Genomic DNA, 141028 nt, shown 5'->3' on the forward strand with positions numbered 1-141028 from the left:
TACTGTAGTCAAAAAGAGTTACATCATTCTCTATAATTCTTAATGAAAAATTTTGGTTTAATTCTTCTTTGCAGGTTCCTTTATTTTTTTAAATAAAGTTAAGACAATCAATGTTAAACAATGTGGAGGCTGACACGCAATAAATTAATGAGTGCACAACAGCACCACAATGAAGAGAAATTGTCTCTTAGACACAAAAAGCAACATAAAAGATAAAGGTTAGAAATATAGTCTAAAATGACTAGAAATCATTTGTGCTTTTTTATTCTCTGTAGAAAATGTATTTTATTTAATTTTAAACACCTTATTAAAGTCCACTGCTTTATATTCTGTGTATTACAGGTATTGCAGTTTCTAACTTAGCAAAAAGAAATGAAGTTTCTCCTGTAGGTAATAGCTAAAAATCCTTTATAAAACTACTATCATATTTTTTTACTGACAATGTCCATACAAATAAGAACAATGAAAACACATTGCATTATTGATGTTTAAATTCTGGTAATGAAATTCCTCAGAGCTTTTGGAAAGTAAAGTAAGCAATGTCTTTTCCCTGTGTCACCAATTAGCTACCCAAAGCATTACAATGCACGCCTTCCTCTGAGAACCACAAAGTGCAAAACACTAATTACCAAAATACTGTACATACACTAGATCCTTAATAGTATTATTTAAAATTAATGAGAATTTTAACAAACAGCAAGAGAATAAATGATACTGAACTCCTAATTATACATCTGGGAAGGTATTTTTTTAATGGAATTTTTAATGAACTTGTGAAACTTTCAGGTTTAACTTAAAGTTGTATTCTGTAGTCCAACAGTGGTTAATTTCCCTATTCAACCTACATTTTCAGATCATTTTATGTTTTCCTCTTACATGATATCCAAATGCTACTCAATAGAGTCTAGTGATTCTAACTCCAGCCAGCAGTGTAACAAAACTGTCTGCTCTTTCCCTCATGTCCTCTTTGCACACTCCTTACAACAGTCTGAGGACCAGATGACTACACACAATCTACACCAAAGAGAGAGAACAGAAATAAGCATTTCTTTAAATGAAAGATAACAGGGAAGACTGTGCCTTACAGTTTTTCTCTTACATTTCTACCAAACCGTATTTGAATTTTGGTACAGAAAACTGTGCAGAGTTTGTTCTCTCTTTGTTTTTCTCAAGTACTTCAGTTTTCCCTCTCACGTCCCAAGGAGATTGTGTTGGTTAATAACTCTAAACTCAGTGTTTATGCATGTAAATGTGCCTTGTGATGGACTAGGCCATTCTCCAAGACTGATTCTGGAATAAGCTCTGGATCCCTAAATCCCCCAAATGGACTAAGACGGTTCAGGAATTTGATGGATGGACATAAAATAAATTTAGTGTGGAATCATATTTCTTTGTAATGAGTTTACATTTATCATATGCTACTTTTTGTTTTGACAAAGTTTGAGGGCCTGGTTGAAGCTATTTCCAAATACAAGCAACAGCTCTCAAAACTTGTAAACTGATTACATCAAACAGATATCTCACACCACAATGGAAATACAGAGTAAGCTTCTCTGGTGCCAATTGTTCTTTTTATTGCATTTTTATATACTTTTGTAGTTTTCATTGCTTTCTCAGTGGTCTTTTACACAGTAAATGATACTTGTTTCTTTGGTACTTGTCTGCATATTTTCCCTTTACATACTAATCTTTCCAAGTCTCATTGAACACTGTCAACAGTCAAAACTGCAATAAACACAAATATCTGGAGTCCTGTGCACTTGTGACTATATTTTACACAAAAGAAAATCAAGCATGAGTGTGTCTGGTTTGATTTGTCCATAGCACATAGTTGGAGACTGATCAGTGACTACAACATTACCACAGCCTCAAAGCAACATGGGAGCCACAAACCATAAAAAGTCTCATGCAAGTTTCATTTCACTAGATTTTGTAAAGACTTTTGTGGTCACTATATAATTTGCTATCATATGTTACTAAAAAGATGCAAAACTCAACACATGTATCTGGACCTTCTCACTTGCCAAAACAGACATCCCTACACATTTGTTCCTGTGATGTGGTTAATTTTGACAGGCATCGGTTTAATTCTTTTCTGATCTGCAAAAATATGCATTTATATTTTCTGAGAATAAAATGACAAGAACAATTTCTGAATTCTTTTACAGGTTTGTTTATGAAAATGCTGTAACCAGTTCAGTACTGGTCGTAAACTGGTTGAAGTAGAAAATTAGAAGTAAAGACAGTTTTAATAAGTGAGGCAGTCTGTCATTAGAGGTCCCTGGGGTTGAAAATGTGGGGTACAATATGGATAATTAGACAGGTAAGAGGTTATAAGTACCAGTTGTATAGTGTGCTTTGACTTTTATTCATATCCCCTACTAAGAAAAGAATGTAAGCATTTAGTTGGTATCTTTCTTGTTAGGTGATGTCACAGATGACCTGATAACACAATGAAACAGGCAGAGGAGAGATAGTGCCTTTTGTGTGAAGTATCCCAGCGTTTGCCTTTTTTCAGAAAAGTTTGGAGTAGATCTCCATAATTGATGTCAAGTCCAATTATATGACTTTTAATATAGTTGTTACAATCCTCTGAATAGAAATCTGTCCTGTGCAATTGTATCACCATACACCTGATACCACCATGAAAATATCAAACAAAAAAATCAGTAATATTTTCCCCCTAATCCTATATTTTGTCCACTATCATACAAAATAAATACACTCTAATGTTTTCTTCTGTGCAATCAGCTCAATTAATGTTGTGATACTAGCAAATCTGATACCCCAAATATTTGGAATATAAGATTGTACAGTAATGCAAAAAGTGAACTGTCTGCAGCCAACATAGCACATCTGAGGGACTCTTTCACTTAATTTTTCAAAGGTAATATTTTGTTACTCACCTTTACCAACTGTGCTCACAAAAAGTAACCTCACACTGGTGAATTATTGGTTCAAGCATTGTACAAAGCCAGAGAAACTACATGAACCACTGATTTTGCTAATTTAATGTGCAAACTGGGGTGAGCCTCAGATATTTCCCCATAGGGACTATCTATCTATCTATCTATCTATCTATCTATCTATCTATCTATCTATCTATCTATCTATCTATCTATCTATCTATCTATCTATCTATCTATCTATCTATCTATCTATCTATCTATCTATCTGTTTTGAACACTTCTAACCTTTCTAGACTGTTATTGACTGCAAAGTTAAGAACGTCTAAACTATGGTTCTTCAGGAATGTTATTTAAGTTTATTTGGTCAAGATTACCATGCCATTTTTTCTTATGACTCAAAGAGCTCAAAGACGAGTACACGTATATCCAAAACATTGGTTGGTTGATATGTGAAGGTTTTAAGGCTGCTGGTGTTACATGATCAAGGCTAGCTACTAAATTGTATCTTTTCTTCAAGATCTTGCACACGTGATGTTCATTAAACTATACCATAACATACTGTTATCTCCACTGTTATGAGCATCAAACTTGGTTGTAATTTATTCAGCTCATCTAGTAAGAGGCATTTTTAGTAACATGATTTATTCCTGGAGATGGCTTATAGGCCTAGTTACTTACAGTGTGTAATGACTCAACAAACCTAAGTTTTCACATTGTCATTGAATTGCCTCTTTGGGCTCCTCAAGATTATAGCTTCAATAATATTTTTTTTCAGAAATCAGTTCTTCATTTGCTCCTTTATGTGCAGTTTGGGATGAGAATCATCAGCAATAAAAGTGTATAGAAGTTGCATTCTGGTAGGCATTCAAACTCTTTAACAATATCCTTCATTATTTTCAACGGTATGTTTATTACAGAGTTCAAAAACATCATTAAATGAAACCATGAAACCATGAAAAAGAAAATCACTTTAAGGCCTTGTACAGAAATGTATAAATAGGATTTTTGAAGTAATTTTGTTAATGGTCAGAAAAATTGCAGCTTTAGAAAAGGACTTGAATTCCAATAAATTAGGCTGCAAATAGTTTTGTGACAGTTTATATTCATCTTCCTAATATTAGAATAACTTGTGAGCAGTAAAGGGCAATGATCAGAAAAGAATAGTAAGCTATTAATAAGAGAGAACATTCGTATGACAGCTTTTAAGACTTTCCAATCTTCAGAAAATTGAACCCTGGATACAAATGTTCTGACAAATTTCTCAGGCTTTACAAAGAAATGTTGATATTGATAATTCACTAACAATACATCAAAGGTTTTTATTAATGCTCTTTATTTATAAATGCACTCTGTGATAATTTTTCCAAACACAACAAAAACATTCAGTTGCAAATCTAGATGTGCAAGCTTGTTTATAACTGGATCCTTCTCTGTTACAGAGCCAGGCAGCAAAGGACAGTAGGGGGTGGGACCTGAAAATTAAACATTAATTTTTAAGTAAGGCAGTATAAAAGTTTTTGCTTTCCCTAATTTATAAACAATATAACAACAGTGTACAGCATAAAATAGCTCTACATATATTAAAGCAAAAAAAACATTTTGCAGACGTTTTTATTACTAGGAATATTAATGATTTTTACAGAAGGTCAAATACATTTAGGATAACCATTGCATGAGTGAAGAAATAGCAAGATCCTAATCTTCATTTTATGAAAACAGTTTTTATTGGTGATTCTGAATGCAATTTGCATATTTTGGTGATAGTGGTTTATGTTTTGAAAGATGTGGAATGATAAGAATAAAGCACACAGCTCTGAATATAAGAAGGTGTTTTAATTTTTCATTATGCAGTTTCATTATGTATTTCCATACAGGATGATTGAAGGGTGACCACCATACACATGCACACAATGTACAACCCTAAACTCAGAGTGAATATATTTCTTTTCACTGTCAGGAATCTTTTTTGTAAATTTATACCTACCACTATGTTCTCTATAGGCACAGTTGATTAATAGAGAAGACAGCAAAAGAAGAATAAATAAATAAATAAATAAATAAATAGAATGCCAATAGCGTGAACATGCACAATGTTGTTCGCTAATAACTTTCAGATCCTGGCATTAGCAATATTTTTATTAATGCCAGAAAGATGCTATACAGTATATTAACTGAAGCTAAAGCTTTCCAGTGTAATATGTTGCAAACAGAATCTAGCTTGTGGTGGATGATTTTTTTAGTACCTCTTCTGAAATTATGGCAATTAAATCAAATTAATTTAAATGAATATGTGTAACTGAAATTACAGTGCTCTGTAGGTAAGACCTCTTTTTCTGGGAACCAGTAACTGTATGTTCACACTAACAAAAATTGATAATACAATTGAATACAGACTTTTTAGGTTTTAAAAGTTGTTTCAAGGGTAGCATGGTGGCTCAGCAGATAGTACTGCTACTTCACATATGCAATGGCCTTGTTTTGGAATCCCACATGCAGGCATTGTGTGTATGGATTCTGCATGCTCTCGCTGTGTGCGTTATTCTCCAAGTACACAGGTTGTACTCATACATTCTCAAAGATGTGCTAGTTAGGTTAAGTGCAAACATTAAACTGATATATTGTGAAGTTTGGCATGAGTAGAACCTGCAGTCATCTTGAGCTGATTCCTGTCTTGAGGTAAGTGCAGTGGGAATGGGCCTCTGCACACCTCCCCCCCAAAAAAAGACCCTGAACTGAGAATGCTATGTTGAGTTATATTGCTTGTTTCAAATTATAACAAGTTCCTTATAAATAAAAGATTTGTAATTCTGTTTTGTAATATACATTGTCACACATGTGCGCATGGGAGCCAGCTAAAGGGCTTGAGTAAGAAGAATTCCGAATCAGACCAGGATGCGACAGAGTGCACTGACTCTTTTTCTCCCTTTCCTGCAGACCATTCATGGGAGATTCCACCTGGTCCTCTTGACATCATTTCCGGGTCCGAGCCTATAGAAGAAGACTTTTCCAGCTCCGGCCCCTGTGATGTGACGTCCGGGCTCGAGCCTATGGTTGAAGACCCTTATTAGCTCGACCCCTTTGACCTCCCTTCCTGTCTTCCCCTTTAAAAGCCTCCACCTTTTCCCTATTTCCCACAGTTGTTTTTTGGACTCGATTTTGTGCACATCAGTGCTGTTATACATTTTGCAACTTTGCAGCCAGAATACCAATATACGGGTGGCTGCCCCAAACCTTTTTATGACTCTTATGTGTGGTTTTTGCGACAACATATTGTACTGCCCAACAGAAAGACAGCTAATGTTTTTGTGGAAGGACTCCAAGAATGTCAAACAGCAAGCCAAAGTCAGAAACAAAAGTCTACCGTATCTTTCAGACAAACTGGGAACCTATTAAAAAATCAGAAGTTAAAACCAAGACCAAGTGATTAGAAAACAGGAAGGCAAAAAAAAAGTTTCTTTCATCAAAACCAAAACACAATAAAAAAAATTTTGAAGTCAAAAAAGACAATCATAAGGATGTAATAACTAGGAACAGTCATAAGGAACAGTCTTTCACACAGTAATTCAAGGATTATTGGTTACACTCAGAGAAAACATGGCCATCTGAACCAACCTTTACACCTGTGACTTAATGAGGTCAGGGTCACAAACTCTGTGAACACACCACCAGCAACTGCTAGTCACAACACAGCAACGGAATCCACAAAATGGCAGCACCCGAGATAATAGACAAAATAATGTTGTAAACTTTAAATAAATTTTAAACTTAGTTTTTGTATTTATTGCACCTTAACAAATTTTAGATTTAGCCTAAAATTAACAGACTACAATCAATTTATATTTAGCCAGAATATCTGCTAGCATTTAATACATTTGGAAATCAGCATTAGAACAAGTTGGAATACTTATCCTGCCTGAGCTTTACAGCCACTAATATAGACATACATTTTTTTCAGCAATGGTTGATTGCACCTTTGTATACAAGAATGTAAATGTATTTTATTGCCTTTCAGAAACACTGAATTTTCACATGAGATCAACATTTGTTAAATAACTTCACTAAATCAGCTTTGTTGGGTGAGCTTTAGCAATCAAATATCCTGGTGTCTGGGCATTGATCTGACATGGACTTGGTCCCATGTGACATGTCCAAAAGCAAATGTTAAAGGATGGAGGACCAAGAGTAAAGATGCAATTGAAAGAAAAAGGACATATTTTCCTCAGCATGAAAAATAAAATATGCAAAAATATAAATCATATTAATAAACGTTCAAATTGTTTTGTTAAACCAAATCACAAAGGTTTTATGAGTCCTGTTTAAAAAAATAAGGTATATAAATAAAAGTAATATGAGTAATGTAAATCATTTGCAATAAAGAATACTGTAGAATAATAATATTGTTTTTAAAAAAAACCCTCTTTTTTTTCCTGTCGTAGCTCTGTATTTTTGTACATTTCTGAACATTGCACCAATGTTTTTCTTGAAGCTAAAATTCCCTTTAGTGGCAGCTGGTGTCCCTGCAACCCTGAGCATAATGCATAACATAGAGAAGTTAGTCTCCATGATGGTACCTACACTTTCTACTGGTTAGATTAGATTAGAGATTTTTATTATCACATACACTGCAAGAGTATTGTGAAATTCTTGTGTCACTGTTCTGGTGATATATAAATACATACAATAAATACATAAGAGTAGCATAAAATAAATAAATGAATTAATACAGTAACAACGACAACAGTTTAAAAAAAAAGCAACATAGAGTACAGTTACAGATAAGCCAGCAGGCAGATATGGTACATAGTGCACGGAAGGTAGCATCAGGTTACTGGGAGTTCAGTGAACTTATAGTCTGGAGAAAGAAGTCATTCCTAAAGAAGATGGAGCAAGTGGTGAGGTTTCGGTAGTGGTTCTCAGAAGGCAAAAGTGAAAACTAGACATGAGCTGAATGGCTGTCATCAGAGATAATGGATTCAGTTCTTTTCAGACGGTTGAGCAGATGGTATAAAGCTGTGGAAGGTCTGCCCCAATTATTTTAGAACCTATGCAGACAATCTTTTGGAGGAGCTTGATGGCAAGTCAAGTTACCAAACCACACCATGATGTATCATGTCAGGATACTTTCAATACTGCAGCGGTAAAAGTTCATTAGTTTTTTGGTTCCCACACCAAAGCTCTTTAGCCTCCTCAGAAAAAGGGCTTTTGCTGAGCCTCTTTTAGTATCCTACAGCTGGTATTTACTGACCACAAAGAGCAGTCAAAGAACTGGGTACTCAGGAACCTGAAGCTGTTAACTGCTGAACAGAGGGCTGTTGATGTGAAGTGGAGCATAACTGCTTTTGTTCTTTCAGTTTGTTTTTTGTGGACATTTAGGGAGAGGTTGTTGTTATTGCACTATACACTTCTGTAAGCAGCCTCCTTGTTGTCACTGACAAGGCCAATCACAATGTTGTCATCCGTGAATTTAATGATGCAGTTGCACTCATGCTCTGCTACACAGTCATAGCTGAATAGATTGTATAGGAATGAGCTGAGGCAGCAGCCTTGCGGAACGCTGATGTTGGTGAGCAGCATGGAGCAATTATTTTTGCCAATCCTCACTGACTGTGGACTGTTTGTCATCTACTTAGCAGATACTTTTATTCAAAGCAACATAATCAAGTAAACATCAGTCTGGTAGGGGACTGTTTGGGAACAAGTGTTACAGGACAAGGGTACAAAGTTGATCACTACAAGTGAACAGCTCAGAATAAAATATAAGCAAGATGCAATTCAATTCCTAGATTACAGAAACCTAACATCAGTTAGACAGAAATCCTACAAACAAGAGCTTCCTTATATGCTTTTTAAACAAATTGAGGGAGTCAAACTTTCAAATGATGGTGGGCAGCTTGTTCTACCAGCTGGGAGCTACACATGAAAAAATTCTGGACAGAGATTTGATACCATGTAGAGGTAGCATCAACAGACACTGCTGGCTCTTTTTTGAGTGGAGGCAGCACTATGGTGCATTGGTAGTGCTGCTGCCTTGTAGTAAGGAGACAAGGATCCACATGCCAGGTCCTAACTGCAGACTGTTCTCCCAGTGTCTGTCTAGGTTTCCTCCAGGTGTTCTGGTTTCTTGTCACAGTCCAAAGACATGCAGGTTAGGTGAAATTAACCTGTGTGTGTGTTCACAGATATTTGTGGTCAAGAAGGAGCACATGACCTCAGACTTATTGGTGCTGCCTCTCCCAGAATCTCACCTTGCCTGTAGCCTTTTCCAAGGCACTCCATATATATACAGTATAAGACATAATGCTCCCATGCACATGTGGTTGCACCAGTGTGGTAAGTCAAATTGCAGTAGCCTTTGCTTCTTTTCCAGGTTGGTAGGATGTTGTATAGTTTCATACAACTCAAAACATTTATAATCCACTCAGAAGAAATAATGCAATTCTTAATATTTACTGGGTTTTTTTATCATATTATTCTGTTGTATAAATTAATTGTGTTAGCTATACTGATCAGAAGTGGGAGAAAAACATTACAGAGAAATGTGCCCATATAACAGCTTATTACATGTGCTTTCTTTGATAAACATACAGTTTGCATAATAGCACAAAAAATATTTTTATCTAAATCAATGAGGACAATGTCAAATTACAAAACAAGGCTAATCTAAATATTTTTTCAAATTAGGCAGTCATGTTCTAGCATCACTCAGTTATTTTGTTTACTGAACAAAGTTTGCTTACAGCTCAGTTACTTTATTCTAATATCCTTGTAGTGCCACTTAATAAAATGTAAAGTTGTTCTTGAGGGTATTAGAAAGATAATCAATCTTAATTAAGTAAACATAAGTTTCATATGAAGAAAGCAAACAGCAATGAAATAGAATCAAAGTCTTAATTGTCTCCTCGGGTCACCAAGTAAACATATGACCTTTTGAAGATGTTTTGCCATTAACAGATGAGGCTCTTGTGATGAAGCAGATAGGTAATATGAATTCTCTTTTATTTTAGGCAAATTGTGTTGTAAACATTATAGACAAAGGGAGAAATGTCAGGTTAATGTGGAAACACCACAATGATATTGCTTTGTATGTGAAGCTGGTCACATTACTATTTTATTCTATATTTTTCAAAATGTCATAGCATCAGATACTGTATCCTAAAACAATCTTCCCCTTTTCATGAGCATAATACTTTCCTGAAAAACCCTGGTGAACTCTAAATCGAAAACATAATCACTGTTATTTTCAAAGATAAAAAACTTTACATTACTGAGTCTCAAAATAGTCATCTTTTTCTGTAAAATCACACTATATTACATTAAAATGAACACACTCACTTCAATAATTAATAGTACTCATCAAAACACACTCTATAGAAGCATTTTCCCTTCATTAATGACTCAATAATATGGTAGTTTACCTGATACCATTAAGGTCTACTGCTACTGTTTACACTAACATTTGCTAACAAAGCAAACTGATGATATTTATTGTTTACGTGCACTATAGTTGCCATTTATTATAAACAAATTACAGTAAAGAAAAGACAAAATGCTATCGGTGTTGAATTTGCCAAGCAATTTGAGCAGAAAAGATGAAGCAGGAGATGGTGTTATAATTGCTGTCTTCTAGTTGGTAATTATGGCAGTAAGTGAAATGGAGATGGAGAAGGAAATGATGGCTAAAAGGAGGCACCAAGTTCTTCAAAGTGCATTGCTTAATCATCCAAAACTTCTGCAATGGGAGGATAATAGAGGCAAGAAGTAAGATTTAAAGAGATGCTGATCTGCTTGACTCTTACTTTCCTTTCATACAACTGTATATTACAAAACATCAGTTCTAACCACAAATAAAATGTCTCATAGGTTGAAATAGGGTATTAAAGGAAATCCCTTATAAATTCAAAAACTCAAAGCCCTGTGTCTTGGCAGATAACTCTAATACACAACTTTAATATTTGTATTGATAAAAAAATGCATAACCTACAATTCTAATAATTAAAATCCAGCACCTTGATTTAGTTGGCACAATTCAGGGGATAATTTGTATCTTTTTCTTTGGGTAACAGCCAGGCCTGATTTAGGCCATGCTTGCACAATATAAATTAACACACATTTATTTTTATCAACAGAATAATATTACCCGAACACAGCTAATAGAAGAATATATTGCCACGATTAAAAGAAATAAAGTAACAGAAAAATCACCAGAAAAAAGAAAAGTTGTTGTCTATCACTCTGGAAAAGACCAGCCATTTCTAAGGCTTTTAGACTCCACTGGTCCACATTCATTTCTCAGTTTCCTAAGGAAAAGTTATCTTGTCAAAATGATTCCAAGAAAACTATATAAACATTTCTATGAATGAAGTCACAAAGACATATGGAGTAAAAATGTAGTGACCCGAATGCCTCTTACACCTTGGCTATTGTATATTTGAATGACTCAAGCGTTTGTTGGTAATAGGCTGTGATTCAGCTGCTATGTACATCCAAACTCCTACTTGTGTTGGTTGTTTTTTCAAGACTAATTGGACATTAGTCACATAATTGGGGGTACAGTGAAAATACTAAAGGGAGCATCCAATGGTAGTGTTGCTCAACTATTGGCTTACATAGCCTTTGCAGTCACCATTCAAGCTCGCCTTGAAGTCTTTTTTCTAGTATTCCTGTGCTTTTTTAATTTACCTCTTTTTGGATTTTACACTTAGGCAAGTAAATTGTTCTCATTTAGATTTTCAGTATTTACCCATTTGCATGTCCTTTTTTCCAATTTAGTTTTTTTTTTTTTTGGCCTCTACTGGTTTTTGCTATTCTGCATATGCCCGTTTTTAAATATGTCTTTTCAAATTAGAACTTGTTTAACCTCTTTAAAGATATGCTTACCCCTGGAAAAATGACTCTTTTCAGCAAGAAGAAAATGTAACAGAAGCATGTACTGTAAATAAAAAAAGGCACCCTAAATACAGTAAGAAAGGTTATGTCTAGAGTCCACTATTGAATTGATACAGATTTAGTACACATCTTTGTGTGACAAGCTTTGAAAAAGTATCAGCACACAGTGTTGCAATAGGATAGCGTTTCTATTTGACAGTTTTCGTATAATTTTTATGTTGATTGTAAATGAGAGGGTACTGTCAGTGCCTGACCCACAGGAATGCCTCTCCCTATTGTGTTATTGTAGGCAAAAATAATGTAAGGCATAGTGAATTCCACATTTCCTTACATGAGCATTGACAGTTGCTGCATTGTGAATAGGGTTAGTAATTATGCTAACATATTTCTTGACTGCAGTTACTTTGCTTTTTAGCCATGCAGCTACTTGCACTATTATGAAGGTTCATTTGACCAGATTCACCAGGCATATCATGACAATTTGGTGGTACATCAGTTTCACTATTCTTGTCTATGTTTGATCACCAAATCACATTCTCATCACTATCCCTTGATTCAACTAGTGGTTTGATTTCAATGTGTTCTAAAACTGATTTTACTGCTTTCATTTATATGCCTTTGTATTTTTAAGTTGAAGGTTCTGCTCCACTCATCAATACTGATAAGTTACTGCAGAGTGGTAATATACATGAAAATGCAATGATTTGTTTGCAGTATGATGCTACTTCATCAACAAGATGGCAGAAGAGTACTGTCCCACGCATTATTCATGGTTAATGATGTATCTCTCATTAAAAACAGGTAACTCCAAATACTACTCAGGGTTGACCATGTTTACATAGAATTCCAAGCCAATGACGTTAAATAAATATACATTTACCCAATATCATGTATAGTAAGTCATTGACTTACCCACATCTGCATAATAAACCTTGGTATGTTCAGAGAGCAGTGCTTCACAAGGTCACAGTCTATGTTTTCATGTTTCAGCTCAGTTTTACATGCAGGATGGATGAAACTAGATGTGGTCTTCATTGTGTATGCTTCCACCTCTGTGTGTTCACCTGGGGCCTCATGTATAAACGGTGCGTACGCACAGAAATGTTGCGTACGAACGTTTCCATGCTCAAATCGCGATGTATAAAACCTAAACTTGGCGTAAAGCCACGCACATTTCCATGGTACCTCATACCTTGGCATACGCAATTTCTCTGCTCGGTTTTGCAGACTGGCGGCACCCAGCGTCAAAGCAGTGCTACTGTTCCTGTGTGGTCACCCTTTCTTTCTTAGCTCCACATTCATGACACCGCTTTATAAATACACTGAAACTAACTGCATATTGTTTATTAGTGTAATGCATCTGATTGTAATTAACCTGTAGCAATATAATGGTCCAGGGAATAGCCATAGTATTCCAAATACCATAACTGCTTTAGCATTGTTACTCTCACTGCATCTTCTTCTTGTTTCAGCTGCTCCCGTTAAGGGTTGCCACAGCAGATCATCTTTTTCCATATTACTCTCATAGCACCACTCAGAGTATTTATATCACTGTATCTGAGTGGGGAATCACAGCAGCAGCTGATCGGAAAGAGAATTATCGGTATACAGCATGAAGCAGACGCTGACTCAGCCATGGCAAAACGCTTTAGAGACTTCCCAGTACGGACTTCGCGGTTTAGAAAAAGTTTCATCCCAAGAACTCTAAACGCACTCAATCAGTCCATCAAGTGCTCCTTGTAGAACTGTTTACTAATAAGTACAATTACTTCACTGTAAACTTGCACTACAGTTATAATATTGCACAACCTGCGCCACTTTATAAAGCGCGTATTTACATATGATGATGGTATTCATTTTTAAGATGAAATGCAGCAAAATATGTTGATTATATTATACAGATAAAACTTTAACTTCATTTAAACAATCTGTATTGTTAATAATTAAACATGTGAGGACACGGTGCCGCAGCGCTAGCTAGTTCAGGGATTGTTCCTGCATTGCATTGTATTCTTGCTCGTATTGACGCGACACTGCAAAGATAGACAGATAGAATAATTAAACATGTACTATGAAGATATTTCAATGTTCCTTAAAAGTTTTGAAGAATCGGCGTTCTAAGCTTACAAATGGCTTCACGTCTATTACATAGCTGATTGTGTGGCGATTGGTATTTGGAGAAAGAAAAGTAAGTATTTTCCCCCATGCTTTTCCCATTGTCTTTTCTCAGAAGGCTATTTATATTGATTTGCATATTCAAAGAGGCGTAATTCTGGGAGGAGTTGGGGTGGGACAGAAGGCGCGTGCACGTGCGTTACTTTTCACGCTGATCGGGATTTATGTAGTGGAAGAACGTGAAGATGCAGATTCCTGCATCTGGATTTTTCTGTGCGTACGCACATTCCCTCTTTTGTGCTTACGCCATGTTATAGTGTGAGTTCTATGCACGGCGTTATACATGAGGCCCCTGGTCAGGGTGTGCCTGAAAAGAAGTGTGTGAAGAAATGCTACTGGGGTTTATACCAAAGGCAATATGACCGCATAATGCTTTACTATGACTGTGAGAAGTTTCTCTTTCTTTTTCATTTTCAGCAATTCTCATGTGTGTTCAGACTATATTGTGTGTATGTACATACATTTACATACAATATCTATTTATTTAAAGAGCTTCTGTAAAGCTTCTTGTATAGCTTCTTGCCTTGTTTGAAATCCAGTAAGTGATTAATATTGACATCTTTTCGCTCTGTCTCTTCAAATACAGCTGCTCAAAGTAGCCAACCCCAGTGGGTCAAAACCGTATCCGTATGCACCGTTCCATCGCCCGTCCTGACTGCTACTTTCCAAGGAACAGATTTGGATGTGGGTAATGCTTCAGTTCTTCAGTAAGCAGGACATGGGTCTCTAGACCATAGATGGCGTGTTACTTGCTGACAGATTCCTTTAACAAATACCTCCTTATCTGCCCTCACAGCCGTCCTTCTCAGTACAGACCAGAGTTGCCATCAAGCCGCACACTGCGATTCCACTCGATAATATTCAGGGTACCTTGAGAAATGAAACACCTCCTTCTGGGCACACTAGCAACACGAACATAACCCTCAGCAACCTTCTGGGTCTTGTCACGGAAAGTCTCCCTCATCACATTAGGATCAGCAGTTGCATCCAAGTCCTCAAGTCTCTGTGTCTTGAGCCTGATTGAGAACCAACCATTCTCACTGAGATTGCACAGGTGGTGAACCACCTGAGGGTAGGGAAGGCTGCAGGGATCTGTGTTATCCAGGGTGAACTTCTCCAGGCTGGTGGTAAGGCTGTACACCTGGCATTGCAAGCAATCTTTGCTTCTGTTTGGGAGACTGGAAAACTGGACTTGTCATCCCTATCTGGAAAGGGAAGTGTGACCTGGATTGTTGCAACTACAGGGGGATAACACTGATCTCAGTGCCGGGTAAGGTCCTTACTGGGGTCATCCACAATAGGATCCGTGATGTCTTGCGCACCTAAAAGTGACTGGAGCAGTCTAGTTTTATGCCTAAGAAGTCTACCATCGACCGCATGGAACTCAGGCTTCTCACTTAGTGTAAATGTGAATATCAGCAAAGTTTCTTTGCAGCCTTTGGAGATTTTCATAAAGTGTTTGCTTCAGTTAATCTAGCTACCTGGTGGGATGTCCAGAGACTTTGCGAGATCCCTCCGAACTTGCTGGATGTCGTTGCCAGCCTTTACACTGGTGTTGTAAGTTCTGTGCAGTAAAGGCAGAACATTTGCATTTTCCCAGGTGATTGTGGGGTTTATCAGGGGTGTGTTCTTGCTTCTACACTATTCAATGCTTGCATGGACTGGGTGTTAGGCAGGATTGTGGGACCAGCGGCTGTGGGGCACCTGTTGGTGAAGAGAGGTTCACTGCTCTTGACTTTGCAGATGATGCTGTGATCTTCGTGGAGCCAATGAAGGCTCTGACTGGGGCTCTCGAGAGACTGAATTTGGAGTCTGAGTGTCTGGGCTTGTGAGTGTCCTGGATAAAAAACAAGATCCAGTCCTTAAATGACCTGTTGGGCACAGTCATCATCAATGTGTCTGTTTGTGGAGAGGTTTACTTACCTCGGCAGTGACATTCATGTCTCTGGTGACTGTTCCTATGAAATCAGTAGACGGATTAGGAGAGCATGGAGGGTTATGAGGTCACTGGAAAGGGGTGTGTGGCACTCCTGATATCATTGAAAAAGACGAAGGTCCAAGTCTTCAGAGTCCTGGTGCTTCCTGTTTTGCTATATGGTTGCAAGACATGGACGCTATCCAGTTACCTGAGGCAAAAACTGGACTCCTTCAGTACTGTGTTTCTTCGGAGAATCCTTGGGTACCACTGGTTTGACTTTGTGTCAAATGAGTGGTTGCACAAAGAGTCCCTAATGAAGCACATTACAAACATAGTGAGGGAGCGTCAGCTACAGCACTATGGCCACGTGGTGCGATTCCCTGAGGGTGATCTAGCTCACAGGATTCTCATTGTTGAGGACCTGAGTGGCTGTACCAGGCCAAGGGGATACCTATGTAACACCTGTATGCGGCAGATAGATGGTCATTTCCGGAGGGTGGGACTTGACCATGTGTCTGCCAGGGGGGTTGCCAACCGGGTTTCATTGTGTGGTGGGTGTGGCAACTTGCTGTGCCAATGCATGCTCCCCAACCTGACCTGACCTGTTCAAATGATTTTTTCTAAACACAAGTAGAAAAACCTCAAGTGAAAAATGGCAAATAGTTAATGTCCTGACTTCTATAAACCCGAGACCCATTCTAACAGCTTTTCATCAAAGAGAGAAATAATAAATGCAATTTGTGACCTATACTGAGATGTGGCTCAGGCTTACTGCTGCTAAACACTAGCTGGAGGAGAAGGGGTTGGTTAAAAAACCCAGCCTTTGCTACATGTGACAGAATTCTGTTACTATCTGCTGGAACACATAATCACATCATTGACTTATTTCTGAAGTGTTTTTACATTTTTGTTAACCTGCTTTATCCCACTTAAAGACTTGTTCCATCTTGGGGCCACTCATAGTTCATGTTTCAAGTGTTTGATCTGCAGTCCAAAAGAGCAGGCAACTATAGTCAGAATATTAAAACTGATTGCCGAATCAAAAACCTTAGCTTAAAGTACACCTAGAAGTCATATTATCCTAAATCTTCAAAGAGCTTATTATACACATTTCTTTGTAATTTACTACATTGTAGTCAATGTACTGACATCATCCAATGTGACTTCTGGCTTTCACAAGTAGGTAGTTAAGATTTTTCCTTTGTTTTTTCGACATTTGACTCTTAAACACCAAGTATTTTGTCTTTGTTGTTTTGATCTTCACCCATTCTCTGACTAGCCTTTTGGTTTGCTCTTTGAATGCTTGATTTCCTGGTCCTTTGCTTTCATTTTGTTTTTTGGGTTTTGAACCATTCCAATGCAAAATACTTTATTTGTGAACAGTTTGTGTTGTATCTTGACTATTTTAATTCACTTTTTGTGTATTGTATTGCTGCATAAATTTTTATAACCCTTTAGAACAGATGCCACAAACAATCTTATGATATGGTAAGAGCAGTTTATTGTTATTGCATTATATTTTAGATTGTTCCCAGTTGCACTCAGTAATAAGCAAACCTATAACGCTCATCTGAAGACTCAGAAGATGCACCTGGATGATATTCAATGGTCCTGGTGAAATGAGTCATATGACAAATGATTCAAAAGTGGAATTGTTTGAATGACATTTGCCATATTATGTCTAGAGAAAAGATAACACTGCATTCCACATTCAGAATCTTACACAGCAGTCAAAAATAGCAGTGGTAGGGTTACGGTCAGACGATGCATTTCTTCACCCAAACCAGGATGATTTACTATCATGAAAAGAACAATGCACAAAGCTCTGTATTAAGAAATTCTTCAGGAGAATGTCATGCCACATGCCTCTGAGCCAATGATGAAGTGCAGCTGAATCATTCCAAAAGACAGCTGTCCAAGGCACACAAGCAACTCTACATCTGACTCACTAGAGGAAAAAGAAGTTTTAAAATGGATTATTCAAAATCCATACATAAATTCCACTAACTTTTGTGTCCAGACTCAAAGTTAACTGTATAATATTAAAACTCTCAATATCAGAGAGTTAAAGGACACCTACACAGAGCAGAGAACTGGAATTCCTCCACTGTGGTTCAAAATATTGACTGATAACTAATAGAAACATCTTGTTGCAGTTAATGATGTTTAAATTTAATAAAAAAAAGTTATTTTCTACATTGGACAATTATGTTTTTACATGAAACATTGACTGTTATATTCAGTATCTTTAAATTAATAAAATCAGTATCTCAGTTTTTATTTTTGTTCTGATAAAAATAAAATTATCTGAACTTCATGGTATACTGCAGGGATCGCGATTGCTTGGTTATGCAGTGGGGTACTGCAGAAAGTCCTTAGTTATGCTGAGTAGTCTAGGGACAGTCTAGCCTTAGACATGACCAGGAAGGTAAGAAGGTGATCTGAAAAACGTTTACTGACATTAATAGATGGATTGTTGCCCTGGCACTACTATATTAGACTGCCAATCTCTTCTATGAAAGCCAGCCCAAGGTTGAATCACTGTCAACTAATTCTTAAAAGGAATTGAAGATGTGTTTGGCATCAAAGACATACACTACAAAAAAAAGTGCATAGCAGGGGTACTCAGCACACTACACTGTGTGGTGCCAGTGATGCTACTAATATGCATATACTAGCACTTGCTAGTTAGGAAATCCCAAATCTAGTTGCATAATTAGGATGTAATTGGACTGGTGACTCCAAATTGGGCCTATGAATATGTTATTTTAGTGGTAGGATTCAGTGTTACTGTCGGAAAAATTCTACAATAAACATTTTAAATATAAAAAGCAATTTAAATTCCAAAAAGATTACCACATCTCCAATTTTTTACTCAGCTTTAAAGCACTCTTTATCTAATTGAGCTCAGCTATCCAATACTAGAAAGGAATGAAAAGTAAATGTTAATTGCTGTTGTAATAGATGGCACACGTGGACTGGCACCAAAACCGGGATTCAACAAGTATCCTTACCCAGTTGGGTGGCCAGTGCAACATAAGGACTGGGAGAGATGAGTACGGCTGAACGTTTTTTCCCCCAAATACACCAGATAGTAGTATCCCTGGGTTGGGAATCCCAAACAGAAACCTGCAGGGCATGCTGGAATCTGTAGTCCCATGGGGCAGCCCAGTTGGGTTCCATGGGGGCTTCAAGGGGCAGCTGCTGGGATTCATAGACCCAGCAACCTGGAAGGGCTTTCACTGAAAATACTCCATGATCTTAGATAAAAGAAGTCACCCAATCTCAGCCAGGCAAGTCAGAGTCAGGGGGAAGAGGGCAAAGATTGCCTAGAGGAGTGGAAGGTGAAGGAAACAATCACTGTGAGAAGTGAGAAACCCATTGTGAGTTATTTAGAGGCCAATAACCCCTTTTATTATATTACTAGTCATTTAGCCCGTTACAATAACGGGCGCTAGAACAGTAGTGCATAAACATTAGTAGGAACAATCTGTATTAAATGGCAAGGGACTTTGACCTCATTCTTTTTGTTGGACGTGTTTTTCTTTCTTTCAGCCTTTTTTTGTTGATGTTTACATGCTGAGCTGACCGTTCTTCGTGGGCTGCCGCCATGTATTGTGTGTCTTTAATTTTCTGTGACAGTAATACTGTCTTGTACGGATCTATTCAAAAAGGGCGCACACAAAAAGGCGAGCTTCAAAAGGGCGACCTCAATTGAGCGCTGCAAATAAAGGTGTTTGTAGATAATTTAGTTCAAATGGCTCTGGAATATTTGAAGAGCAACAAAGGTGTAGATCTTTATTTACGTGCGCCTTTATTCGCTGCGCCCAATTGAGGTCGCCCTTTTGAGGCTCGCCTTTTTGTGCGCGCCCTTATTGAAGGATGCCTGTGCGCACCCTTATTGAAGGATACCGTCTTGTACGTCCGCTGGCCTGTACGTCTGTAATATACCTTTAATTTTCTCTGGTGGTAATATAGGCGTGCGCGTCGGTAATATGCCTTTAATCTCCTCTGACAGTAATACTGGCTTGTATGTGGCTGTAATATGCGTCACTGTATTGTGTACCTTTAATTTCCTCTCGCAGTAATACTGGCTTGTATTTCCGTAAAACGCCTCTAACTTTCTCTGACTGTAATATCGCGCATCGCACCATGCCCCGTGCATGCGCACTTCATCAGAAGACACCCACACACGGACACCTGGATGCACATAGGGATTTTATATAGATAGATAGATAGATAGATAGATAGATAGATAGATAGATAGATAGATAGATAGATAGATAGATAGATAGATAGATAGATAGATAGATAGATAGATAGATAGATAGATAGATAGATAGATAGATAGATAGATGACTTGTGTCTGTGCAATTGTGTTGGGGGTTTGAGGTGCTGTAACACCAAATAGTGGTCACACTGTCTATAAGTTGACACTTAAGACCAAATTGTCAAAAGGAAATGTGTAGAAAGGTTTGGCAAAAGACACATTTTTAAACCTAAAATGAGAAAATTTCTGTTGTCGTGTCTGACTTTCAATTTCTTTTGTATAACATTCTTTGTTGAGTTCATGTTCAGAGCTATTATATGTATTGACAGATATAACATATTAACATTAAAGTATAAATCCTTACAACATTTACACAGAAAACAACAGAAATAAACACACTTTTCATCTAGATCAATCAAAGACAGCATACGTATTGTGGCCAATGAGATTATGTCTGACAATACAATATCCTCTAGCTCCCTAACCAGTTAAGTACTCTATAGTGCCATGATTTCATCTTTAATTCTTGCTTCAATAATCAACAGTTCCATCTGCAGCCTAACTCACAAAGTCAAATAAATACACAATATTTTGCAGAAAAGCAGAAGAGAACTGTAATTTGCATAATAAACACTTTTCTGCTCAAGCAAAACATGAAAACAATTAACCTGCTGATTCCTCCCGGAATCATACTCTTCCATTTGGAAATATGATGTATTGTTTGGGATTTCTTTCATGAATTATTTTTTCATTAAGCCTTCAAAGACATGCAAACTTGTTGATTTTTTTTTATCCATTTAGGATTTTTGCAGAGTGCACTGATGATTCAGCTGGGTGTGGACCTGAATATGAGTAGTATTTGGCAAAATGTACATTTAGAAGATAAAAAACAAATTTTGGACAAATTATGTATTCTTTGGATTAAAAGCACTTTGCAAATTATTGACTATGATAATGCATTATAACAAGGTCACTTTCTCAGCCAATATCTGCCTATTACTGGCGTTGCCTTTGTTATGCTCTGAATGAATGTTTTATGAGTTTTATGTCTGTTGGAGCTGTAGCACACATGTATACTCTTTAATAGAGTATGTCAGTGTTTGTAAGCATTGCGGCAGTTTCCTTAATGAAATATAACTGAGAAACACACATGAGGCAAGTTCACACATTAAAATCAATCTAATCTTTTCCTGCCACTTCACATACAGTATCTGTTTCCTGTAATTCATTTATTTTCAGAATCTACTTTTAACAGTAACTAGTTGAAGAAAACCAACATATCAAGACAGCATGGGATCAAAGCAGAAACAAACTGTGCAAAAGGTAATTACATTACATAATATACATAAATTAATCAAATCACATAAAATACAGTTTAGTTTATACTTTGGTTATTTAGACATTTTTACAACCGTCTATGCCTTAACAGTAAATTATCACACAGTGGAGAGGATGTACTGAATAGCATTGTCATTCATGTGGACTTCTCTTCAGTTCTCTGTTAGAGTGTCGTCTGTATGGAGTTAATACTATAAATTGTTTCCCATGTCCACATGGAATTCTTTGTAATGCAAATTCCAATCACCGAGGTGACCACAAAGAGGTGGGTGTTCAGGGCAATAACCCATCAGACAGGAAATAATGACAGCCAATATAATCACTAAGAAAACTTACAGCAGGTTTTTGGATTGTGCGTGAAAGCAGTTTGACCAAACCACAAATAACTTAGACAAACTACACACAAAAATATACCAAGATCTGGGTATGTTCTGTCCATACATTAATTATTATAAATAGATGTTCCTCACTGTTGTTAATATGTATTTATATATTTATTACGATCTATTTCAAATTAATATTACCTATTCACTTTCCTAATATTTATTTTTTATTTATTTTTTATAGTATAGTATAGTCCTTTACCTGTCTTCCTCTGGTTTTGTATATGTTGCACCATGGTCCTGGGGAATGTTATTTCATGCCACTGTATGAGACACACTCTATTGTTGTTCTTTCAAGTTTGAGGGTTCACAAACTTCAACAGTTTCTAAGACTTGAAACCTTGTGTGTATAGAGAAATCAGAAATTCATCTATTTATATTCGAGCACTGACAGTTTCTACTAAAATGTTTGCAGATGTTTTTCTAGCAGATGTTTTCCTTATCAAAAACGTTAATGCATAAAAAAGTGTTTCCAATGAAGGATCTGGTCCAGATGGATGAACATTTAGCCTAAGATGAGAAAATTGTTTATGGGCTAATGAAAATATCTAGTTTGTTTCTTATTGAATACTCTGAATGGGATGCATTCTTAAACGGGTTTTGCATGTCTTACCTATGTTCATATGAAAAACATCCCCAAAGCTATTAGATGGATTACAGACTCTAAATTTTATCAGGGGGTGCATATTTGTTTTTCTTTATGATGTATGTACACCATCCAGCTCTGATCCCTTGCGTCTACTGCTGCCACCACTGACTCTTATGACTGTGTAATGGAAGTGACACACCTTGTCTTTAGTTTTATAATCCATTTCTTGTCAACATCAGAAACTGAAATCTTAAATTGTGCTGGATGGCCATTTTTTGTCAAAATTGTTCTTATACTCTCTTATCCTGAACAGTATCAACACAGTTTTGGAGGTCTTACAGAAAACTATATTTCCCATTACCTTTATTCCTCTGTGACCCAATGGGGTTGTGTTGCAGTAATCAAACATTTTTCAGGCATTATGCTGTAGATTCACTTTCTAAATACTGTATAAATGTACTTTTAAAGGGCCTGAGGCCATAATATTCATGCAATAATTTACACTGTAGAATTTTAATCTGTTTTGATTGTACTGCAATACATTGTTGATTTATTTTAATGACACCGATACATTACAAACAGCACAGAACGGCCTAATTCACAGCTGGGTAATAATAAAATCTGAATATACATTCACTTGGATTTAACTAAAATATTTTTTTATTTCACAAGGGGAATCATGTTGTAGCTAATTCAGAATTACTTTTAATTCATTAATCTTGTATGTAACATTGTGCAGTAATTAGGTCAAAGTGTTTTTTTCATGAAAGCAAAACATTTAAAGAATGTGCAATGCAACCTTCGCATATTAGCTCTATGCCAGCAATTACCTTAGGTTTGATCTCAGTTTAATTCTAAGACTGTAATAGTAATTGGAAGAAGAAGAAGAAGAGCACAATTTACTTCTATATTACTTTTGCCATGTTCAAAGTCCTAAACTTGGTAGAGTTAGGATGTTCTTTCTGTGTGCTTTTATGGCTCTCCTGTTCTCTACTACATCCAATATATATGCATCTTTGATTACCTAACCAACTCAAAATTAGTTTCGCAAGCAGAGCGTAAATGCTTGAGTGTGTCCTGTGACGGATCGGCATCTTTGCTAGGATCCTGTAAAGGTAGGTTTCAGTTCACTGCAATTCTCTGAATCTGCAAGAGAAAAATGTTTATAAAGCGGATGACTGCATTGATTGCACTTAACATATATAGATGTACATACCTTTATTACGTTGTAGTGCTAACTCCACATATGCATGGTGTTTCTGTATTTATTACTTATTTTTCTAAATTTTGCATGTTATAGATTTGTAGGTATTGTAAATTTATATAAACCATTTAATGAGTACAGTATAACGCTGAATGTGCTGTCCATTGTTCGATTGGTAAAGTTTTTAAATAATAAAGAGATAGCATAGTCAGAAATCCCTTTCATCCCCTCATCTCAACGAAACCGTGGTACTTTAAAAAGCAACGTTCAAATTTAGGAATAGACCCATCACGGCACAGCGCCGTCAGTTTGCGGTGTCTGCACAGACCCCTCGTTCTCTCCTCCCACTAAACCTCGCTGTGCCTCACCCGCTGTTCACACTGCATGAGCGCGTTTGTTCTGCGCGCAGCTCTTCGTCCAAATGGAAATAACGTCAGGATGCAGACCTTACCCCGGATTACTAGTAATTGAACTATTACCACGAATGCTCAGATCTATGTACTGACGGGATATTCACGAAAGTGTGTTAAAAATGCACGTCTTCCCATTGTTCACTGTAATGCTTATCGCGGCGCAGGGGACGCTTGGCGAAATATTCACGTCCGTGGCGGACGCGCAGAGATCTGTGGCGGTGGAGAGGGAGCTGCTTGCGTACTTGGAGGAGTACCTTGAGCGCGAGACCCTTCGGCTCAACGACCTCAGAAGGTGAGTGAGTGAGTGAGTGAGCGAGCGTGCAGAACTAGCTCATATAAAACTTCTCATTATTGAGTCTTCCTTTACTTTTCTTTTTAATGTTTAACGAATCACTGATTTTCGCAGACGTAATTTTAGCCCACAGATTCCCACGCATATTTGTAAAGCAACACTGTTTATAGCTGCTTTAGAAGCAAGCTAGTGCGGTTTAATAAGAGTTGAAAATCATGTGTGGAAATGGTTTTGTGTGAAGCGTATACTTAGGTCTTAAGAATGGGTGGTCAGTGGAACTGGATATAACTACAGCAGAAAATGAATAGAGAGAGAAAATCCTTTTGGTAACATTTTGAGAGGGTAGTACAAACTGGAAGTACAGAGGAGGTTCACCATTTAATTTTATTGTTGTTATTAGTACAATTAATATGCACGAACTATTGCTTTTTAATAAAAAATGTAAATATCCACCAATTTATTATTTAGTACCACAGTAAGTTTAGTTTTGCTGTTCATTATAAATGAATATTCTTGGATTGGGAAAGGAAGTGCAGTCCCCAGTGAAAACCTACGTAAGCATTCCAAGAACAAACTCCACACTACTATATACATTACTATATGTGTATTTACTTAAAGCAATAGGAAACCACAACTGGAATATTCTGCATGAATTATATACATCCTTTCATTTTCCATATTCTAAAACCAATAAGAGTGGCACAGTGGTAACACTGCTTCCTCACAGTAGGGAGAGCAGGGTTCACATCACAGGTCCTCCCTGTGCAGAGTTTGCATGTTTTCCTGTGTCCATGTGGGTTTCCTCCAGGTGTTCTGGTTTTCTTCCAGTCCAAAGACATGCAGGTTGGATGGATTGGTAATACTGAATTGGCCCTGCTGTGTGTATGGGTGTGTGTTTGTGTATTTTCACAATCTGATGGTCTGTTGCCCTGTCCAGGGTTGGGTTCTGCCTTGTGCCCTGTACTGGCTTGGATAGGCTCCAGCACCCCCAGCGACCCTGTTCAGAACAAAGTGGGTTAGAACATGATGAAGTTAAAACCATTCACCAAATACAATAATCCTGTGACTTTTCCTTACATTATTTTACTTCACAAAGTAAAATGTCTTATTTTCATCCATTAATACTGGATGGCTTGATGGAAGAACATAGTATTGGTGCCTTACAGTGCTTGGACCCTAGCTCATCGCCCAACTGGAGTTCAGTCTACATGAAGTTTCCGTGTGATTCCCATCTTCATGTTGTATTGGGCATGGCGGTACAGATAAAGAAGGAAAAAGAGTAAAAACAGGATTAGGAAACTCATGGTCAAAGACTAAGCATGGTCAAAGACAAAGACAAAAGGAACAAATGAATGTGAATGTCAAAACCTAATATGAAAACTAAAACTTGAAGTCAAAAGCCACATGAAGACTTAATCTCCTAAAAAGATTTTATCAATATCCGTAACTTTAAAAATTGTTTGTTGTAATATATAAAATCTTATTAGAGTCCCTACCTTTCAAAGACCCAAGAGGACATTGGGAAGAAGATCTCTTAATCAATATATCAGAAAAGGAGTGGAAGGTAGCAAAGCAGAGAATTCACTCGAGTTCTATATGCGCAAAGCATAGAATTATTGAACTAAAAATTATATATCGAGCTCATCTGTCTCGCTTAAAACTGTCCAAAATGTTTCCAGGCCAGGATCCAACCTGCGAGCGCTGCAACCAAGCTCCTGCCTCACTGGGTCACATGTTCTGGGCCTGCACCAAACTAACATCATTTTGGACAAAAATTTTTAAGTGCCTCTCAGACAACCTTAGTATCACAATCCCTTCTAACCCACTAACAGCTGTGTTTGGTGTCCTTCCAGATGGACTGGAATTGGAGAAGGACAAGCAAACGGTGATTGCATTCACTACACTTTTGGCACGCAGACTTATTTTGTTAAATTGGAAGAATCCTAATTCTCCTCTTATAAGTCAGTGGGAAACCGATGTTTTATATTATTTGAAATTGGAAAAAATCTAATTTTCAGTTAGAGGATCTGTACAAAATTTTTTCAAAACATGGCAGGATTTAATCAATATTATTTTAGAATAAGAGAAATAACTATTATTGCATTTAACTCCCTTCTCCATCTCTTATTTATATAGATATTTACTTCTCCCCTTCTTTTGTCTAATGTTGCCTTATTAAAAAGCTTAAAGAAATTTTCCTTTAGCTAAGCTCTCCTTCTCAGGGGTGGGGTTTGATTTGTTTTCAAATTTGTTGGGTTATAAATTGATCTGTTTGTATGGAATGATTACAATGAAAATTAATAAAATAAATATTTAAAAAAAAAAAAAAAAATAGTTTGTTAATTGAACCCAAAATCTTAGACATTAGGAATAGTTTGTCCCTATCTTGTATACTAGCTAGTTGATGACATATTATGGTACAACTCCCTGTTGTCACATGATGGCAATGGAACAATAACAATGTGGCTGCCATCATGAAAATGACTTAAAATGATGGTATTCACAGTGACAAAATAAAAAAGCGGAAATAAAAATGATAATAAAAATTCATAACGCAAGAGTAATCTAAAAATAAATGCCACAGAAGTACAATAAAGACATCTGTAATGTTTTAAACTCCAAAACCATGACACATGTAGGTTTCCTCTTGGAATCCCAGTTTTATCCCACAACCTAATAGCATACAACCGACTTCCTTAGCAACTTTAAGCTGGCATGATTTGAGTGCTAGTGAATGTGCTTAAGGGCAGTGGACTGGCATCCTGTTAAAAGCTGGTTGCTCGCGATACACACAGTACATTGCTGTCATCATTACTGGCTCCCTGTGATCCTGATTTGGAAAAAGAGTTTATAGGAAACAAATTCAAGAATATTTAAACTATTGTTTGAAACAAATACCCTAAAAAGTTATGATGTAAATGTGTAAACATTTTGGACTCTGAAACGGTTACAAGCGTAGATAGATAGATAGAGAGATAGATAGATAGATACTTTATTAATCCCCAAGGGAAATGTCAAGCAAAGTGACACCTTTTATTGGCTAACTAAAAAGATTACAATATGCAAGCTTTCGAGGCAACTCAGGCCCCTTCTTCAGGCAAGATGTAAATAATTTCCCAAGGGGAAAATCACGAAAAAAGTGTGCAGCCTTTGAAGGAAACACAAAAGATTTATTAAATAAAGTCAATTCAACAGAGCACCTAGTATTATACCCCGTTTCCTTTCAGTCATTTTTACATATTCTAGATTTTTGAGCTACTGTATGTGTTTTACCCCAAGCTAATGAGTTAAGTTTCACTTTGCCTCTGTCAACATTTATGTCTGTTTTCCTTTCACTTTCTTTCTTTAACAATTTCTTCTTGATATCCATATGCTACTGTTTGTTTCCAAGTTGTACTGCATGCCTTTTGCCATCTGTTTCTGTCAGTCTCAATAAATAAAGTAATGTCAACTGCTTTCTGTCTTTTCTGTGTATCCTTCTGTCTCACAGAGTGTGTCATTATTAATTTAGAACTTACCCTTTCATTTTCATGTTTGTTATTTCTAAGACTTCTGGTTTCATTTAATCTGTCTCTGGCTCTCTTTCTGAATACAGTACAAGATGTGTAATGTTTATTTATAATACAGTGTCTCTAACTATCTTTTTTTGTGTCTTTGCCTCTATGTACATCCCCTGTTCCTGACTTACTCCTTCTCTCACACTTTCATTCCCATAAATACTATTAAGAATGTTGTAAATGCCACCACCTCATATACTTCAGGGCTTGGATATTGTGCCAAAAGTTATTGTATCACCCGCTGCATTGGGGCTTGACCTGCAGCTCTTTCAGACTTAATGAGGACAAAATAAAGCTTAAAGTTAGTCAGACCCAAAACAAACCTCCAAGTCACCTGTCACTCCAACAGATTAATTGCACTTTTTATTTTTATCTAACAAGGTTTCTGCACAATGCACAGCTTACTAAATCTTAACTGCAATCTTTAACTAACAGAAAATTAGTAAACTTGTTGATACAGAAAATGAATCATTAGTCACCAAATGAATGAGCATTACTTAGGCATTCCACTTTGTGAAACTGAATAACGTGGCCATAGGCAATGCACTACCCCCCAGCACTGAGTGGAAAGTTCAGCTGAAATGGAGACTTTCTCAGGACAAGGTTTCAGGCAACATAAATATACAAGCAGATGTTTAAATAGTAGAAGCTAAGATGATTGAAGGGATTGATATCCCTCTTCAAACACCTATTCTTTCAAATGGCAACAGTAAAAAAACACTGAAAGTAGAAAAGGCATAGTTCATTCTGCTCAGAATTCCTCATTTTACTATCATTTCCTGCCCTGTTTTGTAGTTTTACTCTGTAAATGTACTTGGTCTTTATTACCACCCCATACCCATTCCTTTTGTCTATCACTTTGTAAAACTATACCTTATCTGTCCTGAATTTGTTAAGCTTCTTTCAATACATGCTACTGGATTAAATCTGTTAGGTACAGTATACTTCCAGGAACTTGTTCTTGTCAGTCAGTGGTGTGTTTATTTTATCAGATAGGTTCTGAGTCTTCAAATATTCCACTGTTTAATTTCTAAATTTGATACTGTACTTTGATCTTGTTAGCTCAACCATCTACTTTTTGATGTTCCATACAGTTAATTGTGCAATATAAAATCAAGTGTGTTTGAATGATTAATTGATCAGCTTGCTTTATGGCTATAGCGAACCTTTTTACCTCATTAATGAAATCTACAAACTGTTAACCAAAAAATCGTTTAAAATAGAGGCACACATAGTAAAATAAATAAGTTAACAGTCTCAAACTTATTTTATTACAATTGAAGGTAGCACAATTGACAGAAACTATCCTAGCAGCAACAATCACATGGCAGGAATCCACCATGGGACCACCCACTCACTCACTTACATAGCCTCTACTTAAAAAATAACAATTAACATAGCACACGTCATTGGGATGTAGGCACCAGAATGACACCAGAATGCCTGAAGGAAAATCAGCATACACCTGGGAAGAATGTGAAAACTTGCTACAAACAGCAAAAAGGCTTATGATTCCAACCCAGGAAGCTAAATCAGCAGTGCAGAAGTTTTAACCACTGTGCAACCATGCATCGCTAAAATCACAATTTTAGTAAAAGATTTAACATTAGGGGCGGCATGGTGGCGCAGTGGGTAGCGCTGCTGCCTCGCAGTTGGGAGACCTGGGGACCTGGGTTCGCTTCCCAGGTCCTCCCGGTGTGGAGTTTGCATGTTCTCCCCGTGTCTGCGTGGGTTTCCTCCAGGCGCTCTGGTTTCCTCCCACAGTCCAAAGACATGCAGGTTAGGTTGATTGGCGATTCTAAATTGGCCCTAGTGTGTGTTTGGTGTGTTTGTGTGTGTCCTGCGGTGGGTTGGCACCCTGCCCAGGATTGGTTCCTGCCCTGTGTTGGCTGGGATTGGCTCCAGCAGACCCCTGTGTTCGGATTCAGTGGGTTGGAAAATGGATGGATGGATTTAACATTAATAGCAATAATTTGGTATATTTATTTGGAATCCATTATGTTTTGATATTTTTTAATTATTGAATCTTAGACAATTAAAAAAGTTTCTGACTAACATAACCCTCAAGAAATAAACAAGTATATTTTTATAGTTAATGCATTACTGTTCTGGAAAGATTCAGTATTCACATTTCATTTAACATCAAAGTTAAGATTTAGTGTACACTCATTATTTTATTGCATTCCTGTTACAGTAAACCTTTGAATCAAATAATTATTCCACGAGTTACAGAAAATCTGTTACAGTAAATACTGGACCATAAGAAGGTAGATTTTGTTAACCTTACAGTGCTGTCAGCTGTAGTTTAGATTCTTCTCAGTTTCCACTGTAAATATTTAGCTATATGTTCAGTATCTTTCACAGAGTCAATCTGATCTTGTGAAAGTGAATTTTTCTCAAGAGAGGTTTGAAATTATGATTATTTTCTTTGCATTGCATTTTACATGACAAAAATGTTAATGTAAGTGCCAAGATTTAATTCAGAGAGAGAGGTTAAGAGCAGGCACTGATACAGCGCATTACCGCACCCACCATATGACAAACCAACTCAGGATCCCAGATTAGGACATGAGTGCAGCCATGCAGCAGGTGACACATCAGCACCACACTGGTTCAGATGGAATGAAACCAGTGTGAGGTTTTTTTATGGTGGCTGGAGTGCCAGTTCTGCCACCAACCCCCAGGTTTTTCCCTACAGGTTGGAGGGCCTACTTGCAGGGCTGGATGCAGAGTCATAAGATAAAACCAAATGTTTGTTTCAGAGTGTCATTGCATATTTATTAATTATTAATACTTGCACAGTACCTTAAGTAACATTATTGTATTTAATTTTAAAAATTAATGAAAATAAAGTTCATCAAACTTTACGTTACTTAACATACTCTGTGACAATTTCATATTTTCTGATTTTAGAAAGAAAAGGTAAGAACTACTTCCATCCATTTTCCAACCCGCTGAATCCAAACACAGGGGTCTGCTGGAGCCAACACAGGGCAGGAACCAATCCTGGGCGGGGTGCCAACCCACCGCAGGACACACACAAACACACGCACACACCCACACACCAAGCACATACTAGGGCCAATTTAGAATCACCAATCCACCTAATCTACATGTCTTTGGACTGTGGGAGGAAACTGGAGCACCCAGAGGAAACCCACGCAGACATGGGGAGAACATGCAGACTCCACACAGGGAGGACCCAGGAAGCGAACCCAGGTCCCCAGGTCTCCCAACTGCGAGGCAGCAGCGCTACCCACTGCGCCACCGTGCCGCCGTAAGAACTACTTAATCTTTTTAACCCCTTGCTTAAGAAAGTTGAATGTTTTTCCCATTTAATTCTTTAAAACATTGATTGACCACCATATTGCATACACCTGCCAATAGAAAATTGGTACCCCATTTTCCTTTAGAATAGCCCAAAACAACTAGATCATTGATTTAGTACTTAAAGTGCAGCATAGGAATGTTAGGTAATTATGAATTTAGGTTTCAAAAAACTTGCTCCACCTCATCTTACAGATGCTCTGGAGGGCTGAGGTCTGGTAAGTGGAAATGCATTGTTTTCATTTTCATCAGCAACATGGAGTGTCCCTGGGAATGAGCACAGGTTCCTGTTCATAAAAAGCAGCGAATAAGGTGTGAACACATTATTAAGTCTAACCATAACATCCCTAGATTTAAATTAATCCACAGGATTATTTAGTTTTTTTAAATTGTTTTGACTGACTCCTTTGTGTTTGGTTATAACACATTTGGTGTCATCCTTGAATTTCAACAGTTTTACTAACTGTCACTAGTAACAGTCTAAGCACAGATTCCCTGGGAACTCCACTGATGACCTCACCTCATAGGGATGTGTGGAATAGAAGAATGGGTAAGTGCCACATGAGGATCATTTGAAAAAAATGCTACAATTGTTAGTACAGCCTTGCTCCATAAGTATGTGTGAACAATTTGAAACTGATTGAACAGTCCTCTATCAGGATTTAACAGGTGGCTGTCCTAACGAGATTTCATATGAAAGCATGACATAGAAATGACAGAGTCTATCTTAGATTTTTTTTTCTTTTGTTAGCATTGTGTTTATTCAGACAACCCTTTTTTTCCTTGAGCTTTTGCAATATGTTTAGAGGGTGAGAGGCTACAGTGTAATAAGTTGTTGATATTAGGATGAAATATGTCTTTCAAAGTGGCCCCTAGCCTTGTTTCCTAAAGGATGATAGATAAGAGAAAAAGAAGGCAAAACCCCACATATCTTGAGAACAGATTGCAGGTGAAGATTGAAAAAGAAGGAGTAAGAGAGAATATGAAAAGTAAATCTTATATGCTAGAATGTTCCAAACCCTGTTCTGCTGACAGTAACTTCAAGTGTTGCATTTCAGAAATGAGGTATATGAGTAGGGAGATATACTGTACATTAGAGTTTTTGGCCACCCCACATACAGGAAAGATCAGTGAAACACATGATAAGATTGTGAAAAGGCATGTGATTATGTCTGGGATGGATGAAATAGAGACCATGAAAGTTTGACTCCTACCAAAAAAACTAATTATTTCATCTTTTACAATAGACTATTTCAATACTCCCTCAATATGAACCTGCTAACGAAGTTTAAAATATTGTAAATTATTGGGATTTTTTTTTACCATGCTTTAATCTGAGTAATTTGTGTGAAGTAACTTTTTTCTTTCTAGAGCACTAAGCACAATTTTCAATTCCCCTAAGAAAGAAGAAAGTTGTTTACAATACAGTCATGGCCAAAATTATTGGCACTCCTGGAATTTTCCCAGAAAATGCAACATTTCTCCCAGAAAATTATTGCAATTACAAATGTTTTTGTATATACATGTTTATTTCCTTTATGTGCATTGGAACAACATAAAAAAACAGAGAAAAAAAGCCAAATCTGACATCATGTCACACAGAACTCCAAAAATGGTCCAGACAAAATTATTGGCACCCTTTCAAAATTATGAGTAAATCGTTTTATTTCAAGCATATGCTGCTCGTTTGAACTCACCTGTGGCAAGAAACAGGTGCTGGCAATATAGCAATCACACCTGAAGCCAGTTAAAATGGAGAAAAGTTGACTCAACCTTTCTGTTGTGTGTCTGAGTGTGCCACACTAAGCATGGAGAACAGAAAGAAGAGCAGAGAATTGTCTGAGGACTTGAGAACAAAAATTGTGGAAAAATATCAACAATCTCAAGGCTACAAGTCCATCTCCAGAGATCTTCATGTTCCTTTGTCCACTGTGCGCAACATAATCAAGAAGTTCACAACACATGGCACTGTAGCTAATCTCCCTGGACGTGGATGGAAGAGAAAAATTGATAAAAGACTGCAACGAAGGATAGTCTGAATGGTGGATAAACAACCCCAATCAACTTCAGAACTTATTCAAGCTGTTCTGCAGACTCAGGGTGCAACAGTGTCAGCTTGAACTATCTGTCGACATCTGAACGAAATGAAACGCTATGGCAGGAGAGCCAAGAGGACCCCACTGCTGACACAGAAACATAAAAAAGCCAGACTGGAGTTTGCCAAAATGTACTTGAGGAAGCCAAAATCCTTCTGGGCGAATGTCTTGTGGACAGAAGAGACCAAAGTAGAGCTTTTTGGTAAAGCTCATCATTCTACTGTTTACAAAAAAAGGAATGAGGCCTACGAAGAAAAGAACACAGTACCTACAGTCAAACATGGTGGCGGTTCTAAGATGTTTTGGGGATATTTTGCTGCCTCTGGCACTGGATGCCTTGACTGTGTGCAAGGCATCATGAAATCTGAAGACTACCAAAAGATATTGGGACACAATGTAGGGCCCGGTGTCAGAAAGCTGGGTCTGTGTCAGAGGTCATGGGTGTCCCAGCAGGACAATGACCCCAAACATACCTATAAAAGCACTCAGAAATGATTGAAGACAAAGCACTGGAGAGTTCTGAAGTGGCCAGCAATGAGTCCGAATCTAAATCCGATTGAACACTTATGGAGAGATCTCAAAACTGCTGTTGGGAGAAGGCACCCTTCAAATCTGAGAAAGCTTGAGCAGTTTGCAAAGAAGAGTGGTCGGAAATTCCAGTTGAGAGGTGTAACAAGCTTGTTGATGGTTATAGGAAGCACTTGATTTCAGTTATTTTTTCCAAAGGGCGTGCAACCAAATATTAAGTAGAGGGTGCCAATAATTTTGACCAGCTCGATTTTTGAGTTTTGTGTGAAATGATGTCAGATTTGTCTTTTTTCTCTGTTTTTTGTGTTGTTCCAATGTACATAAAGGAAATAAACATGTGTATACCAGAACATTTGTAATTGCAACAATTTTCTGGGAGAAATGGTGCATTTTCAAGGAAAATTCCAGGGGTGCCGATAATTTCGGCCATGACTGTATATATTGCGATTAAGACACTGACATTTTCAACTAGGTTATTACCTTGTACTTACTGTGTAATACAGTGTAATGCTATTATCAGGTACAATTAGGTAATTGTTGTTCCATAGTGTTTTTAATAATAATAATTCTTTGCATTTATATAGCGCTTTTCTCACTACTCAAAGTGCTCAGCAACAGCAGGTTAAGGGCCTTGCTCAAGGGCCCAACAGAGCAGAGTCCCTATTGGCATTTACGGGATGTGAAAGGCGCTATATAGCGCCCGACCCAGCACAGACTCAGGCAGACGTACGTACTTAATTAAAACAGCTTTTATTCTTCTTCAGCTGTGGGGCACACCTTCCCCGTGTCCCACAGGCCCAACACAGTCCCAAAAGCACTTAAATATAGCACAACAAACACTCTCTCTCTCTCTCTCTCTCTCTCTCTCTCTTCTCCCTTTACCACCACTCCTCCTCAGGCTTAGTCCTCCTCCTCCCGACTCTGGCTCTCTCGAGTGATGGTGGCTGGCCTTTTTTATACCCCACCCAGAAGTATTCCAGGTGCTTGATCACCTGGGTCTAATTGCATTTCCGGGTGGGGCTGAGGAATTGACCAGCCAGGCTGCCAAGACCATGCAGCTCCCCCTGGCGGCCATCCAAGCCCCCAACCAGGCTGTGGAGGACTCCATGTCCCATGGAGCCATGCGCCAGGCTGGGGAATCATCATCCGCCAGGGAGGCTGCCACCAAGCGTCCCGGGGGAGGTATTGAGCTGCCCGTGGTGGCTCCCCCGGAACAGATGCAGCAGAGGCGTCCCTGCCGGGCATGGAACCTGGCTGTCCTTTACAGTGCCCCTCTCTCAGATGAGGCTTCTGGGGCTCATCGGCCTGCCCCGTGAGGGCTGGTCCTCTCCAGGACAGGGAGTCGGCTTCCTTGGCTCCACGGCTGTACCCTGTGGAAACATAACAAACAGGTCTGGGGGTGTTGCCCCGACGTCCCTGCCACTCGGACGTCCTCTCTGGACAACACCTCCAGAAGTGGCCACCGCGGCCGCAATTAAAGCACAACCGACCCCCTCCAGTCCAACCCCTGCGGGAGCGGAAGCAGGCAGGAAACCCTTGCCCCTTCGCCCGCTCTGAGGAGGGCACGTGTCGTCTCTGCCCCTCTACAGCGTAGCCCTCCTGCGAGCCAACGGGCTTACCCTGTGCTCTGTTAGAAGTTCCCGTTTTCTTCTTCCGGGTCCTCCTTTTCCTCTGGGGTGTATTGACAGTCTGGACCCCCGTATGGGAAGAAGGGAGCCCTTGTACCGTATGCACCCCTTTAGACGGTCTTAAGACAGGGGCAGGCAGTCGGGCGGAGTCGTTTGGCAGCTGATATTCACCAGCTGCCTCCCCGTGCACTCTTCTGCCACGCCGTCTGTCATTACAACCACGTCTTGTGTAGTGGGCGGAGCAGCCTGGCAAGCAGTACTAATCGTCACTGCCGCCGCTGCGCACTGCCCTCTTTCCTCTCCGGTCCAGGCTTTACCTACCTGCACCGCTGCGTCCTGCAGGCTGGAGGGTGACGCCCCACGTGTCCGAAGCCATTCGCACAGGGCTCTGCACGGGCCGCCGAGCTTCTTTTCAAGCCCCTCCTTCGACTCCTGCAGGACCTGAAAGACTTTAAACAAAGACTGCAGGGCGAGGACAACGGATTGTACCTCCCCTGTAGCCCAGAAAAAGTTAATAGTTTCGGTCGGCGGTGGACTCGGGTTCCCCTTGTCCCCTTCCGCCGACCACGAGCCATCAAGGCCCTGCGGAATCTCCGCAGGCCCGTTCGGGCATTCCGGAGGCTCGGGGAGAAGGTCTGTCAGCCCCGCCTGCGACTTTTCCTCGGTGGCCAACTGACACATGCCCTCCCCCCCTTTACCTGTGTCAGGGAGCTGCTCCCGCTCCTCTTGTGGGAACACCATGCTGGGGAGCTCGTCCGGGCTCTCCTCCCCCAGCCAGTCAATCAGGGCAAAGGAAATACACAGCTCTGCCTCAGTCTCTCCTGAGCCAACTCCACCATCCCTCCATGGACAGATATCGTCCGGCCAGCACCGGGCGCTTTGCGGCTCGTCATCTAGGAGGTAGGCTGACGCGAATGCGGAAAACCCTTCCCGCAGCCCTTCCCCTTTGGGCCCGTCACCTACCTCTGGCTGCAACCCGTGGTGCTGGAGGGCATGACCGTGTCTGGCGGCTGGCTTCTGTGTCCTCCCGGCTTTCTTCTTCCCCATTGTGAGCGGTGCCTGCAGCAACTCCTTGGCGGCCTCAGTTGCACTCTCTCGCTATGCTACGTGTGCCGGCTTGCCGCTCCCGGCTCTCGCCACGTGTGCGCGCTTCGTTGCGCTGTGCTCTCTCCTCTGGTCACTGCGTGCTTGCCTGTGGCTGCACTAGGAGCGCGCTCTCCGCTCCTCTGAGTCGAGCACATGCCTCGCGCTGTTGTAGTTGGCTATGCCGGGTCTTTACTTGAATGTTACTGCAGGTTCCGGTCCAAGTGGACGGACCGGGATCCTGCCGACTACGCCAGTTGTGAAAGGCGCTATATAGCGCCCGACCCGGCACAGGCTCAGGCACAGGCACGTACTTAATTAAAACAGCTTTTATTCTTCTTCAGCCGTGGGGCACACCTTCCCCGTGTCCCACAGGCCCAACACAGTCCCAAAAGCACTTAAATATAGCACAACAAACACTCTCTCTCTCTCTCTCTCTCTTCTCCCTTTACCACCACTCCTCCTCAGGCTTAGTCCTCCTCCTCCTGGCTCTGGCTCTCTCGAGTGATGGTGGCTGGCCTTTTTTATACCCCACCCGGAAGTATTCCAGGTGCTTGATCACCTGGGTCTAATTGCATTTCCGGGTGGGGCTGAGGAATTGACCAGCCGGGCTGCCAAGACCATGCAGCTCCCCCTGGCGGCCATCCAAGCCCCCAACCAGGCTGTGGAGGACTCCATGTCCCATGGAGCCATGCGCCAGGCTGGGGAATCATCATCCGCCAGGGAGGCTGCCACCAAGCGTCCCGGGGGAGGTATTGAGCTGCCCGTGGTGGCTCCCCCGGAACAGATACAGCAGAGGCGTCCCTGCCGGGCGTGGAACCCGGCTGTCCTTTACAGGGATTTGAACTGGCAACCTTCCGATTGCCAGTGCAAATCCCTAGCCTCAGAGCCACCACTCCGCCTTATAAGTACGTACGTATATCTATTGTGGAATAACAATTACAATTGAGTGCTTAATCACAGCATTATATTGTGTTACACTGTAAATAAAATGTAATAACACCTAGTTACTCTGTAATTCTATAGGTAATTACATAGTAAGTAGAGTGTAATTTGGGACACCTAATCTAAAGTGATACCAAAAACTCTGTGTCCACATTTAAGTGAAGTATTTGGGAAATTTTGTTTTTCACAATGTTAAAATGAAGGAAGAGGTTTATAAGAAACATGCAATCTTTAAGCATTGTCATATGAAAATCTATTAATCTTTCAACATTACAAACTTTGATTTTTTTCTCCACTTCACCTGAGAAGAGCTCTTGAAGACTGATTTTTACAGAACTGTGAATTCTCCACATGTGTGAATAGAACTAGTCAAAATGAAAAGGGGGCATTTTGTGCTCTGGATGCCTTCCTGACACACATTTCTAAGAAGAATGCTCAGGTGGTTGTAACCTTCAGCTGCAGCTTTCATGCAGCGGGTGCTTTGTTTGATTCCATCCTAAATTTGTCTAAGGCATGAAGTAAAAATCTAGTCTAAGTTGTAGTGAAGCATCTCACAGACATACATTTTGAAGGGCTATAAAGCCTAAAAAATAATTTTAGGACATTGAGCATCCTGTGGTTTGTCCCCATTGTATATACACTACGTGAAGCTGTTATATTTTAGTGTTTAAGAACCAAACAGTGTTAAACACATTTTGCTTATGAATGAAATATATGATTAATGAAAAGAAAGAGACCCTCTCCCACTCCAACCCTGTGAAAAGAGATTCAGCTGAAAATATAAGATAATAGAATAGCTACAAAAGAGGGAGCAACACAGTCACTAAGCCATAATCAATGAAGGGAAATAAAAGGCATCAATGAATAGACTGCCAGCTGCCCAGTCGTTAGGTGGTTGTACATTAGAGCACAGATTTCTGAGGGTGGAACTGGATAACCAGTTAAGAGTTTGTGAAGGACCAGGTTATAGAATAAAGTCCTCCAAAAATCAGTAGTACAGGATTCTGAGAATTTTGAGTGGGCCACCAGATGCACACAGACAGCAATTGCACATAAAGAGAAAGGTACTTATTGGGTAGAATTGGAAGGGAAACATTAATGGTCTAGGAGGAAGAAAATGTGGGAAGAAAAATATATGTTAATAGAAAGCATGTAGATATATTTGAGGGGGAATGTTTCAAAATATATAGAGAAAAGTACATAATTACAGTTGTCAGTCTGCTCAGATTGTTATTGTTTCAAAGTTGTGTAGAAATGTTAGGCAGTGTTCTATTGAACACGCTTTCAGCTTTTATAAATTTTTTTCAGGTTCTTTTTTTCTTAGAATTGTTTGTAATGTGGCATAACCACAAATATGTATTAAACAGTTTTCCCCTCAGTTGTGTATTGGTGTCTTGCTGGTGTAAAACCACTGAAGTTTTCATGCTTTGTGATAGAACCAATCACTGATGTGAAAGGGTCAAATGGCATGATGAATCATCTGTCAAAAAAATCCTTCATGCTGAATTTGGCTGCACCTTTGATGTTCATTTCTCTTAAATGTGTACAACAAACATCATGTAATATGCTCTGTTTTTTATTTCAGGTTCTTCAAAAAGGTGAAAGATCAGCATAGTGAAATTTATCAAGGTCAAATGAGTGCAATGGCAAATCCTCTGGTTGCATACTCACTGATTAAAAGACTGCAGTCAGAGTGGCTAAATGTGGTTTACAGCACAGAAGCCAATGAGAACATTCAAGGTAATCCTTTCTGTTGCTTGTACCTCAAATACTCGTTTAATTCTTTCTGTTGCTTGTACCTAAAATTCTCTTTAAATTCCTGCTGGTTGTTCAAAATATTGCACCCTATATAGAAAAAAGACCTGATATAATGATCAAATATAAAATACATGTCTTAACACTAGAATCCCTGAAGCCTACGAAAAAACTCATAATCCCGGGCCACCTTAAATTCCTTCGCACCTCTCCGTCAGCATTTTTTTGTTTTGCATATGTGTCAAGCAACAGGCAGCCTGCTATCCCATCCCCCACCAACATAGCTTTAATCGTACACCAAGTTCTCTCAGTTCAAGTCTGTTTATCTGGGTGTGAGGTGCCTTGAATTGTATAGGGTAAATAATAATATGTCATATCCTATCCCAATTTCTTTTACTTTGGTTAAATTCTTGAAAAAAGTGCACTTGTTTTGTTATATCTGTGTCTTTTGTGAAAGTGTTTATTTGAAATTTGGACTTCAGTCTTCACACATTATACACTTCATGTCAGCATTTAGCCAATTATTAGTAGAACATCAAAAAAGTTTCTGTTCTAGTTATGTGTTCAACATTTCTTGCCTCACATTTCCTATCAATGAAATAATGGGAAGGAGTTTGGGGAGGCCATGGAGAACGACTTTCGGACGGCTTCGAGGAGATTCTGGTCCACCATCCGGCGTCTCAGGAAAGGGAAGCAGTGCAGTGTCAACACTGTATATGGTGGGGATGGTGCGCTGCTGACCTCGACTCGGGACGTCGTTGGTCGGTGGGGGGAGTACTTCGAAGACCTCCTCAATCCCATTAACATGCCTTCCAATGAGGAAGCAGAGCCTGGGGACTCAGAGGTGGGCTCCCCCATCTCTGGGACTGAGGTCACCGAGGTGGTCAAAAAACTCCTTGGTGGCAGGGCCCCGGGGGTGGATGAGATACGCCCGGAGTTCCTCAAGGCTCTGGATGTTGTAGGACTGTCTTGGTTGACACGCCTCTGCAACATCGCATGGACATCAGGGACAGTGCCTCTGGATTGGCAGACTGGGGTGGTGGTCCCCCTCTTTAAGAAGGGGGACCGGAGGGTGTGTTCCAACTACAGAGGGATCACACTCCTCAGCCTCCCTGGAAAAGTTTATGCAGGGGTCCTGGAGAGGAGGGTCCGTCGGATAGTCGAGCCTCGGATTCAGGAGGAACAGTGTGGTTTTCGTCCTGGTCGCGGAACAGTGGACCAGCTCTATACCCTTAGCAGGGTCCTGGAGGGTGCATGGGAGTTTGCCCAACCAGTCTACATGTGTTTTGTGGACTTGGAAAAGGCATTCGACCGTGTCCCTCGGGGAATCCAGTGGGGGGTACTCCGAGAGTATGGGGTACCGGCTCCCCTGATAAGGGCTGTTCGGTCCCTGTACGATCGGTGCCAGAGCTTGGTCCGCATTGCCGGCAGTAAGTCGAACCCGTTTCCAGTGAGAGTTGGACTCCGCCAGGGCTGCCCTTTGTCACCGATTCTGTTCATAACTTTTATGGACAGAATTTCTAGGCGCAGCCAGGGCGTTGAGGGGGTCCGGTTTAGTGGGCTCAGGATTGGGTCACTGCTTTTTGCAGATAATGTTGTCCTGTTTGCTTCATCAGGCCGTGATCTTCAGCTCTCTCTGGATCGGTTCGCAGCCGAGTGTGAAGCGGCTGGAATGAGAATCAGCACCTCCAAATCCGAGACCATGGTCCTCAGCCGGAAAAGGGTGGAGTGCCCTCTCAGGGTTGGTAGCGCGATCCTGCTTCAAGTGGAGGAGTTCAAGTATCTCGGGATCTTGTTCACGAGTGAGGGAAGAATGGAGCGTGAGATCGACAGGCGGATCGGTGCGGCATCCGCAGTAATGCGGGCGCTGCATTGGTCTGTCGTGGTGAAAAAGGAGCTGAGCCGCAAGGCGAAGCTCTCATTTACCAGTCGATCTATGTTCCTACCCTCACCTATGGTCATGAACTATGGGTAGTGACCGAAAGAACGAGATCGCGAATACAAGCGGCTGAAATGAGTTTCCTCCGCGGGGTGTCTGTGCTTTCCCTTAAAGATAGGGTGAGAAGCTCAGTCATCCGGGAGGGGCTCAGAGTAGAGCCACTGCTCCTCCGCATCGAGAGGAGTCAGATGAGGTGGCTCGGGCATCTGATCAGGATGCCTCCTGGATGCCTCCCTGGTGAGGTGTTCCGGGCACGTCCAACCGGGAGGAGGCCCCGGGGAAGACCCAGGACACGCTGGAGGGACTATGTCTCTCGACTGGCCTGGGAACGCCTTGGGATTCTCCCGGAAGAGCTAGAAGAAGTGGCCGGGGAGAGGGAAGTCTGGGCATCTCTGCTCAAGCTGCTGCCCCCGCGACCCGACCTCGGATAAGCGGGAGACAATGGATGGATGGATGGATGGACATTTCCTATCATCTTACATCTACAGAGATCATTGTTGACACGGAATACACATGAAATGTAAGTGTTCCAAATAACGATATATTATTTACCCTATACAGTTCAAGGCACCTCACACCCAGATAAAGAGACATGAGCTGGGAGAACTTTGTGTACAACAAGCTGCGTCAGTTGGGGGATGGGATAGCAGGCTGCTGGTGCTAATTGACACATTTGCAAAACAAAAGACGCTGAGGAGGACGTGCAAGGGAATTTAAGGTGGCCCAGGATTACAAATTTTTTCTTAGGTTTCAGGGATTCTAGTGTTAAGGAAGGTTAATATTCTCCTAGGGTCAGCTTGAGATATTCTGGTTTGCATGTCCCATAGGAAAAGACAGAAATGTTAAATTAGATTAATGACTCTTAACTGGTCCAATATGAGAAAGTTTATGTCTGTGAGTGAGTGTGCCCAGTGATGTATTGATACCTGTCAAGGGTTGGTTCCTGGTTTGCTGAAAGGGTAGGTTTCAGTCCTTGTGATCCTGAATTTGGTTTAAGCAAATTCAGAACTGGATGGATGGATGGAAGGAATTTATTTTTCTTCGGAATGTGAGCAAACGTTTTTGCTTTTTTCAGTTGGTGTTCTGAAATTAACTAACAGTTTTCTTTTTCCAAGAAATCTGGTAAAATCAGCATTATCCTTTTTTGCATTACTTTTTTCTTTATTCTATTCTTTATGCATCTCTTTATTGATCTGTCAATAATGGGGGCTAGTTAACTTTCTACAGTTAGGTATTCTTCTTAATCAATTCTACCAGAACTCTCCAAACATTAACTCACTGACAATGTTTCTCCTAATTTACACCTAACCTTTTATGTTTGAGTATAGGATGCTCTGGACTAACACATGCATTTTATATGGAGTGTTACTCTTCTCCACACTGGGTTGGATCTGCAGTATACTGGTAGGTGGGTTACACTTGAACTGAAATGGCAGTTGTCCCCACCTGCTTTAAGTCTACCCTTGTGCCAGTGCCAAACCATGATTTTTCTAAGGACCTTAATGACCGTCGCACTGTTGCTCTTACCCCCATTATTGCAAAGTGTTGTGAGAAGTTAATCTTTTTTTATTTGGAATTCTGTCTGCCCTCAGCACTGGATCCTTACTAGTTTTCCTATCTCACCAACACGGGATGATGGATAATAGTAATTCCTATGTTAGAATGCTGTTTATCTGTTTTATGTTGGCCTTTAATACTGTTATTCATCTAAGCTGATCTCAAGGCTTACTGATCTGTTTATCTGCATCTCCCCCCTGAAAATGGATTCTGGACTTCCTTAGTAATAGACCACAGTCTGTTAGGCTTTGTAATCACATCTGTTCTAACTTTAAAGTGAATACTAGAGTTCTACAGTGCTGAGTGCTTAGATCTCATTAAAAATTAAAAGTCACACCTTGAAATTGATGCACTACAGCAGGAGGAAACTACTCCTAACAGCTAAAAAATTCCAAATTACTTTAAGCTAGCAAACATTGCCTTATTTCATTAAAAATGCTAATGCCTCTGGTTCTAGTAACCATAGACTGTTTAATTTAATACATAAGAAACAAGAAACTTAATAGAAGCAATTTTTGAGCACAAAAAATGACAATACATATCAGGTACTGTGTAGTTTATTAGTGGACAGTCAACATGGGTATTAAAAAGAAACATATTAGTTTGCCAATATGTTACAATTATATGAGGAGGCAACAAAAGCATTTAACCATAGTGTCATATATGATATGATTTCAAACAGCTTTTAAAATATCTCATAAAACAAGAGAGCTCAGACTTCAAGAAGTCAAAGTGGAGCACACCAATGGCTTCAAAATTAGCTTAAACATATTAACCAAGTTTTAGGAATAGGAAGTTAAAAATAGTACATGTAATTCTACAGTGGAGAATCTGAAAGTTGAAATTACACTTTAAGAGAAAATCTCACTAAGAGAATATGCAAATTCAACAAAGATAGTTATTGGGCTGGAATTCCAAACAAAAAAGAGCCTTAACTTACTGTGCTGCCTCCAGTTTTCATACTTAAAAATACATTTTAAACTGTTACCTGTCAACTTTTTCTTATGGTAGATTTTAAGGCAAGTTATGAAAAAGAAGACCACAATCTTCCCAAATTTGAAGATCTACAAGGAGCTGCCCAGGCACTAATGAGGCTGCAAGATGTGTATGCACTCAGTGTGAATGGTTTGGCCAATGGACGTTTCCAAAGGTTTTCCTTTAGTGAAGCAGTAGACATCATTAAACTAAATGTCTCCACTGATCTTTCAGCAGATGACTGCTACCATGTTGGTAAGGTGGGTATTTAATTAGAAACACTGATCAGATTAAAATGCTATAGTTTTGTCTGGTTATTAGTAGAATCTCAAATAGACAAATTAGACAATAAACTGATGTGTAGGGATGTGATTTAAATGTAAGCAAAACAACAGGAATATACAGTACCAGTCTGCAGAAAAGTGTCAGGAAATTACTTTATCATTAAAGTTTATCAGTTTTAAGAGTGAATATGGTTTTTTGTTGTTAAATCATTTCAGAGGCAATTCCTTGGTTCATTCCAAAGTGAACAAGAGAACAAATATAAATAAATCATAAGCAAAGCCTCTCTGTGCCAATACCTAATTCAGTAATCTCATCTGACTGTCATATTGGACTCTGTGGTAATCAGCCTGGACACAGACAGACACCAAGGCACACAAGTCCCAAAAGCACACACTTTTGATTTCTTTTCTTTCTTTTACAGCACAACACAATGCACAAATCAGCAACAATAAGCTTAGTCCCATCTTTCTTTTTCTGTCTTCTCTGCTGCCTTCACTGCTCCACTCACAAACTGTCCTCCACCTCCCGACTCCGGCTTTCCGAATGGAGTGAAAAGGCCCCTTTTATGTTGCACCCGGATATGCTGCAGGTGCTCCCTGATGATCTTCCTGCAGCACTCCCTGGTGTGGTGGAAGTGCTGCATGGGCACCCGGAAGCACTCCAGGTGTGCCTGGATTCTCTTCCAGCAGCACTTCCTGGTGTGGCAGAAGTACTGCAGTCCAGGGCTCTGGAATCTTCCAGGTGCCCCCTGGTGGCGGCCACAGGCCCCAACCAGGTTGAGCTTCCCAGCTCCAATCCCGCAGCCCCAGTGCAAACCAGAGGGGATGCCCTCTCGTGTCCCGGGGGAGGTATTGTCTCTCTCCCGGACCTTCCATACTCCAAGCGTCCTAGCTAGGCAAGAGCCCCAGCCGTCCACCACAACACATTGGACTTCTGGTCTTCCTGTATCCACCCAGAGCCAGTGATGTCCTATGTGGACTTCCTCCCGATATTTTACATGTTCTGGATCCTTCTGTTTCCCCCAGAGTAGCATAAAATTTTAAATTTGTTATCGATATTAGCTTTCTGCATTTTACTAAAACACTTCCGAAGCAAACTTGAAAACTCCAGTTGTCTTACACCAGACTCCTTGGTGCACCACAAAATTTTGCCCCTCTCTGGTGTACTATGCTGCACTACACACCGCTTACCTGTTCATGGCATGAAGGCATGAAGTGGGCAGTCATGAAAGCAATAAACAGATAAGGGATGTGGGTGGTCCCCCATGATGTTTTGATTGTATCAAATCAATAAATTCCCCTATTAATTCCCAATCACATTTAAGCAATACCGGGGGGGGGGGGGGGGGGGGGGGGGGTCTGTTCTTCATGAAGTCTTCGAAAATTCATCTTTCCACACGAACTTTGAGGGAATGGGGGACTGGGAAAGGTTGAGGTATTGAGAGGAAGTAAATTTACTTCCAGTACTGAAAATTCTGAAATCATGGTACTAAAATTTGGGTCTTTCAGTTCATTTCCAATACTGGTATACCACACAACCCTACCCCGGAGTAACTACCTTTGCAAACCTTGTGGAACTACAGGGCTGGCAGACATTTGGCAAGTTTTATTTAGCAGCAGCGCCTTGTAGAAACGATATCCAACTGCCAGTATTTTCCCCACTGTATTCAACCCTTTTTGGACATTTCCTTTGTTTTGTGCCATTACCCTGCCATTCCTGTATTTGGAATTAATTAAAGAATTTAAAAATGATCTTATATTTCATGTTACCAACACCAGCAGTAGTTATTGATTTAATAATTCAGCAAAACTAGGTATTTTCTGAGTAATCATAATTGTGATCCATTATTATAAATTCCTAAAATGGTAGAAACTGTAAATCACAAAAAAAGAACAGAATATTAATTTCTCTTGCCTCAAAGGCTAGAAATATTAGTTGTTTATATAATCATATTGCTTAGGAATTTATTTTTATTTCATAGTAATTTAAAATAAACCGTGAGATTTACATTAATGCAGAGTTTAATAAAGATCCCAATCCAACTTTATTTATATACAAGTTATTTTTATGTGCAGGTTGCTTATGAAATGGAGGACTATTACCATGCCATCCTGTGGCTAGAGGAAGCTGCTCAACTTTTTCGTGAGGCACCTGGTACATGGAACACGGAAGATGAGGGTAGTCTGGAATCTGTTCTGGACTACTTAGCTTTTTCATATTTTAAGGTCTTAAAAGAATTTACTCTATATATAAGACACTATTCACTCTTTCAAAGTACCTGCTTTCTAAGGCAAAATTACAGAAAGCATAGGCATCATCTATAGCTAATGGAAATAAAAAGATCATTAACAATGAAATAGATTGGCAATTACAGACAAAAAAATCAGTGAGATTGACTCCAATTCCATAATATATAAAGGCCTAAGGGAAAATGTTTTCATGTATAAGCGTCTTATGTTATGGTGATCCAGATGACCAAAACACAAACAAACAATTAAAATGCAAAAAAACCTAAATATACGCACAAAAATTAAAATGTAAACAAAAAAAAAAAATAAGACATCCAAAAATCAAAACCAAACAAATTAAAAGGAGCAGTTGGCTTCCTGTGATTTTGGACTGGGTAAGAATACTGTATTTGAATATAGACAGATGGGTCTAGAAATTTTAATAAAGAACTTTTTTATTAATTACTGATTTCATCATCGTATTATAATTTTAAAGCATCAATATTATTAAATTATACCAAAAGTAAAATCATGTAAAGCTTTAAATTATATTTGGTCTTAGATGGTTTCTTTACAAAGAACAATTTAGTCATATTATTTAGCTTTTGACATAAGGATTACTGTATTTTGTTAAATAATATTGCATTTGTGAGCATCGGTTTACATGTACTCATTTTGTTTAAGTTTTAATGAATGAAATGAATTAGAGATGACAGTACAATGTTCACTGATGTCTACACCTGCATCACTGGCAGGTCAAACTATTTGCCCCAGGTTGACACTGAGCAAGTGGTTGGGAGTGAACTACCAGTCTTCTATATTTTACATGCCAGAGACATAGCCATATTATTTAAACTACTGTTTTTATTTTCATGTACAAAAAAGAGTGAATTAGCGTAAGCCACCATTATTTAGGGTGTTCATAAGAAATGTAATGATTTACTTCACGAGGTACAAATACTACTTTAAAATAGTTTAAAAAAATACTCCACATGCTTATGTTTGGAATTTGTCATTTGTAACCTTCTTGGAGTGGAACGGGTTGGGATCTCTGGTAAAAAAAGCAAATATCAAAAATATCATATTCATGATCAGCAACCTTCAAATAGCACATGACACTCCACATGTCTAAATTACTGATCCCTGTTTTTTAAAGTTTTGTGAAAAAGAGTAATTTTGACGCTTTTAGGGGGTGAACCCCAGGGGTCAGTTGATGAGACTTGCACAACATCTCTCCTTCTGATCATTTTTGCTGAAGACACCTGTTGGTTTATTTTTTATCATAATGGTGTAATTTTCTGCACAATGTATGGTCAATAAATAACCTAAAAAAGGCATTTTAGCATTTAGAAGGACAAGTAGAGAGGGGAGCCACAAAAGGCTGTACGTCTTGCATAATGAGACATCAAGATCGATGAGAGGAAATGCTAGATAAAAAAAAACACTAATGGTTTCAAAGCATTCATAAGTAATTCTTATGAACACAATAAGAAGGTAATCTTGTTCTTTCTATTGTGCAGCCACACACAACGTCACATCAAATACACCATAAAAGCAGTAAATGACCACTCATATGCATCATAACAGCAGTGAATGGCAACACTAAAAGCAAATAAATATACTTGCTAATAAACTGAACCAAAAACTAAGGTGATAAAGCAAAGTTCCAGAAAACCTTATTTTTGAGGAATACATCTGGAAATTGTCAGAATAGCATCTAACTATAGCTGAATCTGAGAGGTGCTTAAATTATAATTGAACATAATCAGGCCTTAATTGCAAACATGGTCATAAGTCCATGCTTCTATGTAGTGTAAAATGCCTAGTACATTTGTCTTAACAAACATACAAATAAAATGCATAAAATACAACCAGATTATTTCTCTCAGCTTCTGAACTATAATACCTAGTTTGTAGGTTATGTGCAACAGTGTTAAAGTAAAAAAAACATGAAATTTCTAACCTCATTATTTTTTAGGATTTACTGTTGTTTATAATTTATTACCTAAACTTAATTATTTATATATTCAGCAACATTAATGTGTGAAATATTTACATTCCCACTGTACATTCCTTTTTAAGTTACCTGTTTAAGATGAATATATAAAAATGTAATCTCATACATGTTGATGGAACAGTCAAAAAAGCCCAAATCTGAGAACTGACCTAAGAAGTGTAAAATAGATTATTCATGCATTCAGTGAATCAAAATCTGTTTTCATTTTTCAGATGGGAAATATTTCAAAAGCTATGAATCTGTCTCAGGAGCTTCTAGCCCATGGTAAGTTTTTGTATGTGGTTCTTTGCTTTCTGAAGGAAAGAAAATTTTACATTTTAATTTGTCACTTCTTCATGCTGCATAACAGAATAGCCATGATCAAAAACACAAATTGCTTCTTTAAAGGAATGATATTCATATTTGAGTGATAAACTACTTTTTTAGATGTGTTTACATATAATGCATAGAGCACTAAGTGTGACAGCCATGACTGTCTGTCTGTCTGTCCCAGACCCAGACGCAGGCCGATTTTGTTGAAATGTGGTACACTTATTCTTTAAAGGAATTCGTTAAGACAATTACATTTTCTTTGAGATATCTTGAACAGATTTACACAGATGTACACATTTTTAAAATTTGAGAATCTTCAATTCTTCCATTGAAAAGTACAGTGATCCCTCGCTATATCGCGCTTCGCCTTTCGCAGCTTCACTCTATCGCGGATTTTATATGTAAGCATATTTAAATATATATCGCGGATTTTTTGCTGGTTCGCGGATTTCTGAGGACAATGGGTCTTTTAATTTCTGGTACATGCTTCCTCAGTTGGTTTGCCCAGTTGATTTCATACAAGGGACGCTATTGGCAGATGGCTGAGAAGCTACCCAACTTACTTTTCTCTCTCTCTCTCTTGCGCTGACTTTCTCTGATCCTGACGTAGGGTGTGTGAGCAGGGGGGCTGTTCGCACACCTAGACGATACGGACGCTCGTCTAAAAATGCTGAAAGATTATCTTCACGTTGCTATCTTCTGTGCAGCTGCTTCCTGAAGCGACATGCTGCACGGTGCTTCGCATACTTAAAAGCTCGAAGGACACGTATTGATTTTTGACTGTTTGTTTTTCTCTGTCTCTCTCTCTCTCTCTCCCTGCTCCTGACAGAAGGGGTGTGAGCTGCCGCCTTCAACAGCTTTGTACCGGCGGTGCTTCGCATACTTAAAAGCCAAACAGCCCTATTGATTTGTTTGCTTTCCTCTGTCTTTCTGACGGTCTCTGCTCCTGACGCGCACTCCTTTGAAGAGGAAGATATGTTTGCATTCTTGTAATTGTGAGACAGAACTGTCATCTCTGTCTTGTCATGGAGCACAGTTTAAACTTTTGAAAAAGAGACAAATGTTTGTTTGCAGTGTTTGAATAACGTTCCTGTCTCTCTACAACCTCCTGTGTTTCTGCGCAAATCTGTGACCCAAGCATGACAATATAAAAATAACCATATAAACATATGGTTTCTACTTCGCGGATTTTCTTATTTCGCGGGTGGCTCTGGAACGCAACCCCCGCGATGGAGGAGGGATTACTGTAGTGGGCAAATTTACAAACTCACCTATCTTACAACAGACAAACATTCTATGCAACTTCAGCTACAAATAACTGTTTCAATTTTACCTTGACAGCGGTATCACCAACTTGTATATTTTGAATTTTGAATTTGATCCTCTTTTGCACCACTATTGATGGCAAACAGATCTTCAGTATAATTTAATGGAACACCAGGAGACTGCATGGACGAGCAGGAAGTTGCCGACACCAGCTGCTGTTGCCTGCATGGAATAGCAATTCTTTGTTGACAAGCCCTATCTGGGCACATGCGGAAACCACTGCATCACCAAGTTGTTTTTTCTTTATGAAGAGTTTGCAACAGCATGGCCAGGGGTAGTGCTAGTTTTAGTTGAAGCGTGGGGGCTGGGAGGGCCACCCCCTGCGGAATTCTGCGCATATAAAGAGCGGGCACGGTGGAGGTTTGTGCTTGGTTTCCCATGTTTAGTTTTGTGCATATTGAAGAACTAGAAGGGGGGGGGGGGTTACTATGTGAACTATCATGCAAGTTGTCCACACACATAACAGGAGTAAGGAGGGGACTGGGCTCTCGAAGATTACTTGCTGGATTCTTGAGATCAGGAGCTAAAGCCATGGAAGGCCACCACCATTGATGTCACTGTGCTTGACCACATGCAGAAGAGAACCAGTGCATCAGCATTTCATAAATCCTAATGGTTTAAGTTGTAAAAATAAGTTAAGAGACCTACTTAACCTTAAAATTATAAAATGTAAGCATTGAAAACAAAAGGTTATCTAGGTATGAATGACGTATCCTGTTTAAGCTGCTGTGCATGCTGTACACAGAGCAGATAAACATTTAGTTAGTATTTACCCTACACTTAATTACCCTCATAGCTCCATTAACTGCAGATTATAATGATTCACTATTTCACAATCAGTGTAGTTTACTGCAGTAACCAAATATGCGGTGACAGGAACAGTCCCGATTTCAGACTATGCATAACAATAAATATCAAAAGAATGTCAAAATGCCCTATATTGCCAATGCAATAAAACATTGCCTCACCGAAACAAACATCCACACAATATATTTAGATCTACACATATGAAAACTCCCATAAACCCCCCTTACAGTATAATATATGCATAATAGCACAGTCAAAACTCTGACTGGAAAAGCTTAATTATGAATTTGTGTTAAATTTGAATAGTATCGCAAGGACGATCAAGAAGCAGACAAAAACAGAGTATTGCCATTTATTTGTTTCCACATCACACTACAAAGAATCCTACAGTATGTATTTGTTTCTGACAGGTTTTTTTTCCTGTGACATGATCTGATGATGATGAGTTAAAGCAGGCATTAAACAAATTAGAATCACATTTATGTGTGAGCATACATGCTATACAAGTGTTCCAGTTTGGTGCTATGAAAATCTGATCACCCTGTAATTTACCATAAGAGTACAACATTCACCCAGTTTCCATAATAGTCAGTCCTAATAATTAATTTACAACAGTTTGTTTGTTGTTGTTTTTTTTAATTCCCAACTGCAAATTGCCCATCTGTGGGAATATGGTGTGTGTGTGAGCGGGTGTGTGTGTATGTATGCAAGTGAAAGTGGTCCCAGTGATGGACTAGAGTCCTGTCCAGACCTGTTTTCAGCTTTTTTCCCAATTCTGTTGAGATAGTCTTGAGCCCCACCACCCTGAAACTAATTGAGAAGGTTCTAGAACCGACCTACTGAACTCAGTCCATTGAGGTCTGCAGTGTCTGCACAGTCCTCAAACTCATCTGAATGTTATACCATTTTCTGACTTGTTATTTATGGAAACTATTGTATAAGCCCAAGTTGTCTTTACCCAGCTAACCCTGATCTATTAAGGAAAGGAAATTGAAACTAAAGAAATTGTAGTAAACCAATCATATTATCATCAGTGTCAAACTGTGAAAAATGTAAACCATTTTTTGTCACCTGTAATGAATCAAATGTGTAAATTAGACATACCAATAGGTAGTGTTTTACATACTGTATCTCTCAGTTTAATGCTTACTAGCTGACGCCCGCCGTAGCATACGGCGGTGTAAAAATAGGAACGGAAAATGGTGAGAAAGGAATTCAGAAATCAAGAAGAAATAAATACTTCTTGAAAGACGCAATGTGCATGTAGAATTTCTGGCCAAGCAGAATTACATGTGAAAGTGATAAATAAATCGGGCTTTCCAAATTTATGTACTATGGCCATGGCATCCTGATAGTTTTGTTGCATGTATCTTGGACTTCCTGGAAATGTGGACGGTAATATGATCATTTTGTCTACACGTACGTTGTTATTTTCAGCGTTTGCTTGCAGTGCGTCTGATAGTTCCACACGCAGATCTTGCTGATGTAATCTGAGATAGTTGAGACGCGCGCCCTCTGTTTTAACACATCTATGACGTACTGTTGGAATAGTTTGCCGCAGGAGTGCAAAATACTAAATGTATTCCTCATTGCTAATCTGTACACGTAAAATTGGCTTTGTGTAAGCCTTATTCGCTTGGCACTTCTTTTATCGGCAACATGTTGTAAATTTTTGTGCCAGCCAATGTCTCCGTAAGGGAATAAAAGTGGGTAAACCATAGGATCGCAATTCATATTGAGCGTGGAAATCTGTTTACAGGAATTGCCTATGGGATAGATGCAAATGTCCCTTTCGGCAGGCGTTTCGCCATCTTCTCTGATGAAAATCGCTGCAATGTCGGGGCATTGTATCGTCGTAAATCCTGCCCAAGGTTTTCCTTGAAAACCATTCGTACAGATGCTGTTGGATTGGACTGAGCGATTTCATGCATGTGTTTGTATGATTTAGCGAAGGTATTGATGGTTCTGAGCATGGAATCTAGCTGGAGAAGTAAATTATCGCTGCATGCAGAGTTTGCTTTATTTTGTAAGCATACTTCAGTAGTTTGCGCTGTGTCAAAAACATACAACTGTCCATATCCTGGAGAGGTAGAAGTGTTAGCGTATAGTGGAGAGATTTGGTGATAAATTTGCTCGTGTATTTTAAAACAGTATGATCCGTGGCCAGGAGGTTGAGTTACGTATGCACCCATGGAAGCAAACGCTAGAAAAGTTGTATTCTCAAATGTGTTCACGATAATTTTTAGCTTCTGATGTTTGCTGTGTAAGAAGCTGTTGTAAAGACACAGGTGGCTCCCGCAATGGTGGTAAATCTACTTTACCGTTGTGGCAGCACCTCGAGTACTTGTTGGATGTATTACACGCAGCAGGCCAGTATAGTGCATGACATGGAAGAGGACGAATGGGAATCGAGAAATGCTATTTCGGCTGCGTGTGGGCGGGACCGGTTTTGAAGTGGAAGCAGGACGAACCAGAAAATAAATATATGTAAGAGATAATCACAAATAGTTATACAATTTAAATTATTTAAAATTGTAATATTCTTTTGTGAATTTTAGAGTTTTATTTACTTTATGTTTACTTTAAAATAAGGCTGCTGCTACCTCTGTTGTTTTCACATTCCAAGGGAAAGTCATGTCATCACACACAAGTGGATTCATCTACTAGTTGAGAGGTGTTATGTGTTTCCTGCATGAACACCCATAAATGAGCAGTCATTAGTCTTATGTTTTCTGAACCTAAAATTTAATTGGAGTAATTGTTGCCTTGTCAAGAAACCTGAGCGATAATTTAAAGTCAAACATATTGTGAAAAATATTTTAATATTATCTTTTTAGATCCTTCCAATAAAAGAGTATCCAGAAACATAAAGAAGTATCAGAGGCTTCTAGCATCTTCAGCAGCAACAAGCCCAAATGTTATTTTACAAAGACCAAACTCAACATACCTCCAAACTAGAACAAAATATGAATGGTTGTGCCAAACACTGGGATCCCAGGTAATAAGCTAAATTAAGAAATAAAGTGAACTTTTAATGTAAAACAAAATGCACACATATATATATAAACTGTTAGTATTACAATTTTGAATTTTAGTTACTTTTAGTTTACCATCACAAACAGGATAGTGATATTCATTGTGAGGAAACAGAGGAACCAAGCTGAAAATTTTTGAACGAGGATGATGTAAAACACTGATGGGTATAGTACTAGGCGTAATGGGAACAACAGGTATGTTGTTCTTGCAAATGCAGGAAAAACATCATGCAGAAGGAAAGAGACTATCATGCTTTTGTAGATCTGAAGAAAGTGTTTGATAATGTCCAATGAGAGGTAGTAAGGTGGGCATTGAAAAAGGTTCAGGTAGTTAATGCCTGTGGTGTTGTTAATGTATGACAAAGCGTGAATGGTGGCCTACTGTAAGCAGCAGATGGTAATATCCAAAATTTTGTGTTGGGGTAGCTCCAGGGGACCATTGGGATCCCTCTTGGGAGACTTGTACACTGATGCTCTTGTATTGATTGCAAAAAGTAAAACAGAACTAAAGGAGTATATACTAAAATGGAAAGCTAGTTTGAAGGCAGAAAAGTAAACAGAGGGAAGGCCAGGGTGTTGGATGGAAGTGAAGAGGCAGGAGATGTAGAGGAAGTGGGTGAATACCAGTCCAGTATATGCAGTAGAGGTATTTGGAGAAACTCGCTCAAATTCACAGGTTCTTAGAGGTGGGTACATAGAAGATGAAGTGGAGTGAAGGGTAGTTTGGAGGCATTAAGTGCAATATTTGTTTGTGGAAATTGTACAAGGAGATGTAGAATTCTGATAATATAAGTATAAATTTAGAGATAAGCAATAGAGTTTCTTTGGAGAAAATAGTGAAGTTCTGCTGCTTAGGTGACATGTTGAGTGTAGCTGAAGGACCTGGTACAACAGTGATACTTAGGGTGAGAGGTGCATGGAAGAATTTCCAGGATCCCCATTCTGAAATCAAAACATGCCTCACTGGTATTGAAAGGAAATACTTATGAAAGCTGTGTGAGGCATAGTATGAGGGTAAGATAAATGCTGAGTTAAGAGACTTGGTGTGGAGGTGACATACTTATTCTGAGAAAAAATACACTTAGGTACTTTGTGCTTGTTGAATGATTGGCAGAAGATGACTGGGTGAGGATGTGCATCTCTATATAGGTGGATGCTTTAAGGCACAGAAGGAGGTTGAACAGGATTTAGTAGGAGGTGCTGTTGGATAACATAAAAAGTATGGGTTTCACCCCAAAAAGTGACCAGGATTGTGGACAGTAGGAGAAACAGATATGAGGGCAACTCGATAACCATGGTAAACCTGGAAAATGGTTGTTGAATCAGTGAAGATAAAGGCAGTGAGTTTACTGCCATAATTATTTAGACTTGTTCCTTGTGTTTTGTGTGTGAGGAAGTTTTTATTGTTCACTATTGAAGTAATTTGTAAGACAAAACATAACACACCCAGGGATGTGTTAGGATTTTCAATACTTTACACTAAAAAATACATACTGTAATTTCTGTGATTTTTCTATCCCCTTTTTTCTTTATCTCATCTATGCCATTCACAAACTGCAGCTTATGATTGTGCTACATTACACTGAATCTCCCTTCACACTTATTTCTTAAAATAAATTATTAATCCGTGTGTCTATATACATCAGTTAAAAACACATTGCTGTGGATTATTTCAAAAAATGAATTCTGTTGGATACATTTTCCAATAAATCATTGGCGTCATTCTGGTCCTGAAAAATGATGGAATTTTTATAAACTAATATTTTAATATTCATAGGATATTTCTTTTTATTTCAGCCCACACACTACAAGGATCCTAGACTGTATTGTGATTTTTACACAGGTAAAAATCAAATGCTCTTATTTAAACCCATGAAGAGAGAGATCTTCAGTTTGGAGCCTTATGTCGTACTGTATCACAGTTTCATCAGTGATTCTGAGGCTGACAAAATAAAGGAGTTGGCAGTGCCAGGAGTAAGTATTTAATGCTGACATTTTTAACTATTAGAATAAATTATGTTTTTTTTCTCATTCAAAGTAATTAGGCCGTTTCTCCAATGCTGAGAAAATCTTTCAAATATCATAATGTATATTTTAAGGGTCACAACACATTCCTGTAGCTGTACCTCTTGTCTTAAGCTTCCCAAATAAAAAATTAAGGACGGCTATGGCCCATCAGTTTGGTGGGCACCATGTGCCATTTATAGAATGCAGATGGGAATGAGTTCATTGGAACAAAGGAATAACAAAAAATGGAAGGGAAATTTATTTAAATTCTAAATCTCCTTTAATTTAAAAGTCGACAAAAACAGGCAGATGATCATGCCTAGAAAACCCAAAACAACAAAAAATAGAAAAAAGGGTTAAAGGCACATTTCCAGCCTATTCCATAAAGCAAAAAAAGTGGTAATAGCTGAACCCCTGACTACTCTAGACATACTGTAAGTTAAATGCTAGCAGCAGAGCCCAAGCCATTCCTGACACTAACTCATTCTTTATAAAAATGTAGGTTAACATCTGCAGTATGTTTCTGGTGGAACATGTTGAGTGGCTGATAATAATTGTGTCCTACAAATGTCAGAAGGATAACATTCCTACAAGTGTCTGCACCCTAAATACTAGGCACCTAGAGCAGGTATCAATAATAAATAACACAGTATTCTGTCTATCACTACTTTTGTAGAGTTTTCTAGTTATGAAGGGTTCTACTTAATTTCATGATAATAAAGTATGTTAGATTTAAGTATGTTGTGATATTAGCATTTAAAATGAAATTATTGCTACTTTTAAAGAATAAATTATATGCTTTTTCAAATCAGTGTTCCTTGGTTAAATTTCCCCAGTTTAAGACCAAGAACACATCATTTTTTAAATTATAAAAAATTCTTCACCTAATGTATGCCATAACTGTGAAAAAAACTGAACCTTTTTGGACCATTGTTAATTACTTTCATTGTGCTGATGCTTTGGCAATTTCATAGTCTGTTAAGAACTACAACTAGGATAGGAAAGTATGGATTTTAGTCCCAAATATTCTTGAAAGTTATAAACTGACGACAGATTGGTAGTTTATTTTGACATTAAAGTAGAACGTTGTAAACTTCATCTTAAAATCTAAGTTAAATTTACTGGAGTTTCTCAGATCCCATCGTAACTAAAGTAGCACATTAAATGCTTCGTATTCTATGTGTTCTATGTGTGCGAATCACTACGTACTTCTTAAACAAGCTTTCTCTTATGGTACTGATCTTCACTTATACATTATATTCATGATATTACAGCTCTCAGAACATTTTAGAATACTAAGATGTATACTTGATATCATTTTCATGATGAAATACATTAAAGCATGTATTAAACATGGGGGGCACGGCGGCACAGTGGTAGCAATGAGCTGGTGCCCTGTCCAGGAATTGTTCCTGCCTCCCACAAGATGCTTGCTGAGATGCATGTGACCCTCGATGAAATAATTTATTGCAGCAGTACTGTGTCTGTCAAATGTACCAATCCCTAATTTCTGTCCTTCCTTTTCTTTCTCCACGTAACCAATCGCCATAATAAGCTCAGGAATGTCAAACCAGCAGTAAGCTTAGAACACCAATTATTCAAAACTTTTAAGGAACATTAAAAAATCTTTATAATACATGTTTAATTATTACATCCATCTGTCCATCCAGGGTTGCACCAGTCTCGGCAAGCATACAGCGCGAGGCAGGACCAATCCCTGAACGGAGCATCAGATCACTGCTGCCTCCGAGCCACCGTACCCACACGTTTAATTATTAACAGTATAAATTATTTAAATGAAGTTAAAAATGTATCTGTATAATGTAATATACATACTTTAAGGCATTTCATCATAAAAATGATATTAAGAGCTCCAAGAAGATAGCTAAAGTCTAAATCGACTTAGAAGCCAGATGTCATCATCTGCAAATATTCGCTCTCTTCTATTGAATTCAGTTGAATTCCTTTATTATTATTGTTTGATACAGTGAGATTCAATATGCAAATCTCCATAAACTTAAAATAACAACAATAATGCTAATAATAACAATAATATGATAAAAAAAATCAATGAACAGAATGCAATATGCAAGCATAAGTACAATATACATGTACACTACGTATAGTGCAGATAGTGGTACTGGTTCATAAAGTGGCTCAGGTTGTGCAATATTACAACTGTAGTTCAAGTTTACAATGAGGTAATTGTAATTCTAAGTACAAACAGTTCTACCAGGAACACTTGATGGACTGATTGAGTGCGTTTATAGCTCTTGGGTTGAAACAGTTTCTGAAACTCGAGGTTTGTGCAATAAAGGCTCTGAAGCGTTTGCCGAATGGGAGAAGTTCGAATAGACTGTGCACATGGCAGAGGCAGTGTGTTCTAGATGCTATATCTCGATAATCCTCTGCGCTGTCAACACAGCCTGCTGCAGAGCTTACAGATCAGTTGCTGTACAGCTGTGATTCGAGACTCAGATACAGTGGGTTAAAATACTCTGAGTGGTGCACTGAGAGTAACAATGCTAAAGCAGCAATGGTATTTGGAATAGTTTGGCCATTCTGTGGACCATTATATTATTACAGGTTGATTACAATCAGATGCTTTAAATTTATAAACAATAAGCAGTTAATTTCAGTGTGTTTGATAAAGGGATGTGAATCTAAAAAAGAATGAGAAACCACACAGGAACAGTAGCACTGCTTTGACACTGGGTGCCGTCAGATAGCAAAACCGAGCGGAAACTTGCATATGCACAGGGTAAGGCTGGCGTGAGATTGTGTGTGGTTTTACTGCAAGTTTAGTTTTTATACATCTCAAAGTCAGTGTGGAAACGGGTGCAATTTTTGTGCGTACGCACCATTTATACATGAGGCCCCAGGATAATAGACAAGGTCAGAAAACAAAACAAATGGTCAAAACCAGAGACCAAAAAGAGGAACAACAAATTTAGAAATGTCAACCCAGAAATCAAGTCTAAGTTCGGAGCCAAAGTAAATCCCAAAAATTCTCACAGTTAAAGCACATAGTTTGCAAAGAATGAATCTAATTTGACATTAAGAGGTCACACAGATTACATCACTGTTGCATTAACCCAGTGTATTGTGGGGAGGATTTCCATGACACAGGCAACACGGTAAACTCAACTCAGCAGTGCCCTTTTCCTTTTCAGTATTCATAAAATTACAGAAGTTTCTCAATCTCAATTTTCAATGACAAAAGTGGATGACTGAAAATGTTTTATCCTTAAATTGGGAAAGTATGAAAGTTCTTTTAGTGGGTATTTAATTCTTCATATATCAAGGCAATAATGACAATATTAAATTCAAAGTACTAAAACTTTTATTAACTTAAATTCACATACAATTTAAACTATATCTCGTGTAATGGCCAATACCTGCTAACCTTTAGCTTCATAATATGATGAAATGCAGCAAATTGAAAAAATACCTCATTTATTTATTTGATGAATATTAGACATGGTTGACTATTGTAGTGTTTTTTTTCTAGATTGTACAATTTTTTAATTTACTACTTTATATTTACTTCAAAGCATTGGAAGAATCATAATAACTATAAGAAGAAAGTTTTGCCTTTTTAATACTTGTGGCATTGTAAAAAAAAAATCCCATTCCCTTTCTCTCTTCTGTATCCATTTGTGTCACTACCTTTTCAAGCAGGTTATCATTCCTGGTACTGCAACACTGTTTAGAGTGGATATGTCATGACAAGGGATGAACCCGATGCTTTTTGCCTGTGTCACCAACATTTGCCTGTGCTGTCTTGCTGTCTGTGCTAGTGCACCCAGATGTCTGGCTCAGAAATCATTTGAATTTAGTTTTTTCGTCTCACTGTTTGTACCCCTTTTTTATCATTCATATTAGTCTGATAATTATGTCAGTCATACAGCTATCCTGCAGTCTCTGGGGTAACAGCTGTTAATCATTTCCTCTGTGCCCATTGCTATGCACTCCTCTACACGTTTCATGATTTTGCTGATGTCAATGTGTGTGGTTCCTGGCAGCATTTCAATATTGAGGGTAACTAATCATTAGGTAAGCTGTCAAGACTTGGGCAGTTGTGGAACTAAAGATTTATTCTGCTCATTTATGTCTAGTGTTCCATTGTGGCTTTAGGCCACTGCTTGTGCTTAAATTCTAGTGTAAAAAGTGAGCAATGTTAACATACAGTCAAGTCAAACTTAACAAATCTGAATTCAGTCTCCACCCAAGAGAAAGTGAGAGGAGCCAACAACAAGAGCAAATCTTTAAAAATAACAAAAAAGGGAGAATATCATTTTCCTAAATATAAATGGTTATTCTTCAACTTTATTAATTAGATCTTGCCATATTTTAAAACATTTTTGAACAGATTCTGTAAGTGAGAATTAATTTTTTTCCAGTTTCAAGTAATATAGAACATCATTTACCCGCTGACTTATAGCAGGTGGGCTGGGATTCTTCCAGTTGAGTAAGATAAGTTTCCAAGCTAATACAGTAGTGTGATATAAGCAATTACAACCAGTGTGTCCTTCTCCACTTTAAGCCCACCTGGGAGTGCACCAATCAAAGCTGTTAACGGGTTAGGAGTGATTGTGACATGAAGGCGGTCTTAGGCATTCAAAACGTTTTGTCCAGAATGATGTTCATTTGGTGTACACCCAAAACATATGGCTCCATGAGGCTGGAGCCAGATTGCAATGCTTGCAGTTTGAATCTTGGCCTGGATACATTTTGGATAGTTTTAAAGAAGATAAATGTGCTCAAAAAAGATTTTAAGTTGAATAATTGAATGCTTTGTGCATATGGAGATAGAATGTATTCAATATATGGCTGCCTTCCACTCCTTTTCAGAGATATTAAGTGAAAGATCAATTTCCCCCTTTTAAAGGAAGGAACTGTTTTATATGTTGTTGAGATGCTCTGTGAGTCTTCAAGACTGATCGATATTTCTTAAGGAATAGAAACAGGTGGGAGGTGAGGAAAATTGGGCAGGTTCCTTTTAGCAAAATTTCTGATTTGCAAGTAGTAGAAAAATTGTGTTGATGGAAAGTTAAATTTAAAACATTATTGTTCATATGATGCAAATACATTATCTACATACAGTTCTCTAAGGGTTTTAATCCAAGACATTGTCCATACATTAAATACTTTGTAGGGTTGAGAAAAAGGTGATTATCATAAAGAGATGCAACAGATAAAAGCTTCTCTGTCTTCAAATGCTTCCTGCATTGGTTTCCATATTCTGAGTGATTGATGTACAATTGAATTAATAGTATATTGATGATAATTTACATTTACTGGGGCACAAAGCAGGGCATATAAAGAAGAACAGCAAGATTTCACTTCTATTGCAGAGCAGGCTTGTGTATATTCATCAATTTGTGTCAATTTCCAGATCTTTACAGCAGTACAGTACAGTAATAAAATTAAAATTAGCGCCATGCCCCCTTCTGCTCTGTAGAGTCACCCTTTGGATACGTGCATATTTCAAATAAATAAGGTAATAATTGAGTCAAATTTCTTAAATAACAATTTGTTAATGAATATGGGGATGCTCTTGAGAGTACTGATTCTCCCTGCTAAAATAAGATGGAGGGTAGACTATGCAGATAGCAAAATGTTGTTGAAAAATATCTTTATATTTGCTTGTGATGTTTACCCTGCGGTATTTAAACTGATCTGCTAAAATAAATGGGATGGTGTCCAGTCTAATCTTGAGTACCAGAGAGTTCACTGGAAAAAGCATACTTATTCAAATTCATTTTGAGTCCAGATATCTTTTGAAATTTTGCTAGTGCATTAAGGACTACTGGTATAGAGGTTTGTGAGTCTGATATATACAGTACCATATCATCTGCATATAGTGATATTTTCTGTTCAATTCCTTCTATGGTAATCCCCTTTATTTCTGATGCATTTCAATACTGAATTTCAATACTGCACAATGGCAGTTGTAAAGAGGAATGATAATGGGGGAATGCCTATCGGGTACCACATTCTAGTTTGAAGTAATTTGAAATAATCTTGTTAATACAAACAGAGGCTTCTGGACTGTTATAAAGTAATTTGATCCATCCACGTATGTTTAGGCTAAACCCATATTTGTGCAATGTGGTGAATAGGTAATGCCATTCAACAATATCAAATGTTTTTTCTGCATCCAAAGATAGTAAGATCTTTGGTGTGTTATGTTTTATGGGTGTGTACATTACATTAAACAAGCATCAAAGATTAGAAGTTAAGTGTCTGCCTTTAGTAAATTTGGTTTGGTCATGTGATATTACAGAATGAAGCACTTTCTCAGTCCTTCTAGCTAGAACTTTGGAGAGTATCTTAACATTATTCAGAAGTGAAACTGGTGTGTATGATGCACATTGTAATAAGTTCTTATTTTTCTTTGCAAAGATGGTAATTAATGCTTGGCGAAAAGTTTGAGGTAGCATTTTGTTGTCTCTATCTTCTATAAATGTTTCTAACAATAGTTGAGCTAATTTATTTGAGTTTTGTTATACAATTCCACTGGGTAGCAATCAGGACCTGCTGCTTTCCCAATTTGGAGTGAGTTTATAGCATCCATTAATTCTAGGAGTGTCCAGTTCCTCTATACTAAGATTATCTAGCAGTGGTAATGCATCAAGAAACTCCTTAGATTGCATCTCATCTTCTTTATAATGAGTAGAATATAAGGAATTATAATACTCTCTAAACATGTGGGTTATATTTTTATGGTCTATGATTTCACCTCGGTGGCACGGTGGCTCAGTGGGTAGCGCTGCTGCCTTACAGTAAGGAGACCTGGGTTTGCTTCCCGGGTCCTCCCTGTGTGGAGTTTGCATGTTCTCCCCGTGTCTCCATGGGTTTCATCCGGGTACTCCGGTTTCCTCCCACAGTTCAAAGACATGCAGGTTAGGTGGATTGGTGATTCTGAATTGTCCCTAGTGTGTGCTTGGTGTGTGAATGGGTTTGTGTGTGTGTCCTGTGGTGGGTTGGTGCCCTGACCGGGATTGGTTCCTGCCTTGCGCCCTGTGTTGGCTGGGATTGGCTCCAGCAGACCTCCGTAGCCCTGTGTTCGGATTCAGCAGGATGGATGGATGGATGGATGGATGGATGGATGGATGGATGGATGATTTAATCTCCATCTGTGTTGGAAATTTCTGTTATTGCATTGTGAACTTCTTGGTTCACAGAACCAGAAAAGAGGCAGTACAGTTCTAGAAGTTTTTTGTAAATTAATGAGAGATAGGTAAAGATAACAATATAGCAAAATGTTCAGGAGGTGAAAGTTTAGAGAAATAAACTAAATGCAAATGATCCAATGCCTAATAATGCATCTGTGAAACATGACATTGTCCTGCATTAGGTATTCCTGTCTGTGTGTCTGGCTGACTCACATTAATTTCTAGTGTAAGGATTGGCATGGACAGAAACATCTTGAATACCCATGTGTAAGAAAATACCTGCATAGGTTCATAGAGTCAATATTATCACTTGTAGTACAGTGAAGTTCAGTATGCAATATTACTTTGAGTTAGTAAAACTACTTACCCTGTTACATTTTTCCATATTTTATGGTTACAGCATGGAAGCATATCACATTTAAAAGTCCTTTTTGGGTTTGTTTTGAGTAGAAATTGGTCATTTTTGGGGCTAGGGAACATATTTGAGTGTTTGTATTATCTGTTAGCAGCCTCAAGTTTGGAGGTACAAACCTTGTGCTAACAAGTGGATGATTTGATAGAACCAGGATATAACACAACCAGTATCAGTACAAGAGAAATTAATTTTATTTCCTTTCAAAAATATTGACATGATAAACTTCGGTATTTTCACTTACAACTGTTCAGTGAAATGTCTACAGGAAAAAATTAAAAAAAGAAAGAAGAAACATCTTTAACATATTATTATTTTATATGGAAACTGTATGTTTGCAATATATAAAGTACAGTGGAACCTCGGGTCATGACCGTAAGTCATTCCAAGACTCTGGTCGTAACCCGATTTGGTCGTGACCCGAAGTAATTTCCCCCAAAGGATTGTATGTAAATACAATTAATTTATTCCAGACCGTACAAACTGTATGTAAATATATATTTTTTAAAAAATTTTAAGCACAAATATAGTTAATTACACCACAGAATGCACAGTGTAATGGTAAACTAAATGTAAAAACATTGAATAACACTGAGAAAACCTTGAACAACATAGAAAACTAATATTGCAAGAGTTTGCGCTATAGCGCTACGAACCGCTCGCTAAAAACACTTTTTTTTAATGAGTTTTAAGCACAGGAAAAAAAATGAACATTTGAAAAATCCGTATGTAATAAACAACCAAGAAAAGTAACTTTGCAACAATGCATGCTACGAACCAATCGCTGTAAACAGAAGTGAAGTGGAGGTTGTGAAGGATTGCCGGCTTTCTACTCCGGCCCTCACCCCCAGGCCGCCAGGAGGAGCTCTCCCAGCAGCGTGGACGTGCCCCGAATTCCAGCAGGGCATCATGGACTCTGTAGTTTATATGCACAGCCCTGCTGGATACCATGGGGGCCACCAGGAGTCGCTGTAGGGAGGCTGTCGGACTCTTACGTGCCCTATAACCCGGAGGTGCGTCATGATCACATGACAGGAAACGACGTGCCTCCGGGGTGAAGAGGAGTTTTTATATGACCCGGAAGTGTTCCTAGTCACGTGGACAGAGAGGGCGAAACACTTCCGGATCAAGGACTATAAAAGGACTATGGGAAATCCCAGACGTCGAGCTGAGCTGGGTGGAGGGGTGGCAACGCGTCTGGGAGTGGAGGATTGAGTTTATTATTATTGATTATTGATTTATTATTGAGTATTGTGGAGAGGAGGGTGCTTTGTGCACTTTATTATTATAATAAATATTTATATTTGGACTTTTATCTGGTGTCTGACATCTAGTCTGAGGGTTCAAGGGGTCACGGAGCCCTCAATCTGTCACAAGGTTAAAATCCAATAGAAAAAAGTCTTCATTTAATACAATGGGGTTAAAACAATGCTCAAATCAGTCTCTTTAAAAACAAGCCCGGTGCATTCTTTAACTGCCTTCTCGGCCTTATGCGGCCAGCCCGTGTGTGTGTGTCTCTCTCTCGCGTGTGTGTGTGTCTCTCTCTGTCTCTCTCGCGTGTTGTGTCTGTCTCTCTTTCTCTCGCTCGCTCTTGCGCGTTGTTCTCGAACGCTCTCTCTCTTGCTCGCTGCACAGGGAATGCACAGGGAGAGACTGAACACATGCTGAAAACATCGGTGCGCACATACCGAAAAGGAAACTGGCTTGTTCGTATACTGAGTGTGTGGTTGTGAACAGATGCAAAAGTTTGGCAAACTTTTTGGTCGTAACCCAATTTGTATGTGTTTAGAGACGTTCGTGAACCGAGGTTCCACTGTACTAAGTTTGTGTCGTTGACTCAGATTCATTTAATTAGATTTTTTGCTGGCAGTGATGTTTTTCCTATTGTAACAACTTATAAAAATATATAATTAAATATTATCTAACAATAATGTCCTTTTATAGCATCAGCTGAAGATATTTGAAAATAATATTTTCTAAAAGCATGTGCTATTGATGTCAGAAAAGGGCCTTTCAGATATTTTTATGGGATAAACAATAATTCATATTTATTGAAGTAAACAAGAGTGTATTTATCCAGTTTGAATGTTTTGTGTTTTTACTTTTTGCTTTCCTTTGATTCATGTTATATGTTTTTTACTTTTTGCTTTCTTTGGATTTATATAATATTTTATTTTAAAATAAAATAAAAAGTCTGAAAATGAATATACCTACAATTAGATTACGTGGGTTACTGAAATGCATGCATGGATGGATGCTTTCCTTTGATTTTTTAATTCTTATAATGTATTATTTTAAAATAAAATAATACAGTCTAAATATGAATGGTCAAAATTAGATTAAATGGGTTACGGAAATGGAAGCACATATGGATGGATGCATGCATAATTATGTTTCTCATTCTCAAATCTGCTTAATCCAGATCAGAGTGGTTGAAGGCTGGAAGGGCACCAGCATATAACAAGGCAGACACTTACACACACTAACGTATACTGTACATCATTGTAATGCAAGAGAAAAATCCATGCAGAGACACGGTAACCTACAAATCCCATATAGTTAACAATTGGGCACAGGATTCAAACCTTTTATGCTTGTTCTATAAGAAATCAACACTAACAAATATGCTGCCATTGATAAATCTGAATTTTAAAAACTTTACATTTGTATGACTACTCAGCTTGAATCTTATCTTTTTGAATGGAGAAGGAAGAACTAACTAATTTCTTTTCATTTTTTTTAAGTAACTTTTTTTTTTTACAATAAAATCGATTTTAATCTGGAGCTGGAAGTGTTAACATAATTTTTCCAGGGACCAGAAAACCTAGGACTTTTAATAAGCTGTTTATATTAAATTGTACTTTTTTGATCATATTTTTCTGCTTAGGTTTAGTACTCAACTTTCCTGCAGCATGTACTTATTTGGTACTGGAGATTACAAATGGAAAATTGTACATTGCCATGTGATTCATCAACCTCTGCTTATAAAAATATGAAGCTGAAATTAAAACCAGAACAGGAGAACATAGCAGTGCAGTGCATTTAATATGTCCAAGTATAACTGCTGCCTCAGCTACAGTACATAAAGAGAAAATCATGAGAAATCACAACAGTCTTCAGAATTTAATTGTGTTTTAATATATTTTACTATTATTCCCAGCATCATGTTTAGTGCATTTTGATCACTGATGCAAAAATAACTGCTTCTCTAGGAGTTACTCTGTGGTATCTGATTTTATGAAAAGATATGTATAGACTTAGCTACTGTGAGCAGTAGAGGGTGCTGTAGCACCCTAAACCTCAGATACCACCACACAAACACAAGTCCTAGGGTTAAATAAGGGAGTTATTTAATACAATTATCTTCACAAAAGATCCCCAGTGCACACAGTACCTTTTTAACTCTTCTTTTCCTTTCCTCCCCACCTCCAGGTGATCATTGTCCTACTTCTTCCGACTCCGACTTGCCTGGATGTGGCAGGGCGGTTGCTTTTATCTTGGATGCAGGGGTACTTACGGTGCCAGGGCATAGCTCGATGGAAGCAGTTCCAGGTCGGTCGGAAGTCCCAAAGACCATGGAGGATAGTCCAAGTTAGCACCCTCTGGTTTCACCAAGGGACCCCCAAAGGGCTCACTGAAGCACTTCAGTGACCCCCAGCATGCCCTGCAGTTATCCATGGGTGTACCTGTCCCCGGGGATGCTGCCATCTAGCCATTCGGGAGACTAAGACACAGTTCCACTCTTATTGTGATTCCTTTAAGCTTTCCCCCCGGCCAGGTAATGCATATGCCCCAATCTCTGTGTAGGCATTGAACCTCCAGCATCTTTTCATGTCCTTTTTCTTCCTGCACCACCTGGCCAGGCTCAGGAAAGAGAGTGCAATCCTGCTACACTTTACACTACCCTACAAGCTGAACAGTCAAAGAGACACTGATTTTTTTCATATTGTGTTCAGTTATGTGCAACTTGAGAAAATAATATGTAGAAGTTGATGTACATGTGTGCTTCTCTCAGAATAAGATGATGAATTGGTTTCCTGCCCTTTGTAATGAGGCCATAGACATCATGAAGGCCCATCTCATTCATTGAGCAAACACAGCAACAATGGTTAATTTCATTTGAGCACAGTTAACATGTTGTGTAGATTCCTAACTTTGGTTTGAAAACAACAAGAAAAATATTCAACCTTACAAGGTTCAGCATCTTCTCTTGACTTCAGCTACTCATATAAATATTTTCTTTGGTAATAGATTTTTGTATCCCTCTCATTCCTTGCAGAGAGCCAAAGACTAACATGCATAACATTAGCATGATGTATATTGTTGATAGCTATTCAAAACTGTTAACAGAAGAGTTGACAGGTTCACAGTTGTTCTGAGCATTATGCTTTACACACATTTTGTTGTTCTGCAGTGTGTAATTGTCTATACAGCATGTTCTTGATTTTTAAAATGATGTTGTTTCTTATGAATCTATCAAATTGATTTCTATGAACTGCTGGAGTAAACTTTGGGGGTTGTTGTGCTTCCTTAGTACATCTTAGGGACATTCATGTTTGGAGGACAGTTTATAAAATGGTGAAGTAGGTTTTTCTGGTAGCCTTTGACGTTTATGAAAACACAGCATATTTTAGTTTTTCAATGATGATGAAATTCTATACAGGAGTCACATCTTAATAAGTAATGTGTAGTGAGCTGTTAAGCATTTCAGGATTCCAATGTGTTTTTCTGATCTCACTAACACATGGAGCAGCATATTAATTATTCTATAAATGTGATCAATGCTGGGAAAAATACGTTTAGCTGCTGCATTTGGTCTGAAGTGAACTGTGTAGGATTAAAATGGTTTTTATGCCACCACATCTAATAAGCCTTTAAAATACCTGAAATCTCCAGAATTCTTCTCAGTTTTTGTGATCAGCAGAGCTACCAGTGTGGATGATAGCACATATATAAATCTGGCGATGGACTAAGCTTCATCTAAACTCTAAAATCACAACACCATGCTGACTGAAGGCTTTCAGAATTAATATTACTATTTTAACTTGAAAGTCTGCCAAGAAAAATTAAAATCATGCCCAGAAATTCTTAAAAGGCCCTAATGGATAGGATAAATAATTTTTCCCAGTTTCTTTGGTGATTTCTTTTAGAATTACACATCTTTCTAAGGTAGGAACTGATATTTAAAATAAACTCATCATACTTACTTTTTCCTTTACTCATTTCCCAAAATAAAAAATGACAATTCAATACTGAATTTCTTTCATCTTTGTGACTAGTCTATGTCTAATTTGAGCAAAAGCATATCTCTTAGTATTTGTTTGTAGACAAAACTCTTAACACTGTGGAAAGCAATCAAGAAATTAATAAACAACAGCACTCAATTTTTCCTCCCATTGTGCCCATGTGCAATATCACATCAATATAATTAATTCTCAGCTTGTTCAAATAGATTAAGCTGAACATGCATTATACAAAGGCCAAAGTAAAATGTATTATATGTGTTAGGTCACCTGTGGCTAGATTGTTCTGACTTTAGTATCTGGTGAGGACTAGATGATTGTTTGTCAGTACACTGATGTATAAAATGATAGAACTGAAAGTGTATAACTACCTTTTAACATGAATTTAGTTATGTTAGGTTACACCATAATGTATTTATACAGTTTATTTGGCATCTAGGCACCAGGTAAGTAAAGTGTGTACAGACAGACCTGAGCCAATGTGTATAGTGCCATAGTCATGGAGATGGTTTTATAGGTTCAAACCTCCACAGTTCCCTGAAGCATTTTCTTTTAAATGTTCATGATATAGAAATGCATTGCATATAATACACTCACCCAAATTTTATCCTAAAGACACACCCACCTCAGTCCTTCAAACATGATTTTCTTAGCAATCTGAAAGCATGCAGGTGGGACATTGTACATTATAAATGAGCCGTTCCTGAAATGTTGATTGAGTGTCAGATATTCTCTGGGGTTATAAGCTATGGGTTACTTTAAATTGATTTTTCTACTTACTGTATGTGATCAGGTATTACATTAACATCAGACCAAAATTTAGTAAGTCTAAGTAGAAGAAATAGAAACATTTGCTTGGAAAGCACTTCTTGATTACACTGTAAACTTTGCAATAAGGCAAAAAAACACACTTGTCTCATTTATTTTTGATTGATCTGTATTGTTTGAAAGTTGTTTTGTTACTTTATGTCTTTACTACTGCGGTGGGTTGGCACCCTGCCCGGGATTGGTTCCTGCCTTGTGCCCTGTGTTGGCTGGGATTGGCTCCAGCAGACCCCCGTGACCCTGTGTTCGGATTCAGCGGGTTGGAAAATGGATGGATGAATGGATGGATGTCTTTACTAAGTTTTAAAGAGTATATATGAATATAAAAAATAAAAAAACTGAAAATTGCTAACTCATTATGAAAAGGTTAATCTGAAATAAGTCATACGATATAACATATATTTGTAATAATATGCAAATATTATATGTTGGGAAAAAATCTTTTGCACATGATAAGGATTTTTGACAGATATCAGAAAAGAAACATGAGGGCATGGTTGTCTGGAAAGTTTAAAGGTAGGTATAATGAAAATTTCATTTAGTATTTTATAAAAAGGTTACTAAACTATGATATTTATGCTGAAACCTGCTATAGATCCATTAAATTAAGAGAGAGTGTTTTAGTATGGCTATTTGCTAGAGCAAAACTTAATCATATACTTTAAATGACAAGCAAAGGTCATTTATGTTATTTGCAGTTCCTGTTCACATCAGAGTTCAGAATCTTTATCCCCTTGAATATGAAAGTATTTTTTAATAAAAACTGCATTTTAGACACTTTAATTAAATGAATATACATTATACTTGATAAACAACTTTTCCACATTATTAGCTGTTGGAAATGTTAAGTGTACAGCAGTCAATAATTTGGTGTCACAGTGCACAGTGGAGACATTTTTAAAAAAACATCATGCTGTTATGCTTTTACTTCTTAGCTGCACCGATCAATAGTTGCCTCTGGAGAGAAGCAGTCCCCTGCACACTACAGGATTAGTAAGAGGTGAGGAACCTAACCATTCATTCACAAAATTTGTTTGAAGTGAAAGCTAATGTGTTCAGAATTTTTGGGGAGTTTGTTGTATAGACTGTTTTTTCTTTACTATTAACATTATATTTTCTTTTCTTTTGTGTAACCTTCCACCATAATCTATAAAACCTTATTTACAAATTAATCCTTTTTCTTTCTCTGTAATAATTATATTATTTCTTTTATATCATGAAGGTTACAAAACCAATAGGTTATATATTGTGTGTCTATTTTGTAGCTGACGCTTTTTTGCAGCGCATGTGATTTTTCAGTTAATAATTTCACCAAAGTATCCTTACGCAGTTTACTTTAACCAACATAGATTATCAAATCATTTACTTTTCCCAGTAGCTACTTTTGCCTACATGGCATCACATAATATGTTTCTGAAATAATGCCAAATGTACAATAGGCTTTTCTACTGGAGAATAGAGTGAAGGGTGTTTCTTTCCTTCTTCTCTTTAAGTGCTGTTAGAAGCTGCATATTGCATCTATCAATGACTATAAGTTGGTTGTAGCTGTATCCGAGATAAGACAGAAAAACAACATTTTAGAAAACAATACATTGTATTATTATATTGGTTTGCCCCAAACAAACTCACATTTTAAAATTTTGGACTACGACCAAACATGGAAAATATATCTGACCCAATGCAGGAGTCCACTCCGGAATTTTTCATGGCCCTTTCAAGGGCAGGTCATTTTGGACGTTTTTGTGTTATCTGAAGTAAAAATAGTGGCATGTCGTTCCTTCATTCTGGCACTGTGTTCTTGTTGCTACCTAATTGGCTAGGATGTAATGACCTGCCTCCCCTCATTTTAAAAGGTAACATGTTTTCTTCTCCAATTTGGGATCATGCGCTCCACTGTATAGTGGGAGGCATTTTGACTTCTGGCATACACAGAGATTACTAACTTCTTGTAGTGGCTTTTCTTCAGTATGACAAATAGTACTACCCCATCAGTGTGTTTTGTTTAATCTGTTATGGTTCTGATAAACATTGGTCAATGCTGCCCTTTTCTGCCTAGCAATCCTTTGTATCTTATCAAGACTGGCAGCACTAAGGCAGGAAGAAACTATGTATTGTGCACCAGTCCACAGAAGGACATGCTTATCCATCATGGGATAAAGTTATGCATACATTAACTCATACTCAAGGTGACACTTTAAGTATTGTACCTGACATTATTTACCATATATCAGATCCTAATTAGGTGTCCAGACATATTCTTCAAAAATCTTTATTTGTCCAGTATTGGATACTGCTTCTTTCCCAGTGTGGTAGATTATCAGTCTGTCATTGTCTAACCCACTTAGTCCTGAACTGGGTCACGGGAGGTGCTGGACCCTATCCCAACCAGCATAGGGCACAAGGCAGAAACAAACACTGGATAGGATGCTATTCCATCGCAGGACAAACACACATACATACGCCCAACCATACACTAGGGCCAGTTTAGTATTGCCAGTCCACCTATCCTGCATGTCTTTCGATTGTGGCAGGAAACCAGAGTAACTGGAGGGAAGCAATGCAGACACGGGGAGAACATGCAAACTCCACACAAGGAGGACCAGAGACACAAACCCAAGTCTCCATACTGTGAAGCAGCAATGCTACCACTACACCACTGTGGTGCAATAGCTTATGTTGACATAAATTATGTTGTTAATATTTCTGTAGACAATGACTTGCTAGCTGTACCTTGGTGCATCACATATTCCATAAGTTCTGTTCAAAACAGATATGGTTTGACCAAACACGTTCCTTGTGATTGCAAAGCATATGACATTTTCTAAGCATGCTCTAGCAAGCTCACACGATAAGTGGAGATCACTTCAAGTTGTCAGTGGCACTTTGCGATTGATTTTGCTATAAACTTTTAGATTTTTTGGTTAGCATTTTGTGTCCTTTTATTTTTTTGTCATATTGATTTGATGTGCATCATTCATTGTTTACAGTGCACTTAAGTATATTGTAGCCTGCATTATATACAGTAATATGTATAGGCAGTGTTGTTATCCATGAAAGATATAGGCATGCCCTCTAATACCTGCATTACAGTAAAGAATTTGCAAATATATTAACATAACATAATTATGCATATGACAAACTATAAGCCACATAGTTGAACATTAAAAATTCCCTGTGTGTTGATTAAATTATTAACAAAATTATTAATATTATTAGTACGTAAAGTTATCTAACTCTTCAAAATAGTTACTAATAGAGACTTGTTAAACATAATTATAATATATATAGCTTCTCCATGTTTCATAAAGTTTACAACAAAGTGCTTTTACCAGTCACACTAATTTTTCTACAAAGATATACTTACTGTGGGTTTTTTCCTGTAGTTTACTTTAGGTGTAAATTTATGTAGGACTTTAACATAAGAGACTTTCAGCACAGAGAAACATATCTGACCAGTGCAAGGTTATCCAGCTTATTATATTATTTACATATGACCTGCAAATTGATATGGCATGGATTAATAATGATTCATGTACAAAGTTTAAAAGAAGAAAAAAAACTTTTGCTGCTTAGAAACTCAAGAATGATGGATTACCGTTGCACCAGGCTGAAACCAATGTTGAACCTGAGCAATTTTCCTGTAAAGATTCCTTGTATCAAATTTCACTTCTTGTCTGGGAACTGCATACTATATTTAATGAATGTCTGTATGAGAAAATGCTTGAAAGTCAATTTTGCATTCCTCTGTGGTAGTGGTTAAAAAGTACAAATTGTAGTTGAGCAGAAAATCATTAGCACTAAGGCATACTATATATGTGTTTTATTTCTGCTAGATAAAAATGTCATATTGTGCAAGTTAAATTTTAGATCTGATTTTGTGAAATTATGTTAAAAGAGTAGTGCCATAATGGAAAGGACATTGTATGTGTATTAAACAGATAGCTCCCTTTAATTTCATCTGGTTTTACAGTATACAATATATTAAAAAGTAATTCAATATACTGCAGACTTTATTTATTGGAAGTTCAACATTATGCTGTTTATCTCCATAACACTAGTTAATATTTGCATACAAATATCCATCCATCCATCCATTTTCCAACCCGCTGAATCCAAACACAGGGTCATGGGGGTCTGCTGGAGCCAATCCCAGCCAACACAGGGCACGAACCAATCCCAGGCAGGGTGCCAACCCACCACAGGACACACACAAACACACACTAGGGCCAATTTAAAATCGCCAATCCACCTAACCTGCATGTCTTTGGACTGTGGGAGGAAACTGGAGCACCCGGAGGAAACCCACGCAGACACGGGGAGAACATGCAAACTCCACGCAGGGAGGACCGGGAAGCAAACCCAGGTCCCCAGGTCTCCCAACTGCGAGGCAGCAACGCTACCCATTGCGCCACCGTGCCACCCTTGCATACAAATATTCACATTACAATTAAGAAAAGCCCAATTTATTAGCAGATTTGGCAGTTGCAAGTCAGTGCTCCCAGCTTCTGCTCTTAACACACCATTTGAAAATTTACAGTTATTGAGGTGTCATAACATTTGCCTTACTACATCCATCCATCCATCCATTTTCCAACCCGCTGAATCCGAACACAGGGTCACGGGGGTCTGCTGGAGCCAATCCCAGCCAACACAGGGCACAAGGCAGGAACCAATCCTGGGCAGGGTGCCAACCCACCGCAGGACCCTTACTACATTATGTTCTTAAATGTGTACAAATGAGCATACTGTTTGTTTACACTTAAATTTGGTTATACTGTTTTTTGTAATGAGTTTTTTTGTTGATGATCAAGCGGGTTGGAAAATGGATGGATTATAATTGATTATCATCATACACAGGAATAGTTTCTACCTTTGTTTCAGATGCTGCAATAGTAGGTCCTAGCTCCAAGTTACACTGATGAAAAATGTAGCTGTAATAAGTAGGGGCTTGGATATATTCCCCACTAGCTATTGTTTAAAATGGCTAAATCATGGAGGTTTAGTTTTTTTGAAGTTTAGAGTATGAGTCAGATCTTCCCACAATTACAGAAAGAAATAATTCTGTACTTGCTCTTTTTATTGCATGTTGTAGTTCATTGGTGTTGTATGATTTTATTTCTGTACTGATGTTCTTATAACTTTTCTATCCCCTACCCCTTATTTATTAAACATAATAATATAAAAACTAATTGTATATCCCTTTCTATGCCTAGTGCATGGCTAAAAGATACTTCCCACACCGTGATAAGTAATGTGGACAAACGCATTGCAGCTTTATCAAGTTTAAATGTGCAACCTCCATATGCAGAGTATCTACAAGTTGTGAACTATGGAATAGGAGGCCACTATGAACCTCATTTTGATCATGCCACTGTGAGTATTCCTGCCACATACAATGCCTGCTTCTCACCCTTGTTCTTAAGTCATTTTAGTACATAAATATTTTTAAATGAATTAGGAAATATTTTTAATATTTTTAATTTTTCTTAATTTCTTTCCTCATTCTTAAAATTGATAGTGTTTTTTCATACATAGTATTCTTTAATCTTTTTCTTTTTCCAAGCTATTACGGCACACTTTTGTGTTTTTCATATACTGTAAGTTTGTAATTCTTCCTGTTTGTGCATTAACTGGATATGCCTAGTTTGTTTTTTACTGTATACAATTGTTATAAAAATATTCACTAAGTGTAAACATTATGGAATCATAATGTATTATTTGATTGCATTTCTGCCATTGATCTAAACCACTTAATATTACTCAGGCTCCCAGAAAATGAATGTGGGTAGTTGATTAACAAAGGTTTTCTTATGTGCATATTCTGGCTTAGACAGGTGTACATTCTTTGACAGAGCCACTTAAAAACTGCAACTTTTGATTTTAAAGGACTCCAGTGTGACTTTAGTTTTGGTTTTGGATCATTACCACAGGTCAAACACAGACTAAATTAAATTTGTCTTCAGTATTTTTCTTTATTTATGTCTCTTTTACCTTCTATTTTTTACACATCTTCTAAACCATGATGTAGTATAACGATACAATAATATGATGATATTGCTGAGCTGTTTTATGATAGCCACAATGTTATAAAGTTAATATTGGGTATATTGCTTGCACCAGACATACTACATAGAATTGAGGCCTAACATTTCAGGAATGCGGATTTGTGTCTAGCAATGGGCTGGATTTCTTCCTCGAGCTTGTTCTGTTGTTCATCATCTCAAGTTCATTTTAATGAAAAAATGTATTTTATATATTTGGTAAATAAGCCATTTGATTAGAAAATGTAATGGTACTAATAGACTGTGAGTAGCAGTATTGGTTTCATTATATTTTTATTCTAAGTTATTGTGCTTCCTCATAGAAGTATTACATTTCTTAAAATCTGTTATTGCCAATGCTCTTTTTAAAATAACAAAATTAGCAAATACGTAAACAATTAGGCCCATGTAGAGAAAATAACGATGAGTGTGACAAATATGAAAAAGCACTTCACCTGAGGTTTATTTGACTTTTGTTGCTCCAGATATTAAGTAGGGTACATCGTCAGTAGTTCTCTGAAACAGAGATCTCATTGTGCAGGAGTCATTCACATTTATATTCTCACACAGATGTTCTAGTATTGTTCTAATGTTGTAATACATCTAAAACGTTCCTATTATATTTATAATACCACAAAAATACCTTGCTTTACAGCCTGAACATTTAACACAGAGGAACATGCAACAACCACAATAAACTCAATAATCAAAAATTGTGCCTTTATGATTATATTACTGGTGTGACAACCAAACTCTTAAGTGTAAAATGTATTTTAATTGTTTTCTTATTCTTACTGTTTCAAATTAATAACTATTATTAAAACATAATCTGAGTTATAGACCACTTTTTGATATGTATATTTTTGAAATAATATTTTAATTTCAATTTTCACACATAATGCAATGTAGCTTGCTTACAGATATCAAATACCTCATTGATTCTGTTTTACAGCCTCAAGAAATAAGAAAACTGATCAAGTGTGTTTTCCATTTAAAAAAGAAACTTTTAATGTCTTACTTTTGTTTTCTTGCTAGTCAACATCAAGTCCTGTCTACAAACTAAACACTGGAAATCGCGTTGCAACATTTATGATTTATGTGAGTAGTGTTTTGTTCATATTTGTGTGTCCTGTTTTTAATAGCTGGAAATATCACCATGCTAGTTTTCATGTTTCAGTAAGTTTATTCACAGCAGATTACGCAAATATTTCTCCATCAGCTATGTTTCTTGATTTCAGCAATTTTATGTACAGTATTCATAGCATGAATAATACCACCATTCATTACTGTCATTAGGTTGCAGATCTGGGAAGTGTGAGACTGGCCTTCTTGTCCCAATAACATGTCAGTTAGGCATTTCTGAGGTTTGGATGAAAACAAACAGAAAACAACAAAATGCTAAAATTGTTTGCTTTATCTTAATCTTAAGTCAGAGTCCAGCAGGGAAGCAATGAGCTCCTTGGGCTGAATACAAGTCTGTGTCTAAAATAAACAAGTGGATTTTACAAGTTAAGTAAAATCTTCATGCAGTAAATTTTGATATCCCTAAGCAGTTAACAATGTAGATGCCATTTGTTATTTTTTTTTTCTGCCACCTTGCAATTTATACCTGCAAAAATACTAATATTTATTGTATATTAATGTACTTTGTGACTTGAACTGCCAAGTTTTGTTATATTCCTAATATAATGTCTTGCCACTTATTAAATTAGTCAAATGGGGCCGTGTTGCCACAAAACAAAGATAGCACGTATTCGCAAATAAACAGTAACTATAAAATATGGGTTATGCTTTTGTTTTTTGAAGAAGGCTAAAGTCCTCAAAGATAACCCTTGTGTACAAAGGAAGAACATAAATAAAAACAAAATATTTTTCATGCTCATGTAAAAATATATTTTGCAATTTATTATATATGTGTGGGCATAATTTGTTTCATATGTTAAATTACAAATATCGATGCAATAACATATGCAGCTTCTAATTAGAATGCCAGAGGTACATTTTGAAGGTTGAAACATACATTTAAACACTAACTGTTTTTCTTTGAAAAGGTGTTTATCATTGCCATTAAATCATTCCATTTTAGGTGCTGTCAAGGAATTGATTGCATAGTTTTTTTATTTAATCATAAAATTAATTAAAATTTTATTAGCTAATAATTTTACATGTATGGTTCAAGTGCATAAAGACAACTATGTAACCAAAGTTGGTTTGGGATTCTCAACTAATGATTTTGAACCTATAAATTGAAAAACTCTGAGCAAAACTAAAAAGCTGTTAAGATTGAGGAGCCTTCAAAATATCCTAAAATGTGTGTTGTCAGTAAAGACTTATAAAACTTGTAAGCAGTATAACTGGGCTGTGTATTTACCATCAGTCAACTACACATTGTATGTTTCCCAAAATCATTATGACCCTCAAAGATTTCTCCATATTCTAAAAACAGTGGAAGTATTAAAGTACTGAAATTTGTTAATAAACTTTGTTTTTTGACCACTAAGCCCAATTAAAATGTTCTTTGCTGTTAATATTTGCTGCTATTTATATTTAAAAAGTTTTTTTCTTCTGGCTACCTTTTAGTTTTACAATATTAATCAGTGAATAAACCACAAATATGTTTTACATGTTTTTATTAGAACTGGAAAATGTTTAATTTGTTTTTATTAAGCAAAACTCGCACAAAACAATAAAATTAATTTTTTTTATTAGCTGAGCTCTGTGGAAGCAGGAGGTTCAACGGCTTTTATCTATGCAAATTTCAGTGTGCCCGTAGTCAAGGTAAAGTGTATTGTTTTTCTTCCTTTTCGTTTTAGTTAATTTAACTTCTATAAGGAGAGTGATATGACTTCAAATAAAAATGCAGCATTTGTAGTCAAAGAATAGGCACTGTTAGAAAGAAATGTTTCAGCATACAATCCTCACTTTTACTCAAAACAAAAACCATCAATTACCGTTTCACTTAATGGTTTTAACCTTATATAATATAGAGAATGGATGGCCTTATTAAAAGATATTCTAGTGTTTCTCAGCCTTCAGTCATGGGTCAGTGTTGGAAATAAACTTCCCATACGCAGCAGACAGACCACTATGACAATAGCCACTAGAAAAAGAATAGCTGTACTTCATATTATTTCTGTTGTTGCTTGATCTATCATGTTTTCTGTTTGAAACATTTTCAATTTGTATTTTTTCAACAGATTTTAATCTCATTCATGTTTATCCTGGACAGGAATATGTACAATATTGTAGATACTATATGCCATGCTTTGATAGCCTTATTAGATTACGTGCTGCATTAACTCCTGTCAGCATAAATGACCCCAAGTTAGTATACCTGGACATTGTCTTATCAAACATAAATGCAATATGGTAATACTGATTTGATGGATATATGTTCCTTGTATACTGTCCAGTACCAAATCTGCCTGTTATACAACTGGCTGTGATCTTAATTTTATCTAATGTGCCTCCGTTGCCAAAAAGTATATAAAGTGGTGGGAGAAAATATTAGACTTTTAAAAGTTTAACAAATAATTGATAATATTAGTAATGCAATGCAACTAGAATAAAATAAGAAAATATTATTTTAAAAAATAAAATTTTCAGTGTGCAACCATGAAACTGAGTTGCCAGCCTCATTAACACTTACTCTATTAATTTTCACTTAGAAGTTTATGAATATAATCAATTGTTTTTTACACAAAACCATTTACAGTGATATACCTACTTTAGTACAATCTAGTTCACTGTCTGGGTTGTACCTAATAATAATAATACCACTTCACCAACTAACAGCTAATGTGTGGTGAGCGTACTGGCGCAATAATGGCTGCTGTCACATCATCCAAGTGGATGCAACACATTGGTGGTGGTTGAAGTTGCTCCCCTGTGTCAAAACACTTTGATTAGCAAGAAAAGTGCTATATAACTGTAATTAATTAATATTCGTGAGAGAGGACATGCAGGTCATGTGTGTAACGGAGCAAGATGCAGAGGACCGAAAGATATGGAAGATTTTTAAAATGAAATATTCAAAGAATGCATACATTTTGTGTAATACAACATCAGTTTAGGAACATTTTGCTTCTTTAGTTTTTAAAAATAAATGACAGAACATCTAACAATTACCCTGTTTGTTTTTCAGAATGCAGCCCTTTTCTGGTGGAATCTGCACAAAAATGGGCAAGGTAATGGAGATACACTTCATGCTGGATGTCCCGTACTAGTTGGAGATAAATGGGGTACGTTCTAAAAACAATAGTCAAGCTTGATTCAGTTAATGTTTGTGGTTCTATTAGTTCATAGCTATTGTACACTGTGAACACTGGTTTATTCCAAACCAATGTCAACAAACTTCTTGAATATACTATATTATATAAGTATCTAAGCAAGATTTAGCAATCTCCTGAAGATCTGAGCTTCATATGTAAATTGTGTTAAGTACATTATGAAATGTGCTTTTTCATTTTGTTGGGCCCTGGCATAGCATAATGAATGATCTCTAGGGGTTTAGGTTTGTCTAAATGGGTAATTTCATTCGCTGGTGCACAGTATTACATGAAAGAAAGGTGGCTTGCAGGATGAACTCATATTTAATGCAGTTTAACTAAATGAAAGATGCATTTCCTAATAGCTTGCCATAGGTCTTTTGAAAATGATCATCCACAACTTTAATTGTTTTTGCGAAATAGAATGTGTTTTAATTGTGAAAAAATGTCAACAATTGCTCAATAAACTTTTTTAGCAAAAAAAATTTGAGCAAACCACGTAACACAAAGAATTGGTGTTTAAAGAGCTGGAAGTGATAATACTTCCTCTTGAAATGCTGTAAAGTAGCAGCATGCTAACATATAATTGCATAGCATCTAACTCCAAATATGGCAACTATATTTTCAGTTTTGGCAACCTAAAGATGATGCCTGATTGCCAAGGCTGGCAACCACTTTTAAATATTAGCGTTGAGCTATGAATAGTAAATGACACAGCAACAGAGTGAAGCTGACACATATCAGTTGTTGAGCCTGAGCTGGGGAGACTCTTGGTTTTTATGTTTGTGATATTACCAATTGCCACACAACAGCACACTATTACTTCCATTTCTTGTTGTTCTGTTCTATCTTCTGCCAGTCTGTTTTGTCAGTGTAATTATGACAAAGCTTAACATCATTTCGTGGAACATCAAAGCCCTGAACTCAGGTCAGTGGCGAGCTTGCCTCCTTGTTCTCCTCCACTGTCACCACATGGACATGACTTATTGAGGGAATGTTTTTAATCTGGGTACTCCTGTTTTCTCACCCATGTATAACAGGGTTTGTAATCAGACATTCTAAATCAGCTATATATGATTGAGTGGGGGTTTAATGTGCCGTACAGTATACTGCCCATCAAGGGTTCATTTCTGCCTGGTGCCCAGCACTGCTGGAAAAGGCTATGCGAGCCTGAGCTGGATAAATAGGAAAATAGATTTATGGGTGGGTTGTTATATTAGTTATATAAATATGGTGAATTACTTAGTTCTTATCATCAGTCTTTCGCCATAAGCATTATTTGTATGATAATAATATTGTATTTGCCATAAACTTGAAAAAATAAGTCATCAACAAACATTTTTGCTAAAGTGAAGATGGTGCATTAATTATGCCCATGTTTTTACATAGACTGAGAACTACACTTTTCAGGTACTATATTCTTCTCCTTTTTCTTCCCCACCCACACTAAACAGCTTATTGGGTGACTAAGGCACTACAGTATATAAACATGTGTAAATAAACAACCATAACAAAGTTTCCCAAAGATGGCTTTACAGCCCCTATAGTTATAAACTCAGGGAACTCAGCAACAAAAGCAAGAAATTTGCAAAGTGGTTACTAATTTTATAGAGAAATAAATACCCACTGTACAATCATGTGAAAGAGATTTGATTTTCAACATCTCTTTTTCTGTAACCTACGGAGCATCTGAGTGGGAACATGGTATACATTTTTTTTTAACTATCTCGTGCCCACCACATACTATCTCATGCTCACCAAATACTTTAAGGTCACACCAGCTATTATTGCATGTGCATCGAATGCATTCAGGTGAGCACCAAATACCATTGCGTGTGACTGTACATCATTTTCTGCAAACAGGACATATCGCTTAACAGTCTGACGTTACATACACAGTTACACTCTACAGAAATAGACATCGGCAAGTTTATAGAAGTAGGCTATACATTAAATCACAGGTTGTTGGATCCACAAACCAGCAGCCCTAAGCACTGCACTACTGTGTAGTAAAAGTAAATGACGTTAATTAGCTAAGTACTTGCAGCTACTTACTATCTCACAGCCAGCTTTTCACTTGCACAAGTTACAACAGGAATCCATGTTTCACATTTTGATTGCATGTGATGCTTGTCCAGTCCAGTGTGTGTGCACTAATTTAATTCTTTGGTAAACATGGCACACTCGCTTATCTATACCAACGTACGGTGGGATTTAACATGTACTCTAAAGAGTTAAATCTAATCAAACCATTTTAATTGTCACATTTTTATAACAAAAGGTATGCCCTTGTTTAGATAAGTTGATTTTTGCATGGCTAAACTAAATTATCCGAGTCAAATCCACTAGTAAACCTGGCACACTGAATCATCCATTGCACTAAGCAAAACGAACTGTGATATTTAAAGGGCAAAGCAAAGCTAAATCATATTACGACCGTTTTTCTTGCAAGGTTTTTGACTAGATGGACACCTAAGTTAAATTGAAAGTGATAACTGCTTAGTTCAAATGTAAATTCATTGACTAACATGCCATCATGTTGTAAAATGTGAAAAAGAGCCCCGAGTTCCTGAACTACCTTAAACAAAGCTACTATGTAGTATACGTAAATCCTGCTGCCAGCTTAAATTTTCCTTATTTTATAAGACAGTGAGTTACAAAGAGTTTCTTCTCAAGCATAACATATTTTACTGAAATTTGTAGTCCCTTTATGACATCATGGCACGTCTAGCTGTGAACATCTGGAAAGTATTTACAGGTTCAATGAGTCTGTCAACTGTGGAGAGAGGATAGTTGCCAGGATGTGTGCGAATATACATTTTTTTTTCTTCATTTGGGATTCTAACTTATATTTTTATATTCAGTATGTTTTACTAAAATTTCAAGCTTGTTAAAAACTATTATATTTATTAAATAAAAAATGAGTCTCTTTTTTGATGCTAATAATCTTAATGTAAAAAGATGAGAAGTCACTTTATTGATTCAGATGTTTTTCTCATTGTATATGTACAGTAGATGCTATATGTTAAGGGTAATGAAGGGTCTGTCTGGCGTTTAGGGATATTATGGTGGTGGAACACTTTTAATACAGTTTATGAAAGATCATGCTTCCAATGAAGTATGATTAAGATCAGATGATATAATATTTCTACCATTCATTTTCCATAGGAGAAAACTGTAGACATTTTTAACCTGGTTTTCATGAAGTATTTTGTTTGTGAATACCTGCATTAGGCATCAAGCTTTTACCAGACATGGAGAGTAATAACTACCACAAGGCATACTCATTCACACTTACAGTATATACTAACTTATAGTGGGCTAAATTATAATAGCTAATTATCTGTATCTGAATCCAATATGTACAGCTAATCAACAGCTTTAATCAGGATATGCTAGACTAAAGTAGTGAGTCTTCAGCCTAAAGTTAAAAGTAGAGCCCAAATGGGTATCTCTTATACAGCTTAAGTAGGCCGATCATTCCACATATTTGGGGCCCTAGAACTGAAAGTTCAACTTCCTACTGTTAATTTAATAATCCTGGAATCTTTAGTAGGTCAGGATCTAAAGATCTTATTGCATCCTCCGATTTGTAAGTAATAATAATGGTAAGCAATGCTTTGACCATTTAAGGCTTTATATGCAAGAAAGAGGATTTTGAAATCAGCCCTAAGCTTAACTGGAAACAACTGTAAAGACTTAAGAACAGGAGTTATGTGGTCATACGTTCTAGTTACCAATCTTACAAGACATAAATACATTAATAAATTTCTTAGTATCCATGTTTTGAAATATTTCAAAGGTTATAGTTGTGTGTTTTTAAAAGACATACTGGTGTCAAAGATAACACCTACATTGCATCCTGATTGAGTAAAATTAATGACATCTGAGTTAAGAAGTGATAGAATGTTGTTGCAGTCTGCACCATTCCACCCTGTTAGTGGCATTTCTGTTTTCGGTATATTCAGATACAAGTAGTTTTTATCCATCCACTCATATAACTCACTGACAAAATTAATTAAGGACACTATTAGAGAATCATCATGTGGTCTAAATAAAAAGGCTAGCTGGGTATCCTCTGTATGTAAATGAAAATTAATATGTTTTCTAATGATAGTTCCCAATGTAAACATGTAAAGTGAATACAGCAATGATCTGAGTACAGAGCCCTGCAGGCACCATTTTTAACTCATATGTAGATAAAGACACTCTAAATGAAGAATACAACACAAAGAACAGTGTAAGTGCAGTGACTTATTGTATATGTAAGTGGGTAAAACAAATGAGCCTTTTCAGTCTATGCCTCAAAATTGTGTGTTGGAAACTGAAGATTGCTTAATGAAAGACAATTTGCATTTTCCATATGGCCTCAAGAGACAATGTGTACAATACAGTATGTGCTTTGTGAACCCTGTGCACAAACTGCTCATTATTGAAGTATCCAGTTGCTGCTGAAGAAGTTTTCGATGTGATTCAATTTCCAGATACTTGTTTCAATGCTAATTGCAACAAATTCGTAATTTATATCAGGCTTTTCATTTGTCAGAAGGCTTGTCCTTTTGCAGCATATAAACTGCTGTTGTGTTTGCTGCCAGGTTAGAGAAGAACATGTTGAAGTAATAAAAAGCTCCTAGCCCAGAATGGAATAAATCAATTTGTTTTTCACTTATTTTGATCAGCACAGCCAAAACACTTAACAGTTGCATTGCCATTACTTTCAATTTCTGTATACTCCAAATAAAATTGACCTAAGCCAAACTTTTTCTTATATTTTACTTTACAGACTAATGATGTCAATCGGATCCATTGGAATGTTACTCAGTGGTGCATAAAAGAGTTGGATAACTGATCCATTTGTTTTGTGCAAGCTCATTAAAATGATTAATTATTCTTAAAAACGTATATACTTACTGTATGTGATGTATTTAATTTTTGGTGCACTTTAAAATTCAGTCCCATCTGGATTATGCAAATCAACAAATGTAACATTTACATTTGATTATCCTTCACACGTCAAGAATATAAGAAATTGCAAAGCTACATTTTAAAAGGCTATTAATTAAAAATTGGAATATAAAATAATTTTCAAGGAATAATTTTCCAGTCAATCTATACTAATATTGCAAGTTAAAAAAGGCCAAATTACCCAAGTATTATATCTTGGCTTTTCTTGAGTCAAGGTATAATTTTATTTAGATTGGTAGCAATGTCATTATGCCAAAGAACAGCTTTTATACCGTGTCTGTAGCACCTTCGAATTGGGATTTCACAAGGTGTTCACCCACTGTATGCATAGGCATCAGTCCCAGTGAGCATTGCGCTGGTGAAGACATGCAAGAAATTAGATCTTTTAACAGCAGGAAATTCTGTGCCATTGGAAACAGAATCATTTGTTTTTATATTGCTGCAATTATTAATTTACTTTATATTTTAATATCCTCACAAAGTATGTAGATAATTTAGTACTACACTATGATGCTGTCTTTGCAGCACTTAGTCAAATGTAATGGTGCTTCAGTGTGATGATTTTTTATTCATTACTGTCCTTTACAAATTGTGTTACTACATAGATAAGAGGAGCTAATGATTATAACAATAAACTCAGATATAGCCAATGTGTGTGTTTTGTACCAGTGTCATATCTTTTAAAAACTTTATTAAGCTAAAATCGTACAACAATAAAGAAACCATAATAAATCCCATAGCAATCGATACTTTTTAGGTTACTGGTATTGTTTCCTCTATAATGTCAATTTTTATTTGCTCAACAGACAATGCATCTATCATAGTACAGTTCCTGTGCTGCCTTTTTTTAAATTTCTAACTATTGTAGTAGGCTGTTCTTCCTATTCATGTTTTGGGATACAACTAGCAGACTTGTGATCTTCCTTCAGTCTTGCCTTAAAGACTTTATTGATAATCAACTACCCAGGATGACTATTCGCTTTGTGCTTTTTTCGCAGTTGCTGCTGGTGGTACTCATGCCGCTTTAGTATGGTTTGGCCTTTTGAAGTCACATTGAACAAAATATTTGTGCACACTCTAGTTTGCATTTTGACAATATTACTTTTGCCGTATTTAGCATATGATTTAGTTTCCAGTTATATATTCATTTGGACTTACCGTAATGCCTTGTTATGATGTATTTCCTACATGTGGGTTCAAAGAGCGGAAAGGGCAGACTTGGTACCTGTTTTTTGCTTTGGTGTATTTTACCAGGTGCATTGGGGATGGTTGGATGGGCAGATAGTGCACCAGGGTTTTGGTTCATTTTGGGGTTTATTGGAGCGGGAACTGTAAGTGGAATTCTTCCGGGAGTTCATAGAGCATATGCATTAGGAGAAGTGATAAATATGCTGTAATGAAACCATACTGTTTTTCTTCTCTTCTTTTAGTATTCTCTACATTACTATTTTTACTATTTTTCTTTTTGGTCCAATGCCTTACATGACGATCTCTTTCTGGAATATAAGGAATGAATCTGATCACAAAAAAGTGAGAGGTTATGAGTCCAACAGCATTTTACAAATAAGCAGATATTTCCTCCAGAATGATGTTAGCATGGAATATTCTTAAAGCATATTGCACTTATGAGGCTGGAGTATGATGATACTGGTCGCATTTATGACTTTTTAACTGATCAATTTAAAGTTTTTACATTTTTGTAATGGACAGTTTTAAATAAATTACACAATGCTTTGCACAAATTGGAGAAGAGTATATGCTATGATTAATTGAATTCTATTCCTTGTTTAAAATAGTAATTGAGGTCTGTTTAATATTCTAGCTTAGAAAATTTAACTGATAATCAATATTGTAAGATTCTATTTAAGAAATCATTTTTCTACATGTTAAAGTAAAATAACACTTCTTTAAAGATTTTTCCTCTCAACAAAATCCTGTCGGCATTAATATGCTTGCCAAAGGTTTGAAATTACAATATAGCCATAAAATACAATGTATATAACTTACTTTGTCTCCATTCCCTCTCTATACTCCCTCAGTCTTGCATCTGTAAACAAGGATAACATCAGACCATTCATAATCCCTGTTCTCTGACATCCCAGAAACAGCATACCTGAAACACACAGATTATTCCAAACAATACTGAGTAATAAATTGCATTAAATAATAATGTATACTAATTATCATGACTCCTCCTAGTAAGACAGTCTAAAGATAACATTAAAGATAGAATAAACAAACCTAGAAAAAATAGAAAACTAATGAAAATAGCAAAAATGAATAAAAAATAGCAAAACAAAATTAAAAGCAACAGACCTAGAAAATGGATTGTTAATTGGAGTTAAACTGAAATACAACTATATACAAGCTAAACGCAAATGTAAAGTAAAACAAGCTTCACTCATAACATCTTCCTCATTACAAATTAAGATACAAAAGATAATAAATACTGTAGCTAAATGTAATAATGCTAAGCAAGTGTGGCATTAAAAAGTACAAAAAGAACATCTTGAAATTAAAGACATTAATTTAACATTTTATTCATATTGATCATTATAATCTTCAAAAGCTTGCAGGTACTATTTGTTACATTTCTCTTGTAATTAGCAACCAAATGTAATTTAAGTATGCTCAGTGTAATTCCCTGTTTTACTCCGTGGGCAGACCAGACCCTGTTCTGGTTATAAATATAACAAGAGTTATTTTTTTTTCTCCACCTATTCATGCAAACCACATTTATGGGTGTGACCTTCAAACATAAACCTCAGTTTGGCTGGAAAAAGGAAGCGATATGTTATACCTGCAGTTTGTACTCAGTGTTCTCCTCTTTTCAGTAGTTGACACAGAAAGATACTGTATAGATAGTTGATCTAGAAAGATATATATATCAATCTGTTCTCTACTGCATAATAACATTTTCTTTTTTACAAAGTTCATCAAAATTTGCAATGAAAGCCTTTGGAGAACATTTAACGGGCAGTAATATCCCGTTTCATATTCTGGATTACCTGTAAAATTTTTGCCAAGTCTTTAAGACAACAATTACATGTATTTAATAGGACATACATATTCTAAGCACTTCTGGAATGCCTTAACTTTATTTAATGTTTTTGTTTTATTGCTATGTCTTCCAGTTCCATTAATGTATTCTGGAGAGTTTCTGATTCATGTTTATAAGCATTCCAACCATATTTTGCATCACTGAGTAGGACATTGAATCACTCAAAGGTGTCGCAGTGGTAGTGCTGCTGCTTTTCAGTAAGGAGATTGTGGGTTCGGGTCCTCCCTGTGTGGAGAGCGCTTTGAGTAGTGAGAAAAAGTGCTGTATAAATGTAAAGAATTATTACCCATTTCACTCTTTGTTTTATTTATTTCATTCTCAGTTTTTTACAATTGTAAATAGAAAAATAGTATTACATCCCTCCAATGCAGTTTAAAATACTAGTAGAGTCTATATCAAGCTGTACTGAAAACTGCCACATTACAATACAATACAATACAATTTGTTTTTGTATAGCCCAAAATTACAAAATGAGTGCCGCAATGGGCCCTGTCTTTTGATAGCCCCCCAGCCTTGACTCTCTAAGAAGATAAGGAAAAACTCCCAAAAAAAACCCTAGTTGGGAAAAAATGGAAAAAACCTTGGGAAAGGCAGTTCAAAGAGAGACCCCTTTCCAGGTAAGTTGGGCGTGCAGTGGGTGTCAAAAAGAAGGGGGTCAATACAATACAATACAATACAATACACAGAACAAGACACAAGCAATCCTCAATACAGTATAATAGTAAAACAAAAATATTACAAGTACACAGCAGAATTTAACAGTAGATGATATCACATAATACAGTTTAGATTTGTTTAGAGTCCTGAAGACCTCAGCCATCAAGTTGCCTCGCCCAATTGGCCATTCCACAGCTGAGATAGCGCTGGGCCAGCCACTCCAATGAAAGGACCTCTCTACCCGACAATTCCTGTCATCCTCCATCAGAGACGACTTTACCTTAGGCAGGCAAAACAAATTGGCAGGTGGGCAATGGCACCAAGTGCCACATTTGAGTACCGAGAAGAGAAACAGAAATAATGAGGGTTAGTAACAAATTACAACTATCATATTAATTATGTTTAAGTGCTAATGACTAACGACAGAGATGCAGTCTATACAGTTAATCAGCAGCTCTAGTCAGGATATGCTAAACTGAAGTAGTGAGTCTTCAGCTGGGATTTGAAAGCTGAGACTGAAGGGGCATCTCTTACAGTAGCAGGAAGACCGTTCCACAGTTTAGGGGCCCTGTAACTAAAAGCTCGACCTCCCACTTATTTTATTAATCCTTGGGATCATAAGCAGACTGGAATCTTGAGATCTTAATGTGCGCTCTGGTTTGTAAGTCATGATAAGTTCAGATACGTAAGCTGGACCTTGGCCATTTAAGGCTTTATATATTAAAAGGAGGATTTTGAAATCTGCCCTAAACTTAACTGGAAGCCAGTGTAAGGATTTAAGAACTGGAGTTATGTGTTCGCATTTTCTTGTTCTTGTAATAATTCTTGCAGCCGCATTTTGGATTAACCGGAAGCTGTATAAAGAACAATTTGAACATCCAGTGAACATAGCATTGAAGTAATCAATTCTACTAGAAATAAATGCATGAATTAATTTCTCAATATCATAAAAAATATCATTTTCTAGCCTATATAGTAAGATAGAATGGTCAATGGTGTCAAATGCTGCACTTTAGTTTAACGACATAATTACAATGGACTTTCCTTCATCAGATGATATTAGAATGTCGTTTACAACACGTGTTAGTGCCGTTTCTGTACTATGACCAGTGCGGAATCCAGACTGGAATTTCTCAAGTAAACTGTGATGCGTAAAGTGTGACTGAAGCTGATTGGCAACTATTTTTTTTAGTATTTTAGAGAGAAAGGGTAAATTTGAAATGGGTTTATAGTTATTAAGAATGTATGGGTCTAGGTCTGCCTTTTTAAGTAATGGTTTAATGACTGACACTTTTAGTGCATCAGGTATTGTGCTATACAATAATGAACTATTGAAATGTTAAGAATAGGTGCTGCAAGAACATCCATTGCACTTTTTACTAGTTTTGTTAGCACCGGATCTAGGGAACAAGTAGTAGGTTTCATTTTAGAAATTAAAGTTAAGACTTCCTGCTCAGTTACAGGATTAAAATTTCTAAAGTGTTGAATGCAATGTGAGACAGGGTCTGCCAAGCTAGTATGTGGTTTGCACTGAGATCTGGGATTTTATATTTTTAATTTTCTCATTAAAGAAGTTCATAAAGTCTGTACTGATGATATCTGTTGGTATTTTGCACTGTAGATCTGAATTCCCATTTGTTAATTTAGCCATTGTTCTAAACAGTACCCGAGAATTTTTTATTATTGCTATCTATTATTGTAGAATAGTATTCTGAGCGAGCTTTAAAGAGAGCTTTTTATATTTTTTAACACTCTGTCCATGCAATTTGAAAGACATACAGCTTTTTTGTTCTCCATCTGCGCTCCACGTTTTGACACTCTAATTTAAGAGCTCAAGTACTCTCATGTCCTGCGGTGGGTTGGCACCCTGCCCGGGATTGGTTCCCTGCCTTGTGCCCTGTGTTGGCTGGGATTGGCTCCAGTAGACCCCCGTGACCCTGTGTTTGGATTCAGCGGGTTGGAAAATGGATGGATGGATGAAGTACTCTCATTAAACCAGGGAGAGTTTCTATGTGTTTTGATCACTTTTGTTTTAAGGGGAGCCATTGCATCCAGAGAATCTCTCAAGGTCATAGTACAATATGATTTTAGTTGATCTAAATGGTTTTCTACAATTACACTCGACTTATCTATAAATTTTGAAGCAGAATTACAATCTAGATGTTGCACTGTCTTTGTTTTATTCTGTGAGTGTATTGGTTAAGGGCAGGACCAAATCAAATGTAATTAAGTAATGATCAGAAATAACTTCATTTAATAGAGTAATATTTAAATTTTGAATTTCATCTTTGTGAGTTATAATTAAATCTAATGTGTGGTTATAATTATGAGTTGGACCTTTGACAATCTGACAAAATCCTACTGAATTTAACAAATAAGTAAAACATGCTAAAAGTGTCAGTTTCCACATCAATGTGTGCATTAAATGCCACCATCAATACCACATGATCATTATTTATAGCCAAATCAGATAAAAGGTTGCTAAATTCAGTCATGAACAATGAATATGGCCCTGGTGGTCTGTAGACTAGCACTATAATTGTGTTGGAATCTGTTTTAATATTTAAAATGAATGCCTCAAAGGATGTGAAGTCGCATTAATTTTTAGAAGTGATTTGCATTTTGTTACAATTAATTATTCCAAGGACTCCTCCTCGACCAGAATCTCTAGACTTATGAAGGAACGAGTATCCATCTGGTGACTCCTCAGCTAGGGGAACAGTATCAGATTTACTAAGCCAGGTTTCAGTGAAAAGACACAGATCAGAAGTTGTACTTAATATAATATCATTTGCCAAAACAGCTTTACTTCCAAGAGAGCTAATTTTCAATATGCAGCATTTAAAACTTTATGCTTGTTTCTGAACTGGTAATATATTTATTGTTTTAATTTGAAGTAAGTTTCTATTGTAGGTGCCCCTGGTGGATGGTCTGGTTTTATCTCTTTGTCTAATTATAAACCTTATTTTTCACTTATCAAGTGATTTAAGGTCTGCAGCATGACTAAATTTACTGGATGCCCCACATTGTGGGCCAGCAGTCTGTTAAGACAAATTTATAGTCATTTCTTAGATGCAGTTACTTGTGAATTTGCAGTTCAGTATTTGTTTACTTATCTAGAATCTGTGACATTGCTAACATGAATAACAGATAGCAATGAATCATTCACTGCCATTAGTTGTCTATGAATTTACATATTTTAGATGCCCTTTGCATATAATTCCATCTGACCTATTCATAATCCAATTACTTGGGTTGTTACATATGGCTTGTTTGGGGGAACACTGTTTAGATAAACTATCTGAGTAGTCATTGTCACCTTTAGTTTCTTAAGAACCACATTTGGCTTGTTCAAGGATGAAAGAGTATAATTGGTTTCTTAAAAAGAATCTTCATTCCAGGAGATTACAATTTACTGAGCACTGCTTATTAATCCCATTTGGCACAATGTTGTTGTTTATCTTCAAGGTATCTAAACCCATGATTTTACAAAACAATTACTAGATCATGCTTTAGTGTACACAGAGTCCAGACTTGTTTTTACATTCATCAAAAGAAGCATAATCATATGGTATGATCAAATTTCCTAGTTACTGAATTGTTCTTAAGCGTTAGTATAATTTTTTAAGTGGTATTATCTCACCAGGCAGATACAGTTCAGTTTTCTTGCAACTTTCTGTTTCTGCTGATATAGTGTTTAACACTAGAATTACCAGAGCCTACGAAAAAACTCGTAGATCCGGCCCACCTTAAATTGCTTCTTAAAACCTTTCTCACCTCTCCGCCAGCGTCTTTTGTCATCTAAATGTACTGATAAAGACAAGCTGCCAGCAGCCGGCTATTCCATCCCCCCAACGACTTAGAACGTAAACAAGCTTTTCCCAGCTAATGCCTTGATTGATTATCTGGGAGTGAAGTGGAGTTTTAGAGTAGAAATAATAAGATTGTTATTTGGAACACACGCATTTCATATGTGTTGCATTTCTACAGTAATCTGTGTAAACACATTGTTAAAACAGAAACGGTTTACAATATTCTAGTAGCAAATGACAAAATGTAGGCATAAACTATATAATGTATGAAGCCTGAAGTCCAAATATCAAAGAAACACTTTCACAAAAGGTACAAAAAAAAGCCACCGCCAAAAAAACCCGCCTTAGTGTGAGACATTGACATGACTTAACTATCACTGCTTCCGTGGCGTAACAGTATCAGTCGCTGACTGGGAATCAGAAGGTCATGAGTTCGATCCTGCACAACTCCCATTTGAGAAGTGTTCTTATTTTCACTATTTTAGAATAAAATGATACATTTGATTTCAGTCTGTAACAGCCGGTGTAATTTATGATATTTGTAAAGGTTAGCTTTATTTTTTTAAAATTCACTTTTCATTGTCTCAGTTGCGTTCAGGATCCATCCCTACCGCCCCCCACCTGACACTGCTGTTTTTACATAAAGACGCGCTATAGTTCTGCAGTGTATCACGATACATACGACCGCGTGTTTTTTTCCCCCAGTATTGCCAGTCCCCACGTGTTGCTGTATGCTGTTTCTTTTGTACTCCAGGACATGCAGAGGAAAGCATAGTAAAGAGCAGTAACTTCAGCGCTATATGCAATCATCAGACACTCCCCATCTGACACTGCTAAAGCTCTGCAGTGTACTTGTGACTGCATTGTCGTACCAATGCTTGCGAACTGAAGTGTCTGCATGCACTTTTCGTGGCATTATACGTGTATTTTTTGAGCATGCCCCTGTAGCTCAAACACAGGAACATATGTTGATGTAAAAGTATAACAAAACACGTGCACTTTTATTCAAGACTATAACCGAAGAAAAAAGAAAGCAAGTTACAGTAGGTGGAATGCTAAGAACTGCTGATTTCCATTCTGTGCTATATAACTGTTAACATTTGAATCTGATGATTGCATATAGCGCTGTCTGATTTAGTGTGCGCAAGAACATGCAGGTGGCCAGTTGCTGAGTGCTACAACGCACATTTTAAAAAAAGAAATAGACAAATATATGTGACATTTTTGAAGAAATCATTTTATGACGCGAATAGTACCAATCAGAAAACATCGTCGAAGTAATGCAATATTATTTGAAAACGAACAGCGTCAGGTTGGGTGTGAAGTTATACTGGAGCTGTTTGAGTCAGATCAGAAGCTGAATAAGCTGAAAAAGCTCCTGTTCTGACTCTAAATAAAAAAGCATGAATTAATGAACAGAAATAACCGCGATTGACATTTTATAAATTCAATGTCCATTTGAGGAAAAAAAACACTTTCTTCAAAGCTGGGAATCGAGCTCGCGTCTCTGTGGCACAGTAAGGCAGTGGTGCTCCAAGTCAGCAAACAGTCCTTATAACTTATTTTTTCAAGATCCATAACACACAGACAGACAGAGCACTGCGTAATACAGAGACAGACAGGCAGAGATATACAAATAAACAGGGAAGGCACATGCACTGAAAGAAAAAAAAATCAACATGTGCGTTGTTTCTGCAGCACTGAATGAGCTCACCTGGTCTAACATCACCCCTCCCCTGATCTGACTCTCTAAGTAACAGCGCAAGTACAGACACAAATCAAGTGCATGTGTGTACTGTATAATATTAACAAAAAGAGCAGCTTACTACTGAAAACGGCAAATATAGGAGTGAGTGGGGATCGAACCAGGACTCTTGATCACACTTGGTTTGCGTCTGTACTTGCGCTGTTACTTAGAGAGCCAGATCGGGGGAGGGGTGATGTTAGAGCAGGTGAGCTTATTCAGTGCTTTTTCTTTCAGTACATGTGCCTTCCCTGTTTGTTTGTATATCTCTGCCTGTCTGTCTCTGTATTACGCAGTGCTCTGTCTGTCTGTGTGTTATGGATCTTGAAAAAAATAAGTTATAAGGACAGTTGTTCATGTTAACTGCAGTCTCAATTGTTAAAAAAATATTTTAAAAGGAGCATCCCACATGAAAATATAACGATCTCATTACCTGACAGTCCATACCAATTTACAAATTTTATGTCCGTTTGAGGTTAAAAAGAAAAAAAAGAAGTAACACTCTATCCCCAGCGGGGAATTGAACTCATGTTTGTGAGGCAGAGAAAAGCTACTCACTCTGAGAGGCAAATCTTAGCGCGATACACCACGGAAGCTGTTATATGGCGTGTGAAGCTTTTGTGGAAGTGTTTATTTGATCTTAGGAACTCGGGCTTTACACATTCTATAGTTTATGCCTACATTTTGTAACATTTATTACTAAAATATGAAAAAGTTTCTGTTTTAGCAATGTGTTTACACATATTACTGTAGAAACGGAACACGCATGAAATGCATGTGTTCCAAATAGCGATCTATTATTTCTATTCTAAAACTCCAGCAGTTCAGTCACTCCCAGGTAATCAAACAAGGCATGAGCTGGGAAAACTTAGTGAACGTTCTGCGACGGTGGGGGATGGAATAGCCGGCTGCTCGCTGCTCCTCTTAATCGGCACATTTAGAAGACAAAAGAGAGGTGAGAAAGGTTTTAAGGTGGGCCGGATCTACGAGTTTTTTCGTAGACTCTGGTAATTCTAGTGTTAAAGAGTAAACGTTATATCATTTTAACTTAAATTGCTGACCTTTTTTCCGGATTTTTTCATTTGAAAAAACTTTTGCTAACAAATTAAATGTACACTATTAAATGCAATGTATATCCAGGAATAATATTTTGTATGTTATTTTTTAAAACGTTACAGTAGACCAAGGAATCTGTGATGATATTATTTTAATTATTTTTAAAGAGAGCATTTGGAGACCATAGGATGAACCATTATAAAAAAAACCTGCTAATAAGTCCTTAAATATATTATTTTAATAATTAGGTTTTTTCTGTTTTAGATATGTTTGTTTAATTCAATTGTGATTTTTTTTATTTCAAGGAAAATGATCATATGTAAGTTTTTATTTACTCTTTTTTTCAGAAAGTTATTAATATACAGTATTTATTACACAGTTTTAAGCGACTGTTTAGAGCGTTAACATTTTGTTGGCGAGCTGTTAGGATGTACTGAACCTTTAATGGAATGCCTTCCCAAAGGGCACTACGCATCTCGCTGCAAAGGATCTGCTCTAAAACTCAATATACTGCTTCAGCTCTTTCTCTGAGATTATGGATTTAGACCTTATACTGCATCATATTCTTACATTGAAAGCCACTGTAAATAGGCAGTGAGTTGCTAAAGGCCATTGCCTGGTTGCTAATGAACACCTTCCTGATACAAGTTGATAAAGTATGATGCAGCAATGCCAGCTGCTTTGTCCAAGATATGGATTCAAACAATGGATTAGTGCTCATAAAATGTTCTGTTTTTGATATTCTGTATTTGACTTTCATTCTTGTGTCTTGATTTATTTTTTCTTTTAGTGATTTGGCTGTGACTTTTAAATTGGATTTTATTGGTGAATCACTTTCGCAACTCTATTCTGACTATGATCACAGTTAACCCCCCCTCCCCCTGCCAGTTAGAAAATATAGTGTTTTAACTCTGAAAAGGTTATCTTTCATTTTCAGGTTTATTTCCTAGTCTCAAGAAAAGTTGTTTTTTTTTTTTACTCTGAAGTAAATGTGCATCGTCTGATTAGTTTCATAAATGTTGTAAGTCGCCTTGGATAAAGAAATCAGCCAAATAAGTAAATGTAAATAAAAAGTCATGCCAGTGTGGAACTTGGGGCAGACAGTTTGGGAAAGAAGGCGTGCAGCCATCTTGGAAAATTACATGGGCAGTGGGTGTCTGTAACTGACATAAGAGTTTTAAGCTCATTGTGGTAGATGTTCTGAGTAACGAGTTAAAGCTTCCCTCTTCTCAGTTCAGGTTCATAGTCTTATCCTTTTAGTTCAGGTGATATTCTGATAATTTTGGTAATGACCCATTACAATTCTTGTTTTGACTTCAATAATGGTTTACCCCCCTGGATTTTATTCTTGATTACAATACATCTGTATACTGGAAAACTGTTTTGTTCCACTTTCTTTAAAACACACACATTTCCTGGTCAATTTCTAACAACATCTTTGCCATTGCTCACAATCCACTGTGCCAGTGGATAATATGAAGAGGATGGCTGGAATAAAAAAAGGAGGTGAAGCAAGTCTGTACTGTAGTCCAGCTGAGCTGCTTTGAATTTTCAAGATTTCCATAATACAATGCAGTGTAGGAAGCAACTTGAATTACACCGCTGCTGGTTTTCCTTAATATACAGGTACATTAAGATGAAGATGGCTCAGAATATGGATGAATAGGCTTTTATCAACCTTTCATGGCTAAAAACATTTTACGTATTATTTTCTTGATCTGCAAACCTAAGGACAATAAATAAACTAAGCATAGCCTAGCCTACAGCCAAGATTTCAACAGTAGTCATTCTTCTGGTTGGACTGAATCATAATAAGGTAATCAAAAAGTTGAAATATTTTAAAGTAAGAGACAATTTGGTTTTAGATACTGACAGCTTAAAAATACAAAACTCCAGAACTGAATCATTGGGATATCAGTTCCCACTTTGTTCCATTACCTAAAACCACTGTCTTGAATCATGAAACACACCCACAACTGTCTGTCTCTGTGGAAACACTGACAAGCAGGAATATGAAAACAACATCTGGACATTGTTAGTGAGAGAGAATTGTTTTAGAATGTCACACTTCCGCATGTTAAATAGTACTCTGAACGATTAACTTGAATAGTTGAACTTTTATATTTTAGTTTCGTGCTTGTTTTGTAAGTAAATTCTCTTAACGTTAACATTTCTTTTTCACTTTTTCTCTTATACAGTATATTGCTCAATACATTGAGAAATGTTAAAAAAAGATATAAACTTTAACCTTGTAAAATTAAAAATCTCCTTTCCACTTCCACTAAACTGAATCATAAATATTAGGGTTCATAATTTTGGAATGGCAAGATATCTAGATACCCTAGATACAAAGTAAATACATACTTAGAGTGTTGCTACAATTATGTATCCACTTTGAAGAAGAAAATCCTTAAGTAAACACTGAACTGATCAAAGAGCTGAATGTCACAAAACCCAGTGTTAGGTATAAAAAAAATCCTGACAGACCAAAAGAGTGGGAAGTGGTGACAGGAGGGTGGGGAAAAAGATTTTACATTTGCCCCATGTGTGAACCTCTTTAGTCAGATGAACCAACAAAATTCTGTTATCTTTAATGACCATATAATTTAGGGGACTCAGAGACTAATCTTTCACTTTACTGTTTATACAGTTTAGTTGGGAAACTCTGTTCAAGTTTGTCTTGTACTATAGCTGCAAAAACTGAGGTCTAATTCCTGATCCTTAAAAAGATGTCTTGCTAGGGTTTCATAGGCTATTGTTGGGCAGCATAAAACAACAGTTTTCTGGAAGGCTGGATATATGGCATGTTTTAAGAAATTCTTGCCAAGCGTGAAGGCAGAAAGGTTGGTGAAGGGAATGTTGTAACAGATGCCCTAACAAAAGAAAAAATTCTGGCACCTCTATGGATCACCCAAACAAAGCAAACACTGAAAATATTTTTTGAATTTGCTGCTCTCTCTTTCCCACCCTGTGTTTCCTGATTTTTGCTTGCATTTTAAAAAATAAATCCATTGAGCTGATTAGGGCTTTTGGGGGATTTTATTAATGATTATTTTATGTACAGTTTGTCTACTTTATGTCAGTGAAATGAAAATGTTCTTGCATTTAACATTTTATTATTCAACCATTTGACAATCTATTTTTTATACTGCCTTAATCTACGTAGTTCAATGTTTGGGTGCTAAAGTTTGCCTATCCCAGCTGCATTTATGGTAATGCAGGATATGATAATAAATGAATCTTTGGATGTTTTATTTAGGTGAAGTGTAGAGATGGAAAAAAGATGGATTAATATTTGCTGGCATCGTTATAGTGAAATCTAAAAATGTGGAAACATTTATACAGAAGAAAAATAAAATCCATCCAAATTTATACTATTGGTCCTCAATTCTACAAGAGGAATCAGGATAGTGTTGTATGCTATGACTGCATCTAATACTGATAATTATAAACCATCAATCTACTGTCTTCCTTTCTTGTTTATTTTGGTCACGGTAGGTTAGTAGTATGTAATATATTAATAGATTCTATTTACTTGGCACAATTAAATTTGCATAGACATCCCTAGGTGCTTTACAAATCAAGATAAATTAAACAATAAATAAAAATAATCTTAAATAAAACTACATACAGAATAAAATTGTAAATTTGAAAGAATAGTACAAATGTAAATATTACTTATTATAGATTATTAGACAACATTGAAATAAATAAGTCTTTAAATTGTCATTTTCGCAGAGCTTCAGTCAGACTGCAGGAGCTTGTTCCATAGGTGAGACCCAGTAGACCAAAAGGCTTGGTCACTCATTGAGCTCAGTCTCATCTGTGGAACAGCCAGGAGGTTAGAAAAGTCAGATCACAAAGAACTATCAGATGTGTAAGTGTTACTTATGTCTTGAAAATAGATGGCCAATACCAGCAATACATTTGTAAGTTAAGAGAAGGATTTTAAAATGAACTCTCTCTTTAATAGGTAACCAGTACAAGGATGATAAAACTGGGCTTATAGGAATGAATTTATGTGTTTTCTTAAAACAGGTGCATTTTTCATTTGGGCATACGGTAACCTCTGAATATTCTCTTCAGGGAGACAAAAAAATGAGAATGACAATAGTCAAGATGAGATGTGATGCAGTGAACTTAGCATCATGCATTCATAGAAAATATCTACTTCTTGCTATATTCAGTAAATGAATTAAGTTCTGGACAAGAATGCAATGTGACTTTGAAATGAAAGCAGAGAATCAAATTTAACACCAAAATTTGTAACTAATGAAGAAGCAGGAATTAAGTAGCCATCAATAGTGGTATGTTTTATGCTGGTCTTTTTTACCTGACGACGAGTGCCCATAAGTATAACTTCTGACTTATTGCTATTTAACTGCAGGTAATTATTACACATTCAACTTTGATTATCACAAACGCAAAAAGTGACTTGAGTTTGTAGAACATGGGCATCTGGAAAGGTGTAGAGATAAATTTGAGTACCATCAGCCTAACAGGGAAAAGACATGTCATGCTGATGTGTGATTTTTCCAAGGGTAACTGAGATATCAAAAATAAAATGGGACCAAGTATAGAAACCCGTGAAACTTCAGAAAAAACATGGCTAGATTTTGACTGATGTTTCCTAATAGCAACAAATTTGTTCCTACTTGTGAGACAGCTATGGAACCTCTTCAGTGTGGTACCTGAGACTCCAGTGTCACTCAAACAATTGAGTAAAATGTTATGATCTACAGTATCAAAAGCTGCTGTTAGATCCAGAAAATAAGAATACTTGCTACCCCTTGCATCTGTAGCCATGAGACAATCATTTACAACCCTAACTAAGGCAGTCTCAGTGGTCATTAAACAGACTGATAAAGCTCATATAGCTCATTTAAATCTAAACAAGACTGTAATTGCAAAGAAGTCTGTTCCACCATTTTAGATATAAAAGAGATGTTAGAAATAAGATGGTAATTAGACAAAACTTAAGCATCTAAATTAGGCTCTTTTTAAATTGGATTTATAACAGCAAGCTTAAAAGAAGTGGGAACTTTCCCAAAACTTCCAAGATTTATTGATAATAGTGGTAAGAGGTGGACAGACTGCTGTAAAACATGTTTTTAGAAATGATATCCAGGGAACAAGTAGAAGGTTCCATTTGAGACACAATACATTATGCGCCTGCCTGAGAAATCTCAGTAAAGCCCAGAGAAGTAAAATAAGGAGGGAGTGGCTCTACAACAAACTGACTAGCAGCTGCAGCAGCAGGCTTTATTTATCCCCTGATATTTCTAGTCTTTGCTTGAAAAAAAATGAAAAAATGGTTCACATTCTTCTCCAGACTTAACCATAGGACCTGTCTAGCTAGGTTTAATCAAGTGGTCAATTACAGATAATAGATGTTTAGGATTGTTATTACCATTAATAATAAGTGTAGAGTAATAGCTAGATCTGGAATCTTGAAGTTCAATTAAATATAGCCACTGATGCTCCCTTAAGTTGTATTGATGAGAACTTGAACCCATCTTCCTCCACTCCTTCAAGAGCTCAGAGGTGGTCAGTATACCAGTATGTGTCTTTTCCACTTTTAAGATACTGTTTAAAACACAGCTATACAGATCCACAGATTCCTGTACTGGTAATGGCTACCTAGAAGGAAAGTTAGATATAGCAGATGTAAAACACACAGCATCAACATCTTCCTAAAATACACAGTGTGATGACTAGTAGTGGCAGGTGGAGTAACATCATGCTGTAGTCTGAAGTACCAGTATGTACTGGCTGGGTATTGTCAGTAAAAGAATCACTCATAATGTGAAGGTCCAAAATATGAATATGTCTGTGGGTTGAGGAATTCATATGCTGCACTAGTGGAAGGCTCTTATTGTGCTTTACCAACTCAGAAGCAAGCAGGTATCTGGGATTATCTATATTGTTAAAATTGCCTGAAATAATTAAATTTGTAAAACGTGGACACAAAAAATCCAATTAAAATATTCAAACAAAAATACAGCATTCACTGTAGGGGATGATATATAAGTAAAATTATTAATGGCTCCTGCAGTGGATTGGCGTCCTGCCCGGGATTGGATCCTGCCTTGCGCCCTGTGCTGGCTGGGATTCGCTCTAGCAGACCCCCATGACCCTGTGTTAGGATATAGCAGGTTGGAAAATGGATGGATGGATGGATAATTAATGGCTGCAAGAGGTGCCATTTTAAAGCTACACATTAAAATGACAAAGTCAGTACAGTCAAGTTGAAATCTTCTCTTTAAAATGCCACAAGCTCTTCATCTCATCCAGAGGTCTGTGCACATTCAAAATACTTGTACCCTGATGGAGCAACCTCATACATAAAAGAGTATTGACTGCTGCAATGCCAGGTTTCACACAGGCGTCAAAAAATCAAGGTCATAATCAGAGAAGTAATCATTCAAAAGCAGGAATATGTTCTCAGCAATTGCACATTAAATAAAGCAAATTTGTTTGCTCCTGGCAGCTTTAACTGAGGTTTAGATTTTTGAAGACAGCAAAGATTTCCAACCTTCAATCTGTGCACTATAGCTGTCGACACTTATCAGACCTTCAAATTTATTGAAAATCCCTGTCCAGAGCCTCTATGCACATAATTAAATTTCCAAATATCAAGTTCTTTCAGTCGATCATCCAATACAGCACTTTTGGAAGATGGCACACCATTCACAAACACGCTGAGTAAGATAGCATCACAAGAACAAAAGTTTCAGGTTATACAGTGCAGAAAGTCTCTTTATGGACACAATTTTTCTATAAAATCTTCCTCACCTATCAGTTGGAGAAACATAAGCCTTAAGAGCATGAGATTTTCACCAAAATGTTAATGTTATACCAATCCATCCATTTTCTGGACCCAGTCATTTCCATTACAGCAACAAAATACAGAAGCATATCCCAGTGGCTTTGGGCTTAAGGCAGGACTAAATTTTAGATGAGTTGCCAGTCTGTCTTGGGGCACAGTCATGTACAGTTATTTGTACATCCTTACGCTTTTCAATGGTATGCACAGCAGATATGTTTTATGCCTGGCTCCTCAGTCTTGATCTATTGGGGTTACTAAAAGCAGAATTTCATTGATGATCAGTGTCAGTCATTTCTTCCTGAAGGAGGGCCTGGAGATAACAGTAACATTTCTATAAATGTCCTCTTGTTCCATTTCAGTGGCTAACAAATGGGTCCATGAATATGGTCAGGAGTTTCAAAGGCGATGCAGTTCTAACCCAGAAGAGTGAGTGAAAAGGCACTTGAATGAGACCGCTTGGACTACAAGATTCGGAAGAAGTCAGGCAGTGCTGGGCCATTGTTACTGGAAAGGTCTGCCTTGGATGATTGGCCTGTTTGAAGGGGAGTCTGGCTCTCAGCCAGAACAACATGCCTCAGCAATAGCAGTCTCCCCACCTACGAAGAAGAAGACATAAGTGAAGTGAATAATTGTCTCCAGTCCTGTTCTCACAGCAGCTGTCACACTTGAAGCATGCTGCTAGCTCTGTATGATGAATGTTTGACATGGCCATGTGTGGCTTCCCTGGACAGGGAATATTTAAGTAAAAGTCAGGGCAAACTTTAAATAAATAAAAAATCATCTTTCACAGTTTTGTAGATTTTGCTTTATTAAAAAAGTTAGCTATTTTGATTAAAAAATAGTTTTCAAATGTACGCTGGAGTATACTGCTTTGATTAAGCTTTTGAAGAATATCAAAGCTCCTGAATGTCATGGCTGTGCTTCAAATTTAACCAGATGTAAAGTGAGTGGAAACAGACAAGCATGGAGAAAAGAATGTTTAAATTGGGCGTTTTCAAAATAGTGCAAAAGAAGGCAGTTTCTGATTTGTTCTTAGTAGAAATGTACAGCCTTCTTGGAGATTTTAAAATTAAACATAAATTCAAGCCATTTAAAAAGAGGTTGGGCTAGAAATTCATAAACAATTTAAATTCTACATTATAACTCAAAAAAACATTTAAGAAACTCAGCGTATTTTATTATTTGTGAGCTCTTTCTTGTTGATTCTCAGATTAAATAATTCTGTTGAACAAGTAAATATGAGTGTGCAGTTCTATACAGAAGCCTTTTTCCAGCCCCGCAATGAGTTTAGAGTATGAAAGAATGAGTGATTGAAATGAAAACAAGTAAATTAGTCACATTATAACAGGGACTAATTGTTAATTTTCTAGGACACCTCTCTTGTTTGGTATGAAGTACCTGTTTTTTTCAAGTGCTATTGCTTTCTTTTACTGCATGCTTATAAAAAGATAAATTTGAACCCTGGTCTGATCTTGTGAAATATTTAGTGGTGAAAAAAAATTATTGGTTTCATATCTTTGGGTTTGTGAATGCTTTGCAGTTGGTTAAACATGGTCACAGGAATACAAATGCATATCATTCCATCAATTTATCAACCCAGCTTAATCCAGGTCATGGTCATTGTACTGGAGTCTAAGCACAAATACCAATTCCAAATTTCTTGCAAAACAAAATAATAATATAAATATGTTTTAGGTCACAGATAAATAAGCTTTTAGTTTAAATAGAACAATAAATAAAGGCAGAAACTATACTGATTAAATAAATCATCTGAAGGTATAATACAGCTGCCTAGTCTGAAAGCAGCAGGCTAAATGAATAAACGTGGTAAGGTTTTATTAATCATCAACCATCCTGAGTAAAAAAAAAAAAATGATGTAATCTGATTAAACAAAGAGTCTGGCTTAAAACAAAGATGATTGTTTTTAACAAATTCTTGCAACCTGTGCAGCCCTGCTGGAGCTGACTTGGAAGGATTTCAGGCAGAGAAGTTATCTTCTGGAAGAGAGCGCCATCTGGTGCAAGTCAATGAAAACTATACTGACATGCAAAACGCAGATGCTTATAACTGGGGCTCTTAAATTCAAGTCCAATAGTAAAGGCACTCTTTCGGCTGCTTGATTTTATTGATAATGGATTTCTTAAATCAGTTTATGTCCTTAATTGTGTGTTCTGTTTAAACTAGCAATTTGTTCTTTATAATCCAAACTAGATCTGGTTTATTTTCTAAGTAATTTATAATTGGTGAGTATTTGTTATTGGACTTCATTCCTATAATCCTGACCTGACTTAGATGAGTTTGATAATAAATAGATGGGTGTGTATTTGTTTTAGCCTGCAGTACACGGAAGTTCATTTGACCAGAGAGCACGATCCCTGTGCCCACTTTTGTCTAACTAGCCAATCCTTGTTTTTGTAAAATGTTGATCAAGTCACTGGGTGTTTCAGTTTCTAAAATATTATTATGTAATATCAGCTCAGGGTTCATATCTAATGAATTTTACTACTTATCACCATACAATGAAAATGAAACAAATCACATCAGATATACAGTAAGGAGAAAACATGTGAATACTTTAACATATGTAGCAATTGTAAAATATAAATATGTTACAGATGCCTTCTGCCCTTTCCCACCAAATTACAGCAACAGCCACTCCTTTAATTCCTCCCCTACCACTCTGTGTCAAGGTCTACTGTGGAATGCCCAGATGGGGCTTTTAAGCTCGAGCCAGGAGATATACAGTAGTTGGGATAATATGTGCTGATGTCCTCCTCCAGCTCTCTTTTAGCAACCTCAAGAGTTGTCCTTATAAAAGAACGAGGCCACCCAGCGGTCAGCTGCACATTGTAATGAGTAGCAAAACCCACACGTAACAGGTATCTGCCAGGGGGGGACTCCTGTTCCATTATCAAGGGTCCCTTAAAATCACTTTATTAAATAATTGTCTTAGGGGTCGCAAAACTGCTGAGTATTTTTCCCAATTAAGAGGTTTGAGACCCCTGTTGACAATTATTTAATGAAGTGATTTTAATTATTAAATGTTTAGTATTTTCCACCATCAAGTCTTACATCCCAACTCCTGCTCCTTACAGTATGTAATTGTCAGTATCCCATGTCCTCCTTCACTGTATATTGTGATTCTTCTTACCAGTTGTTTTGTTGACAGCAAATGGAAATCGAAAACATATAAATACAAAAAAGAGAGCAAAAAGACATTCTTATCCTAATACAATAAGAAAAGCAGTAAAAAAAAAAAACCCAGCAACAGGTGGCACTGTAGTGAGCACAAAAACACTGCATCCAAACAGTTAGGTAATCAGAGTGGCCAACTTGAAGGTAAAACGTGGTAGTCTGAGCTTTCTTACCATCTGTTTGACCACAAACATGAGAACACCTTGTATTTAAAGTAGATGGAATCCTCAAACATGGAACAGGATCAATTTTGACAGCAATGTGCAAGTGAAGGTAGGTGAGATCATAAAGGTTTTGTTTTCCTTTTGTGTGGCAGCCCTTGGAATGGCCTTCCAACCTGTGAAAGGAGTGACCACCATTCAGAACATTTTCACTGGCAAAATGGGATAAATTCTTCAGCATTAGCTTTTTTGCCTCTACATGTGTAGACGCTGTGGCCTCAGTGCAGTGAAATATCTGTATCCCATGTAGGGGCAGAGAACCAGTTTGGTGGCCATACCAAAGGTTTGCCTGCCTACCCAAAGAAAAATCAGAATAAATAAATTATTTCGGCATTTAGTTGCCCATCCTACATATCCAAATGCCTACCGCAGGATAACATTCTTTTAATGCTGCTGGCTCCATAAGGTCCACAGTGGCCACTCTTTTGTCTTTTCTGACATGCACAGCTGGATTGTCAAAAGTGCACCAAAGATTTTGAGATCATCGTCTCATTTTGATATTTGCTTCACTTCTGTCTTCTGCAGCGCTTTAATTAGTTTTTTTTATAGTTGTAGATGAGTTCATTTTAAAGTTAACACAATAGCGTAGTGCCATTTAGGGATCTTCCTGACAGTTTCAGGAGTTGGATTTGATTCTCAGTCACATCGCATAGCTACTCTGGTTTGCTCTCATTTGGGTGGGCTGACCACTCTAAGTGCATCAATGTGCCTACTTCTGCTGGATTAGACCTCATGTCTCAACACTGCTTAACAGAAAAATGGCTGGAAAAAATTTTAAGTTGTTCATCCATTTTCTACACCAGTGTTGTCCAGTACTGTATCATGAGCAGCTAGTCTGGCAACATCAAGTGGAAGGCAGGAATGAACCTTGGATGGGGACACATACACACACCGGTTTAACCCCTATATCTTTGGGATTTGGGATGATGCAAATTTGTAAAGAAAAACCTCACAGTCTTGGGGCAGACTTCGCCCAGACAGTGATGAGGCTATGAGGCAAACCAAGTGTCCTGGTGTTGCGGGGCAGTCACACACCACCTGTTTTTAAGTAATCCATCTATTCGTATTTCAACCCCAGCATATTTTCCAGAAGGCACACAAAAGAATGAATTAATAGGTCAGTAGTACAAGTGAATTAAAAGTAGACCATTTTGTTTAGTCAAATCATACTATTCATTTTCATCAAACAGACACCAATAAATGCCACTGTTAAAATGAACACTGAAGGGCTTTCCTGAAGAAATTTTAAATGACATCTAGTGTCAACGAGTCATGTCACAGCAGCCCACTGTCAAAAATGAGAGCCCTCTCTCTGTGATGTGCGAGTGGTTCTCTTGATTTCTCATTTCATCCATGACTCAGGGGCACAGAGACCTTTTCTATTTCCTACCATTGTTTTGACATTTCTGAAGCCTTGACCTTCATTTCATTAACTTCACCTCAAGGCAACAAAGGCATCTATTATCTTGCAGCCCTCTGGGGTAAACATTCACTTAGAGATAACCTTCTCAGTTTAAAGATTAATGGTCATGTTTTCAGTTGGTGCAACATACTACTCTTGAATGAGCTGACATCTGCCATTTTGGTAATACTAGTAGATCAAATAATTCCACATTACTATTATACATAAAGTATTACCATGATCAGGAATGTTTTGCTGTGTTGGTGGTGCTGTGTAACAGAGATGTAGAACATCGGCACAACTTTGCAGGTTCTATTCACTCTTGTAAGGCAGACATCAACAGGTAGCTCACCCCACAAATAGACGTGCCAAAATGTGCAGGTGAAGCTGCCATGAAAGAAACCTTAGCAAAAAGCCACATTCACCTTCTGTGAACAGCGTGCCAGGTGTCCACCTCTCAACGCCCCTTTTATATTTCATGATTCTCCATCCTACACAACCCTGAATTCAGGTTCAAGCCCGCGCTAGCCGACCACCGCTATCCAGCCTCTTGCTAGCCTACAAACTGGATGAGCTAAGAGCCAGGATTACAGTGCAGCGCTAATTTTCACCGAGACCTGGCTTTCGGACAAAGTCCCAGAATGCGCCGTTCAGCTACAGACTCACTCCGTGCACCGAGGAGATCGCACCGCAGCCTCCGGTAAGGCCAAAGGGGGCGGGGGGAGGATTTGTTTATTAACAACTCGTGGTGTGGAGATGTACGGACTGTTTATAAGCTCTGGTCACAAGATGGGGAGTTTTTACTGCTGAAATGCCGACCCTATTATCTACCGAGGGAATTCACTGCTCTGTTTTTGGCCGCTGTTTACGTCCCACCTCGTGCTAACTCCACAGCAGCGCTCGGCAAATTCCATGACGTCATCAGCGACTTAGAAATGGCTGTTTTTATTGCAGCTGGTGACTTTAATCAGTGCAATTCACGGCCTGCACTTCCTAAATACCACCAACACGTGAACATTCCCACCCGTGAGAAGAACACACTGGATCATGTTTACAGCAACATACGCTGTGCATACAGGGCTGCACCCGCCCCTACTTCGGACAAACAGACCATGTCGCTCTCTTCCTGTACCCAGCCTACAGACAAAGGCTGAAACAAACAAACCATATCATTAAGCAAGTTAAACTATGGACCCCAGAGACTGAGAGCACCCTGCAGGACTGTTTTGCTCAGACAGACTGGGATGTGTTTAGGGTTGCAGCCACTCTAGAGGTACGTGACTGGGTACATTAGCACCTGTATTGACAACATCGTGCCCACAATACCAGTCAGGAAGTTCCCCAACCAGAAGCCCTGTTTAAACAGTCAGGTACGCCACATGCTTTGTGCCTGCTCTCTTGCATTTAGATCAGGCACTGAGATGGAGTACAAAGCTGCGAAGTAAGGACTAAGAAAAGCCATCACAGCAGACAAGAGGCACTACAGAGAGAAGCTGGAGGGCTTCTATTCTACTGCTGACTCTGGACGTATGTGGCAGGGCCTACAGCACATCACAGCTTACAGGACCGTCACAAGCACAATCAGCTCCACTGACAGTCTGCTGGATTATTTCAACACTTTCTACACCCGCTTTGAGACATACAGCAACAGCACAGAGTGGAGGCACACACACACCTGGACCACACAACCCCTCTCCCCTCCCCCAATGGTCTCTTCAAGTCAGGTACACAAAGCACTAAGGAAGACCAACCCCCGTAAAGCAGCTGGACCAGACAACATCCCTGGGCGGGCTCTCAAAGCATGTGCCAACGAGCTGGCTGATGTTCTCTGCTCCATCTTCAACTTTTCCCTCAGTCAGCGCATCGTTCTGTTCTGCTTTAAGACTACGATCATCGTCCCCCTTGCTAAAAAAAAGCCCACCCACCTGCCTGAATGATTACAGGCCGGTAGCACTCACTCCAATCATCATGAAGTGTTTTGAGAGAGTGGTGCTGGCCCACATTCAGAACACTCTGGAGCCCCTGCAGTATGCCTACCGGCCCAACAGGTCCACCTCAGATGCCATCGCGGCCGTACTACATCATTCCCTCTCCCATCTGGAGAACAAAAACTCCTACATCAGGATGCTCTTTGTTGACTACAGTTCCACCTTTAACATGGTTATCACCCATAAACTCACCCTGTCTGGACTTGGCCTGCATCCCACCCTCTGTGACTGGCTCCTAGACTTTCTGACTGGCAGGCCCCAGTCTGTCAGGATTGGTAATAGGATTTCAGCCACCATTATCACAAACACAGGCACCCCGCAGGGATGCGTCCTCTGCCCCATCCTCTACACCCTGTTCACCCACGACTGTGTCGCCTCACACAAAGATAACATCATCCTAAAGTTTGCAGATGACACCGCAGTGATTGGAGGGAGGTGGACAGTCTGGCGTCATGGTGTGAGGACAACAACCTCACCCTCAACAAAGACAAGACGAAGGAGATGATAGTGGACATGAGGAAGGACAAGAGACCTCACCGGCCACTGTTCATCCAACGGCTTGAAGTGGAGAGGGTGAGCAGCATTAAAAACTGAGGCAGCATAAAGAAGAGGGACGCCTCACGCCTGGACAAACTGGTGAGGTAGGCAGGCTCTATTGTAGGCATGGAGCTGGACAGTTTGACATCCGTGGCAGAGTGACAGGCGTGAGCAGGCTCCTGTCAACAATGGAGAATCCACTGCATCCACTAAACAGTATCATCTCCAGATAGAGGAGTAGCTTCAGCGACAGACTGCTGTCACTTTCCTGCTCCACTGACAGACTGAGGAGATCGTTCCTCCCCCAAACTATGCGACTCTTCAATTCCACCCGGGGGGGTAAACGTTAACATTATACAAAGTTATTGTCTGTCTGTATACCTGCATTGTTATCACTCTTTAATTTAATATTTTCTTTATCAGTATGCTGCTGCTGGAGTATGTTAATTTCCCCTTGGGATTAATAAAGTATCTATCTATCTATCTATCTATCTATCTATCTATCTATCTATCTATCTATCTATCTATCTATCTATCTATCTATCTATCTATCTATCTATCTATCTATCTATCTATCTATCTATAAGCAAAACAGCTGAGTTTCGATTTGCACACAGTTTCACAAAACTTATACTAAATTTTGTTCTTCAGTGTAACAGATAGGGGACACCACCAAACCCTAGAAAGAATCAACACAAATGCAGTCACGGGTTCAAAACAGAGGTTTTTATTATATCAGTACCTCATAAAGGATTCTTAAAGGTTGCACAAACACAATTCCAATCTAATGATTCTTTCATCTCTACTCTCTCCATCCACCTCACTCCAGTGAGTATTACCTTTCTTTCTCCCTGCAAAAGATAACATCTTGTGTGCATCTGTGTGACTGGTCGTAACCTTACAAACATCATCACCCAAGTCACTTATCTCATGTTCAGCCAGGAGGGTTGCTGCCCTGGCTCAATTTTATTATTTGTTTTAAATGTATGCAATTTTATGGTTTTTTTTTTGTTTAAATGTTGTTGTTTATTAATTATTCTATGTTTTTATATCATGTAAAGAATTTGTGTTCTGTGGGTGGAGCCTCAGGAGGCAGTCAGGACTGTCGTTTGCTGAGGGTCAGAGTTCTTCAGATGGAATGACATTGTGATACAGTTCTGGAGTTCTGATCATGCTTGTGAGTGTTTTTTGGGTTTTTCAATTTAATGTGACGTTTTTGCTCTGATTATGGATTAGCTTTTGGTTTAAGGTCCGGCTTTGTTTAATTTGGGCTGTTTGTGGTTAACATTTATGCCTTGCTCATTGTCATGATTGACATCTTCTGTATTTTTTCCTGTTTTTCCTAAATTCTCTGTGTGTTCCTAAATTATATTGCACATGTTTTTTGGAAGTATTTGTGCACAGAGAATCCATTTCTGTCATTAGTTTCACAATTGCAAACCTCATTTACAAGGTCAATGCTGTTTCATTTTGCTGACCATCACGGCTGTTTTCGGGTGTTTGCGTCACTCATTTCTATGGAAAAAGCTTATAATGTACTGAAACAGCACAACAATGACTTCACCCGGAACCTTTGATATAAAGATTACTGAGCTATTCCTCAATATCTGAGATTGGATAATAACTACTACTTTTTGCATGCACTCTTTGTGTTTAGTTTGGTAACTAACCTCATACATTTTCCTTTTTTACTTTGATTTCTCATTAGCATTTTCGGCTCTGTCCTTCATGTTTTTGACTTTCAGTTTTGACTTACACATTGTTTCTTGTACTTTCTTTTCTTCCGGTCTTTTATTTTTAAAAACTTTAACTGACCATCTTCAGTCAATACACTTGTTTGTTCCTTTCTTTTTAGATTCCTTAATAAATATCTTTAATTATCAAGAGTCTTTGTTTTGATGGCGCCCCTCTCATTTTTAGGATGCTTTTGAAATCCTGTTAAATTTAGCAGATTTTGCCCCATTTGTTGAGAGGGGGTCAGGATGCCTGGGGTGAGGCCAAATACAGTGGGTCTGAACCTAAAATAAAGGTATATTTAGGTTTGTTAAGGCCTGAACCTCTTCCTTTATATGTTGTGGCTGCAAATCATAACACCTTATGGTTATTTCATTTACATTGATTTTTGCACACTTTATATAAGGCCTTCATGACTGCTAAGCCCTTAACCTGATATTTTTACGACTCATTTCATACGTAAGTACAGTTAGCAAATTGCTATATATTTGTTCATTCCTACACTTTCCATACCCACTAACTCTAATAGATGGTCGTAGTCAGCTGGAGACATTCTCTGTAGCATTGGAAACAAATACAGAAAGGTCATCAGTCCATTATGAGGGATATTTTCACATTAGACCACAATCTCTCATTTTGGGTGACTTCGGGATGCAGGGTGAAAACCAGTTATTCAGGAGGAAATCCGTAACTATTCAAGGTATGTTTGCAGCTCCACATGGACCAACTCAAGCCAAAATTTGTCCCAAGGACCCAAGCTATGATCACCTTCTACCTAATTCCCAGTACAGTGGTACCTCTGGACACAACCATAATTCATTCCAAAACTCTGGACACGACCTGATTTGGTCACGACCTGAATGTAATTTCCCCATAAGATTGTATGTAAACACAATTAATCCGGTCCAGACCGTACGAACTGTATGTAAATGTATATTTTTTTAAGCACAAAAATAATTTATTATACCATAGAATGCACAGTGTAATAGTAAACTAAATGTAAAAATATTGAATAACACTGAGAAAACTAACATTGTAAGAGTTTGCGCTAGACCCTTACAAACCGCTCGCTATAAACACTTTTTTTATAAGTTTTAAGCACAGGGAAATAAATTAAATGCCACTTCTTTAGCAAAACATTCCAAACCATCCTCTACTGGTTTTAAATTCCTCACCTTCGCCACTTAAAGAAGGATTTTTTTTTCAGCATATCACCATGAATCTTCCTGGCTTTCTCACATATGATCGGCTCGCTTACGCTATCCCCTGCAAGTTGCTTCTCATTCAACCACACTAGCAACAGTTTTTCCACCTCTTCCAGCACTTGAGGCCTCTGCTTAGTTAACATTATAACTCCTTTTGCAACATCAGCTGCTTTGTTAGGCCCTGTATACGCAAACAAAAGAAAATGGGAAATGGAGAATGGGAAATCATTGGCGCGTACAAACGTACGTAGGGAAACTGGCTGCCAGTGTTTTTGTTGACCACCAGAGCGTGTGGTCGTGAACAGATGCAAAATTTTGGCAAACTTTTTGATCGTAACACGATTTATACGTGTTCGGAAATGTTCGTGACCAGAGGTTCTACTGTACTGCCTTGAAAACTTGATTGGTCAGGAAAGCCTGACTATTAAGAAAAACTCAACTCAGTAGTTTCATAGAACAGTTTCTGGGAACAGTAATATATAACTATATTATTTATGTAAATGTGCCTGTTTTGGATTTTTCTTATCAGTTTTCTATTTTTGAGGTTTAACCTTTATTCAATCCATTTTGAAAAAGTTTCCATCTCGCTTTTTTTTTTTAATGCAGCATGTTTTGGATGCACCACATGAATGTTGTCACATCTTGTCACAGTTACAGAAGTAACGGTAATAACACGGTGATGGTTACAGTGTAACAGCTTATCCCTTAATGGATAAGCAAGAATCTCTAGCATAGTTAGCTTAAAAGCAAAGTAGGACCTAGTGTCAGGTTTTCATTTTGTTTTTGACACACCTTTTGCTTTTGATTTTCAGTTCTTATTTAGCCTTTTTAATTCCGGGTTGCCTGGTTATTCTTGTTTTCTCAGTCCTGACCCCTTTGCCTGTCTTGACTACAATTAAGCCTGCATGTCTTGTACCTGGGGCCTCAGGTATAAAACATGCTTACACTAAGAAATGTGTGAAATCCATTTCTTATCCAAAATCAGGATTGATAAAACACAAACTGGGCATGAAAATTGGCTCAGAATTATTGCAAATGTCGACCATTGGTAAGTCCTATGAAGACTCTTTTTGGTTCTGGCATTTTAGCAACCCCTGGCAGCTGTACAATGAAGTGAACAGAATATCTTGCTTCATTGTGCATTTCAATGACACATCAGTCAAATTTTTGTGTTTTTGAACTGTGTTTACTTAGGGTTAATTGCCTTGTTGTGCATCTTATCTATTTTGTCTATTAAAAGAGTGTGCTGTGTGTTGAACAATATAACTGGCAATGGCAGCATTGCCTCATTTGAAGAATATCCCCAATGGCAGCCTATAAGGGATCACAGTGATTTTGTGGCTCATGATGATGACTGGGTTATAAGCTTATTTAGACTTCTTAGAGCCATCCTCTTGGAGTTGTGTGATGAATGGCAGACCACGTTACAAAGACCATCATGCAGAAATGACATAATCTCTGTTGCGGTACACGGTTTAACAACCATAAGGTATTTGGTGACAGACATTCTTCAGCATGATTTTGCAGGCTGATCAGGAATATCGCAGTCATCCCTGAGCTGTGTCATGCCATCTAAATGGGATGATATAGGTAAGAAGATACCCAGATATATACTGTACAATTTCCTTACAGTCAGGGTGAACACGACAAGATCAAATGGCAATTTGCAGCAATTGCTGATTACCCCAATGTAATCTACAAAACTGACCATCACAGAAACAATTTGCTTCAGGTAACAGAAAGCACTTTAATTCATTTAATTTACAACTAATGTGCGATTAATTATTCAGTGGGATGAGTTTAAGTACCCTGGGGTCTTCTTCATGAGTGATGGGAAAAGGTAAGGTGAGATAAACAGATGGATTGGGAAAGGCCTGGAGTAGTTGCTTTTTAAGTTACCTTGGATAAAGGCATCAGTTAAATAATAATAACAGAATACAGCAGTGGTTTATTAAATGGTAGAAGATGATGTTTGGACAGTCAGGGTACACACTGCCGTATAGCCTCAACAACATTGTAAAAGTAAAATAGTCGAAAATGTGATTTTTAAGTTATACATGGTGTACATGCCTGGGGACCACCTTCTCAGCTCTGACAAGGTAAGCAACACCACTCTGAGACGAGAGAAGACACTGGTGCTAAATGTCTCTTCTCTTTCCACCACCATAACAAGAAGACACTCATGGAGCATGCCTATCCCCGCCCACTGCACCTAGATCTGGCCCCGCCTCTACTGCACATGGAAGATGCCATTCATTCAGACCCGAGACACCATCATGGACAGAGCTTCTACTGACAGAATCATATTTAAAATATTGTAAGACAATATTGGATCAGCCATCCTTAGTTGTGGCCAGGGCACCGTTTTGGTTGATTACCAATTAAAGGGCGTAGCCTGGCTGGTGCCCTGATGTTCTTTTTGTTTCCTTCAGTTTGTTCCTCAGTCACAATGGTTACTGGAGGTAGGTGACGGTAAGTACCTACAAGCACGTACATGCGCACATAGGTTTAAATTGACTTGAGATTTAAAAAGTAACTTGGCTTGGAACCTGGCGAATGTACAGTTTTAGAAATCCGATTTTTTATTTTTTTTTGTTTTGTGCATATGCTGTTTTTTCAAGTGTAAGCAAAATTTTAGTATAAAAGCTAAGCAGGGTTTTATACATGAGGCCCCGACCTTTATCCTACTTCTCACAATAATCTTCGGACACTTGCATATCTGTTAACAGGAATGGTATGTATTTGTGGCAGGTGTTAAAGAAGGAGGCTCAATGAAGCGCAATAACCAGCCATTATTTTTAAACCCACTTTCTCAGGTTACAGTTATGGAAAAGTGGAGTTTGTTCTGGCAGCAAAGGCCAAAAGGAAAGAACACACACCATACAAGAAACACATTCATGGTAGAGTGATTATACCCATAAACACCTGCATACCTCAACTACCTCAACAGGTTGCCGGTTCGAATCCCGTAAATGCCAATAAGGACTCTGCTCTGTTGGGCCCTTAAGCAAGGCCCTTAACCTGCAATTGCTGAGGGCTTTGAGTAGTGAGAAAAGCGCTATATAAATGCAAAAAATTATTATTATCTATATATATAATTCACTAAGCAGCCGCCAGCGCAAGCAAGACACCCATGAAGCACGCAGGACGGAGCCACGACCACCAACTCTAAGACCATTGGATACGACAACTCGCAGAGCCATGCCCACCAACTCGGACGCAGCAACTCACAAAACAGGGCGTCATTCGCGTTTGCCTCTGCTACACTCCACATGCACCACTGAGCCACGTTGACTTTTCATTATTTTCTTCGGTTATGACGCACAACCGCATCCACCATCGTAAACTGTTTTACACGCCATGGTCTTAGAGTTGGTGGGCAGGTCTCCGTGAATTGCTGTTGCGAGCGGGCACATGACTAGACGGTGTGTATGCTTCAAGAATGAGGATGGACGTGGCAGGACCATCTAAGAAGAGGCATGTTTGTCGCGGATGTGAATCGCTGTATGCAGCATGTAAAACAGTTTGTTTGTCGCGGATGTGAATCGTTGTATGCAGCGTGTAAAACAGTTTGCGAGGGGTATCCCATGGTCTTAGAGTTGGTGGGCGGGTCTGAATTGCTCTTGCGAGCGGGCACATGACTAGGTGGTGTGTATGCTACGAGAATGAGGGTGGACGCGGCAGGACCATCTAAGAAGAGGCATGTTTGTCACGGATGTGAATCGCTGTATGCAGCGTGTAAAACAGTTTGTTTGTCGCGGATGTGAATCGTTGTATGCAGCGTGTAAAACAGTTTGCGAGGGGTATCCCATGGTCTTAGAGTTGGTGGGTGGGTCTGAATTGCTCTTGCGAGCGGGCACATGACCAGGCAGTGTGTATGCTTCGAGTGCGAGGGTGGACGTGACAGGACCATCTAAGAAAAATCATGTTTTTTAGTCGCGGATGTGAATCGCTGTATGCAGCGTGTAAAACAGTTTGTTTGTCGCGGATGTGAATCGCTGAATGAGCGTGTGACGGTGGTCCTCCAATTGTCAGTCACGGACAATTGTATGTTGTCCTCTCCAGAGTTCCATCTTTTCATTCACCTACAGTCGTATCCTCAAACCCACCCCATTTGGACAACTGTGTCTTTCAGGAAGTGTTCATTCATCAATACATAATTATGCGGCGTACTCGGACGCAACAACTCACCAATCACCGCGTCAGTCGGGTTCGTCTCTGCTACGGTACACATGCACCTCAGAGCCACGTTGACTTTTCATTATTCCTTTCGGTTACAACGCACAACCGCGTCCTCCATCGCAAATTGTTTTACACGCTGCATACAGCGATTCGCTTCCGCGACAAACATGCTTCTTCTTAGATGGTCCTGCAGGAACACGGAAAACGTTTGTCCACATGCACCTCAGAGCCACGTTGACTTTTCATTATTCCTTTCGGTTACGATGCACGACCGCGTCCTCAATTGCAAACTGTTTTGCATGCTGCATACACCAATTTGATTCCGCAACAAACATGCTTCTTCTTAGGTGGTCCTGCAGGAACACGGAAAACGTTTGTCTACAAAATCTATATACAGTGGAACCTCGGTTCACGACCATAATTCGTTCCAAAACTCTGGTCGTAAACCGAGTTGGTTGTGAACCGAAGCAATTTCTCCCATAGGATTGTATGTAAATACAATTAATCCTTTCCAGACCGTACGAACTGTATGTATATATATATTTTTTTTAGTTTTTAAGCACAAATATAGTTAATTATACCATAGAATGCACAGCATAATGGTAAACTAAATGTAAAAACATTGAATAACACTGAGAAAACCTTGAACAACAGAGAAAACTAACACTGCAGTAGTTCGCGCTATAGTGCTAGGAACCGCTCGCTAAAAACACTTTTTTTAATGAGTTTTAAGCACAGGGGAAAAAATGAACATTTGAAAAATCCGTAATTTAATAAACCACCAAGAAAAGTAACATTGCAACAATGCAGGCTACGAACCGATCACTGTAAACAGAACCGAAAACAAAAACAAGCCTTCTCTACCTTATGCGTCCCTCGCTCGCTCTCTCTCTCTCTCTCACGCCTGTGTGTGTGTGTGTGTGCGTGCGTCTCTCTTTTGCGAGCCTGGAGCGCCTGTGTGTGTGTGTCTCTAGCGCTCCTGTGTGTGTGCACGACTCTCTCTGTCTCGCGCTGCCTGTGTGTGTGCCTCTGCGCTGCCTCTCTCGCGCTGCCTCTGTGTGTGTGTGTGTCGCACTCTCTCGCTCTCTCTCTCTTGCTCACTGCACTGGAAATGCACAGGGAGAGACTGAACATGTACAAACCGAAAGGGAACATGGCTTGTTCGTATACCGAGTGTGTGGTCGTGAACTGAGGCAAAAGTTTGGCGAACTTTTTGGTCGTAAACCAAGTTGTACGTGTACCGAGACGTTCGTGAACCGAGGTTCCACTGTATACTGTATAATTCACTAAGCTGACAGAACAGGCAAGACAACCATGGGATACGCACGATGTAGCCACGCCCGCCAACTCACAGAAACCCGTCCACCAACGCTAAGACGATGGCATATGCTGACAACTCACAGAGCCATGGCCGCTGACAACACAGAGCCACGCCCACCAACTCTAAGACCATAGGACGAGAACGCCTGCCCGCCCGCCTGCCTGCCTGACTGTTACCAGCGTGTAAAACCATAGCAGCTTTTAACTCACAAACTGCAACAACTCACCAAACGTGTAAAATCATCGCAGCTTTTAACTCACAAACTGCAACAACTCACCAAACAAGGACACCCTGTCTCTCGAGTCATTCACACTGCCGGAAGACAACCATGGGATACGCAAAAAATAGCCATGTCAGTCAACTCACAAAGCCCAGCCCACCAACTCACGCCCACCAACTCAAGCACGCGTCCACCCACGCTCTTAAGGCATTCAGTGCCTACTCATGTGCCCGGACGCAACAACTCACCAACTCGCTTTCATCTCTGCTACAGTACACATGCACCACTGAGCCACGTTGACTTTTCATTATTCTTTTCGGTTTCGGCTGCATTTCTATATATAATCCACCAAGTCGACTTACCATGGGATACAAACGACAGAGCACCGCCCAACAACTCGAACCGATACAGAGACACGCCCACCAACTCTAAGAGCATGGGACGAGAACGCCTGCACGCCCGCATGACTGTTACCAACGTTCACCGCAATGTACTGGAGTATAAAACCATCACAACTGTTAATTCACAAACTGCAACAATTCACCAAACACCGCATCAGACACTTTCTATATCTAAGAAGATATATAGATACTCATTATTCCCCGGCACGCGTCCACCACCTCTCAAGGCATTCACAGTGCCTGCTCATGTGCCCGGATGCAACAACTCACCACACACAAATTTTGCTTAATTTGACTCAACACAGGAAACCTCACCCGGCCCGGACACGGAGAGGATTGACAAATTGATAGCTCTTTCTCAATTCTCTGGGTGGTGGTGCTTGGCCGTTCTTAGTTGGTGGAGGGATTAGTCTGGTTAATTCCGAAAACGAATGAGACTCCCTACTGCTAAATAGTTACGCGATCGCCAACCGGTCGGCGTCCAACTTCTTAGAGGGACAGGTGGCTTTCAGCCACGTGAGATTGAGCATTAACAGGTCTGTCATACCCTTGGATGTCCGGTACTGCACACGCGCTACACTGAATGGATCAACGTGTGTCTACCCGGCGCCGATAGGCGTGGGTAAGCCGTTGAACCCCATTCGTGATGGAGACCGGGGCTTACAATTGTTCCCCACGAACGAGGAATTCCCAGTAAGTGCGGGTCATACACTCGCACTGATTACGTCCCTGCCCTTTGTACACACCCCCCCTCGCTACTACCATGGTCGGGTGACTTGGTGGATTATATATAGAAAAGCAGCCGGAACCGCAAAGAACAATGAAAAGACAACATGGCTCAGAGGTGCATGTGGACTCTAGCAGAGACAAAAGCGTTGGGGGCAGACACATGAGCAGGCAGTGCATACTGAACGATGATTGTATGTTGGTTCGTAGCGTGCATTGTTGCAATGTTACTTTTCTTGGTGGTTTATTAAATTATGGATTTTTCAAATGTTAATTTTTTTCCCTGTGCTTAAAAAATCATTAAAAAAGCGGCGTGATTATGTTGGCTAGTTATTTTTATTAACTAATCAGCATCCATTTGAAATGGTAGAAAAACAGAGAAAATCTTCATGAACAAAGAAAAAAACATGAAAAATGTTTCTGTTAATGAAAAGCCATGCACAATCATACTGTCCACAGACATAAAACGTTCCTTAAAAATGTGTATTTTTTGTTTTTACCTGTAGTGGAAATTTACATTTAGTAACATAATGTGCAGCATTGCTCAGGTGAGCCTGATGTGACTGAACTAAATTGTCATGCAGGTTAAGGGAGAGTCTTCTCAGTTGTTTTGACCTCAATGAGGGCTTGATGTAACATATCTAAACTGAGGTGTTTTTTGTAACAATTCTAATATCGGATGTAGTAAACAGCTTCTGGGGCTGTTTGTGCTCCCAAATGGCCTGTATTACCAGTCCCTTAAACTATTAAAGTGTGGCCTTCTGGGTATTTCCAACCCAGTAGCACAGAGGCATTTTACGTGAGAGCCATGCTAATAGCACCACAGAGACGGATTTAATTTTCGTTTAAGGCCTTTGGGATACTCTGCCTGATTTAAGCTTTCATTTTTATACAGTTGAGGCTTCATAAACTATTTATTTTAATATTAGATCACACCATATTATAATATGGAAGACATCTGCAGAGCCAAAGGAAAGCCACATAAGCAGACAGAGCCCTTGCAGCAGGTTCACATTCAAAAAGCAGCATTTGTCAGGGATGAAAAGAAAAGCCAATGTAATTCCATTACTCCTCATTTTTTTTTCAAGTCAATATGGAAAAAATGTGGTTTTAATGAATGGAGCCAAAATGCTGCTGTCAGAGTGCTGATAATGCTATCCATTTTGTGAAGGCAACAATCTAAACTCCACTCAAAGAGGGGATGACTTTGTAAGAGCCAATCTTAGAAAGTAATGTTCAAGTTAAAATTATTTAAGTGCTTGCTTAATTTCAATAATAGAATATCAGTTAAATATAATTACTGAGAATATGGTATAGTCTTCTACCCCCTGTAAGTTAACATGAAATAGAATTTTCTTTGCTTTAGCTGTAAAAACTGAAGGTTAATTAAGCCAGTTAGGAAGTAGTGTTATTGCTACCATGGACTGTTAGATATGTTTGCAAATAAGAGATGGCATACAGTTTTCTGTTCGTGTTTAGTGTGCTTAACTGTATGACCAAACTTAGAGAAATGAGACAAGATAAATAAGCCTTCAACAAAACTTTCTTTAAACAAGAACTTTACTTTTCTTTATTATCATCCATCCATTTTCCAACCCACTGAATCCGAACACAGGGTCACGGGGGTCTGCTGGAGCCAATCCCAGCCAACACAGGGCACAAGGCAGGAACCAATCCCGGGCAGGGTGCCAACCCACCGCAGGACCTTCTTTATTATCAATTTTTTCTTTATTTTTGCGTGAACTATTTTGCTTTGACAGACCCTCGTGACCCTCTGTTTGGATTCAGCGGGTTGGAAAATGGATGGATGGATGGATGGATTTTGCTATGAATTTAATAAAACTTTAATACAAAGATATTTGGTCTGTGGGATTATTTGAACACACTTCATACTATTTTTGCCTGAAGCATAATATGAAGTAAACTAAAAGCTACAGAACTTTGGTAATTTTATTTAAACACAACTACAGACTTTATTTAAAGGAATACTCCACCCAATAATGAGTCTTTTTAGGATGTTGCTTACCTACCCTATGCAGTTCATGGAGAACAGAAATAAACAACGCTTTTTGATATAATTGGTGATCAATGCTGGGAAACAGCAAACAACATTAAAATGTCCATAAAAAAATCTTACGTTATTTGTGTCATATAACCTGCATATGAAGTCATCCAGTCTTCTGCCCATGCCATGACAAACACATGAATTTTTACAAAAATATTATTAAATAAGTAATTCATTGAAATTACGAAAATGGAATGCACTCGGACATAAATTTGACTTGTAGTCCTGCCTCTCGTCGTCACATTTATATTTATATCCACACCTGGAGTACCTCAGGATTATTTAGCAGCAGTCGGTGAAACTGCTCAGGTGAATGGACCTTCTGCTTGTTGAAGCATCTCAGTCCAAGGCATAGCCTCTTCTTGATTGCATTTGCATTTGCTTTTCTTTAACTTTTAATCTTCAGTTTTACATTCTTCTCGGTGTACACTTCTTGTTGATAGGACATGAAGCCCAATGATAGCCAATGAATAAACTGTTACTGGGCTGACCAATAAACGAGGCATGAAGATGGGTCTTCAAATCAAATGCTTGGACATTTCTGAGCATGTGCGGTTTTAATTCACGAGAAAGTTTAATAGAAGGAGTTTATTTAACAACTAACCATGGTACTTGTCGAAGATGGGTAATTGAATAATTAAAAAAATATTTGCTATCTCTTGCTCTTACATGTACTTTCAGCGCCATTCCTCTGTATTTGTGTGTGTGAACATCTCTTCACCTGTGCTCCCTCTCTCAAGTGCATTCCCGTAATGCCTGTTTCTCAGACTCTGTCATTATTTTCGAGTCATCTTTCTCGCCTATTGTCCGGCTTTTTGTTTTTCATCTTTGAAGGTGACTCTCTTGGCATGCAACTTTACTCCACCTCATGCGTTTCACACTCACACTTCCTCTAAAGCTACACTGACCAGTGAGATTGCTCTGAGGGACTGGACAAACAGACCTTAGTGTTTTATTATATAGTAGATATTTTAGTAAAAATTCTTCTGCTTGGGGCATTGGTAGCATACAACTGGGTCACTTCACATGTAGATTAGGCAACATGAGTAATGTGAGATTTTTCATAAACTTTTTGATTATTGTTTGCTGTTGTTCAGTATTGGTCACAATAGATGTTGTGACCAGCTGGGCGTCAGTCTCAAGTTGACCCCTCACTTAAAAGGACTCATAGACATCAGACAATCCAGTCATGTGTAAGTTATATACAGATAAACAATAAACACTCACCATTTCAGAACCTATCTCTGCAAAACAGAATATTCTTTTCCTGCCCTACTTTCTTCTGTGTTCTCCTGTCCACCCAAAGATACTGGCAGGATTTTCTCATCTTTCTCCACTTCCTTGGCAGGTGAGCTGTTGCCTTCACTTCACTCTCGACTCTGCGCTCACCTGGTTGAAGTGTGGCACTTCTCTGCTTCTGGGATCACAGCCAATTGGCAAACCAACGGTTCCAGGTCATACCTCTGTCTATTTAAAGGGCCAGGCACACCAATATTTGGCTACAGCCTGGGATTAGATTCCTGCTGCTCCCTGGTGACTGGGCAGACTAATAGGTGGTCTCAAGTCCACCTTTGGCTGCTTCCACTTCTTCATCTGGGATGGGCATTCCAATCCTCAGGTCTCTACTTTGTGTTCCTTCCTGGGAGTGGTCTCAACCAGCTTCCAGACAGCATCTTGGCTTCCTTGTCCTTATCGGCTCCCAGACAGCACAAGAAAAGCCCTACAGTGTGCCTCTGTGCCCTGCTGACCTTCATAATGCCTATTATATCAGAAACTTTGTTATCCTCATTCTGCTTGAAACCTACATGGGATAGGTAATACAATTGAAAAATACCATTTTTGGGGGAAGTATTACTTTAACCTTCCTGATTATTGAAAGTATTGATTGTACAACAACAACAACAACAGCATTTATTTATATAGCACATTTTCATACAAAAAGTAGCTCAAAGTGCTTTACATAATGAAGAAAAGAAAAATAAAAGACAAAATAAGAAATTAAAATAAGACAACATTAGTTAACATAGAAAAGGAGTAAGGTCAGATGGCCAGGGTGGACAGAAAAAACAAAAAAAAACTCCAGAAGGCTGGAGAAAAAAAATAAAATCTGTAGGGGTTCCAGGCCACGAGACCGCCCAGTCCCCTCTGGGCATTCTGCCTAACATAAATGAAATAGTCCTCTTTGTAGTTAGGGTTCTCACGGAGTCACTTGATGCTGATGGTCATACAGACTTCTGGCTTTTAATCCATCCATCATTGTTGGAACATCATGGTGCTTTGAGTAGATGGTGGTGGCACAAGCCACCACCAAAAGGACACCAGAAAAGGAAACAGAACAGAGAGTAGGGGTTACTACAGATTTTAGAGCCACCATGAATAGTTATTATAATGAATTGGATATACAGAGCATCAGGATTTAAATTACAGTGAAGTTATGAGAAGGCCATGTTAAAGTAATGTGTTTTCAGCAGTTTTTTTAAAGTGCTCCACTGTATTAGCCTGACGAATTCCTGCTGGCAGGCTATTCCAGATTTTAGGTGCATAACAGCAGAAGGCCGCCTCACCACTTCCTTTAAGTTTTGCTCTTGGAATTCTAAGGAGACACTCAGTTGAGGATCTAAGGTTACGATTTGGAATATAAGATGTCAGACATTCCAATATATAAGATGGGGCGAGATTATTTAAGGCTTTATAAACCATAAGCAGAATTTTAAAGTCAATCCTGAATGACACAGGTAACCAGTGTAGTGACATCAAAACTGGAGAAATGTGCTCGGATTTTCTTTTCCTGGTTAGGATTCTAGCAGCTGCATTCTGCACTAGTTGCAAATGATTTATGTCTTATTTATGCAGGGGTTTGTACTACCACTTCACATCTTCAGGGTCCTTGGGTTGCTTGTTGGCCCGTCTCCTTTTTCTGTAGGGCAGGGGTGGGCAATGTCAGTCCTGAAGGGCCGCAGTGACTGCAGGTTTTCATTCCAACCCAATTGCTTAATTAGAAACCAATCCTTTTCAATCTCAGACCTTATTTAATTTTATGGCTTGTTAGTCTGCAGTGTTATGTTCTTATTTTCCTTTCCAAGAATACCATAATCCTAAAACAGATAATTTTCAGTCTGTCACAATTTTCTCTTTAAGTGCTTTATTAAACCATATAGTGCATGATGAATCCACACAAGTGTAAATGGAAAAAAGTTAGATGGAGAACCGCTGGCTCCTTTGTCATTTCCATCTTACTGCTAATAAGGAACCATTAAAAACAGGGAAAGCAGCTGTTTAAGACTGAAATAATCAATTAAGGGTGGGGATTGGCAATTCTGAATTGTCCCTAGTGTGTGTTTGGTGTGTGTGTGTGTGTGTGTGTGTGTGTGCCCTGCGGTGGGCTGGCGCCTTGCCCGGGGTTTGTTCCTGCCTTGTGCCCTGTGTTGGCTGGGATTGGCTCCAGCAGACCCTATGACCCTGTGTTAGGATATAGCGGGTTGGAGAATGACTGACTGACTGACTGAACCTTAATAATCAAGACCACTAAAATGAAGGAGAAAAATGTCACTTGAGCAATAAGTGCTTCATCAGCAATAATTGCCTTCTCATTAAGAAACTGGGTGGGAACAAAAACCTGCAGCCACTGCGGCCCTCCAGGACTGACGTTGCTAACCCAGGTACAGGGGTTTACTCCAGGAACTCCAGTTTCTAGCCATATCCCAAAGCTTGGAGACTGTAATTAGACCCTACATGATTGAATAAATGAATGAATGAAGAGGGGTTTGGACTTCACAATCAGCACACTGCTGTATAGCCCCACAAAGGTTTGCCATGTTGTAAAAGAAAATAGTAAAGATGTCACAACATGGCCAAATTTATGTGGTGATTAGATCATGATTATTCAAAAAAGGTGTTTTTTTAAGCCGTACATGGCGGTCTTGGCTCTAATGAGTTAAGCAGTTCCACTCGGGGACAACAGAAGGCGCTGGCACAAACTGTATTTTTTCTTTCCGTGATAAGACACCCAAGGAAGATGCCTAACTCTCTGCTTCTGTGTACCCTATTGGCAGACAATGTGGCTTCAGATGTTAGATTGCTTAGTTACAGTCTGTCCAAGATTTAATGGTCTGTTGAGTCAGATAGCATTTCAGGCTTTTAACCTGACCTTGTTGCCTGTTTTCTTTCTCTGTACAAATACAGCAATTAAGTCTAATGGTGCTGTGACGCATGAATACTTGCTAAAAGGAGTGTCACTGTGACTTGGTGCGTCAGTCACATCAGGTCAACATTTCAGTGTTGTAGATCTATCCATTCTATAATTATCATACCTGCTTAAACTACTTCAGGATAATGGGCCCTAGCACCTGTCCCAGCAGCAGTGTGTGCAACATAAGAACCAGCTCTGGACAGGCAGGTTGCACATTCATATTGTCCAGAGCCAATTGTGATATGCCAATTAACCTAACATAACATGCATGCCTTTGGGATGCAAAAGAAAAATGGTATATCCAGAGAAAAACCCACACAGACACAAAGAAATCATGCAAGCTACACACAGATCATAACTGAGCAGGGAACTCAAACCCAGGGCTTCACCTTTGAGATCTTGCTTCCATAATTAAAATAAAGACGTGAATTGCAGACATCCAGCATCATTGCTCCTAAGTTGACTTGACTCCAGTAGAGCCGTAGCACCATGCACTCCTTCAAGTGAAGTGTCCCATGATTGACCTCGGGATGAACAGCTCTGACTGGCTGGGGGCTCTGTATTGAACATCTCACCATCCAAATTCTGTATGCATGATCTGAGTATCTGTGTTGTCCATGTCTGCCTGTACACCCACTACATCCTAAAAGCAAATTTGCGTCAACTTCAAGTTTTCACTTAAACAAGCAGTTGTGGTAATCTAGTCCATGGTGTCCATGTGTGCCCCAGCCATGGAAATAATAAGTCAAGCTGACCACCTACAACATATATGGACCTGGTTGGCCTGGATCATACAGTCTACATGGATTTTTTAATCTGGTTCTTCGTGTGAAAATGTGTAGTTTTTAATTATTATGGACTAGCAAAATACCCGCGCTTCGCAGCGGAGAAGTAGTGTGTTAAAGAGGTTATGTAAACATATATATACATATACATATATACATAAATATACATATCTACATATACATATATATATACATATATACATATATATACATATACACATCCACATATATATACATATATATATATACACATATCAACATATATATACACATACATACACACACACAAGTTTCTCACTACAACAATTTTAACTCTGTTACAAAGTGATTCAAAGTCTCATTTATACCTCGTGTCTTCTCATTAATCTTGTATGTCGCGAATATGGTATTGCAAACGGCAGCGGGAGTGTTTCTATAAACTTAATTTAAACTTACGGTTTACACCGTGCTTTGTTTCCGCAGTAGCTGCACTTATGAATATGCTTGTATGCGTCACTCGCTCGCTTCTTATTGTTTCGCTGCCTTCTCAATTGTGTAATGAATGTTTTCTTCAGCGCTCTTTGGGGCTCTTCTTTGTTTTGTACGTACTGCGTTCACAGTCAGTTCACATGATTACGTGGGAGGCATGATGACGCGATACGCAACTCCGCCTCCCACGGCCATCGAGCTGCAGTCTATTACAGTATATGGACAAAAAAGAGGTTCCAGTTATGACCATTACGCGTAGAATTTCGAAATGAAACCTGCCTAACTTTTGTAAGTAAGCTGTAAGGAATGAGCCTGCCAAATTTCAGCCTTCCACCTACACGGGAAGTTGGACAATTAGTGATGAGTGAGTCAGTGAGTGAGTGAGTGAGTGAGTGAGTGAGTGAGTGAGTGAGTGAGTGAGTGAGTGAGTGAGTGAGGGCTTTGCCTTTTATTAGTATAGATACATGGCTGAAATTATACAGAAAGCAAGTTAGTCTGTCCACATCTGTGTATTTAATTTTTATTATTTGGACTACACCCCAAGTGTTGGTGAACACATCTTTTCCATAACATCACTAAAATTTACCCCAGTACAAAGCCTCCAAGCCAACAGGTGCCCTTGAAACCACCCACATGATCTGAATAAATCCTTGGCTCGCCCTGACAAACACAGATCCAAGGAGCAAAGTGAAAAGCCCCCATCAGAAGGCCCTTGTCATTACATTTACCCCTTCCTAGTATTCGATGTGCCTTACAGTCTTCCTCACAGACTAAACCCCAAGTTGCACGAGGTAAATAAAGAGTCAGTTGGCATTGGTTTTCCAAGCACTGATCGAGGATCTGTTTTGTATGACTATTTGATGATTACAAAAACAAAAAGAAAGGAAAAAAGAAAAACCAGCAAGTCATAAAATGGCACAAGTCAACGTGCTTGAAAAGTCTACCAGAGAGCCCTGGCACAGGCGTGTCAGACGGTGTACTCTGTTAGCACTGATTCTTCATCCTGGTGACTTGGGTTTGATCCCCCATGTGGGATGCAACTGTGTTGTCTTAAAGCCCTCAAATACCAAATGAATGTGTTCCCCTCATCTTGACAAGAGTGATCTCTGCCTCTGCAGGTGTGTCACTGAGGTCATCAGATCCTTGTCAAACGGGTATTTTTGCATGGTAGAATGTGGAGACAACCGAGTGGTGCACTGCTAGAGTCGGGTGATCAAGGTTTAATTCCCGCTCTTACACCACCCAAAACAAGCACTGGTAAACCTTCCCAAAAATCCTCCCCAATACAAAGTAGCCTAAACAACAGTCATTCTTGAAACCACCCACGTGATTCAGCAAGCAAATATTGCTCACTGGAAATGGAGTAGAGCCCCTCACAGTTGCATTTTCCTTTCCTATCATTCCATGTGGCCTACAATCTTCCTCACAAGGAAAGCTCCTGCATGAGCCTAAAATGCAAAGGCCACGGTTGGGAGGTGGTGACTGATCAACTGCTTCTACCTTCAAATGACTCTTTTTCAAACTATAGCTATAGTCTCCTGTGCACTGAACAAAAGATGGATGCAAATGAAGCAGTCAGAACACATTTACAATCATAAACTCAATCGAGCAGATATGAAGTCACCATGTCAGGTTTCATGAGATAAGTGAGATCAGTTGTCTGAGCAGAGATCAAGGCTCTGTTTCATGCAAGCATTTTATGAATGTAAAGAAAAAAGAAAGAAAGAAGAAGAAGAAGTAGTGGGATAAGTGCTTTGTTTTCAACCCAGTAATCAACCACTGGGAATCCATTCAGAAAGCAAATTATTTGATTATTTTCTTCTTCTTCCTTCGGCTGCTCCCGTTAGGGGTTGCCACAGCATCTTCTTCCATATCTTTCTGTCCTCTGCATCTTGTTCTTTTACACCCATCACCTGCATGTCCTCTCTCACCACATCCATAAACCTTCTCTTAGGACTTCCTCTTTTCCTCTTCCCTGGCAGCTCTATCCTTACCATCCTTCTCCCAATATACTCAGCATCTTTCCCCTGCAATCTCGCCTTTCTGACTTTGTCTCCCAACCGTCCAACTTGAGCTGACCCTCTAATGTACTCATTTCTAATCCTGTCCATCCTCATCACACCCAATGCAAATCTTAGCATCTTTAACTCTGCCACCTCCAGCTCTGTCTCCTGCTTTCTGGTCAGTGCCTCCGTCTCCAACCCATATAACATAGCTGGTCTCACTACTGTCCTGTAGACCTTCCCTTTCCCTCTTGCTAATATTCGTCTGTCACAAATCACTCCTGACACTCTTCTCCACCCATTCTACCCTGTCTGCACTCTCTTTTTCACCTCTCTTTCACTCTTGCATTACTCTGTACTGTTGATCCCAAGTATTTAAACTCATCCACCTTCGCCAACTCTATTCCCTGCACCCTCACCATTCCACTGACCTCCCTCTCATTTGCACACATGTATTCTGTCTTGTTCCTACTGACCTTCATTCCTGTCCTCTCTAGAGCATATCTCCACCTCTCCAGGGTCTCCTCAGCCTACTTCCTACTATCGCTACAGATCACAATGTCATCAGCAAACATCATAGTCCACGGGGACTCCTGTCTAATCTCGTCTGTCAACCTGTCCATTACCATTGCAAATATGAAAGGGCTCAGGGCCAATCCCTGATGTAATCCCACCTCAACCTTGAATGCATCCATCACTCCTACTGCAGTTCTCACCACTGTCACACTTATCTTGTACATATCCTGTACAACTCTTACATACTTCTCTGCCACTCCCGACTTCCTCATACAATACCACAGCTCCTCTTGAGGCACCCTGTCATATGCTTTCTCCAGGTCCACAAAGACGCAACGTAACTCCTTCTGGCCTTTTCTAAATTTCTCCATCAACATCCTCAGAGCAAACATTGTATCTGTGGTGCTCTTTCTTGCCAATTAAACCATACTGTTACTCACTAATCATCACCTGACTTCTTAACCTAGCTTCCACTACTCTTTCCAATAACTTCATGCTGTGGCTCATCAATTTTATCCCCCTGTAGTTACTACAGTCCTGCACATCCCCTTTATTCTTAAATATCGGCACCAGTACACTTCTTCTCCACTCCTCAGGCATCCTCTCACTTTCCAAGATTCCATTAAACAATCTGATTAAAAACTCCACTGCCATCTCTCCTAAACACGTCCATGCTTCAAAAAGTATGTCATCTGGACCAACGGCTTTTCTATTCTTCATCCTCTTCATAGCTGTCCTTACTTCCTCCTTGCTAATCCGTTGTACTTCCTGATTCACTATCTCCACATCATCCAACCTCTTCTCTCTCTTGTTCTCTTCATTCATAAGCCTCTCAAAGTACTCTTTCCATCTGCTCAACACACTCTCCTTGCTTGTGAGTACGTTTCCATCTTTATTCCTTTATTACCCTAACCTGCTGCACATGTGTCCCAGCTCGGTCCCTCTGTCTAGCCAATCATTACAGGTCCTTTTCTCCCTCTTTAGTGTCTAACCTCTCATACAATTCATCATATGCTTTTTCTTTAGCCTTCACCACCCCTCTCTTCACCTTGCGCCTTACATCCTTGTACTCTTGTCCACTTTCTGAATCTCTCTGACTATCCCACTTCTTCTTTGCCATCCTCTTCCTCTGTATACTCTCCTGTATTTCCTCATTCCACCACCAGGTTTCCTTTTCCTCCTTCCTCTGTCCAAATGTCACGCCAAGCACCCTTCTTGCTGTCACCCTTACTACATCTGCTGTAGTTTCCCAACTGTCTGGTAATTCTTCACTACCACCCAGTGCCTGTCTCACCTCCTCCCTAAACTCAACCTTGCAGTCTTCCTTTTTCAACTTCCACCATTTGATCCTTGGCTCTGCCCTAACTCTCTTCCTCTTCTTGATTTCCATCGTCATCCTACAGACCACCATCCTATGCTGCTTAACTACACTTTCCCCTGCCACTACTTTGCAGTCTTTAATCTCCTTCAGATGGACTCTTCTGCATAGGATGTAATCTACCTGTGTGCATCTTCCTCCACTCTTGTACGTAACCCTATGTTCCTCCCTCCTCTTAAAATATGTATTCACCACAGCCATGTCCATCCTTTTGGCAAAATCCACTATACTCTGACCTTCTTCATTCCTCTCCTTGACACCATACCTACCCATCACCTCCTCGTCTCCTCTGTTCCCTTCATCAACATGTCCATTGAAATCCGCTCCAATCACCACTGTCTGTCCCTTGGGTACACTGTTCATCACTTCATCCAACTCACACCAAAAATCTTCTTTCTCATCCATTGCACACCCAACTTGTGGGGCATATGCACTAACAACATTCATCATCACACCTCCAATTTTCAGCTTCATAATCATTACTCTGTCTGACACTCTTTCCACCTCCAAAACACACTTGACATACTGCTCCTTCAGAATAACTCCTACCCCGTTTCTCCTCCCATCCACACCATGGTAGAACAATTTGAATCCACCTCCAATCCACCTGGCCTTACTCCCCTTCCATTTAGTCTTTTGCACGCACAATATATCAACCTTCCTTCTCTCCATCATATCTGCTAACTCTCTCCCCATACCAGTCATACTGCCAACATTCAAAGTTCCTACCCTCAGTTCCACTGTTTACCTTCCTCCTCTCCCCCTGCCTCCGGACACATCTCCGCCCCTTTTCTTCTTCTTAGTAGCCCAATTTCCGCCAGCACCCTGTTGACTAACAGTACTGGTGGCGGTTGTTGTTAACCCGGGGCTCAACCGATCCGGCATGGAAATTTGTATTGTTGTCTGCATATTGATTTGGCAAAATTTTACACCAGATGCCCTTCCTGATGTAATACTTCCCATTTATCCGGACTTGGGACCGGCATGAAGAAACACACTGGTTTGTGCATCCCCAGTGGCTGGGTTATCATTGCAATAAAAAAGAGTCATAGTACGTTTTCCATCCAATGTACACACATCTATACACTCAGGTCCATACGTATTTGGACAGTGACACAATTTCCACAATTTTACCTCTGCACACCACCACAATGGATTTGAAATAAAGCAATCAAGATGTGACTGAAGTGTCGACTTTCAGCTTTGCTTTAAGGGGTTTACCAAAATTATTATATGAGCTGTTTAGAAAAGACACAATTTTATACATGGTCCCCCCATTTTCAGGAGCTCAAAAGTATTTGAACAAACTAACATAATCATGAATATAATGATCATTTTCAATAAGTCCTTTACAGTCAATGACTGCCTGAAATCTGAAAGCTATGGCCATCTGCAAGTGCTTTACTTTGCTAAGCCCTCAGGAACAATTATTATTCCAAACCCATCCAAACATCTAATTGTATGGACATACTGCAGCCTGACGGCCTTCCATTCATTTTTGGACCCTTTGGACATGTTTACTGACTTATTTAAAGGTGACTACCATCTCTGATCACACTTGTTTTTCAATGTTCTCTCCTCTGCCTTCAAAATGGTTAACCACCAGATCTTCCTTGCCACCTTCTCTGACCTTGGCATCAATGGGACTGCCCTCAGGTGGTTTGAGTTCTACCTCTTGGGCAAAACCTACCATCTTACCTGGTGAGGAGAGATGTTAAGAGTCCAGCAGTCAAGCTTGGGAGCATCTCAATACATGCTGGGCCCTCTCCTCTTCTCTCTCTATGCACTTCCTCACTGGACCCTGTCATCCTGTCCCATGGTTTCTCTTAACAGCGTAATGCCAATGACGCCTTTATCCAAGTGACTTACAACTTTTGAGATACAATTGGTTACATTTATTTTCTTTTTCCAGCTGGAGCACAGGCAGGTGAAGTGACCTGCTCATGATCACAGTGTCAGTTGAAGGATTTAAACCCACAGGATTTGAAGTCCAAAGCCTTAACCACTGCACCACCCTGCCTGATCCACAGCTGTACCTGTTGTTCTCTCCAGATCTCTTTATGGCTCATCCGTTTGACAACCCTGAATGAAGGAACACCATCTTCAGCTCAACCTGGCAAAGACAGAATTTCTTGTTCTCCCATTTCGCCCATCTATTCAGCACCCCACCTCTGTTTAACTTGGTTTGTTATCACTATCAGGTTGGTATGCAACCTTGGGCTGGCGATCGATGACCAGCTCTCCTTCACTGACCATGTTGCAATGATCTCTCGGCCTTGCATTTTCGCTCCACAGGATCAGACTGTATCTGATGCAGCATGCAAAACAACTCCAGGTTCAGGCTTTGGTCTTGTCACGTCAGGACTGCTGCAACTCTCTGCTGGCAGGAGTACAGACATGTGTCATTAAGCCACTGCAGATGATTTAAAATGCAGCAGGAAGTCTGGTGTTCATCCAGTTGAGGAGGGCACAACTCCCTACTCTTTTCAGGTGACTACATTGGCTCCCTGTAGCCGCACATATTATGCTCAAAATCCTTAATGCTTGCCTACAGAGTAATTGGTGGGCCTGCTCCCATATATATGGAGACACTTGTGAGGTGCTATGCTTCTTCTCACCCACTTGAGTTTGTTGATGAGCATCATCTGGTGATGCCACCTCTGCGTGGCATTAAATCTCAATCCAGACTCTTGTCATGTGTCACCACTAGATGGTGGAATGAGCTGCCCACCTCCATTCACACTTCTGATTCCCTCAGTGTATTTAAGTAGTGGTTGAAGACTTCCTGGTTTGGTGAATTTATGATATTAGCTCTTAGGGTTTTGTAACCTAGGAATTATCCTTGATTTGAGCTCTTCACGTGTGATAATCAATTTTGTACCCTTATCCTATAACGCCTGTTGCCAAACAGCTCCCCAGACTGATGTTTACATGACTTTTGGAAGTCACTTTGGATAAAATTGTCTTCTAAGCAAATAAATATAAATGTAAATGTAATTTCCTACTTGCCACTATCTGTCATATTGTGTTAATCTACTGTTCTGTTTTATTGCATTTCTCCTGCACCCACATGGGGCCAGGCAAAAATCAACTGAAACTTAACAAAGGCATCTGCAATTTTATACAATGTAGCAACTGGGTTGGCCCATCGCTTTTTAACCCTTTACAGTGCCATTCAAACATCACAGTGCATCCCATTCATTAGATATAGGAGTGAGCCAACTATGCCAGTCCTTTTGACGCTGGTACCCACATTGTGCTGGGCAAAACTAAAGCTTAACAAAGACATCTGTCCTTTTACCAAAGTGTGACAATTGTCTACAAGGTGACCTGAGACAAAGACTGGACTCCTTCAGTACTGTGCCTCTTCGGAGAAACATTGGGTACCACTGCTTTAACTTTGTGTCGAACAAGCGGTTGCTCATGGAGTCTCAAATGAGGCACATTACCTGCATTATGAGGGAGTGTCAGTTACGGCACTATGGCCACCTGGCACCAATCCCCGAGGGTGATTCGGCTCATAGGATCCTCGTTGTTGAGGACCAGAGTGGCTGGACCAGGCCAAGGGGTCACCCATGTAACACCTGGCTGCGGCAGATAGAGGGTCATTTCTGGAGGGTGGGACTGCACCACATGTCTGCCTGGGGGTTGCCACAAGCTGTTTCATTGTGTGGTGGGTGCGGCAACGCACTGTACCAGTGCAAGCTCCCCAACCTGACCTGACCTGACCTGTACACTCAATCAAAATAAAAAGGAAGCGCTCATAGCTGGTCCCCCTGCCAAAGCTCAAAATGATTTTGAACTTCTTGGCTCTTTCACTGACTTTAGCAAACCTCAAGTCCATAATTGTGGTGTCATTTTTGATAGTAACCTGTTCAGAAATAGATTAACTCTGTAGTAAAGAGTTGCTTTTTCCACCTTCGACTTTTAGCTAAGGTGAAACCATTTTTATATTCTAGGAATTTTGAGAAAGCTACTCCTGCTTTTATCTTTTTCTCAGCTTGATTACTGTAACTCATTGTATTCTGGGATCAGCAAATCCCTGATGTGCAGGGTGCAAGTTGGTTCAGAATGCTGCTGCCCATCTTTTGGTTGGGGCAAGAAAGTTTGATTCCATTTCTCCAGTGTTAGCTTCTTTACACTGGCTGCCTGTTAGGTTCAGAATCGACTTTAAAATTTTGTTGCAATAGTTTTTAAATCATTACACAGGTAAGCTCCTGCCTATTTATCTGAATTGAGCTTAGATCTACCGGTCAGTTGTCTCTTATGGTCCCTCGTACTAAGTGTAAAACTAAGGGGGACAGGGGCTTTTGCAGCTGTGGCAGCTCATCTGTGGAACTCTTCACCTTATTCCATTAAGGAGACCCCTTCAATTGAACGGTTTAAAATGAGATTGAAGACCCATTTCTATTCTCTAGTTTTCAGTGACCTTCATGGATACTGATGGTTGCCCTACTCTTCGTCGCCTTCTTTTTCTTAAACTCACTGCTGGCTGTATTTCATGTTATTGTACTTTATTTCTATTTATTTATGTTCTTTGTATATTTTAATGTAAAGCACTTTGGCTACAGCATTACTGATGTTGTTTTAAATGTGCACTATAAATAAACTGACATTGATATTGACACAGTAAATCTTATTCATTAGATATAGGATTGTGCCAACCTTGCCAATACTTTTGACCCAGGTACCCATGTTGGACCAGGAAAAGCCCAACTGCAGCTTGACAAAGTTTGCACAGCCTGTCAGAATCAGCTGGCTGGAATATGGAGCAGCAAATAAGTAGCCAGGGGAATAAGTAGCCAGCTTTAGCGTAGTCTTCAAACTCTTGTTTTATGCCTGTTCAATTTTGATTATTTTACTTGTGCTACTTATGTTAATTATTTGCATTATTCTTTGTTTTTCATTTTGTCTTTAAACCTTCATTAAGTGTCTTGTGTTTTAGGAGTGGTACCCCATCACCATCAGGGGCAGCCCTCAGCTTTATAAAGGCAGGGGGTTTCACGCAGTTCCTTCAAATGCACTAAGGAGTCGGTGAGTGTTTATTGTGTTGTTTGCTTGTGTTTATTGGATTTTTGACTTCATACTCCCTTGGGTCGCCTTGCGTTTCAGGCAACCCTTTTGTGCTTGTTTGTGCTACACTGAGCCTGCTTTTTGTTCAGAGCATTCTTGTGAAAAATCAATCTTTTTATTTATAAAGATTCTATCTGGCCCTCTTTTGTTACCAGCCGGGATTTTGGAGTATGTTTCCCCACACTAGTGAGCAGTTTTGACACTCTCTGGCACATAACATGTTGATTATTATGTATGCTTTATGTTACGCTACGTTGTCACACAGGCACGTCAGAGGCTCACCTTCTGGGATCATCCAAGGTAGGCAATACCACCCTGGGATGAGAGGAGACACTGTCCCCTGTCACTGTCACTGCAACTGACTCTGCACCTTTTCAATGGAGGACTATGAAGTCAAGGCACTCCTGGAAGGTGGAGTGTCATTTGGTCGTAGACTCGGCGCAGGACAGACGTTTAACCCAGACCTGACTACTCAAGAGAGACACTGTGTTTTTTCGTTTGTTTGTGCACGACCAAGCACTACTGCCGTTGTCACAGACACCATTATTTAATGGGGCAACCCGGTTGGCATCCCAGCAATTTTTTTGGATCTCACGTCACACCTCACATGACCACGTGTTTATGCTGCCTTTTATTTTCACTGCTTCTTGTTAATTAAATGACAAAACTATTGCAAATAGGAATCCTATTACATCTATGACTCGGGCCGAGTTAAATTTTAACGAAAAGGTGGTTTGCCATATGGTGTGTGTGGCAACATTTACAGCGCATGCTCTCAAACTCTCTCTAAATGGTCAGACATGCTGACCTCTCTCTAAGCTGCCGACCCTTTTTGGCACAACTGCTGCTTGCTTCTGGGTAAATGATGATAGGAAAAGTGAATCACACACCCTGTGTCTAGATGTGCTCCTTCATCCTCACAATCAAATGACAAGAGTCAAGGCAATCCTGTTCCATCCAATTACTTACTCAGTGCAATGCAATTGTTATTTTTTTCCTATTTTAATCACATTTTATCTGAGATTATTAAAAGCTGGCTGAAAGTGACCATCGTGTCTTTAATTCTGACTGAAACATGCACACTGATGTGTTGCTTTGTGCCAACCTGCTTGTGTTTTTAAGTATTTGTGAAATCACTGAATCTATGCTCATTACAAATTATTGTGGGGAATTGGTGCCATCTAGTGGCAAAATGTTGCAACATTCAGCCTGGAGCTGTTACTTTCAAAGGCACATACTGTATACTGGTGGAAAACAGAAACACAACACTCACTGGTGGACTGAAATCTCAGGTTGAAATAACAATAAGCAAATGAGGATAGTAGGAAAGCAAAACGGTACAACCGAACAACGGGAAAACAATACAAGCCACAAACATGAACGGGAAAAGAGCAACTTGGCTGATTCCAGGAGCTTCATGTATAAACGGTGCGTACGCACAAAAATATTACGTACGAACGTTTCCACGCTCAAATCGTGATGTATAAAACCTAAACTTGGCGTAAAGCCATGCACATTTTCATGGTAGCTCCAACCCTGGCATACGCAAGTTCTCCGCTCAGTTTTGCAAACTGGCAGCACCCAGTGTCAAAGCATGTTCCTGTGTGGTTGCCCTTTCTTTTTTAGATCCACATCCCTGACGCGGCTTTATCGTATACACTGAAACTAACTGCATATTGTTTATTAGTTTCAGGCATCTGATTGTAATTAACCTGTAACAATATAATGGTCCAGGGAATAGCCAAAGTATTCCAAATACCATAGCTGCTTTAGCATTGTTACTCTCACTTCTTTTCTTTTTTTTCAGCTGCTCCAGTTAGGGGTTGCCACAGCGGATCATCTTTTCCCATATTACATTCACTGTACCACTCAGAGTATTTATGTCACTATATCTGAGTGGGAATCACAGACCTACAGCAGAGAATTATCTGTATACAGCATCAAGCACACGCTGCCTCAGCCTTGCTGCCTATTTGAACTGCTCTCACTCGGCAAATGCTTCAAAGCCTTTCCTGTACAGACCTTGCGGTTCAGAAACAGTTTCATCCCAAGAACTATAAACACACTCAATCAGTCCATCAAGTGCTCCTTGTAGAAATATTTGAACTTATTAGTACAATTACCTCACTGTAAAACTTGCAATGCAGTTATAATATTGCACAACCTGAGCCACTTTATAAAGCGCATATTTACATATGATGACGATATCATTTTTAAGATGAAATGCAGCAAAATATGTTTATTATACAGATAAAATGTTAACATTTAAATAATCTATATTGTTAATAATTAAACATGTGAGGACACGGTGCTGCAGCGCTAGCTAGTTCAGGGACTGTTCCTGCCTCTCACTGTATTCTTGCTGGTGCTGACACAACACTGGAAGTATAGATGGATAGAATAAATTAAACACGTACTACGAAGATATTTCGATGTTCCTTAAAAGTTTTGAAGAATCACCATTCTCAGCTTACAGATGGCTTAACGTCTATTACAGAGCTGATTGTGTGGCGATTGGGTATTTGGAGAAAGAAAAGTAAGGACAGGAATTGGGGGTTAGTATGTTTGAAAGAGACAGTACTGCTGCAATAAAGTATTTCATCAATGGCGCAGCAAGCATCTTGCGTGAGACATGAACAATCACTGCGCCACCATGTTCCCATGTTTAATAACATGCTGTAACTCCTATTATCATGAAAATGACATCATGTATACATCTCAGTATTTTAATTATTCAGAGAGCTGTAATATTACGAATGTAATGGATTCTGTGTCCTGTCGGAAGCAGAGAAAGCCCGGAAGCACATAGTGATTCACACACATAGAGCACATAGAAGATCAAATACAAAACAAAGCATTTAACGTGCTACTTTAGTTATGATGGGATTTGAGAAACTAGTAAATTAAATGATTTTAAGATGAAGTTCATGATGTTCTACTTTAAGGACAAAATAAACTACGTGATTAAAGTGGAAATTTCGAGATTAAAGTTGACATTTTGTGCTTTTTTCCCCCCCACTGTGTGCCTTTTTTTTCCTCTGTATCCTAATAAGCTTTCATATGACACTCAGACGGTGGGCTACGACTCGCTTTTTCACGGAGACTTTGATATGTGACAACTTTTTTTTTATTTCGGGCACTGTGCGACTTTGTAAACTTGAGCTTTCGAGTTTCTCCGACACGCTATGTCACTCGATCAACTTCCTTTTGTTGTTTATACCACTGTTTAAACCAACAAATAGTAAGTTTTTCCTTGCCTCCACTTGGTATTCGCTGAAATTCTTCTATTTTCCCCCATGCATTTGCCATTGTCTTTTCACAGAAGGCTGAGCTTAAGGGCTATTTATATTGATTTACATATTCAAAGAGGTGTAATTCTGGGAGGAGCTGGGGCGGCACAGCAGGCACGTGCACGTGTGTTACTTTTCCCACTGACTGGGATTTATGTAGCGGATGAACGTGGAAGTTGGTGTTCACACAGATTTATGCATCTGGATTTTTTTTGTGCATAAGCACATTTCCGCTTTTGTCCGTACAACATGTTATAGTGTGAATTCTACGCACGGTGTTATACATGAGGCCCCAGGACTGCAGGAGTTATGAGGAAAGATTAAAGGGGTCAACCTTTTGAGTTTAAGTAAATGGGGATAACGAGATGGCATAATTGATTTGTTTAAAATTATGAAGGGAATTAATACAATGGATACAGGCTGTTATTTTAAAATTATTTCAACAAGAACAAGGGGACCCAGTTGGAAACTTAAATGTACATTTCATACTAACGTTGGAAAGTTTTTCTTCACACAAAGAATTATAGACACATGGAATAAATTACTAGCTAGTGTGGTGAAGAGTAAAACCTTAGGGTCCTTCGGAACTCAACTTGATGTCATTCTGGACATCAGTAGTTTAAATCCTATATGAGACTCTTTTTATAGGGCAACTTGGGATGGTGGGTGGGGGGTTGTTCTTGCCTTCTATTGTAACAATCTGGTATTTTCTACAATTAATTTTTTATATTTAATTTATCTTAAGATTTTAAAAAATTAAATCACAAAAAGTGTCCAAAATTTAAAAAAAAAAAAAAAAAATCTGACCAGTGGGAGGTGAATTGCTTCATGCAGACGGACAGATTTAAATAACACCGTAGGTGCTTTACACATTATATGCACACACACCTAAAAAGGAAAAAACACATTGGTCATTAATATGCTCTCACAAAATGGTTTCTAACATGCAAAGATATATTTGTGAATAAATAGCTGAAAAGATAAATTTTTGGTTTACATTGGAAAGTCTGAAGTGAACATTATGAGCGGATATCCAATTTGAAAAGTAAAACAGATAAAATTAAATAACATTTCCTGAGGGCTTTGTCAGTACATAAGCTTAACACTCCTATAACAGGGTGTCTGCATATAAAACCGGTCTTAAAAATTAAGAGGCTGACAAGACTCAGTACTTCAGAAAACTGTACAAGAAGCTGTATGTAATAAGTATGTAAGTTTGATATGTGGCAGGCCATATTTCTAAACCTTGTACCATGTGTGTCCTGTGTAAACACATTTATTACAACATTTTTTAAATAAACTATCTTTAGAAAGGCCCACAGTTCTAACAGGTTAAAGTCGACACTATTTAATCATGAACCACACAAAAGCACTCAATGAATCAATTTAATTTTGAAAAATGAAAAACAGCTCTATTACTTTCAGAAGTAATATTACCATTTTATCAACTACAAAGCTTTTCAAGGTACATTTTGCAGAATTTCATCACTTTTTAACCTACATGTCCAAGAGGATTTTTGGAACTGCAGATGTCTGCGTGGTAAATTATTGACAAGTTTTGTAAATACAGTTAAGTCAGCTCCTAACAATAGACTGGGGAGGACTACAATTTTCCAGGAACCAGCCTGATGGATGGCTATAAGCTGAGGTCAAAACAGTACTAATGGAACAAATTACATATAGAGGAAAGGCAGTATACAGTGGTAAATATTTCATTTAAGTTTGTTTCTGGGGTTTTTAAAAATATTTATTTATAAAATCAACCACAAGAAAACACACTGGAATTTACAATCCTTTATGAGTCAAATAAAGAACAAGCAAAGGCATTTCATAAATTAAAAAAAAATCCCTGCACTCCTGAAAAGGCATACTCCTTAATAAAGGTAACAGCAACACAAGCAAATATTTGTAATAATTAATATTACAACAATAACAATATGATATCTATGCTGTTTAAGTGCAAAGCTGATTTAGAAGCTGACTAATACCAGCACTTGTATTCCGTTCAGTTTTTGCTCAGAGTAAGAGCATGACTGCTGTTAAACATTTAGTTGTATTAGTAAATGTCGAACTGGCTTCGGAAACCCAGGCCTCTTGTATGAATTATTTACAGTGACTCTGTTCTGAAGGTCTATTAACATGCTGGAAACAAACTGAAACAAAAGAGAAGAAAACATTTATTACAAAATTAAGCATGGAAGTACGTAAGTGGAATATATAGTACAGCACTGTTTGAAAGTATGTGAATAT

General features: G+C 38.5%; 2 protein-coding genes across 3 annotated transcripts in view; one reads left to right on the forward strand and one right to left on the reverse strand.

Annotated features, from left to right (window-relative positions):
• Nucleotides 1–24062: 24062 nt before the first annotated feature.
• Nucleotides 24063–102665, forward strand: p4ha3 (prolyl 4-hydroxylase, alpha polypeptide III). The gene is made up of 13 exons (XM_028800323.2): nucleotides 24063–24377; nucleotides 39127–39281; nucleotides 43804–44027; nucleotides 46128–46277; nucleotides 48510–48561; nucleotides 53580–53740; nucleotides 55575–55751; nucleotides 70381–70445; nucleotides 74659–74818; nucleotides 76522–76584; nucleotides 78196–78264; nucleotides 79631–79727; nucleotides 102238–102665. The coding sequence occupies exons 1-13, from the start codon at nucleotides 24205–24207 to the stop codon at nucleotides 102306–102308; spliced, it is 1617 nt and encodes a 538-aa protein (XP_028656156.1). The 5' UTR covers nucleotides 24063–24204; the 3' UTR covers nucleotides 102309–102665.
• A 37485-nt stretch (nucleotides 102666–140150) lies between these two features.
• The window catches only part of ppme1 (protein phosphatase methylesterase 1), a 47367-nt gene continuing 46489 nt past the window's right edge, over nucleotides 140151–141028 (reverse strand). For both annotated transcript variants that reach the window (XM_028800324.2, XM_028800325.2), the window contains exon 14: nucleotides 140151–140931. In XM_028800324.2, coding sequence (XP_028656157.1) covers nucleotides 140913–140931 — 19 coding nt within the window. In that variant the 3' untranslated portion in view covers nucleotides 140151–140912. The remainder of the gene's footprint in view (nucleotides 140932–141028) is intronic.

The sequence above is a fragment of the Erpetoichthys calabaricus genome, chromosome 4 (genome assembly GCF_900747795.2).
Source record: "Erpetoichthys calabaricus chromosome 4, fErpCal1.3, whole genome shotgun sequence".
Taxonomy (NCBI): Eukaryota; Metazoa; Chordata; class Cladistia; order Polypteriformes; family Polypteridae; genus Erpetoichthys; species Erpetoichthys calabaricus.

What these genes read in the sequence shown, in the direction of transcription:
- p4ha3 (XM_028800323.2), top strand. Translation starts at nt 24,205, where the DNA reads ATGCACGTCTTCCCATTGTTCACTGTAATGCTTATCGCGGCGCAGGGG. An exon ending in TCAGGAGCTTCTAGCCCATG is followed by an intron (nt 48,562 to 53,579) that starts GTAAGTTTTTGT and finishes TTATCTTTTTAG; the next exon opens with ATCCTTCCAATAAAAGAGTA. An exon ending in TTGCAACATTTATGATTTAT is followed by an intron (nt 76,585 to 78,195) that starts GTGAGTAGTGTT and finishes TTTTTTTATTAG; the next exon opens with CTGAGCTCTGTGGAAGCAGG.